General features: G+C 29.2%; 14 protein-coding genes and 2 non-coding genes across 16 annotated transcripts; 10 read left to right on the plus strand and 6 right to left on the minus strand.

The window, feature by feature from the left end:
• Window positions 1-6,303: 6,303 nt before the first annotated feature.
• Window positions 6,304-6,497, plus strand: LOC124937245. Its single transcript, XR_007099347.1, has one exon. It is a non-coding gene; the product is annotated as a U2 spliceosomal RNA (small nuclear RNA).
• An 11,250-nt stretch (window positions 6,498-17,747) lies between these two features.
• On the plus strand, window positions 17,748-19,683 carry LOC124934257. Its single transcript, XM_047474757.1, has one exon. The coding sequence runs from the start codon at window positions 17,855-17,857 to the stop codon at window positions 19,565-19,567; it is 1,713 nt and encodes a 570-aa protein (XP_047330713.1). The 5' UTR covers window positions 17,748-17,854; the 3' UTR covers window positions 19,568-19,683.
• Window positions 19,684-30,717: 11,034 nt separating this feature from the next.
• Window positions 30,718-33,659, plus strand: LOC124934130 (splicing factor 3A subunit 2). The gene is made up of 7 exons (XM_047474608.1): window positions 30,718-30,964; window positions 31,460-31,632; window positions 31,746-31,822; window positions 32,443-32,508; window positions 32,581-32,655; window positions 32,986-33,060; window positions 33,148-33,659. The coding sequence occupies exons 1-7, from the start codon at window positions 30,813-30,815 to the stop codon at window positions 33,502-33,504; spliced, it is 975 nt and encodes a 324-aa protein (XP_047330564.1). The 5' UTR covers window positions 30,718-30,812; the 3' UTR covers window positions 33,505-33,659.
• A 2,358-nt stretch (window positions 33,660-36,017) lies between these two features.
• Window positions 36,018-37,944, plus strand: LOC124935801 (protein RGF1 INDUCIBLE TRANSCRIPTION FACTOR 1-like). The gene is made up of 4 exons (XM_047476228.1): window positions 36,018-36,171; window positions 36,237-36,436; window positions 36,524-36,769; window positions 37,676-37,944. The coding sequence occupies exons 2-4, from the start codon at window positions 36,254-36,256 to the stop codon at window positions 37,940-37,942; spliced, it is 696 nt and encodes a 231-aa protein (XP_047332184.1). The 5' UTR covers window positions 36,018-36,171; window positions 36,237-36,253; the 3' UTR covers window positions 37,943-37,944.
• A 3,364-nt stretch (window positions 37,945-41,308) lies between these two features.
• LOC124933736 (fructose-bisphosphate aldolase, cytoplasmic isozyme-like) lies at window positions 41,309-42,527 on the plus strand. The gene is made up of 3 exons (XM_047474172.1): window positions 41,309-41,336; window positions 41,403-41,630; window positions 41,710-42,527. The coding sequence occupies exons 1-3, from the start codon at window positions 41,309-41,311 to the stop codon at window positions 42,525-42,527; spliced, it is 1,074 nt and encodes a 357-aa protein (XP_047330128.1).
• Window positions 42,528-42,545: 18 nt separating this feature from the next.
• LOC124936966 (BTB/POZ domain-containing protein FBL11) lies at window positions 42,546-50,962 on the minus strand. Its single transcript, XM_047477492.1, has 19 exons — window positions 50,743-50,962; window positions 50,610-50,660; window positions 50,068-50,188; window positions 49,268-49,406; window positions 49,094-49,143; window positions 48,324-48,412; window positions 48,144-48,249; window positions 47,862-47,898; window positions 47,576-47,721; window positions 46,592-47,141; window positions 45,853-46,134; window positions 45,429-45,574; window positions 44,798-45,148; window positions 44,098-44,341; window positions 43,650-43,705; window positions 43,289-43,369; window positions 43,166-43,210; window positions 43,001-43,069; window positions 42,546-42,902 (listed from the first exon to the last, which is right to left on the minus strand). The coding sequence occupies exons 1-19, from the start codon at window positions 50,943-50,945 to the stop codon at window positions 42,729-42,731; spliced, it is 2,940 nt and encodes a 979-aa protein (XP_047333448.1). The 5' UTR covers window positions 50,946-50,962; the 3' UTR covers window positions 42,546-42,728.
• Window positions 50,963-52,880: 1,918 nt separating this feature from the next.
• LOC124936543 (protein BIC1-like) lies at window positions 52,881-53,443 on the plus strand. Its single transcript, XM_047477050.1, has one exon. It carries the CDS (start codon window positions 53,007-53,009, stop codon window positions 53,322-53,324), a length of 318 nt encoding a protein of 105 aa, XP_047333006.1. The 5' UTR covers window positions 52,881-53,006; the 3' UTR covers window positions 53,325-53,443.
• A 368-nt stretch (window positions 53,444-53,811) lies between these two features.
• LOC124936315 (40S ribosomal protein S14-2) lies at window positions 53,812-55,261 on the minus strand. Its single transcript, XM_047476803.1, has 6 exons — window positions 55,119-55,261; window positions 54,694-54,813; window positions 54,570-54,615; window positions 54,386-54,471; window positions 54,180-54,309; window positions 53,812-54,080 (listed from the first exon to the last, which is right to left on the minus strand). The coding sequence occupies exons 1-6, from the start codon at window positions 55,119-55,121 to the stop codon at window positions 54,013-54,015; spliced, it is 453 nt and encodes a 150-aa protein (XP_047332759.1). The 5' UTR covers window positions 55,122-55,261; the 3' UTR covers window positions 53,812-54,012.
• Window positions 55,262-56,824: 1,563 nt separating this feature from the next.
• On the minus strand, window positions 56,825-59,575 carry LOC124936314 (protein ORANGE-LIKE, chloroplastic). Its single transcript, XM_047476802.1, has 9 exons — window positions 59,349-59,575; window positions 58,978-59,095; window positions 58,778-58,891; window positions 58,426-58,512; window positions 57,691-57,767; window positions 57,419-57,546; window positions 57,201-57,337; window positions 57,000-57,116; window positions 56,825-56,893 (listed from the first exon to the last, which is right to left on the minus strand). The coding sequence occupies exons 1-8, from the start codon at window positions 59,549-59,551 to the stop codon at window positions 57,033-57,035; spliced, it is 948 nt and encodes a 315-aa protein (XP_047332758.1). The 5' UTR covers window positions 59,552-59,575; the 3' UTR covers window positions 56,825-56,893; window positions 57,000-57,032.
• A 5,749-nt stretch (window positions 59,576-65,324) lies between these two features.
• Window positions 65,325-73,286, plus strand: LOC124933693 (probable UDP-N-acetylglucosamine--peptide N-acetylglucosaminyltransferase SPINDLY). Its single transcript, XM_047474134.1, has 18 exons — window positions 65,325-65,703; window positions 66,420-66,855; window positions 67,511-67,672; window positions 67,774-67,949; window positions 68,095-68,170; window positions 68,704-68,832; window positions 68,938-69,057; window positions 69,141-69,209; window positions 69,295-69,376; window positions 69,965-70,059; window positions 70,452-70,516; window positions 70,934-71,132; window positions 71,302-71,496; window positions 71,580-71,674; window positions 71,747-71,882; window positions 71,982-72,199; window positions 72,293-72,420; window positions 72,665-73,286. The coding sequence occupies exons 2-18, from the start codon at window positions 66,445-66,447 to the stop codon at window positions 73,000-73,002; spliced, it is 2,694 nt and encodes an 897-aa protein (XP_047330090.1). The 5' UTR covers window positions 65,325-65,703; window positions 66,420-66,444; the 3' UTR covers window positions 73,003-73,286.
• Window positions 73,287-74,491: 1,205 nt separating this feature from the next.
• On the plus strand, window positions 74,492-78,215 carry LOC124936069. Its single transcript, XM_047476525.1, has 7 exons — window positions 74,492-74,797; window positions 74,981-75,036; window positions 75,108-76,006; window positions 76,530-76,725; window positions 76,826-76,999; window positions 77,227-77,603; window positions 77,914-78,215. The coding sequence occupies exons 1-7, from the start codon at window positions 74,604-74,606 to the stop codon at window positions 78,052-78,054; spliced, it is 2,037 nt and encodes a 678-aa protein (XP_047332481.1). The 5' UTR covers window positions 74,492-74,603; the 3' UTR covers window positions 78,055-78,215.
• Window positions 78,216-79,713: 1,498 nt separating this feature from the next.
• LOC124936863 (uncharacterized protein At5g41620-like) lies at window positions 79,714-82,983 on the minus strand. The gene is made up of 3 exons (XM_047477390.1): window positions 82,082-82,983; window positions 81,105-81,227; window positions 79,714-80,935 (listed from the first exon to the last, which is right to left on the minus strand). Exons 1-3 carry the CDS (start codon window positions 82,529-82,531, stop codon window positions 79,907-79,909), a joined length of 1,602 nt encoding a protein of 533 aa, XP_047333346.1. The 5' UTR covers window positions 82,532-82,983; the 3' UTR covers window positions 79,714-79,906.
• A 1,645-nt stretch (window positions 82,984-84,628) lies between these two features.
• Window positions 84,629-87,550, minus strand: LOC124935923 (mitochondrial fission protein ELM1-like). The gene is made up of 11 exons (XM_047476365.1): window positions 87,278-87,550; window positions 86,602-86,761; window positions 86,462-86,509; window positions 86,134-86,234; window positions 85,780-85,926; window positions 85,562-85,688; window positions 85,319-85,431; window positions 85,177-85,240; window positions 85,007-85,100; window positions 84,826-84,934; window positions 84,629-84,751 (listed from the first exon to the last, which is right to left on the minus strand). The coding sequence occupies exons 1-11, from the start codon at window positions 87,464-87,466 to the stop codon at window positions 84,650-84,652; spliced, it is 1,254 nt and encodes a 417-aa protein (XP_047332321.1). The 5' UTR covers window positions 87,467-87,550; the 3' UTR covers window positions 84,629-84,649.
• Window positions 87,551-91,450: 3,900 nt separating this feature from the next.
• LOC124936595 lies at window positions 91,451-94,066 on the plus strand. The gene is made up of 4 exons (XM_047477108.1): window positions 91,451-91,963; window positions 92,052-92,204; window positions 92,276-92,878; window positions 92,988-94,066. The coding sequence occupies exons 1-4, from the start codon at window positions 91,637-91,639 to the stop codon at window positions 93,957-93,959; spliced, it is 2,055 nt and encodes a 684-aa protein (XP_047333064.1). The 5' UTR covers window positions 91,451-91,636; the 3' UTR covers window positions 93,960-94,066.
• A 227-nt stretch (window positions 94,067-94,293) lies between these two features.
• Window positions 94,294-94,366, minus strand: TRNAR-CCU. Its single transcript has one exon. It is a non-coding gene; the product is annotated as a tRNA-Arg (tRNA).
• Window positions 94,367-94,442: 76 nt separating this feature from the next.
• On the plus strand, window positions 94,443-97,283 carry LOC124934011 (pentatricopeptide repeat-containing protein At1g80270, mitochondrial-like). The gene is made up of 3 exons (XM_047474466.1): window positions 94,443-94,586; window positions 94,740-95,310; window positions 95,822-97,283. Exons 1-3 carry the CDS (start codon window positions 94,552-94,554, stop codon window positions 97,067-97,069), a joined length of 1,854 nt encoding a protein of 617 aa, XP_047330422.1. The 5' UTR covers window positions 94,443-94,551; the 3' UTR covers window positions 97,070-97,283.
• The last annotated feature ends 46,896 nt before the right edge of the window (window positions 97,284-144,179 follow it).

A 144,179-nucleotide genomic window follows, 5' to 3' on the forward strand; every position in this document is an offset into this window, starting at 1 on the left:
ACACATATAACCTATATAATTTATACATTTTAATACCCCTATATAACTTATACCCTTATAACTTGTACCAATATAATTAATATTTCCTACCAAACGATACCTAGGTTATTATTTTTGTATTACACATTTGTTATATCACAATCACTAATAATTGAGTTTCAATTGAAGAACATGATGAAAACAGGTATGTATTAACTTTCATTACATTCTATATTATTATCTTGTGATCACAATCTTTCTCATTTAAATTTGTTTAGATGGGATTTCAAATTAAACAAGTAGGATATCGGAGCAATGCTAGGTAGGCATGGAAGTGGAAGTGAAAGACGTGGAACAGATCATTTAAAATTGATGGGACGGAAATTGAGTCGAACATTTCTATTTGTATCGGATTAACATGCATGTGCATTTTACTTTTAATAAACAGCATTCCGCTAAAACATTTGGACAATACTCTCATTTCAAATGTTTTCTCAGAAAGAGGCCATTTTACTTACAAAATCTTCCTTTTGAGTGTTATATTTTCAATTATCTCTTCTGGTCTAGGATGGGTAGTCTGGAATGTTCTGTCATTAGTTAGGCCTCGTTTGATCTTTGGGTTTTTGGGATAAAACCCAGGTTTTATCCCAAAACCCAACAATCCCATCCTCAATCACATCAACACTTTTATTAATTAAAATACCCAAATTAACCTTACTTAAATATTTTATTTTATATTTATAAATATATATATCTTATATTATTTTATTACATTATAAAATTTATTTTCATATAAATTAAATTAATAAATTATTTTATTTTAAAAAATTATATTAAATATAAATAAATTTAAAATATAAATAAAATTATAACATTCTATATTATCTAATATACCATTTAAATTTTAAAAAGTGTAAATAAATAATTAGGTTAGAAAATAAAGTGACATATTTAAATAAAAATATTTATAACATTAATTTTATGTAAAAAAATTATATTAATTATATTAAATAAAAATAAATACATAATATAAATAAAATTATAATTTATTATATTATTTTATGTAATATTTGAATTATAATAGTAATTATTTATAAGTATTTATAAAAAAAATTATCTATATATTAATAAAAGTTAATATTAATATATATATATAGTTTTTTAATATTTATTTTATTATATTTAAAATTTTATTTAATATAATATTATTTTATTATATATATAGAGGGAGAGAGGAAGAGAGGAAGAGAGGGAGAAGAAGAGGATGTAATAAAATATATAAAAGGAGGGGCATAATAGGAATAAAATTAAAAAAACCTAGTTTTTTATCATTTTCATCACACAAGGGTTATTTGGAAAAAACTCAGGATTTATCCAAATAACCCATACATCAAACAAGGCCCTAGAGTTTTGGATTTTTTATGTTTACTAAGTGCAACACTAGTCATTCTTAGTTTTCTATATTTGGTCTACATTTACTTACTTCTAAGTATTTTCTAGAAATAATAATTGTTATCAGGCTATTGCTATAAAGCCTCATCTCCTAATTTAATTCCTAATAATACTAGTTCCGTTTTGTTTACTTATTTTTCTTTTTTTTATTTATATATTGACATTACACAATTCTAATAATCTATATAATGTTTGTATATAACCACGATAAATCCAAAAATTAGAGTTTGTGCGGCTTAAGAAATGTGAACAAATATAAGTTCGGTCTTTTGTTAGAATTAAAAAAACCAATAACGAATTAAATTATTATTTTTAAGTTAAAAATTTAGATAGTCATGTAACATTTTTATAGAAAATAAAATTAAATAGAATGCCCGACCAGATCCTTCCCTGTAACATTTATGGGTATGAAAAAACAATTGTTTCATTTAATTAAGAATAGACATATGGATGAAGATCTCAGCCCCTCTTTCCTAAATTTGCTTGTTGCATTAATATTTAATTTTTTGAGTAATTAATGAAAAAAAAGCCTAAAGTGAAACTTAATGCTTTAATTGAAAGGATGAAATGACATTGGATTCATAATCTTCATCCAAGAGAATAAATCCAAGGATATAAAGTTGAAAATGAGGCATTTATTTCTTATGAAAATAATATAAAATTTTGTGTGAAATAAGTAAAGATATGTATTGTACTTTGATTCTAGATGAAGATACATTGTAATTTTATTTTATTTTTATTGATAGCGACGTTTTTTCCAAAAATCCTTTCTGTCTAAAAGTTTTTATTTTAGATCAATGTCTTACATTTATCTGAGATTTCGAATGTAATGAAAAAACGAAATAGTAAGATAAGACTTGAGTTTGGTTTAAAATCATTCATTCATTTTTTTGGCCCATTTAAAAGTTGTCACTATGTTTTGATACAAGAGAAAGAAAATTTTAAAAAAAAAATATTTTGGGTTGGGTCGTTGATGACGTGTGAAAAAAGCATTAGCGTTGTGACCTACATGCCCGTTCAAATGAACGGTCCCTGCTACGAAACAAGTCTTTCGAAACGTGAAAAATTATTACACTTTTGAGATGTTCATCTAAGGTGGTAACCTATGTCTAAAATCAATATACTTATTCTTCTTTGAAGATATATATATATATATATATATATATATATATATATATATATATATATATATATATATATATATATCATATAATGTTTGTAATTTAGACAATGTTAAAAATTAAAAATATTTGATAAAACATAAATAACGGGAATTCTAAAATAAAGTACAAATATGAACTTGTCCGAAATTGAAACTTCAATAAGACAAGTTTGTTTAATTTATGAGGATTGTATATGAATTTTTCTCAAATTTTTAGAATGGTGTCTGAGATATGAGTTTCCGAAATTATAATAATTCAAAAAATATTTCAAACGATTCTAAAAGTCGGAGAATTATTTTATTTTAAATAAAATAATTATTTTAATGTTATTTTATATTTTTTGGATTTTTTTATAAATAATTTTACATGTTTTAAATGAAAAATCAAAATTTTAAGTTACCAAAATTCAAAATAAAAAAAAGTTGAGAAACAAAAGGTCGGGAATCAAATTTGTCGTGAAATCAACTTAATTTGACAATTTAAAAAATGATTACGATTGTTATCTTAATTTCAAAATTAATTAAGTAGGACAATTTCTTCATTAGTTGGGTGATGTCTTTTAATTCGCATACACCTAAAATAAACAAATAAAAAATAGTTACAAGTTATGATAACATTTGTCATAAAATACAATAAGGCCTTGTTCGAATTGGGTTATTCTAATAACCTAGAAGGGAAAATGAATAATGATTGATGATGATTTTGAGGAGATGGTAATATTTTTGGTAAAATTACTTAAAGGGTATTGATATATAATAATAAAATAATAAATAATAATTTAAAATAAGGGGTATTTTAATATTTTTTGTAATGAATTGAGTGATGTGATTGATGAGAGAGAAAGTGAAAAGTTATTTGAATGGTTGAGTTATTTAAATAATCCTAACTGAACAAGGCCTAAAAAAATATCTTATCAAAAAATATTAAAAAAATCAATAAAGACAATTAACTTCGTCCAAGATAAAAAAAAAAAAAATCTATTTTTTTTATTTGAATTTTCTAAATAACATGAATTATTTAAAAAAATAACCATTGGTATTGATTTTGATGAGATAATATTTATTTTTTAATAAAATATTTAAATAATATTAATATATTAATAAAATAAAAAATAATAATTTAAACACAAATATTTTAATATTTTAACTAAGCTGAATTATGTGATTAATGAAATGAAAAATAAAATGATGTTAGATTAGATTAAATTATTTAAATAAATCAAATTCAACATGTCCTTAATATTACTTATTTAAAAAACAAACAATAAAAAAAATACAAATACAAAACGGGTTACTAAATGGGATCATTGACCACATTTGGAATCACCTTTTCTCCTTTATTTCAAATACAAAAATATTTTTTAAAAAAAAAACTTAGTTAAACAATTCAAATATTCTTATATGATTCCAAATGGGGTTGGTTAACATTTTGTTCTCTACTTAAACCACCGCCCTTATACTCTTCAAGATTTGAAAATCTACATTCTAAGATAAAATACAAAATTTAATTTTTAAATTTAGGTGGGTAATAATCAACTTGAGAGACCAAAATGTCACGAGTTCAATTCCATCTGGAGCGCTTTAAGTTTAAGCGGGGATCATGACTGTGGACTATGCTAGAATATAGTCCGTGCATTTGTACGGGTAATGATATAAAAAATTAAGAAAAAAAATACGTTAAAATGTGAATTTATAATTTAATTTAATATTTTTTTTATCTAATTATTAAAAAGTATTACAAAACTTACCTTTATCCACTAGTTTTATTTAAAATTATTTTGTTGTTTTTTTAAACCTACCCAAAATCATATAAATTGAAAATATTCATGTAAAAATAAAAATAATTTCGATAAAACAAATCTTCATTGAATTTTAGATCAAATTACCAATCAAATATAAATTTATTATATTTGAATATAACATCGTTTCGATATTTAAACAATTAAAATTACAGAAATATTTTAATAAACATAAGAAAGAAAAAAATGCAAATATTACTATTTAATATTTGAGTACATGTAAGATACAAATATAGCTAAAAAAGCAACCCATAAAGAAAATACAATTGTTTTGGAAATAAATTTTCTTCCTGAAATTTCGTTAACTATGTTATTATTATTATTATTTATTCTATTTCTAATACCTGAAGGAAAAACATTTATTATTATTGGATTTTCTTTCATCTCCAATCTTAATGAATTTTCCTTCATCTGTTTTTTGGTATACATAATTTATCTCTTTCACATATACAAAACTCAATAATAGACAAATATGAGCTTACATTCATTGTTGCAATTTTACTATAAGCATATTCGGCATGTATCTTAGTTGGAAATGTTCCAATTTCAAGTCGAAATCCTTCACTTGATGATGGAGGATATCTCCTTATTTCTGCCTGAAAATTTTCATTTGAAGCTTCGTAAATATATGAAATTTTTCGTTTGAAGCTCGATAAATGTATAAATAATTTCTTTTGTTCCATTTATCATTATTGCAACTTCCAATTGTTCTTCTGATCATCCTGGTTTATTGTAGAAAATAATGATTTAGCTTTATTATATATAGAGTCCAGCTGCTTGGGGATCGGATCTAATTAAAATAACAGTTTCCTGAAAATTTGCATAGCCAAGCGTTTGTAACCCCTTAACAAAAAAAATGGTTATTAAAAAAATTACATATTAATGTAGATTAAATAATATTAAGAAATATATCTTAAAAAACAAATTTAATAACTCATTTGTTTTTTAAATTCAATCTATTACAGTTTACAAATATACCTATGGGATAACTATGAGGACCCTACCCGCTCACCAGTAGTGGAAGGGTTCATCATCGAATCTGATTTCTATTACTATCCGACCCCGACAACTATTTATACTTTTATTCATATCCCTGATTCGTCGGATCCTCAATCCTCAATAGGTTCCATTCTTTTGAGAAAATTGTAAGAAAATAATTAAAACTCGTTCAAAAATAGATCTATTGAAGTTACGACATAATTTGTCAAAAAATTATAAAAAATAAATATTTAAAATACAATAATAATCATTACACCCACCACCGATTTAAACTATTCTAAAACATTTGTGTTTAATAGTCTACTGGGTATGATTTTTGTAGTGTTTGTATTATGAAATGACGACAACTTTACACAGAGATATCTAATTAGTTATTATTCTAGAACATTATTATATATAAAATTACATTCTAATAAAAATTGAAAAATAAAGATTGTTTTTAGATGGGACATGTTTTAATTATATAAATTATACAATAAAATCCAAACGAAAAACAATATTTTAATCCATTATTAGGTCTAGTATGTCAACAATAATGGATTGAGAAATATTAAAATTAATAAATTTTAATAATCTTTGAACCTACAATCCTTTCTTTCAATTTTTTTTTATAAATTTATTAGTAATAATATATGATTATTTAAATATTTATATTTTAATGAATTTGAGTCACATGTTTGGATTTAAATTATTATGTTAATTTTTTTTATGGAAAACTTTATATTAAAATGAGAAATATAAGAAAGAGTTGGTGCTTATAATATTAATATATTAGTTAAAGTTTTATTGGCAAATGGTGGAACTACTGATAATGACGCTGTCCCCCTTTCACAAATCCCACATTGATTGAGTATTACTACATCAGCTAAGGAGAGAGATTATAAAACAGGAGCTGAATGAATTGAAAACTTCATACCTTTCTCGGCCTTTTGGCTAAGATCAAGTGTAGTATCTGTTCTTATCAGTTTAATATCTGATACGTGGGCCATCGGCCCACATGATATTAAATTAATTTTTTATGGGGAAGGTCCATTACAGTAGCTTGCTGCTGGGACTTTTACATGTCGTCTTTGCGTTGCACTATTGCATGGGCTGGTACATCCATCCAATTTAGTTCAACTTTGTCTTATATTATTTTATAAACTAAATTAGTAATTTTAGTTTAATATTTATGTTAAATTAAAACATTTTATAAATTATACATCTAGTAAAAATATTATTCTTAATATAAATAAATAAATCTTACTTTATTGTTATATTTTGTTAACATGAGAACCAATATTCAGGATATTTTTTTTGTCTTGTATATTAAATTTTCCATAATCTTAATATATATTATATGCAAAATTAATTTAATTTTTCCATAAACATTATTTTTCTATTTTTGGTTATATGCAAAATTAATTTTGAAATGAAGAATCTTAATTGCAAATGATTAATTATTTCATGTCTAATCTACATTGTAGTCTTCTTGTTTTCCCTTTTAACTCTTTTATTTTCTAACAATATAAAATAGTTAGAATGATTAATACAACAAACAATTTAGTATTCATTTCAACATAACATTATAAATAACGAAAATTACATGAATAAACAACAAAATAAAATCTTCACAAATATTATTACTGCAGAAATGGACTCAAAATTAAAATTAGGGTGGATTTAACAAAATAACAATATTAAATTATTATTATTTTTGATAAAATAGTATATCAAAGTAAGTTTTTTTTTTTTTAATAATTATAAATAAATTGTGAATTGTTAGAGTTTGTGGCCCGAATTCTTTTTGGGTCAGCGGGCTTTACTTGTAGTCTTAATAGGTCTGACCCCTTTTAATTTACATCACATTTTAGGGTTAGACAATATATAGAGAAGACAACCCGTCTTTTCTTCAATACAGTTTTACGTTGTCCACCAAAAATCTGTACAATCTTCGTTATAGTGAAATCTTCTCTTCTGCTCGTGGTTTTTCACCCGTAATGGGTTTTCCACGTAATCTTGGTGTTCGTTCTTCTTTATCGCTTTTATCCTCGTTTATTGTAGTTTAGATTCTAACAAATTGGTATCAGAGCCAAATTTGTTTGTTTTATTTTTGGTCATGACCACGATGAAATACGATATTCCGCTGCTGGATCGCAACACCAGATTTTCGTTATGGCAAGTGAAGATGCGAGCTATTTTGGCACAGATGGATCTGGAAGATGCGCTATATGGCACTGACAAGATGCCGTCTTCGTGGACTGATGAAGAAAAGCAACGAGCGGATCATAAGGCTCTATCGTAGATTTATATTCATTTATCGAATCAGATTCTTCAAGACTGTTTGACGGAAAAAACAACTGCTGCATTCTGGCTAAGATTGGAGCAATTATGTATGACGAAAACCCTGACTAACAAGCTACACTTGAAGCAACGCTTGTATTCCCAACGTATGTCTGACGGTACGTCTTTAGAAATTCACTTAACTGTTTTTAAAGAAATAGTCTCTGATTTGGAATCTATGGAGGTTAAGTACGATGAAGAAGATTTATGGCTGATATTATTGTGTTCACTACCTCCTTCGTATGCTAATTTTAGAGATACCATTCTCTATAGTCGTGAGACTTTGACTCTGGATGAGGTTTATGATGCACTCTTCTCGGAAGAGAAGATGCATAAACTCGTTGGTTTAGATAACATGGCTGAAGGCCTTGTTGCACGAGGTAGACAACAAGAGAGATATTCTAGCAGCAATAACCGTGGTAGGTCAAAATTCAAGAACAGGGATAAGACATGTAGGTACTGCAAGAAGAAAGGCCATATTGTTGTTGAGTGTTATAAGTTACAGGATAAGAATAAGAGGGTTGGTGAGGATCAGAAGAGCAATCAACCGGAGAAATATGGCGAAGCGATGTTGCTGAAAAGTACAATGATGGAGAACTCCTCGTTACGTCTGATATTGATTCAAAACGGAGCGACGAATGAATTCTTGATTCTGGATGCACGTTTCATATGTGTCATAATCGAGACTGGTTCTCTACATATGAAGTGCTCTCTAGAGGTACCGTTGTGATGTGTAATAATGCTTCTTGCAGAATTGCTGGTATTGGTACGGTTAGAGTTAAAATATTTGATGACACTATTCGAACACTTGGTGATGTAAGGCACGTTCCTGACATGAAGATAAATCTGATCTAATTGAGTATTCTTGATTCTAAAGGGTACAAATACACTGGTGATGGTGGAGTTGTGAAGGTCAGCAAGGGGTCTCTTATTGTGATGAAGGGACTCAAGAAAACTACCAATTTATATGTTCTGCAAAGCTCTACGATTACAGGTGATGTTGTTGTTGCTAGTTCGTCTTTGTCTGATTCCGATGCTACAAGATTATGGCACATGCGTCTAGGTCACATGAGTGAGAATGGCATGGTTGAATTGAACAAGAGAGGGCTTCTTGATGTGCAGGGTATTACGAAGCTGAAGTTTTGTGAACACTGCATTTTTGGTAAGCAGAAAAGAGTTAGGTTCTCGGCTGGTATTCATAATACGAGGGGGACTTTAGACTACATTCATTCTGATTTGTGGGGGCCTTCTAGAGTACCATCTAAAGGTGGTGCGTTCTATATGTTGACTATTATATATGATTTCTCCAGGAAGGTCTGTGCATTCTTTTTGAAACAAAAGAGTGACGTATTTTCTACCTTTAAAGAGTGAAAGTTAATGATTGAGAAGCAGACAGGGAGGCAAGTGAAGCATCTCCGAACTAATAACGGTTTGGAGTTTTGTTCTAATGAGTTTAATACTTTATGTAGAACTGAAGGTATTGTGAGGCATCATACAGTTCGACATAATCCTCAACAGAATGGAGTTGTAGAGAGGATGAATATGACTTTGATGGAGAATGTGCGTTGTATGCGCTTTAATGCTGGGCTACCGATGTCGTTTTGGGCGGAGACCGCTGCGTATGCATGTCATCTCGTTAATCGCTCTCCTTCGACTGCTATTGATAAGAAAACTCCACAAGAGGTATGGACTGGTTCTCCTGCTAGTTATTCTGATTTGAAAATTTTTGGATGTCCTACGTATGCTCATGTGGATAATGGGAAGTTAGAGCCTCGTTCGGTAAAGTGTGTGTTCATAGGGTTCAAGCAAGGTGTGAAGGGATACAAGTTGTGGTGTCCTGAGACTAGTAAAGTCGTCATTAGTAGAGATGTTGTTTTTGATGAGACTAGCATGCTTTAGGGGTCTCCGTCTTCAACTCCCTCCGAGGGAAATCAACAGAAGTCAAATATTGAGGTGGAGCTTGAGATTGGGTTGAAACCTACACCAAAGCAAACTCCAAAGTCTATTCCAGTTTCTATGGATGGTGCTAGCTCCTTAGAAGCACCTCCACAATATTCAATTGCTAAAAAAGGCATCGTAGAGAAATTAGACGCCCTCAGAGATATGAAGACGCTGATTTAGTTGCGTATGCATTAAATGTGTCTGAAGAGATTGATTTAGAAGAAGAACCCGCAACGTATTCAGAAGCGGTTACCTGTGAAAACTCTGACATGTTGATGATCGCTATGCAGAAAAAGATGGAATCGCTTTACAAAAATGCTACATGGGATCTAGTGAAGCTACCAAAGAGCAAGAAAGTTGTTCGCTGCAAATGGGTGTATAAGAGAAAAGAAGGTACGATGGGAGTTGAAGAAGCCAGGTATAAAGCCAGACTTGTTGCAAAAGGATATAGTCAAACTCCAGGTGTTGATTTTACTGAAGTATTTTCTCCAGTTGTGAAGCACAGTTCTATTCGGGCTTTACTAGGTATTGTGGCATTCCACGATCTTGAGCTTGAACAGTTAGATGTAAAAACTGCATTCTTACACGGAGAACTTGAGGAAGACATCTACATGCAGCAACCAGAGGGATTCGTAGCCTTAGGAAAGGAGGACTACGTATGTCAGCTGAAAAAGTCTCTTTATGGTTTGAAATAGTCACCAAGACAGTGGTATAAGAGATTCGATACATTTATGACCACTCATGATTTCAGGAGGAGCAGTTACGATAGTTGTGTATACTTTAAAGTATGTGATGATGGATCGTTCGTTTACCTATTGTTGTATGTTGACGATATGTTAATTGCCGCTAAAGATCAAAGAGAGATCAGAAAGGTGAAAGCACAGTTGAGTAGCAAATTTGAGATGAAAGATTTAGGTGCAGCAAAGAAGATGCTTGGAATGGAGATTCTTAAAGATCGACCGGCTGATAAATTGTACATAAGTCAAAAGAGGTACATCGAAAAAGTTCTTAGTAGGTTTAACATGCAAAGTGCCAAGCCGGTAAGTACTCCACTAGCTGCTCATTTTAGACTTTCGTCTTCTTTGTCACCACAGTCAGATAGTGATGATGATTATATATCGCGAGTTCCATACTTTAGTGCCGTTGGCTCCCTTATGTATGCTATGGTTTGTTCACGACCTGACTTAACATATACAGTTAGTGTTGTTAATAGATATATGGCAAACCATGGTAAGGAACATTGGAAAGCAGTTCAGTGGATTCTCAGATACTTATGTGGTTCTACTGATGTTTGTTTACAGTTTGAGAAAAGTAGAGATGAAGTTGTCGGTTACGTTGATTCAGATTATGCTGGAGATCTTGATAAGAGAAGATCATTGTCTAGTTACATTTTTTGTGTTGGTGGTTGCGCTATTAGTTGGAAGGCTATGTTGCAGGCTATAGTTGCTTTGTCTACTACAGAGGCAGAGTACATGGCGATTACAGAAGCTTGCAAAGAAGCAATTTGGATGAAAGGCTTATTTGGCGAACTTAGTGATGATTTACAGATTTTTACAATCTTTTGTGATAGCCAGAGTGCTATTTTTCTGACAAAGGATCAGATGTTTCACGAGAGGACTAAGCACATTGATGTACGATATCATTTTGTGCGTGATGTGATTGCTCGTGGTGATATTGTTATGAGCAAGGTGAGTACACACAATAATCCTGCAGATATGATGACCAAGTCACTTCCTATTACCAAGTTTGAGCATTGCTTGAACTTGGTTGGTCTTCATTGCTGAGCTATGCCCTTAGGAGCTTTGGTGGAAGATGTTTGATTTTGTGGTTATGCTATCAAAGATTGGAATTCGTTTCAAGGTGGAAATTGTTAGAGTTTGTGGCTTGAATTTTTGTTGGGTCAGCGGGCTTTGCCTGCACTGTATGGACTTGTAGTCTTAATGGGTCTGACCCCTTTTAATTTACATCACATTTTAGGGTTAGACAATATATAGAGAAGACAGCCGTCTTTTCTCCAATACAGTTTTACGTTGTCCACCAAAAATCTGTACAATCTTCGTTATAGTGAAATCTTATCTTCTGCCCGTGGTTTTCACCCGTAAAGGGTTTTCCACGTAATCTTGGTGTTCGTTCTTCTTTATCGCTTTTATCCTCGTTTATTGTGGTTTAGATTCTAAAATGAATTATATTAAAATTTTAATAAATTAGACCTGTTACGTATCCCACGTGTACGCCCTAAATATTTAAAAACATACCTGCTACGTCTTACTTGGAATATTCTTTTCAAATAAATATTTCAATCAATTATTTCCGGTCAATAATAAATATTGATTGAGAATTATTAAAATGAATAATTTTTGTACCTACAATTGGGCGAAACCTACCAAAATTCAATCATGAGTCTGTAACAAGTATTTTTAAGATCATCTCCAACCCACCTGCAAACCCATCTCCATAATAGATTTTAGCCCTCTAACCCACCTGCAAACTTAACTGCATTTTGAGTTTTCCTGCAAATTCTCTCTCATCCATACCCAAATTTGCAGGGACACTATTCACATACTCAAAAGTTTTCAAAACTTTCATTTTAGTCCTTTTAGTTTGTTTTAAATTAATTTACATAACTTATTTATATTTTAATTTGTTTACCTATTTTATTTATTTATATTTTAATTTATTTATATAATTTATTTATATAATTTATTTATATTTTAATTTATTTATATAATTTATTTATATAATTTATTTATATTTTAATTTATTTATATTTTACTTTATTTATATATTTAATTAATGATAATTTTAATTTGTTTATATGATTAACTTATATTTAAATTTGTTTATATTTATATTTTATATTTTTTTAAGTATTATAAATTTATAATAATAAACAATATTGATAAAAAAATAATAAATAATAAAAACAATTTTAATAAAATAAAACACGTAGAAAAACCGAAAAATTACAATAATCCAAAAGGTTTGTTTTGTTGTATTTTTTTTTTTTTTTGTAAAATGTAATTTGTGTTTATTTAATAATGTTTAATTTGTTTCATGCAGTTGTATAAATAATTGATTTATAATTAGAATTTAAAAGTAATTAATAAGTTGTTGTAAAGTTATGGGTTCAATTTGTAATTTTAGATAAATATATAGATAATATTGAAAAAATTAAAAATTATTATAAAAAGGAATATTATGAGAATATTCTTTTGAGTTTGAGTTTGAGTTTTGGGTTGGAGATGAATTACTGTTTGATGGGATGTTTACTGCATTTTGGGTTTGAGAATAGGTATTTGTGTTGGAGATGGCCTAATTTAATCAACTACATTTACTTAATTGATTTGTTTTTATATATTTTTTAATTTGAATACAATTCATTCTTTTTAATTAGTTTAATCATTTTTTTTTAAATATATAAAGTTAAACAAAATTAAATAAGAATAATATTTTTAAAACCCCAAACTTTGAGGACGGTACTACTTACAATTTATTTCTTATAAAAAATGATTATTAAAAAAATAAAAAATTATTAGTAATAATGATTATTTAAATATTTATACTTTAATTTAACATTAATGGAATATCACTAACCGAGTCACAAAATACTTAGACTTTAAGGTCTTATGTTAAATATAAGTAAAAGTTGTAGACTTGTAGTTATAATATTTGGTATATTAGTTAACTTGTGCCAAAAAATGGTTATCAATTTTATTTTGAAATTTAGGAATGATTTCAAATAATCGGCTAATATAGCAGACCTAACAATATATTTATGTTATAATCTTAATTATTTTTTGGTTAGAGAGAAATCATTGAATATTCATCATTATAGTCATCTATTCGTTTAATAATATTATTATTACGACATTTTCTGAGATTCCTTCTAAAAAAATGGTGGAATCGACCGTGTAGTTAATCGTTTTTTTCGAATACTTACGAACTCCAAACTCGATAGCCTATTAGATAATATTATTGTATTTTTTTTTCTCTCACGATTATTTTTATCATTTTTAATATACATATACCATTTTAAAAAAATAATCATTTTCATTTATCAGATTAACTTATGAGATTCTAAATAAGAATCAAACATAAGAATATTAATCTTTTAAAAAAGAAAAAATCCAATAATTGAAAGCGGAATATATAACTATTTTTTTATACCTAATTTGATTAAAAGGCCCCATTATAGAGTCCATTTTAACCACAAAGTACACTAGTAGGAGAAAACAAGCAAAATGCCACCAAAAGTCATTTATTTGTTTCCACATTGACTATCAAGACTAGTTGGACAATTGGACTTATTAGCTTTTACACAGCTTTTACATAATTTTTTTTGAAAAAAAAATGGGACATAGCCCACTTCCATATTGATTCAAGACTAGTTGGACAATTGGACTCTTAGTTTATAGCTTTTACACAACTTTTACATTTCAAACTTTTTTGGAAACAAAATGGGACAATATTCAACTTTTGTTACCACTACACTAGAAGAAGAGATGCATATTTCAAATTTAATTTGATCCAGATTGTTATTTTTACAAATACACTATATGCTAGAATTTTCGTTAAAGTTTTCATAATTTGATATGTTAAGATACGATTTAGTAGCATCACAAATTAAATTAATCATTTAACTTAGCATAAAATTACAACTTTTAATGTGTTCTTAGAAATATTGCAACAATTACAAGGATGATAAGGAAGAAAATCCATGTGAAAGCAGTCCCTAGCTAGACAAGAAGATTATTGTCCTTCTTTTTTCATTTTCTAAACAATCAATAACAATTTTAGTTCGTTGGATTGTAATATAAAGGACAAAGTGTCAATTTCTCCATTTATGTCATTTGCTTTGACTGGTTTACAACCTTGGTCCACCATTATAAAGGTTTGTTCTTCTCAACCACATAACATCGTATCCACCTACCGTAATGGGGCGGTTTACTTGAAGTACTTCGCGTGTAGTCGCAACTCAATTTAATGGGTGTATTTGTCCTACCTCATATGGAATATAAGTGTATTTATTAGATTTATCTATATTAATCTATTTTGAAAACAACTAAAAATTTATAGTCAATTTTTTTCGATATTCTAGTAATTTAAATCACAATTGAAAAAGTTTGAGATTATTTTAAGAAAAATGTAATCTATAAACCAAACAACCTTAGCTTTAATTAGGATTTTGCTTCACATGGTGAATTTGTTAGCTTCATGCTTACTATGGATAGACAATTATTCAATATTCATTCTAGAAAAAAGGTAGTGCTCATTTGGTCCCAAACAAATAAATTCTTAAGACCAAATTTGGCTTATTTCCCTTTCAAATTCATTGAATCTTGAATACGATTTTGTGTTTTAATTTAATCTTTTATATATATAAGATCGATCAATTTAAAATTATAAACCGTGTTTCAGTGTACTTACACTCTTTTTATTCTTTTTCATTTTTAATAAGTGAATTATGATACGAATAACTATTTAAGTTACATTTGAATATTTTACTATATTATAAATAACTCAAAATATTTGCTCTTTTAGATATGTTATTGAGATGTATATTTGCATGCTTTTCTCATGAAAAATCAAACACTCACTACACAATTTTCACCAAACCAAATTCAAAATACTTCTAACCAACATTAATAATAATCAAATAAATTGACATCTAACCTATTTAAAAGTAACTGAATATTAGTATGTTTATTTGTTAAACCTAAACGTCACAAGAGTTTTGTGATTTTAAAATATAGTTATAATTAGATCAAACACACATGAAAATGGTCAAATATTTTGATTTTTTCATCTAATTTATTTGACAAGATGTTTAAATTGATATACACTTGAAATCTATAAATGTTTAGATTATATAAGTAAATTTTGCGGTAAAAATTTGCTTGAGGATAATTGGATCTTTCTTAGAATTTGATTATATATATATATATATATATATATATATATATATATATTATTAAATGACATTATTTTGACTTGTTAGATATTATATAATAAAAAATCATTTCAATTGTTTTTACAAGTGAATTATTTCACCAACTCAATACAATACAACTATACAAGATTATAATAATAACATAATTACTAGATGATCATAAGAAAAGAAAAATAAATTAACAGACCTCAATATATTTTGTGTTGATTTATTGTATTTATCTTGTTGATGTTGTTCTCCATATATACAATATTTAAAATTTAACTATGACAACCATTCTCATTAATTATATGTGTTACATTATTTTTTTCTCTCCAAATATATCATATGGTCACAACGTTATCAAAGATAATAAAAATTATATATTAAAAAAGACACACTGCAAAATTGGTGGCTACAATAAATTCAATTCAAGTATTTATGACTATATATCTTGAAGTGCGTTTTTCCATCCTCTATCAATTTTATGTATTTTCTTATACATAATCAAAAGAAAAATTATATCAAATATAAGGTCAAAGCTTCTTGGTAAGAAGATATTAAATGATAAAAGTATGACTCAACAACTCAAGGAGGTTACTAATTTTAATCGGCCCAAGTGAAACTTAACCAAATTAATTTGACCTCATAAGTTTTTTTTCACCTATTAGCAAGTAGAAGTAGTTAATAATTTAGGTGGGGTTGAAATTTACACATCCCTCTAGTTCACACACATCACCATTTTAACTTATATAAATGATGTCACAAATATAAGTTAAAAATCTTAGAAAAACACAATCATACATTAATAACATTAAAAAATAATAACAAAAATCCTAAAAAAATCATACATCAAACAAGCTCAAAGAAGAGCCATTGTTAAAGATAAAAGAACTGATAGAGGTCTATTTGGTAAACTTGAATTGAAATTGGAATAATTATAATTCTAAAAATTGGGAACCATCTGAGATTAAAAATTTCAACATGATTTTATAACTATTAATTCTACTATTTTTAGTTCGGATTTTAATTTTAATATTTAATTTTTCTATGTTTTAATTCAAATAAAATATCTTATTATTCTATTATTTACAATACGCGTTAACGTGAATCGAATTTTTGTTTTAATTTAAATTTTGAAACGTAAACCGATATATATATAATTTAGGGAGTAAACATGTCAATTTATATTGTTTTTATAATTTAGAAAGTTAACCTGTTCGAACTATTTTTTTTTATGAATGATAATTAATTAAATTTATAAAAAAAATTGCACTTGAGCTCATAATATGTTGTATTAAATCTCCTCTGAGCGATAAAAAGATGTTGATATTTCTAACCTTCTTGAAGTCATGGGTTCAATTTTGTCATATAACAAATTCGTTTGTCTAATTAATTTGTTAAGTGTGTTTAGAGTTATATACTAAATTTACGGGAATTAGTTACACTTCGAAAGAGAATCAAAATCTAGTGTTTAAAAAATGGTTGTATATATAGGGTGAGCTATCAAACCAATAATTCAATTTAACCCTGGTTAATTTAAAAAAAAATATTGTCTAAATGATGCGTAAAAGAAAAAAAAAAGAGTTATTATAGTGAAAATACAATTTAAATAAAGAAAATTGAAAAAATATATTTTTAGTTTTTTAATTTTAACAATTTTAATCTAATCTTAATTTAATCAAATTCAAACTCAACAAATCTAAATTCAATCAAATCCCAAATTTATAATCCAAACTAATATTTTGAATTTGGATCAAATTAAAACTCAATCAAATCAGAATTCAATCATATCCCAAATAACTAATCCAAATTAAATTTCATATTAATCCGTTAAATTGATCCTACTTAGTTGTATTAAACCATTATCTTAACCATAGATAATATATATTTCAAATTATTTTTTTATTTTAATTTTGCTCTCTAAAATGAACCAATGTAATTTCTAACCTTTTCAAAAATAAATTAAATAGAAAAAAACTTTTCAACTGAAACGATAAACTGGTAGGGTCAAGCCTAAATGGTATCGAATGATTCTTTAACATGTGGCGTATGAAGCTCACGTCACGTGCTTCGGTCGTCAAAATAAAAAATAATTCAATCATCAGTAATCAGTATCACTTCATCTCCTCTATTGGAATCCATCCACCATTTCAGACTTACAGTCAAACCCTAATCTCTCTCTCTCTATATATATATATATGCATCCATTCTAGTATTCATACCACCATCGAATTCATCGAGTTAGCTTTCTCTCTTAATTTGTTCACAATGGGCGGCGAAGTTTCACACCGGGGAATAGGGATGTTCACAATCCACGTCCTAACCGGCCGATGGTTTATGATAGTCGCCTGTCTTTTAATCATGTCAGTCGCCGGCGCCACCTACATGTTCAGTCTCTACTCCGGCGAAATCAAAACCTCCCTCGGCTACGATCAATCCACTCTCAACCTCCTCAGCTTCTTCAAAGACCTAGGCGCAAACGTCGGTCTAATTTCCGGCTTAATCAACGAAATCACTCCACCTTGGGTAGTTCTCTTAGTCGGCGCCGCCATGAATTTCTCCGGCTATTTCATGATCTGGCTCGCCGTCTCCGCCCACATACCCAAACCCCCTGTTTGGCAAATGTGTGTTTTCATTTGCATCGGAGCTAATTCTCAAACTTACGCCAATACCGGCGCTTTAGTAACCGCCGTTAAAAACTTCCCGGAAAGCCGTGGAGTTGTTCTAGGTCTTCTTAAAGGCTTCGTCGGTCTTAGCGGCGCTATTATAACTCAACTTTTCCACGCTTTCTATGGCCGCGATAACAAATCGCTTATTTTATTCATTGGTTGGCTGCCGGCGGCGATTTCCTTGGTTTTTCTTAGAACTATCCGTTATATGAAAGTCATTCGACAGGAAAATGAATTGAAAATCTTTTACCGCCTGCTTTACATCTCTCTTTCCCTCGCTGGATTCCTCATGGCTGTTATAATTATCGAAAACAGAGTACATTTTTCTCGGTCGGAGTTCGGTGTAAGCGCTGCCGTGGTAATCTTCCTCCTCTTCGCACCTATATTAGTTGTGATCAATGAAGAGAAACATATATGGAAAAACAAAAACACTCCTAAACCGGAAAAAACAGAGCAATTCGAACAAATAATTGTCAATTCATCACCGTTACCGTCACCACCACCACGAGAAGCGGATAGTTGTTTTAGCAACGTATTCAGACCTCCAAAAAGAGGTGAAGATTACACAATCCTTCAAGCGTTATTCAGCATAGACATGATCATTCTATTTATCGCCACCACTTGCGGCGTTGGTGGAACCCTAACCGCCATCGACAACCTCGGTCAGATTGGAACCTCCCTCGGATACCCACCAACCGCCACCACAACCTTCGTTTCCCTAGTGAGCATATGGAATTACCTAGGCCGAGTTGTCTCCGGTTTTGTTTCCGAGATGTTCCTTTCAAAATACAAAATCCCTCGCCCTCTAATTCTCACGTTCGTCCTCCTCTTATCGTGCGTTGGCCATCTACTAATCGCGTTTGGAGTTCCAAACTCTCTTTACATCTCATCGATAATAATCGGTTTCTGTTTCGGTGCACAATGGCCATTGATTTTCGCTATCATTTCGGAGATATTCGGATTGAAATACTACTCTACTTTGTATAATTTAGGTGGGTCGGCGTCTCCGGTGGGGTCTTACATTTTGAACGTGAAGGTGGCCGGAAATTTATACGACGAGGTGGCGTTGAGGCAGTTGACGGCAAAAGGGTTGACTAGAGAAGTGGGAAAATACTTGACTTGCATTGGGGTGGAGTGTTATAAGAAGTCGTTTCTTATTATGACCGCTACTGCTGCGTTTGGATGTTTTGTGTCGTTAATTTTAGTGTTTAGAACTAGAGAGTTTTATCGAGGAGATATATATAAACGCTTTAGAGATGAGAGTAGAAAGATCGAAAATGATGAAGTCGACATGAAACCTATGGGGGCGTAACAAAAATAAATAATGTATGCTAAATACTATGTTCCTTATTGTAATTATTATATAGTTTGAGAAACACAAAATTACTACAGAAAAACAAATTATAAATTGAAGTTTTCTTTTTGATTAATTTTTTTTAAAATATATGTCATTAGTTCACTTTTATTCTATTCTTGGTTCTTTTTGTTTATCGAAAATGACTGAATGGATGACAATTGTCTAAATTCTCTTTTTTAGAAAAAAAGGTTTTATAAGACTAAAAAAGATAGAAAAATCAAATCCAGCAATAACAAATAAAAAGAGTAAAGCCCAATGAATCTGAATTTTAGGTACTAGGGTATATACAAATGACTTAGCCCAAAATTATATTAAATTTAAGTTAAAATTTATAGATATGAGTATAAATTATGGATTAAAGTTGTATAAATCAGAATTTGTGATCAAATAAGAGATAAAAAGAATCAATGAAATCGATGTAAAAGAAACTCGTTTGAAAGTAAAATCGTAATAAAGTAGTGATTTAATTTATTAAAATCGAAAAACATGGTAAAAATTAGTGTTATTGTGCATTAAAAAAGTGTTAAAAACATATTAATATGAATAATAAATAATTTTTAAATAAAAATATTTAAATAAAATAATATATAACTAAATAATGAATTAAAAATATAAGAATTAAATAAATTTATATATATATATTATTTAAATATTAAATAAAGAAAATTATATATTTATAAAATTAAAAATAAATAATTAAAATTTATGTAATTTAGAAAATCTATGTTTATTAAATGTAAAAAAATAATCATAAAGTTTTTTTAAAGTTTATTTAATTATTATTTTAATATTTTTAAATATTTTTTTTAATATACAAAAACATAAATATATTATATAATAATTTAAAATACATAATAACTATATTATATTTTTGTGATATTTTTGTTTAGAAAAAAATAGTAAATTTATATAAAAAAAAACAAAATCTAATATAATATTTATACAAAATATTTACTTGATATGGGTATAGAAACAAAAAAAAATTATTTTTTAAAAATACAGTAGAAATAATAATAATAATATATATATATATATATATATATATATTGAAATTAAAATTGAAAATGAATAAAATATTAAAATACATAAATATTAAAATAAAATATAAATAGATAATGAATTAAATAAATTTAAAATATTACAATAAGTTATTTATTTATTAAATTAAATTAAATAATTAAATATTTTATATATAATAAATTTTAAATTATTATAAAGTTATAAAATATATTTTTATAATGTTAAAATTATTTTTGATATTTAATATAATAATATATTTGTTTCAATTTTAAAATTAAATATAGATTGCATGTTAAAGTTTTAAAATATATTTATTATATAGATTTTTTAAATTTTTTTGTTTTGTTTTATTTTTTAAACTTATATATTATTATCTTTATTATTTAAAAATATGATTTTAAAACTATTATTCTAAATTATTTTTTATATTATTTATTTATTAAAAAAATTAAAGTTATTTATTTTATTAATCAAATTTAATGTATATTTATAATAACGTAATAATTTTTGAAATTTTATTTATAAATTAGTTTTTACTTAATTATATTTTATATATAATTTTTAAAATTATATTTCAAAATTTAAATATTATATATAATAAATATAAATTAAATACGATATAATTTTAATTAAAATTCTTAATTAATGGAATAACAATTTATTAATTTTAATATTTATTTTTATATATTCTTAATTATTTTTATATTTTTTATATATTCTTAATTTTATTATTTATTTATATATTCGTATTATTTAGTTGTATTTTTATAATTATATTTTATTTTAATACTTTAATATATATATATATTTAAATAATTAAATTATATTTATTACTTTTATTTATTATTATTTTCAAATGATTATAAATAAAAGATGAGATAGAAAAGATTAAAATGATTTTTTTTTTTCAAATTTACAGTAAAAAAATAAATAGTTATAAATTTATTTTGTATTCTATTTATTTAATTATTTAAGCATATATATAATAACAATAACTAACTTTTTTTTTAATTTAAACTCAATATAATATATATATATATATTTATTTATATTAATTTTTGTTTTATTAAATATATATATTATATTAATTTTTGTTTTATTATATATATATATATATTATACAAATATAATACAAAATAAAATATTTAAAAACATTAATAAATTAACAGAAAATTCTTAAAATAATATAAAATACAAAATAAAAATTCAAAAGATAAAAAAGAAATATATATATATATATATATATATTAAGTATAAATAATAAATAATTTTAAAAACAAATAACTAAACAATACATTTAAAATGTAAAATTAAATAAATTTAAATATTAAAATAAGTGAAATGTTTACTTATATTATTAAATTATAAATATAAATGTAAATTATATAGTTTTGTATTTTTTTTAAATATTATAAAATCATCATAAAGTTTTAAAATTTTTATTCAAATATTTAAAATTTTAAATATAATAAATATTAAATTCTTAAAAAAATTAATTTTATTTTTTTATTAAATGTGAATTTTATTTAACAGACACACAGGAAAAAGAAAGTTATTTGTATTACTGAAACACCAAAATATATAATTGAAAATTGATTAATAATTTTAAATTTTAATGTTTATTTAGATTCTGTTTTTTGTTTTTAGAAATATTTATAATTATTATTATGTTATATTATTATTAAAAAATACTTTTTTATTATAAATTATTTTATTAATCAAATTTAATGTATATTTATAATAACGTAATAATTTTTGAAATTTTATTTATAAATTAGTTTTTATTTAATCATATTTTATATATAGTTTTTAAAATTATATTTCAAAATTTAAATATTTTATATAATAAATATAAATTAAATACGATAGTATAAGTATAATTAAATAAAATATAATTTTAATTAAAAGTTTAATTGATGGAATAACACTATATTTGTTTTAATATTTATTTTTATATATTTCGTATTATTTAGTTGTATTTTTATAATTATATTTTATTTTATTACTTTAATATATATATATATATTTAAATAATTAAATTATCTTTATTACTTTTTGTTTATTATTATTTTTAAATGATTATAAATAAAATATGAGATAGAAAAGATTAAAAGAAAAAAGAAATTTTCAAAAAAAATAAAAAGTTATAAATTTATTTTGTATTCTGTTTATTTTGTTTATTTAATTATTTAAGCATATATAATAACAATAACAAACTTTTAATCCATTTGTTTCATGGTAAAATTTTAATGTACATTAAATAATTTCTATAAACTAAAAATCAGACCGTATTGCTCAAGAAATATTTAGGATATATGAATGCTTAAAATATTAAAATAAGTGAAATGTTTACTTATATTATTAAATTATAAATTTAAATTTAAATTATATAGTTTTATATATATATTTTAAATATTATAAAATCATTATAAAGTTTTAAATTTTTTATTCAAATATTTAAAATTATTTAAAATTTTAAATATAATAAATATTAAATTCTTAAAAAGTTTTAAATTATTTTTTATTAAATAAAATACGATACTAAAAGTATAATTAAATAAAATATAATTTTAATTAAAAGTCTTAATTAATGGAATAACAATATATTAATTTTTATTTTTATTTTTATATATTCCGTATTATTTATATTATTTAGTTGTATTTTTATAATTATATTTTATTTTACCACTTTAATATATATATATATATATTTAAATAATTAAATTATTTTTATTAGTTTTGTATATTATTATTTTTAAATGATTATAAATAAAAGATTAGATAGAAAAGATTAAAAGAAAAAAGAAATTTTCAAATTTACAGAAAAAATAAATAACTATAAATTTATTTTGTATTTTGTTTATTTAATTATTTAAGCATATATAATAACAATAACAAACTTTTTTTTAATATATCTTAATAGTTTGTTTATTGAAATTATATATATATATATATATATATATAAAAAATACAAAAATAAAATATTTATATTAATTTATCTATATTAATTTTTGTTTTATTAAATATATATATATTATTAATTTTAGTTTTATTAAATATATATATATATATATATATATATATATTATACAAATACAATACAAAATAAAATATTTAAAAACAATAATAAATTAACAGAAAATTATTAAAATAATATATAATACAAAATAAAAATTCAAAAGATACAATATATATATATATATATATATTAAGAATAAATAATAAATAATTTTAAAAACAAATAACTAAACAATAAATTTAAAATGTAAAATTAAATAAATTTAAATATTAAAATAAGTGAAATATTTATTTATATTATTAAATTATAATTATAAATGTAAATTTATATAGTTTTATATATTTTTTAAAATATTATAAAATCATCGTATTTAAATTTTTTATTCAAATATTTAAAATTATTTAAAATTTGAAATATAATAAATATTAAATTCTTAAAAAAAAGTTTTAAATTTATTTTTTATTAAATTCTTTTGTTGTGAAATTTATTTAACCAGCCTAAAAAGTTATTTGTATTACTAAACCAATAAAATATATGATTGAAAATTGATTAACAATTTTAAATTTTAATGTTTATTTAGATTATGTTTTTAGAATTATTTATAATTATTATTATGTTATATTATTATTAAAAAAAAAAATTTTATTATATATTTTATTTATTTATAGTTGATATTTATTTTAATATATATATATTTATTTTAATATATATATATATATATATATATATATGATATTATTCAAATATTATTTATTATTATCAATTTTAAATTAAATTGTATTTAATATAATATATATATATTTTTAATTTTAATATATATATATATATATATTTATTTATTTAATTTTATTTATATTTTTAATTGTTTATATATATATATATTTATTAATTAAATTAAAATAAACTTATATTTATAATAAAATTTTGTATTAAAAGGATAAAATATAATGTTAATTAAAAAGTTTGTATTAATAAGATAATTCATTATATAATTTTTTAATAAATATTTTATATTTCATTTTTAAATATTCTTAATTTCATTTTTATATTTAATTTTATCTTATTTTTTTTATATTTGTATGTTTTTACTTTTTTTTTTTTAATTTTTTTTTTATATATTTATACTAATATTATATATTATTTGTTTGTATTTTTATATTATTTATTATTATTTTTATTTAAAGGTTATTTTTTTACTTTGTTATACTATTAATTAAATATTTTATTAATAAATTTTATTAGTATGTTATTTATATATATTTTTACTGAATTTTAATTTTTGTTTACTATATATATATTTAATGTATTTCTTTATATATGTATATATTTTATATTATATTTTTATAATATTATTTAAAATTATTTATGTTTATATTAATATCTTTTATTTTTGTATATTAATATATTGTATTTATTATGTTGTGATATTATTATTATTTATTTATTTATTATTATTTTTATATATATATTTATTATGTTATTTTATAATATATTTTTTTAATGATTATGCTTTTTTTATAATTATTTATTCTAAACATATTACAAACTATTTACAGGTATAATTAAACCAAAAAATAAATAAATTTGATTATAGAAGATCAAATATTATAGGCTGATACCCGAACTCCCTTTCTCTCTTCTCATAATAATAATATTATTATTATTAATAATAATATTATTATTATTAATAATATTATTATTATTATTATTATTATTATTTTATTATTATTATTATTATTATTATATATTTTTTTGACATATTTAGGTAAATTTATTATTTATTAATGATCTATTAGATATATTATAGTATAAATGTTATGAGTTAATAAAGAAATATAATAAATATATATATTAGGACTATATCCCGACCCATATAAAACCTACTTATCTATTATGTTAAATTAATGAGACAAAACTAAAGATAGAATGTTGTTCACTTTCAAAAATATTTAAGGTTATCAGTAGAGAGTTGGAAAGTTTAAACCCACCCACATCAAACATTGTGACCCACCCACATCAAACATTGTGATCCGGGTCCAAGTCTAAATCTTTTAAGAGATAAAAGATGACTTAGTAAATCGTTCTTCATTATAGATTCATGTATGTTTTTGCAACTACAATTCATCGAAATAAATAGTGAATAAAGATTATAAACTTAAAAAATTAAAAATTAAATAAAAAAATAACAAATGAGTATAATAATTTCTTGATTATTGAAATATAAGTTTTTAAGAATGTAAAAAACATTTATATAACCATTTTAGAAAAACAAATCACTCAAATTAATAATCATAAGAAATGAATTTATTATTTTATTTAAATAATATATATATATAAATATATATATATATAATAATAATAATAAAAGTTAGAAGCATTGGTCAAATTAACTATGTACAATAAGAAAAAGAGAGTGAATTTATTATTTTATTTATTTAAATAATATATATCATACCATATATCGAATTTATTATATTAATTATTTAAATAATAATTAAGAAATATAAATAATTAAGAAATTGAGATTTTAGAATAATAATTAATTAAAGATTAAAATAATAGTAATAATTATTCTAATTAATTAATTTTTAAATAATATTTATCCATAAAATAACTATTAATATACCATTAAGAATAATTCTAGTAGAAAAGTAGTCATAAATATCATTACTTATACTAGCATGTATCTCGTGTAAATAATATAAAAAATCATGAAAAAAATATTACCGTAAAAATTTTATGGTCAGGTCAACCCACAATCCGACCAAGTATCCATTTACTCTAACATATATCCAAATTAACCACAGCTCTCGATCCGGTAATCCAGACACTTTAAAAATTAAGCATCATTATATATATAGAGAGATTAGTTAGTTAAAAAGTTGAACTTATATTGTTAAAATGTCACGCGTTTATCAAATTTTGGGTTGAATTTAAAACACAAAGTGTTATTAGCCTAGTTGGTTAAAATGTTGTACTTATTTTGTTAGACCAACCTTATCCATGACCAAATAATGGGTCATGATGTTGGTCATGTCAATTTATCATGACCAAATGTTTGGTCATTCCATGACCAAAACCAAAACCCAAGTCATTGGATCTTTGTTTTTGTCATATTATGACAAAAATCACAACCAAAGTCATCTAATCAAATGCTGCCATTTGTCAGCATTTGATTGGTTACCCAGATTTTCTTTATCTTTTATCTTTAAAACCCTATTTTAATATTATTTATAATTTTAAAAAAAAATTATATCAAAATTCATAATTTTTCGAGATCTATAAATAGAGACCACTCTTGCTATATTTCGGAGCACAAAAAAAAAACATCATTTTCTTCATTTTTACTAATTATCCTCATTTGTTTACAATTATCCATAATTAATATGTATAAAAACATTATTATGCATAAAAATTAGAAATTAAATATTATTATTATATTTAAAAATTATTTATTATTTTTTTAATTTAAAAATAATATTTTTAAGATTTGGTTGATCATGGATAAGCATAATGACCAAAATCTTTGTCATAAAGCTGTTTTCATGATCATGACCATGACCAAAAAATGGGTCATGAATAAGGATGCTCTTAGGTTGCAAGTTCGAACCATACCTATAGCATTTTTTATTTTATTTTTAACCGTTTTAAGTTTATGGGCGGGTCAACCCACAATCCGACCCAAGTATTCATTTACTCTCACATATATCCAAATTAACCACAGTTCTCGACCCGACAATCCGGACACTAAAAGTTAAGCATCATTTTATATATATATATATATATAGATATATAGATAATATCTCTTTCTTATATAACGGTTTCATGTTAATAAAAAGTTGTTTGAAGATAGATAGCATAACCAAGAAAATCGGCAATTTTGATAGTTTGAATATAACATTAGTGCTTTTATCAGATATCATTATATCCCTTAATTTTATTGTTGCAACGTGCTCTAACAACTGACCTTGAGAGCCTTTCAACAAAACTACTAAAGAATCAATCAACTTAATTATTTGAAACGACTTTAGCAGCAGAAAGAGGTAAGTGTGAGGGTATGCCTTGGACAGAATCACTTCCTTCCTTAGAACTAACTAACTACTTTTTTATATTTGAATATTTTTTCTCGCTGATGAAGATTGTTGCTCTATTTCTCCTATTGTTGTACGTTTAGTAACTAGTCTATTGTAATGTAGTTGATATAGAAATGGTTCCAAAAGAGAAGATGATGAGTTCGATGATCTGGTAAGCTTGTTTGCCATCATGTACAATCTTACAATTTTCTTCAGTCAATGTATCATGAAGAATTGATGGAAACTGGATTGATTTTATTAATATCATACTATAGGGGTTTAGTGAGCATCAATGAGTAAGTTAAAGAAAAAACGAGGCATTTACAGATGAAAGAGAAAAGGAGATCTAACCAATCTTTTCCAATTAGAGTATTAAATTTATCATTTATTTCATTTTTTCGGTCATTGAACCGTGACTTCATTCTTCACTCATTTTCGAATCATTTATCTTTATATTTTATATTAAAAGAGTAACAATGATTCTCCAAAGAGAGGTTAGTATATTTTAAAAATAAAAATTATATTATCTCATAAACAAGAAATTTAAATTTCAATAGAAATTTATATATTGATTTAATTAATTTAAGTATATTGCACCTTAACAATTATCTCAATAAACATTATAAAAATCAAAATGAAGCACCGACCTAGGTATGACAACGGGGTACTCGTATACTCAATACATGTGGGTACCCGATGATCGGGTTCGAATACTTTAAATCGAGGTTGGGATCAGGGATGTAGAGTAAAAAATGTTACTTAATCGGGTTCGGAGTCGAGGATGGGATTATTGGAAACCCGATACCCGATACCTGAATATATTAATATATATATATATATATATAAAATTTAAATGTCTTTTTCAAATTCCATATCATAAGTCATAACCATCGTTAAATAAATATATTAATTATTTTTATCATTACTTACACATCACTTAACATAATTTCAATTTATAATAAGTGTTTTTCTCTTATAATTTTTATTTGTAAATACTTTTAATCTTAATCTTCATCTTCTCTTAAAGTTTGATTGCAGCTAGCGCGCCCCTTTCTTTCGAAAAGTCAACTTTCCCGCTTGTTAGTTCAAGCAGTCCTACCTTCCTTTTATTTGGGTGGGGATATTTGAAGAAGCGCAGGTCAGGTTTGGAACCAAGGGGCTGGTCTCGATTGCGGTGTTAATATCAACGAACAAAAATAATAGATTGCTACCCAATTAGCTAAGTTATATTTAAGTTGCCCTGTGTAGTGTGGTGCTACGCGTATCATCTGCGGCAGTTGTGCCCGCTGCTGCTGTCGTGGTTCCTGCCGCTGCCCTCCTCTTTCTTCCTTAAATGTTTTTGAAAGAGCTATGCCTTTTGAAAAGGAGTTTATCTGTCGACTACGAGTGAGAGTCCGAGCGGATTCCTAACCCCCTTCCGAACCGAAACTGGCTGGAAGAACGGATCCTTTCTTCGTCACAAGTGTGCTTGGAATCTAAGTTTTGTGAGCTCTAATGCCGAAAAGGGGATGGCCGGAGCCGTAGCGAAAGCGAGTCTTCATAGGGCAATTGTCACTGCTTAAGGTTTCAGACCTTTTGACAGCTACCCTTGGACAGACCGGGTCTGGCTTCTGTCCTTCCTCCAGCTCTTCTTCAGTACCTTAAGGAAAGTATAGCACTGGTACTTGAATAAATACCCGTTTACTTTGAATACTGTTACTGTTTTACTTTGACTCTTTTACTCTTCGCCCTGACTTTCTTTTACTTTTTTATTCTTTGATCAGTCGTGATGTCTTTTCTTTCATTGGTAAGTTAAAGCTTTCCTGTGTCGAATTTGTCCCATGGACTTTTTTCTTTATTCAACTTTAAGTTTTCAATTACAAAACAAATGGCAAGTATAAGTAATGTTTTCATTTGTATTTTTAAAATTTGATATTACTTTACTTAATGTTGTTTAATAAATTTTTTTTTTTTTTAATTTTTACAATCTTATACTTATTTATTAATTTAATATTCAATTTTTTTTTATATAGTTTATTATTCCACAGTAACTTCTACCCGACTACAATATATATATATATAGGTAAGTAGTACTTTTATTATATATATTTTAAATTTTGATATTACTATTTTTAAAGTTATTTATTATTTAATAAGTTACGTTTTGTATTGTTTCATTTTGATAAACTAATTCTTAATAGATTTGTTAAAAATAAAAATAAATAGTCAATTATTTATGACAAGAGTTTTTAAAATTATAAATAATTCCTAATTTTAAATCACTTTTATAAATCAATAAACTTATTAAAAATATATTAAATATTTAATATTTTACTATGTTTAACTATATTTAAAGAATAAAAGTTAAATATATTATTTATTTATATTTTATATATATATATATATATATATATATATATATTATATATGAAGAATTTACTTTTTAAGTAATGAATTGGTTGTTGAAGATTTGAGGTATATTATTAGTTAAATACTTTAATTCTAATGTTATTTTTTTGTATTTGTTAATGTTAATTGTTTTTTATTGATTTTTTAGGTTGTAATATATATTTTTTTTTGAGAAAATTAATTTAATGAATTTTGAAGTTTTTGTTTAGTTATGAATTATGTAATATTAATTTAAGTTTGTTTGTGTTTTTATAATATAAATGAATTTATATTATGTAGAATAGATAAACTTATATTATATATGTTAGATGATTACGTATATTGTATAATAGAAAAATATTTATTAATAATTTTAGGTAAATTATATTTTTACTAATATTAGTTAATATATTATATTTTATTTATATAATAAATTTTTAATATTTAGTATCTGGTAATGAAAGTATATACGGATTAGGTATTCGACGAATTAAAAATTATAATATAAATAAAGATACCCGTTAGGTACGGGTCGGGTTCGAATAGTAAATTAAAAATCGGGGTGTCGTGTAACCCGTTTATAAATAAAACCGTCCATATTGAGACAATCCACCCAAATAGACTATAATCATTTTTCACTGTAAATCTGAAGCTGGGAAAGGCTCGTTGTTGAGGTCAGAGGAGGAGGGAGTGAGAGATTTTGTGATTTGAGAGAAGCCAGATGGATAGGGAGTGGGGCTCGAAGCCCGGAAGTGGTGGCGCTGCCTCTGCTCAGAATGAAGCCATTGATCGCCGAGAACGGCTCAGAAGACTCGCCCTTGAAACCATCGATCTCGCTAAAGATCCCTACTTCATGCGCAACCACCTTGGAAGGTCCCTCTCTCTCCCTCCCTGTGTTTGTTCATTCATCTGTATCTTCCTGTATTTAGTATATTGCATTCATATGCTTGTGATATAGGGTTTCGCTTTTATGTATGTATATATTATTGTCTAATCTTTAAATAAAAAAGGTGTTTAATTGAATTGGTCTTTGCTTGCTGGTTCTGTGTGCCATCGTATTTAGTTGTTTAAGGTAATTTAGGGAAGAGGGTAGTGTTGTCTCTTTAAGTTGTATGAGATTTTACTGGACTGCATGCCACCTGTTTGATAAAAGTCCGAATATTCATATGTTGTTGCTGTGGTTTTTTAAATGGATATTGTTCTTCAGAGTTTCATTGCATTGAACTATATAACATAAAACTACATGACTTTCTATATCAGAGTTATACTTGATGATTTGTTCACTAGTGAATCATACAACAGAACCAAATGTTGATGAAAATCCAGAATCTAGCCATGATTATAAATGAGTTTGGTTTCATTTTGCAGCTATGAATGTAAGCTTTGTTTGACACTGCACAACAACGAAGGGAATTACTTGGCACATACTCAAGGGAAGCGTCATCAGACAAATTTGGCTAAGAGAGCAGCTCGTGAGGCCAAGGAGGCCCCCCTTTTGCCTCAGCCCAACAAGAGAAAGATTTCTGCTCCTAAGAAGAATGGTAAGCATTTTCTTCCTTTATTAATGAACCCAGAAACTTAAAAGAAAATGAGACAAAATAATAGTACAAGCCTTTGCTGATAAGTAATGTTATCATTTTTGGTACTCCTGCAGTCAAAATTGGTAGACCTGGTTACCGTGTTACAAAGCAGTTTGATCCAGATACTAAACAAAGGTCACTTCTTTTCCAGGTAACTGGTTATCTTTTAAATGTTTTCAATGATGTCTATCTTTATTTGCATAACATGTAAATGTAACTGAGAAAAGCTAGAACCACAAGAATTTGGGAATTTGTGGCATATCTTCTTCACTGAGAATATTAATTTTCTATGGTTACTTTGGATTGCTTCGGAATTTAACTGTTCACTGCAACAAGATTTATGGCAAAATATTCTTGTAGAAAAGGTCAAAACTACGTAGATTCAACAAAAAGCCTCCATAATCCTCCTACAATCCCTACCTATTAAGAAATTCCATTTCCCCACCAACTAATTCATGAACTATTCTCAGCTAAGTGTTCTGTCTGAAGCATGAGACTGCTGTAGAGCTAATTATCTGAGTCTTGTTTTTCAATATTTTTTATATCCTTGCAGCACCATTGGAAATGAAGTTCTTACATTGCTCTTTGCTATTTCTTAACATTCCTTTGTAGATATTGTTCTCTTTTTGTGTATATTAAACATTCATATGATGTTGCATGAGGAATTAGCACTAGTTTTGAAATTTGAAATGGCCAACATCCTTCAAATGAGATATGTTAGTTCAATCAATGCAAAACTGGCATTTTGGTAAATGTATTCTGATCTTGTAGATTGAATATCCTGAGATCGAAGATAATACAAAGCCAAGGCACCGGTTCATGTCATCTTATGAGCAGGTAGACCAAGTTGAAATTAATTGTGAGGTTTAGGGTTTATGTCTAACATTTCGTCTTGTATTATGAGCGCAGAGGATACAACCATTTGATAAAAGCTACCAATATCTTCTATTTGGAGCTGATCCATATGAGATAATCTCTTTCAAGGTAAGCCTTTCTCTGCCTATTCCTTATAATTTTCTTTAAGTTTTCAATCCTGAATTAGTTAGGTATTTTGAAAATTAAATGTTTTACAAATCAAATGAAAGTTACCCTTATAGTAACGTAATTTAGATAACATATTTGATTAATTTACATGGGTTAAAGTTGATTTCTTATGCTCTTATTATTATTACTATGTTAAGTCATTCTATAGCATACCGAATTAAGTCAAATTTCTTATGCTCTTATTATATTACTGAGTTGAACATTGTATAAGTGTTTTGCAACTATGAATCTCATGGAGAGTTTGGTCCTCATGTGATTTTATATTTTCAGGTTCCTAGCACTGAGATTGACAAATCCACTCCAAAATTCTTCTCGCATTGGGATCCCGACTCCAAAATGTTCACAGTATGTTTTTTTTTATACATTTCACTTTTCGTAAGCAATAAACAACACTTACTAACCGTTTTCACTTCATGTTTATCTAATTGACAGTTGCAGTTGTACTTCAAAGCTAAGCTACCAGAGGCAAACAAGGGCCAACAAGTGGCAGCTGCTGCTAATAACGGTTCTGCAATTTCTGGTGGGCCGCCTCCACTCCAAGCTCCACCACCACCTCCACCGCCACCACAAGGTGGTCCTCCGATGATGGGTCACCCTCCTAGAGGACCACCACCTCCAATGGGTGGAGGATTAGTTCCACCACCACCACCTCCTATGGGGAATGGGCCTCCTAGACCAATGCCTCCCCCTAGTGGAAATCTACCACCACCACCCATGGGAGGCGGAGCTATGTCAAATTTCACTCCTCAAATGGGAAGGCCTCCTATGATGCCCCCACAAGGTTTTTAACAAACAAAAAAAATTGGGTTTTTGTTTTCATTTTTAATGGCTGGATTAGACATTGCTGTTGAACTGCTGAGAGTTACTCTGTGAAATTAGAATGGGATATGTGGAAACTATGACTATTTGACATGTTTGGATTATATTGATGAAAGAGTTAAAGAGACTCACTTTTCAAAAAAAAAAATTATTTATTATATTACATATAATATAAAAATCTTGAATAAGAGAATAAATGTTTCATATTAAAATCATAAAAGCTTACAAATGTTTGAAGATGACAAATTCGATGTCTTCTATGAACACATGATTAAATTAATGATAATACAATGTTTGGGATTCTTTCTTGAATCCAAAAGACAACAAAATGGTACTTTTAATTTAGCCTTATATCATACACTTGAATTATTGTTGTTTGAACATTGAAATTGACTAACTATTTTGAATCATTGTGATGTTCATAAACTATGTTTAGTATTTAAAACATCTTAGTCATTGCTTGTTTGGATTAGTTAAAATTGGAATATAATTTAAATAAATTTATATTCATATGTTTAGATAAATAATAATTTTAACAAAATGGTACTCTTATTGTTTGTTTGGCTTAAAGAGTCATCTTGACAAAAACCCGTGAAAATACATCTCTATATTGTGATTACCACACCGAGTATATCTAAAAACTAATGACGAATTATGTTTCATCCTTAAAGTTAGAATTGTTTCGAAAACCTTTAAATCTCATGCTAATTCCTTTCCAAATACAAGTTCAAGTGAATCTTTCAACACAATTTGTACAGGTAGGTTCAAAATACTATTTCTAGAAACATATCACCATTGTAATGCTAGAAAGGCTATAAATTTGGGATAAAAATGCTTTCCAGCCTAACCTCCTTTGAAACCAAACATTCCTAATGATTAATGATACAAATACTTTTTACCAACTTGAGTTTTAATTCAAATATAAAAGGTAAATTATATTATGATTTCTTAATTACTTTAGGCTAGCAAATTAAAAAAAATATATATTATAAATATTTTTCATATTAAGAATTATATTGAGTAATTAAGTACAAGATGTATCTAGTTTACCTTAAGCAATATTTATTTCTAAAACTATAATATTCACTTGATAGAACTGAAATATTCTTAATTAATTAATTAATTACATGGAAACTTTAAAGGTATTTAAAAAACAAATAATTATCACCTATTCAACATTATTTTGTTTTTTTGTAAGAAAAAACTAATACATTTATTAATATCCATGGTGGGTCCCATTTTCCTAAATTAAATTAAGGTTGAACTTACTTTCCAAGGCTGTAATCCACTCAAACACCTCATTGTGCCGGCTATTAAGCATATAATAATAATATATAGTGGGATGATTTATTATTTATATTGTTTAATCTTAATCAATAAATATTTAATATTTAAGAATAATGAACCAGTAGAAACATCTAAATAAATGAGAGGTGGATTATTTCTCGTATTATTCTAAGCATTATTTTGTGACAATTCCATTGAAAAAACCTTTTAAAAAATACATCCCTAATAGATATCCAACCATATTGTATTTTATATAAACTGATAATTAAAAAAGTCCCACTAAATACATTTTAAATTAAAATGAGATAATCCAGTAGTTCTTATATAAAAAAAATAAAATTAAAATGAGTGTATTGAGACCCTATAGAGTTGTTAAGATTGTAGAACATTTGAGTGATTTATGAATTAAAATTGATGATTTATTTTATATAATTTATTTGGATTTATATTTGATTGATAGTAAATTTAGTTGCAATATTTCATTATCAAGGTTATTTGAAAATCAGTATTATGTCACAATTATAATTACTTTTTAAATTTATCAAAAGTAAAAAGTGAGATTAATTTTGTTTTCATTTAATATAGAAGATATGATTGAATTAAATAAAATTATTTTTTTTTTAAAAAGAAAAAAGATAATCAACTTTTCTAACCAACATAATTAATTTTGATTTTTGATAAAATGTATTTTTTTTTTTTTAACAAATAAGCTCAACAAGCTTTATTTGTTAAAAAAATTAATCAATTTATACTATCCATGTAATATTTTATTTTATGGGTTTTTTTCCATTAAAAAACATGTAATTAAAGTGCATTCTATAGTAGAATTTTGGGAAATTCATAGTTACTAGTATTTGGTAACAATGAATTAAAATTAGAACTTTGTAAGGTAAGAAATTTAAATTAAATTGATGTATAAATAAATAAAATAAAGATATTTATAATATAATTAATTAAAAAAAAGGAATTAATGCTGGAAAAGAAGCGTGGGCTAGTGGCCGACCTTGTGGCTACGTAGAGACGCAAAGAAGATCCAAAAAGTAGCGTAAGCGCCAAACTGAGTATAATCCAACGATCATAAATGGTTTAAATCCATCAAGATGATTCTAAACCGTTGATATTCCAGAAGTTGCCACATTTGTTAATTAAACTTGTCCTCTAGTCTAGGCGTTGCTTTGTTGTTCATTTCTAAGTTACAGTTTTGTTTTAGGTTCTCTCTCTCTAAAATCATCATCTCTCTCCCTCTTTACAGAGATCTTTCTCTCTCTATATTCATCATCATCATTTGAAGAATCTTAACAGTTGTGCAAACATCCACATTGTCCCCCATCTGAATTCCAGCAAATTCAGGTAAAAATTCAATCTTTTTAACATATACAATGTCAGATTCGTCTATAATCAAAATTTTATATCAGGAGAGAGAAAGACGACAATGGCGGTGGTGGTGCCGCCGTGGTTGGAACCGCTTTTGAAGGCGGATTTCTTCATTGTTTGTCGGACCCATCGAGACGCAGCCCGTAGTGAATGTAACATGTTCTGTTTGGACTGTAATGGCGGCGATGCATTTTGTTTTTATTGTCGATCTTCAAAACATAAAGATCATCAAGTTATTCAGGTGATCATTCAATTCTAATAATTACCCACTTCTTGTAATGTGTATATGTATATGTATATGTATGTGTATAATGTATGTTTATTGCAGATAAGGAGATCATCTTATCATGATGTGGTGAGGGTTTCAGAGATTCAAAAGGTTTTGGATATAAGTGGAGTTCAGACTTATGTGATAAACAGTGCTAGGGTTTTGTTTTTGAATGAAAGACCACAGCCAAAAGGAGGAGGATCAGGATCAGGGTCAGGAGGAGGTGGAAAGACAGTTTCACATATTTGTGAGATTTGTGGAAGAACTTTACTTGACACATTTCGTTTCTGTTCATTGGGTTGCAAGGTATGTGAAATCTAATCCCATTTTCATTTTTTTATCTTCTTTAAGAATGAATCAATGATTATGAATTTTGATGATGATCATGAGATGGGTTTGTGGTTTGTGGGGGATTTAGATTTTGGATCAATGAATAAAAATTGATTGATAATCCCAATGTTTACTTACATTTAACATAAACCCATGTTATCACATGATCATGATGAGTCCCACATTGATGAACCTTCACATCCTCCCTTTTTATAGTGCCATTTTCTTTATACCTTGTTTGGGTTAATTTCTTCTTTTTTTAACTATTTACATGATTTGATGTTACAATAAACAAGTTCATGTTATCAAGTGATTTTGAAAATCTAAAATCAAACTAGTTTTACCATGTCTTTTTGCTAATTTTCAACTAAGTGATTAGTGAAATGTTTCTACTTTTAAAAAAAAGGGAAAAAATGAGAAGACTTTTAGCATGTTTTATGATAGATTGATACCCACAAAAAATAAATAAGTATTTATTTTATTAATTATAATGACAATCACAAATACATTTATCGTGTGATAAATGATATATGAATATCGACCAAATTAAATATCTAACAGCGTCTGATCCACGCTAAAAAATGAATTTTTTTTTTTTAAAACGGTCATCATCACTATCTCCGTCGCATAGTTTTCATCACACAATCAAAAACCACTATTAATTGATATCATTATCATCACACATTAGTTAGATATATAGCATCAATTATTAGCCAAATGACTCTCATCCCCTTAAATAGGTCCCCCTTTTTTTTTCTTTATGTTTTGGGAGGTGGGAAAATATTGCTTTCTTATTTGCTTTATATGAGTTTTTTTTTTTTTATAATTTAAGTTGAATGAATTAATTAAAATTGGTGTATAATGAATGAATGTATGAATTAGGTTGTAGGGATAAAGAGGAATGGTGATACAAGCTTTACCATAGAGGGAAAGAATGAGGTTATTAGAAGAAGAGGAGGTCAAGAAGGAGAGATATCTACAAGGGTAATTTCGTCATCTTCATCATCAAGGGATGATCAAGAATTAGATATTGATCAATTGCGTGAAGGCTTACAACAAGACATATACCCTCCTCACACACCATCCCCACCTCTTTCTATTACAAGGCGTAGAAAGGGCATCCCTCATAGAGCACCCTTTGGCTCTTAAAACTAATTTTTATTAATTAGTCTTAAATAAATCATATATGGTAAGGTACTAAACTACCCTTTTAAAAAGGACAAAAAAAAAAAGGATAAAACTAAAAACCCTTTATGATCTTTTGCTCGTCAATCGGTCAATCTATTTCGTAACATGTAAGTAAATTGTCGGTGTCGAAATAGGGTTTAGGGTAATATTGTTTTAAAGAAATTATTTAGATGTTTTGATAATAATGTTGATTCTAATGCATATAGAGATTGTACAAATTTGGGGGAGGGCAATGTAATTATTTTATTTTTTTAGGGGTGAAATTGGAAACCATTAAGAAATTAATTAAAGAAGCTAAATAATTAATAGTCTTTGTTTATAGTTTTTGTTGGGTTGGTTGGGACCCAAAGCCACATGGGCCGTTTGTCTATAGAAAACAACTCCCTTTATTTTTATTTTTATTTTATTTATTATTTATAAATTAAATGGGGTCACCAATTTGATAGTGATTTATTTATTTTTGTTGTTACAACCTTCCTATCAAATATAAAGAGGTTGATAGATAGAGATGTTTCAAAGAAGACGGTTATTTGGAACTTTATTTTCCTTTGTAAAAAAATTAAAAATACTTTTCAAATAAATTTATATTTCCTAGGACATCAACTTACATGGACTAGAAGTTTAATTTTCTATTAATTATTTCTATCCTTTTTCATCATAGGTAGACAATTTAAATAGCCTAGTTGATGTAAAATTGTCCATTAAGGAAATATACTTTTTATTTTATTTTGATAGAAGTTGGGGAAGATACTTTATAACTCACTTAGGTGAGGATCTTTTGTTAAAAAAATAAAAAATTGTGTCCATGGTGGGGAAAAAAGAGCAAATAGAGCCTTGAATTTATGAATTTATAGTAAATGATGGAAAACAAATCTTAAACTTTTAAAAGAATGGAATAAGTTTTCATCTTGTACACATTTTTTTTAATTATTGGTTCAATTACTATTTGAACCATATTTTATGTTGTATATAATTTTTTTTAATAGTTCAATTCTTATTTAAGGTTCTAATTTGAGTTGTTTTTATAAAATAAAAATCAGACTTAAAATTATGTCATATTAGGTTAGAGCTATCAAAATTTTATTCATTTGAGTCATTTTTCAATTGGCAAAATCCGTATTTTTTTTTATCTAATTAAGTTGTCACGTTATAAATTAAATGATATTTATAGATGTTTTGGATGTATTCTTTAAAATTGAGTATTATTTTCGGGATTTGCGTATTCTAATTTATCGAAATTAGTTTGAGTGACTAATTAAAAAAATGTATAATTTAAGGAAAATTTTGAGAAAATTTGAATAGAGATAGATTTCTTTATTTTTTATTTTTTTAAAAACTTAATAACGATGTAATTTTGTGTACGGTTTACCAATTTAGACGTATTTATGGTTTAAATTGAGTATTTTTTTTTTTTTTGAGATATACGCGTTCAAAATTATCGAATACGGTTTGAATGTTTTGAAAAATATGTAATGTGTGAAAACAATTGAAAAAAAAAAGATAAAACTACTATTTTATTTTTACAAATGTGATAAATTGATTTAGAAACGAAAAATATTATGTTAAAAGTAATAATACAAACATGTATTTCTTTGTTAAAATTTTTAATAAATTAGAATTTCATGATCACCTTATTTAATAAATATTTTCTTTCACATGAGTTTATTGATATAAGATAGTTAGTAATTATATACTGTATATTGTTATAATGACTTTTCACTTCAATTAAAATGTTTTAAAAAAATGAATCAAATGTTTTACAAAAATAATCAAATCTGATCTTGATATTGTGAAAAAAGAGTGTGTTTATACTTTAATTATATATATTTTAATAATTGAAGTTATAAATATGAGATTTACTGAAATATTTAATGTAATCCACCGAATATGGCCTAATAGTATTATTGTATTCTATTAAAAATATTTAATTATTTATAAATGAAAATGCAATTATTTTAGAATTTGTATTATTTACACTGAATTAGGCAAGTGGCATGACATGACTCATGAGCATGCAGCTATAAAAACAATTATAATTTATAAACAACTCCCCAAATTTTCTTTATATTTTTACTTATGTCCCTGGATTAATTCTTAGTTTGATTTATATAAATTTTCAAATAATTTCAAAACTTTGGATTTATATAAAATTGATAAATAATTTTAATATGAATTTTCTTAGCCTAATTAACAATTATTTAAGTTGAAGAAAAGAACTGCCCAACCTATGAGGAATAGGTTATAAGCAAAGCCTTACTGGAGATGTGACTAGAGAAGGTCTTATGTCACAATCATAAATAAAAGGAAAATATTAATAAATAAGATTAATATATATTAATACAAATTATAAAAATAAAAAATATTTTAGCATGGTATTTAATATTTTGTTTTGTGATGTAATCAATGAGAGAATCAATTAAATAATATTTTATTATAGTTGGAGTTGTGAAGTTTATATTTTAAAGTGAAAAATTATTTGTTTAATAGAATAAATAATTTATAATTCACTAAAAATATGTTAAAAAGAAAAATAACAGATCATTATGGAATCATACTAACTTATTTAAGTTAGGATGGAAATATTATTCTTTTTACAAATTTAAGTTTTATTGTGTCTGTATTTGAGAATTTTATTTGTTTGTAAATTGTAATTTTGTTAATTTTGTTATAACCATTATTATTATAGTTTTTTAACATCTAAAAAAGGTCAATAAATAAATATATATATATAGAAATGATGTATATTTTTTAATTTAAAAGGACAAAAAATGGTCAAATCTTCAATTTAGCTAAAAGATTAAAAGATGCTACATTATTTTCCTACAATTTATTTAATAACCCATTAAATTAATTTATATTTCCCTACAATTATTTAATATATTTTATGATCCATATATATAGTTTTTAGGTATATAATTTAGTTTTATTTATATTAATATTTAATGTATTAATAACCCATTAAATTAATTTAAGTGATAAAAGGAATTTTAAAAAATTAAATGTCAAATACTTACATTAAATTTAATAATTAGTGATACTAACTTCATATATTAAAATTTAAATAAATATATGTAAAGAACATTAGCAAGAATTTATAATTTCATCACTAAAGGTCAATGAAGATGGTATATTAAAAGTCAACATTGGATCCTACAATGAATAGAAACGGTTTTATAGCGACGGATAGTTTAAGTGTCGCTAAAAAAAGGCAATTCAATACTAACCACTGTAATTTCCTCAAAGATCCCATTCTGTTTTCTCCATTGATCCTTGATAATAAGAGCCATACCATTTTCAAATAATTTCTTCATTTTCAAAAGGGGCGCAATGTCTTGCTACAAGGGAAAATATCATGGTGAATTGCTGAATTCATTTTGATACATTTTATTTGAAAGAATATTAACTTATTGATTGATTGTAGATGAACTTTGTGCAAATGCTGCATACATTGGAACCCCTGGGAAGGGAATATTGGCTGCCGATGAATCGACGGGAACAATCGGAAAGCGTCTAGCCAGCATTAACGTAGACAATGTCGAGTCGAATCGGAGGATTCTCCGGGAGCTTCTCTTCACTGCCCCTGGTGGCCTTCAATACCTAAGTGGAATTATCCTCTTTGAAGAAACACTTTATCAAAACACTGCTGCAGGTACTTCTAATTCATCAAATCAATCTATTGTTTTTGTTTCCATTCATCCAAGAATTGATATTTGATTGTTTTATACTAGGCACGCCTTTTGTCGAAGTGATGAAGACGGCTGGTGTTCTTCCAGGAATCAAGGTAGATAAGGGCACCATTGAGTTAGCAGGAACCAATGGCGAGACCACCACCCAGGGTCTCGATGACCTAGCCCAACGTTGCCAGAAATACTACCAAGCTGGAGCCAGGTTCGCTAAGTGGCGAGCCGTGCTCAAGATTGGTGACCATGAACCATCCCAGCTCTCAATGAACGAAAATGCAAATGGTTTAGCCCGTTACGCCATTATCTGCCAGGAGAACGGACTGGTCCCAATTGTCGAGCCGGAGATACTCGTAGACGGGACCCACACCATTGAGAAGTGTGCCGACGTAACCGAACGAGTCCTTGCTGTGGTTTACAAGGCTCTGAACGATCACCATGTTTGCCTCGAGGGGACTCTTTTGAAGCCTAACATGGTCACCCCTGGATCAGATGGGCCTAGGGTTTCTCCGGAGGTGATTGCGGAACACACGATTCGAGCCTTGCAACGAACAATGCCGCCGGCGGTGCCTGCGGTTGTGTTCTTGTCGGGAGGACAGAGCGAGGAGGAGGCCACCGTGAACCTTAATGCTATGAACAAATTGATGGCAAAGAAACCATGGACGTTGTCCTTTTCCTTCGGTAGGGCTCTCCAGCAGAGCACCATAAAGGCATGGGCCGGCAAGGATGAGAACATTGCCAAGGCTCAAGAAGTTCTCGTCGCAAGGTGCAGGGCTAACTCCGAGGCTACTCTTGGAACCTACCAGGGTGGCGCCGCCACCGAAGGGGCGTCTGAGAGCCTTCATGTCAAAGATTACAAATATTAAAAGTTCAGACTAGGTGTTTATAGTTATTTGTTCCATTTTTTCAAAATAATTCGATGATACTAAATTCAATATACATAATTAGTCTCACATCTGTGTTTATGAGTTATTTGTTTCTACTTTCAAAATATCATGTATTCAAAATAAATAATTCGGTTAACTTTGTTTATCTGTTGTATGATTTTAGCAAGAGGGTGCTGCTGCTTAGAATCTTTCCTTCACCACTGTTGTTGTAAGCCCTTTGCTGTCCCATACAGAAACCAAAGTCTCTTTGTGAATTGCAACTCTGCAACTGCCGCTTTTAAAGCCAAACAATGCATCTCTCTGAGGCTTGCATCTTGATATTTTCAAGATGCTCAAGAACCGCCTTTCTGTGACCTGCCAGGCCAGAGAAACATAGTATCAAACAGATTTCACAAGCAGCAAGCACTAAACAAACATTTTTTTAGGGTAGGATCTTAAACTATATGGCGTACATTTGGGAGATCAATGCAGCCTTCACTTGCATCACACATATCAAGGGATAACTTCCGCAACATTGGCATCTACAGTACCAAAAAGTTCAGAAAATGGTATGGTAAACAGGGCTTTGTTTTCTAAACGAGAAAAAATAAATAGGCATGAATTTGTTCAATGCTTACTCTTGAAGAAACATCAAAAACGAAACTTCTTTGAATTCCCAGGCCCTGAAATGAGGTCACGTTGACTCAGCAATCAAACATGCTCAGATCATAGTATGTAATCCTATCCTACAGATAACTCACATTATGACGCAGCACCAGATCCTCAAGGGCTTCACAGTCTAGAAGTGAATGAACACCATCACTTGTTATCTTCCCACAGTCCTAAAATAGAAAATGAACAATTAATTTCAGAAGCATATGCGATGAACATAAACTTCAATACCAGGCAAAAAGAAGGAACATTATGATTTTGCATAAGGATATCTGCAAGTACATAGATTTACAGTTTATATTGGCGATTCAGCAAATGATCAGGAGAAACACATTTATTTCATCAAGTAAATTCTCCTGAGCAATTCACTCCAATTTGGAAAGCAAATTAGAATTTGAAGTCATAATCTCAACTTTCAGCAATGGTTACTAAAGGGAGGTAGCATCAAACCTCTAGAGATATGGAAGTCAAGCCTGGCCAACCTCTGGAAATGATCTCCTGTGAATCTACAGAAGTGATAAAGCAGCATCTCAGACTCATTTGTTACCTTTAGCACTAAAAGAAAATGGAATACACATAATAAAGATCTACTGTTAACATACTAATGAAAAATAAACACTACGAAACCATTTTCTAGAAGAAGTATCGGTCACTTAGCAGCAGGACAAGAATCAACCACATTATCATTCAAAGAAAACTTTAACACTGGAATCTTTCCTTCTTTTTTTTCTCATGAACGTAGCAATGACTGGATTTGTGTCATGGGTAGCATCAAGGCAAATCGGCAAGGTTATTTCAAAAAAAAAAATCAGAGCTAAGATGTCTATCAGAACTCACGACTACTTTTACAAGGTAGTCAGAGTTTGAAGTTCGAGTCCAAAAGGCAGAACTTAGTGACCTGGATTTAGAAGTTTGCACCCTGATAATGAAAGCTCAACCAGATTTCTGCAGTTCTGCGACAAAACAATCAGGTCAGCATTATTCATTCTCGGAGTTACTCTTTGAAGCCGCAACTTCCTCAAATTCGGCATCCTGAGGGAAGAACTTAGAGCAGATATCTCGCCGAGGCAGTGGCAAAGTGACAACACTTGTAAATGAGATAGTGAGTTTGTAATACTCGTTATAAAACTATCAGATATTACCTGTTGAGAAGAACAAGAGAAAGTTCTTCAATGATGACTCTTAATCATAAATGGCTACAATTTCAGATATTCATAAAGAAGTGAAAGAAACGGTGTAAATTGGTGTTTATACTTTCAGATGAATTAATTCAAGATGCTAACTTGAAAGTGGTACAAGACATGCATCTTACCAACCAACACTTATTTGCTAAAATATGGAAAGCATCCACAGGAAATCATTATAAAAAAGGTAGCCTCTTCTAAAACATGGAATTTAGATCTTAGCAAATATAAGGAATTTTACAATATAGATAGTCATTTAATTATTTCACACACTTCGCTCAAAGGGGATTGTGCATATAAATATTAGTTGGTTCAAATAAGAAAACATTTAGATCCCTTTTCTATTTCCTTGAAGATGCTTTTGCATGTATAAGTATTAGCTGGTTCAGTTATGCCTATGAATATAGTCCTGACCTGAAAATAAAGAATCAAAACCTCCAACAATGGGCAAATCGTTGGTAGGATTGTCAAAAGACCTTCATGTAATGATCCACCTAAGCCGACTGTCAATACTTTTAAAGCCACTGCAGCATGTTTCAGAGTTTTCATAGCTAAAGAAGAAAAACCCCATCCAAGAGCAACTTCATTCAATTTGCAGCTCTTTCCCAACTCTTTGTACCATTCTTTGCCCAAAAGGGAGCAGTTAGATGATTTTTCCTCGTCAGCCGGTATTCCATGTTGAGAAATATTTGTACAGCCCATCGCTTTCAAGCATTTAAGTCTAGGATTCCCAGAAAGAAGGTGAGATATAGAAGCACCAGAAACCTGTATTCATATGACAAAACAAGCATGAGATTTCGAAAGCACACTCCTTCCTTTTTTGTTATTCGAATTATTTCTTTTTGTTGATCTATTCTGCAAGGAACAATATCTTTGCAATACATATAGTGCTAATAATCCAGCAAAGAATTATTAATACTTATTATGTTTCCTGTTTATGGCACAGTCCATGTGAATTCAATGTGAAACCTCGCTATCATCTACAAAAAATTGCATCTGGTAAAAATGTATATGGTTCTGTTTGAATACCAGGCTACCAGCATACCTTAGTCTCAGAAACATCAAGCATCTCCAAGGAAGAACCTGAGAAGTTATAAAGTGCATTATCCGCAAGTTGAGTTTCCCTTAGACAAACACTTTTCAGCAGAGAAGCTTGAGCCATAAAATTTGAAAGACTTGTTTCCTCAATACCTGCAAGTTATACCATAATGTAACTACAGAGTAAGACCAGGAAACAATGTAACTCTATGGTGTAACTGTCTTCTGGATGCTCTTTATGCTTTGTTTAGACAATGGATTTGTTAATGTTACGTCAATACTTAAATTCATACATGTTACTGGAGTTCACAAATTTCACAAGCTTTTAGTCTACACCAGACAATTACTTGGTCATTCTATGGCATAAGAAAACAAAACAAAAACACACTAAATTTTCATGTAGTAAAACACATTACAGAAATTTGACTTACCTCTGCAACCACCAATATGCAATGTCTGAAGCTGAGAAGCCAATGATTCATTATGGGTTGCTTCAATTTCCATAGCAGGGAAAAGACCCAAATTCGGCAAGCATGATGTAAGAGCCACAATGGATCGCTCTCCAAAAGAAGTATAACAGGCAAGTATTGAATGCAGCTTCAGACTATTGTGAAGAAGGTTTGAGATACCAGCATCTGTAACTGAGGTACATCCTCTAATGTTCAAATAACATAGTGAAGGACAGAGTTCAGAGATTTTCTTGAGAACAATGTCTTCCCAGGACCAGTTCATCAATCAAATAATGCACAGAAGAAATGAGATGTCAGATGAAACAGAAGTTTACCAAGTATACAATATCGCGAATAGAAAGGGGTTCCAATTTTCAACTGTGGGAAGGGAAGTCTACATCAAGACTCTGCTAATAATAGAAAGCTGAGTATCCCACTCCATTCAAATTGCAGCAAAACAAAACTAAAAAGTCAACCAGAATTTTGGAGCTAGTTATATAGTGAAAATTTATCAAATAAATATTCCAGTCTAAGCTCCAAATATCAAAGGTCAGCCAGCTGATAATGGCACCATTGACTAGCATTCTCATCATTGGTTCATTCCTAGTAATGATGCACATTTTCACGTTCAACATACTAATCTACATCAATATTATTAAACAGACTGCAAACAAGAGGTACAGGAAGAGGAAGGATGGGGATGATGGAGAAGAAACCATACCATCAACATCTGTACGACCCTCCAAGATGAGCTTTTTAATATTTGACATCGACGGTCCAGAAAAGTAAGACATCGCATGATTGAATGTGACAATTTCTGAAGTTGATGCTGACACTCCAGATGCTGTTTCTGAACTTGAAGACACAACTGATACCTTTGACGGTATAATTGGACTCATGTCCACCTTTAAGTCAATATGAGAGAGTATGGGAAGCTTTTTTAGTAACCCGGGCAATTTTGTTATATTGAAATTCAGAAAATAAGCTGCCCTCAGGATTCTCAATGAGGGGAGTGTTCTGCTGAAAACTTCAATACAAGTATTAAAATGTAGCATGGGGCAATTAGAAATATCCACCTCCTCTACTGCTTCAAAAGACAAAGTTGATGATAAAGCCCGCAAGATTTGGAATTGGCTGCTGTTAAGAAACTCAAGGATATTGAATGACTGTTGTATAATGTTTCTCATAAGATCAGTACCATGTGCAGACGGAAACATAGATAACAAAAGAATTGATGGCTGCATCTGTGGGCAACCTGAAAGATCCACTTTCTGCACTGAAAAGGAAAACTCTTGTCAACTAATCAAGCCAAAAAGAATAAGAAAAATGAGAGAGTGATGATCACTACTCAAAATGCATAAACAAGCTGTCGGGGGGACATATATCATATGTGGCCAAAGTGGAGTAAAAGAGAAGAGAGAAAAAAGGGCATGAAGTTATGTAGTGTTATCAGACGGAAGCTAGAAATAAAAGTTTTATGATACTAACATATGGTTATCATAATAATTCATTCGAAACTGATTGGGGGTTGTGACAGTTTCTACACCAAAACAGAAAACCCACACATATTTTGAGGAAGATTTAACTTAGTCGAAAAATCCTAACCATACATTACCAAGACTTAGCTATGAAAAAGAAATTTGTCATGAAACTCATCTAAGCGTTCCTTACTGCATAAAGAAATGAGGAAGTACATTGAGAAAACCTTGGTAAAATTTGTCAATCTTAGCTTGAGTTGTTTTGAATCGCACAATTCTTGAATCAAGCTTGTGTTTGAACTTCTAACCACATTAAGGATAGAAACAGTGCTCTGATTAGCAATTTCAGACAAGTAACAGCATCTTCTTTTCCCTAAAAAATGGAGCAATCTGTAAGGATAATTATAATAGAACTTCATGCAATAAGTGTTATAAAGCTAACATAAAAAAACTACTCCAAAAAGAAAAGAAAAAAACGTTTACATTTGGAGAATAGTACTCTCGACAACATACCTGCAGCATATCCCAGTGGTAAAAAGAAAAGCCGAATCTGTATAAAGTCAACAAAAAGTATGCATAAATAAGATTAATCTTAAGATTCTTTCAATGCAAAGTCTCTCTTCTTCCCAATTTAGTATATTATCTTGTTGGCATAAGTTTTAAGAAAATGGTAAAATGACCAATAAAATTAGTAATGAATTGACCTATTATAGTAATAAATGGGAACATAAAAAAGGACTAATTCTCATAACACAATAGCTTATGCAGAAAAGAAAAAAGGAAATGCAATTTTACCTCTTTTAGAATGTCCAAGAAAGGATTCACATAATTGGCAATGATGTTTGAAATTTCTATATTGGAAGTGAGCCAAATCAGACATGCATCAGCAAGATGCCTTTCACTGGGAACAAAAAGAGATGGGACATCATCCGACTGAGGAAAAGATTGCGGAAATTATTTGCTTAAAGAACTAACCTGTGTACAGTTAAATCAGGATGCCTCATGGATGAAAATAATAAATTGAATGGAATTTCACAAAAGGAGATGCAGTGCATTGCCCACGCCTGTTTGATAAAAATCATAAGTATAACAATAAAAAATGTGATGCAACAACAAATGACAAATCATAAGAACTGGATAGGCATTGAAAAGCATGAAGTAGATTTATGCTGAACTTACCATGAACTCTTACAACCCACACTGCACGAAAAGTAATATCGGAAGACTTCCCACTAATTGCACTTTTTTAAGTAGGTAGAATGGGTGGTCTAGTCTATATTTATCATCATTTATGTCGGTCTAAATCTAATAAGCAAATGCAATTTAATAAGGGTGTAGGAAAGTTCTACTTGCCACACTAACCATTTTGCTTCTTTTGTCCAAATATAAATGAGTACCTTCCCAAATTTTCATATACCAAAATATGTTGACACGTTCTCCATCATATTAAAAGTTTACCCAAGATATGACTATTTTTTCCCTCATCAAAAATGGATGCTTGGAAATAAAACGCACACCTTTCAATATAACGGTAAACCAAGGAAATCAATTTTCTACCAAATTTTGATACTGCAGTAAGGATTTGACTTCCGTCATACTCAGATTCATATCTATATCTGATTTAATTTAAAGATTATTCTCATGTGGGACGAGCAATCAGATCAAAATGATTTACACAAAAAATTAATTGGCCTTTATGATGGACAATAAATGATAATGATTCAAATATCATAAGAAGTACATACAAAGTTCCTCGCAAGGTAGACTGTGCACAGTTCTGGATTTAAATCGTATGCTGCAACAACATCCAGCCCAAAATATGAGATAAGTGCATATATATTATCATTAAAGAAAGTAACACCAATCATGAATTTCATACAGTTTTCTAATATATCTTCTATGAGGAAAAGAAACCTCACCATGTTCTGAACTAAATTTCCAGATCTGGATCAAGTTATCCAACTGCATTAGCTGTAAGGGGGGCGTAGATGATGCCATTTCACTTAGCCATGTCTTGCACTTCATTAGAAGCAGTTCAACTCTAAAATATAATGCTGCCTGAAATGTTTACATAAAAGGCCTGAATAGTATGGGAAACTACGAGTTCTTTTTGTTTGTTGATTTTGGTCTCATAGTTTATAACTTTCATCCTTTGAAGTTAAGTTGGCATAGTTTGAGGCCATACCTTTCTCACCCCTACTTTTGTAATTTGGATTGGTGTTTTCCTAAGTTGCATTTGTGACTACTTACTTATACAGGCTTTAACTTTATAAAAAAGAATATACGGGAAACTACAAGTTTTGAATTAACATCTGAAGGGGCATATGTAACACAACAAAAATCATAAATATATAGAACTCAGGAAACAAACCAGTTCAAGATTTAACTCATCTATAGAAGGGTGGATATGTACCAGAATTTTCAATTTCATACTTCAAAATTTAAACCACTCAGCAACAATGGAGAATATATCAAGTCTTAAACAATTTTTTTAGAAGTTCGGGACTAGAATCCTTAACAGTTTTCAGGTAAGTGAGAGTGCATCCTTCTTGGATAAGCCATTCCATTGAAAGGCAATATAGTAAATGTTGTCCATTTTGTATTGATCAGAGACATTTGATACTAACTATAGAATATTAGCATCAATAACAAAAAGAACAGGCAAAATCTGGAAAGGGAACAAAAAATAAATGGCAGGATATAAGATATCAACAGCTACCTCAGAGAGTGGCAGAAAATTGATTGGTGTTACATCAATTGAAGATCCAAACATACTCTCAATGAGAGTCAAGAATGTCTCAATATCCCAATTTACTTCTATTGAGTCGAGTGATGATTCACTGCAGAAAGACATTACAAACTTGTCACGATGAACAATTAACTAAAAAAAGAGAAGTTTAGAGCAAAAACATTTTGGTTTTCACCAACTCCTCCAACAGCTAAAGAACATGTGCAACAATCTACCTGGTAGAATTTATCTAGTTGTTTCTATAAACATTTTGTAATTCATCTGATGAAGCTAAGATTATCATGTTTGTTTTCTAAGTCTCTTAAGAATTTTTCCATGAATTTGATACAATACTTCACTTATCTCCAGACTTCAAACTATGGTTTTTCAAAAGTTACTTTCAAGACAAACAATGAATATAGAGTTGATCAAACAAAGAACTTCAGACCAAAAGTTTTAGAAAACATAATTATGAACAAGAAACAACTAAACAAAAGTCCAAAATGAGCAGTAATAAAGTACACGATAATCACCTAAAGCTACCACATAGGAGGGCACGGAAGTACAGAGATTGCTGAATAAGCCTGGAAGAATGAAATTAAGATCATGGTCATCGGTTTCTAGTAAGAATTATGAAATGTTGGCCATGTTGATGACAATTCCTACCGATTCCGGCTGACTTTCACGATAATAACCTGATGGTTGAGGATAGAGGGTAAATCCCATGAAGAAATGTCGGACGTTGAAATGACTATTATCTCCCTGCAACAACCTTCCTGCTCAAGAAAATCGGGATCGATCAATTTCAGAGCAACCAAGCCGTCGTCGACGCCGTCGCCGTCACCGCCGCCGCCTGAGCTCGAAGCCATGAACTGTTAAAGTTCTTTTTCTGGTTTGATTTAGGAATGTCGGTTTAAGGTTTACATATATATTAACTAATTATAAAATATATTAATAAATCCTAATTTTATAAAAACTAAAGAATAAAAGAAAGTTAAAATAAATTTATTGATAAAGTATTTTATGTATAGTTTCTTATTTCATTATAATTAAAATCATGCAGAAAAAAATACATAGAACCTAATATCAAGTTAAGTAATTTAATATAAAAATAAATTAAAATTCTATCAACAAAATCTGATAACCATCTAATTTAAAAAGTTAATTAAACTCTTAAACTTAGGTCTCATCGATTGGTGATTTTTTTTTTGAGAAGATGGAAATATTTTTGGTAAAATTATTTAAAGGGTATTGATATATAATAATAAAATAATAAATAGTAATTTAAAATAAAAGGTATTTTAGTATTTTTTGTAATGAATTGAGTAATGTGATTGATGAGAGAGAGTAAAAAGATATTTGAGTGGTTGAGTTATTTAAATAACCCCAATCGAACAAGGCTTTAATATATATATATATTATAAATTTAAAAAAAATATAGTTAGGATAGACTAAATAAATAAATAAAATTATAAAACAGTGAATAATTGTGAGTTGCTAAATCTCCCTTTTAACCCTACATAGATGTTCTAGATGTTCCATATAATAATAATAATAATAATAATAATAATTCAATACTATAATTGTTTCATGGTTATAATCAATAACTGAACACACTTCTTTTGTGTGGTGGTATTTGAACCATCAAATTGCAATTTAAACTTTATAATGCCATTAATATTCATGTTAAAAATTTGTAATGATAAATAAAATATTAATAAATCTATATCCCAATTTGAACATGTGAGTAAACTTAGGTCCTAATATACATTTTTAATCATAAAATATCTTCTCAACCACACTGTCCACACCAATCAAGTCTCATTCAAAACTTAAACTTAGGACTTCTCTTCACCTAACCAGCCATTTCTACCTAATTCCTTTAAATTTCACTCATTTTTATTTAAATCATACTCCATTTATTTAAATAAAATAATCATCTACCTATCTTTATATTATAATTTAATTTACAACAAATATAATCATATTACACATTTTTTTTAAATCACACAATAATATGAGCCTAGATCATGATTAGATATCCTAACCAAATTTCAATTTTTATCTTCACAAAAAAAAAATATAGTCTTACAATAAGTGGTGGTTTAAATCATCTTTTTTTTCTTCAACTATAGAAGTTAAAATGAACATTAAATTAATGATTTTTTTTATTTAAGACGTTTATATAAGAATAAAATTCTTAACCTTTAATCTATTAAAAAATTTTAAAATAAATCATTTTTTATTAAATTAACACTCTAATGTATTTAAAAAAAACACTAAAAATTATTTTTTTTAAATACATAAATTGTTTAGGCCGACAATTTTAAAATCAATTTACATATTACAATGGTGTATTTAGGACTTGTTTGGTTGAATTATTTAAATAACAATATAGTATAAATCACATTATTTAATTCATTAAACAAAATATTAAGATATCGTTTATTTTAAATTATTGTTTTTTATCGTTTAACAAAAAAAACTCCAATTTTCTCAAAATTATCACAAATAATTACTTTCTAAACAAGTAAACAACTTAAATTATTTATAAAAAAAATTGAATCCGAACGAGCCCTACTAAGAACACTGTACCCACAATTGTATACTAAATAATTTATATTTAATAAAAAAGAAAAGGAATAAAAAATATCAGGTGAAAATAGACCACAGAAAATGTGTGGAATCTGATCAAAAAGAAGACAAAAATAGAAATCAACGGTTGACGTGTAAACAAACGACACACCCATTTTCCAATAAAGCTTAAATTTTTCTCCCACACACATTCATCACAGCAGCCTCCTTTCCTTTCTCAATTTAAACCCCACAAACTTCAACCAACATCTTCATCAGTCATCACACACCCAACAACAAAATCAAGAACAAGAGAGAGAAGAAGAATCAACAAGATCCGATCAATACCATCTTCAATGGAACAACAACAGAAGAATGCGATCAACATGTCTCCAAAGAACTCACGTACTGAAGAAACAGAGAAGAGAGTAGGAACCGCCGCCGGAGGAGGAGAGAGGTTGAAGAGACATCGGATGGAGGTTGCGGGTCGGGTTTGGATACCGGAAACATGGGGTCAAGAGGAATCACTCAAGGACTGGATAGATTGTACCACTTTTGATGCGGCTTTAGCCAACAGTAGAATCATGTCGGCTCGGGCGGCTTTGATTAATGATGCTAGATTAAGGTCTTCATCTAATGCTGCTGTTGGATTAAGGATTACTAACACTTGTTAATCATCCTCCCTTCTCTTTTTTACTACTATAGTTTATTTTTACTACATTTTGTAATTTTAACATGGATGGTGTTACTCGGGTATATTTATTGAGATCAAATAAACAATTGATTCATATCTTATTTTGTACTACTAGCATATGTAAGAACACATGTTTTATGTAAAAACAACTTCAATTTAAGGATATCGAACCCATCAAATTTGAACATTGATTTCATATATAATTGACTATAAGAAATTGAACATTCCATGATAAAAACACCAAAGACTATTGTATACTTTCAAAATACCCAAGTTCAAGGATGGTATACATTTTCAAATCTGTCGGGATTACTCTACAAACCGAAACAAACTCATTGCCATCCTTGAATGCAATTCATGAAAAAATAAGAGAACAAACAATAATACTAGGTAATGAGAAAAGATGATGTCACAAAACATAAAATTGCATAAAGATCTAACAAAACATAAAATTGCATAGAGATCTAACAAAACATAAAATTGCATAAAGATCTAACAAAACATTATCTCAAAATAAATTCAGATATATAGAACATGTTCAAGATTAGCTGAGGAAAAAACAACTACTAGTTCACAAAATTCCAATCTGATGATAAAAGAAGAAACCTTCAATTGCAAATGTTTTTTCAACTAAAACATGATGTGAAAATATAAATAATTCCATAGGTTTACAGCCTCCTTCCTCTCCTTCCACCCTTTCGGCGAGTGCTGTCAGTGGGAATTGGAGTAACATCCTCTGACAAAACAAACATATATCATATCAGAATCATGGGTTTGTGTGGGTTTGTGTTCTAAATACTAAACAATGAATGAATTCATGGGAAAAGTAACATACCAATGCGGCCAATTTTCATGCCTGAACGGGCAAGAGCCCTCAAGGCTGATTGTGCACCAGGACCAGGGGTTTTGGTTTTGTTTCCACCAGTGGCTCGGAGCTTGATATGAAGAGCAGTTATTCCAAGTTCCTGTTTATGTATTTGTTTCAGTAAGTACAATTTTAATTGATGAAACAAAATCAGAACCCTAAATTCAAATAATTACCTTGCATCTAACAGAAACATCTTGAGCTGCAAGCATAGCAGCATATGGAGATGATTCATCTCTGTCAGCTTTCACCTTCATCCCACCTACAGTTACAAGGAACCATCGATTAGATCAAACTTTAGGTTAGGAAATCATCTAATGATCCACTGATCTACAGTAATGATGCATATACAGAACTAACCAGTAATGCGGACAAGTGTTTCACGTCCAGACAAATCGGTCACATGCTGCAATTCAAACATGGAATGATTGAGATTCTGATAGAGAATAGCAAATAAGTTACAAATATGAAATTCGATTCTCACGATAAATGTGTCGTTAAAGGATGCGAAGATGTGTGCAACGCCAAAAACAAGTTCTCCCTCACGAATAGCAGGGCCAAGAGTTACGGTTTCTTCCTTAGGCTCTCTGTTCTTTCTCTTCGACTGTTACAAACAAATGAAGATCATAGGTATCATTGAACAAAACTAGCACATGATTTCAAATATATTAAGCAGGATAATCAATTCGTTTGAGGAAAATGCAATGGATGCAAGTTACTCAGGAGAACTTCAATGAACTCCAAGGTACACTAATGGTAGCTATAAGTATAAATCGATCTGAATAATATACGAAGATCATAAGACAGATGGAGAAGATACGACGATTCCAATTGAAGGATGATAATATCTTCAAGCATATAAACAATATCGATTTGAGATATCAAAATACAAGTGTAAGAGAAGTTTACCATGGCTGAAAGAAATCGGCAGATCGGATGAAGAAATTGAGATAAGAGAACTCTGACGCGGCGATCTTCAGAAACCTGTAAGGAAGATGGAATTGAAGGAGAAGATGAAAATATATATAACTAGGGTTTCAATTTAATATAACTGGGCTTCAATCTAAAATATTTACAGAGTGGGCTTCTGAGCATTTACGGTCTCAAATTGGGCTTCTTCTAATTATAATCTGTTAGTTAGTTTGCTATTATGTTAAAAAAAATTACAATATTTTATAAATAAAAATTATAATCTTAAATAAGTTTATAAAAAAAATTATATTAAATTTAAATCTGATATAAAAAATTATATGGTAACAAAAATAAAAAATAATTGATCCATAAATGAATATTCAATATAATGATAATTATAAAGTATCTATTTTAAATATATTACTTAGTGGAAATATCTTAGAACTGCAATAATAAATAATAATTAATTCCGCAATTTGAATCAATATGTTTGAAACGATTTTCTTTTGTTAATTTGATTTAATATGATATTTATGTTCTAGTTTGAATTTGTCTGAACATTAATAAAAAAAATAAAACTATATATAAGTCACTAATATATTTATTCATATTTTAAGTTTATTATGCATGTGAATTTTTAATATATTATACTGTATATAAAATATAAACTATATACAGTATACCATATTTGATTAAAAAAATTATTATCATAATTTAATATACTATTTTCAAAAAAATATGTATATAAAGATAATTCTGTGAATAAAATAATATTATTTTAAAAATATAATAGCAACCGGAGAGATTCTTCAAAATAAAAACAATTTCGAAATTAAACATAACTGGGATGTAAATCACTAAATCCAAACAACCCGGTAACTCGATTAAGAAACGACTAGTATAGAGCTAGCCTATATTTAAGTTTTGGTAAAAAAAAAAATTTATTTTAAAAAAATTAATACATATTTAAATACTAATTAAATATATTTTAATTATATACATATTATCAAATTTAATATTATTTATCAGTTTAAAACAATTTTCTGCCGGGTCAGGTTCAAGGTCAGTGTCTATTCCTAATTTTAACTATATTTATTTATAAAAAAGTGTATATTTTTAATTATATTTAGTATTGAAATTGTTTAAAAAATATTTTTAATGAAAACAAAATAGTGAATATATTTTCAAAATTTAATATATAAAACCTAACTTATTTATCAGTTAATTTAATAAGTTAAACCAAGCAGTTGATTATTTAAGAGCCTAGTTATAAACTTATAAATTAGAGTATGAAAAAATATTTAAATATAAAATTAATTAAAAAATAATAAAAATAAATAACACTATTAAAAATGTTATACATATTTACAAAATTAAATTTTTTTTTAATGTAAAATGATATAAAATAGTAAAATTTAAAATATTTAAAAATAGTAAAATATTATTATTATAAATTTAAACTTGTAAGAATTTTTCTTATTCAAGATTTACTTAAAAACATATTTAATTTTGAGTGTAACTCAAAATTTTATCAATGTCATGCAATAAACACGTTACTTTTTTTTTCATCTCCATGTATATTTCCCATTGTCTGAAAATTTTAAAGTATATTCTTGAAGATATTATTCTCATTTCCAATTTACTTGTAATTTGGAGCAAACCCAACTTACTACTAATAATAACATACTAGTTTTAATTCTTTTCAATAAAAGTTATGATAAATCAATTTTGCATCATCCAGCATTGTACCAAAGCTCACAATCAGATGAAACCTAAAACACACACAAAAAAAAAAAACAAAGAGAAAGGTCAATTTATTAGAACAATCTTTATATATGATTTATAAAAAAAAAATAAGAAAAAAGAGAAAGGTCTTACCTTGGTTGAAGAAGAAGAAGGGTATCTTGATAATCATGTTAAATCAAATGGATCTATCCTTGCATCATGTTCACTTGCCATTACCATCCCAGTGCAGAGACATGTTGGGCACATGACCTAAATTAAATAATCACATTATAAAATCCACCAAACAACAACAAACATTATTCAATTTTCGAATCAAATGTTGTAAGGTACTACCTTTCCTGCGCCGGAGCAGTTTAAACACCTTTGGGTGGTCGGTGCTCGTAATGGTTTATTAGAATCACTAGCTATTGAGATTGGTTCGATCTTTAGACAAACTCCACTTGCAGAACATCGAGCACATGCCAAGTATCCTGATAATATTACCAAAAGTTAATCATCAGCTAAAATATGTAATTTTACCCGGTGAATGAATGCACACACTGGATACATACCAGTTCCATGACAATACTTGCATCTTTTCTTCTCCTGTTGTTCAACATTGTTAACCTCGATCAACATTAAAGAAGATATAACACCAACTGCTCCGCCAGAAAATGAAGCCACAATAGGATCCACTTGGCTACATGAAGAAGATGCATTTTGGTTAGAAGGTTCATCATATATGCTATTCTGTTGAACTGAAAGTTGTATTAATATGTACCAAATAAAATTACATCCTGTAACATAAGAATAGAGAATAAAGCAGTGTAGGATTTCAGCATACCTCAATTGTAGAGGCAAATGCATGCCGCGTATAAAATCTTCATAGGATGTGCCTCCAACTCCTAGTTTTAGCTCCAGCTGCCATAGAAAAAAATGTGTAAGATTCTAATATATCAAATGCATATCCTTTTATGCAAGTTCACTAAGATCCGAGACAGACATTTCTTTCTTTTTCCTGTTAAAAGAATAGAAAAAATTTACTAGAGCTCAAGTTTTTATCCTTTCAAGCCAAAGAAGACATCCCCTCTGCACTCAAGGTACTGAAATACAGGGAAGTAAAAAGGGTATTACATAACATAAGCTCTTCAAATCAAACAAGAAGATCAAAATTACAAATGAATCATACAATGAGGAAGACTAAAGCAATTAGAATGTAAACCTGTTTATTTCTCACCTTCATGCACCCTCAATTACTTATCCTCTCATCTACCATGCATATGTTAAGACTTTATGAGATCTTCGGGTGGAAGTGGTAGTGAGATAAATACCTTTCTTGCTTCAGGAATAATCACTTTTTTTATCTCTCGGTTCACCCTTTTCACTTATTTAGTCATTTCTCCAGGCAAAATTGAAATATAACATGATGACATATACATGTGAAGAATAACCAAATTTAACTAATGTAACTGATATAGATATAGCATATATGTTTTGAAACTGAGAAATTTGAGAAGCAATTTGCAAACTTTCAGAAAAAGAACACATGGTTTCATAGGCTAACTTTAGAAAAACTTACTATTGGTGCAAAAAGCCCTCCAAAGGTAATGATAGCAGATATAAGTCCAAAGCTGGTCAAATAAAGTTGCTTCAGTGTTTTTGGTGTCTGTATCAAATAAAAAAGCACACAGTAAAAATCATAGCATGCAATCAAACAAGATAGCAAATCTGAAACCACAACAGAGACAAAAGAAACACATTGCTTAAACTCATATCTGGATGCTCTTTATCATTTAGCTGTCTAAAACATTCTCTATGTAATGGAAAGATTCATCCCTCATGGGAAACAAGATATAGAACAGATTTCATATTCCAATGATGTGTTCTTCAATGCAGTTATTTAGCGAAGATTAGAACTCTGAGAATCATACCATATGTGGAAGAAATGGAATGGATGATGGAATGTCAGGCATCTCATTTTCATCTTCTAAATTGTCATAGACATCAATGTTCCTCAACCTCTGTTGTATCCTCAGCCTCCGAACCTTGAGAAACATATTAGTAGATTAAGTAAAACTTCATCTCTTCAATGAGTAAAAAAGTCTATGAAAATCAATTTTACTAAATTCACCTCTTCCATTAGTAGAAAGATCTTATTGCGCCTACTTCTAATATTGTCCTGGATCTCCTGATACTGCATCTGGACAAAATCCTCATCTGTTTCTGGTCCTTCAATGATACAAAAGTTGCTACAAACCACGAAGAGTCATTCAGTTCAATAATTCCTTTGGCAGAATAACATCATAAAAAACTCTACGTTCCTATAGAAAACGCAGATAACTACCAAAACGAGTGTAATTACTGCTAACAAACATGATTATGGAAGCGAATATAACATAGGACCTCAATAAATCAAAATTCAAGCAGGAAAACAGTCGCGATATAGCTGATGAATCATCAAATCAAGTCATAAAAGTAAAACACAAGAGAGATATCAAAAACCTTGGAGAATTATCACCGCCGGCAGGAATCGGAGCAGACGAACTCTTTGAAGAAGAACAGAGAAGTCGAAATTCGGATGTGCGTGAGGAAATAGTTCCATTGTTCCTCCTTTCAATTGAAGGATTGAGAAAAATCAGATTCTTCTTCTTCAATTCGATCTTAGCAAAAGGAATACATGAAGAATAGAGAGAGAAAGAAGCCATCTCTCTGTAAATTCAAGCTCTCACTCTATTACGGACAAAAGAGGATCTATTTCTTATATATCCATTAATTATTATTATTATAACTTGTTAGGTAAATTATTTGGGAAAAAGACGAGAAGAAAAACAAATTGTTTGGTGTAATTTTATTTATTTAAAAAGAAACTTGTTTGACTTAAAAATTAAAATTATTTTAACTAATTTTTTAGTTGAAAATTTTGAATGTATTTTAAGATAATTTTATATTTAATATTAATAAATTATTTAAAAATTAATATTCTATCACAATCAATATTATAATTATAATAACTTTTAAAAATTATAAAAAAGATAAAAATATTACTATGAAAAGTGTGATTGAATTAAGTAAAATATTTTTAAAGTGAAAAGTGGATTAATACAAATAACTTTTTTATAAACTTTTTTATAAACTTTTAGATTAAGCAAAAAAAAAAAAAAAATATATTCAACTTTTTATACCAAACTATTAGTTTTGATTTTTGACAAAGTATAAACTTTTTTACTATCATTTTTATTTACACTTTTCAATATATAGTATTATACTTTAGGATTATACAAAATATTTTTATTTACACAAGTTTTTTTTATATACATAATAAGATTTTTAATCAATATATTACTAAATAATCAATAAATTATATTTATAATTTTAGGTATCTATATTAATTTTAAAGGATGTTTTCCTAAAGTCCAAGATTGTTATTATATATAAGTGCAAATTAAAATTATTTTCAAACAATTACAGATTAAAAGTTTCAAATAAAACTGAAATTAATAAACTAATAATTTATTATTAACAAAATTAACCGTCTCTTCAAATTAATTAACAGTTTTAGTTTTAAAAAAAATTGACTCCTAGGCTTTTTCTTAGTATCCATTTAGGTATCTCGTTTGTATGACTGTGATTAACGGTCAGGCCGGCTTTGGGTAATTATAACTAATTTTATTTTTCATTTTTATTTTTATTTTTTTATATTAAATATATATTATAATATATATATATATATAATTTTTTATTCTTTTATAATATATTAATCATTTATATCTCATTTTATATTATTATAATTTTTAAAAATAATAATATTTTATTTTATTTTTATCATTTTAGGGCCTTATTTTTAAAATGACAATTTATTCTTCATAAAGCGTAATTATATACACAACAGTAACTCTTATTCTTTAGAGTTTGTTCTATTAATAGGTTAAAAGTTTTTTTTTGTTTAGAGCCAAAAAGATAAATATTGAGAACAAATAACTTCATTTGTGAAGATAATTTTGAAGAAAAAACCTAACTTGATTCTCAGGTGAGCCCTATTAGGGTTATCTATTTGTAAATCACTATCTCCTCTATAATCTAAGTATATTTGTAATCTGATTGAAGTTTGAGTTTTAGGCGTTGTCTTCTCTAATTTCTATATAACTTTGTGATTATTTCCTCTTTTAACTTAGCGGTAACAAGACGTGGAATCCTCCAGGCTCTATGAGGTCCTAGGTTTGAGCTCGCGCCTGATTAAATAGTTAAGTGTGTTTGCGGACTATGTGCTTGACCCGCGGGGATTAGTCGCACTCTATAGGAGCAGCGGAACTCAGCGTTCTAAGAAAAACTTTGTGGTTTTCAAATAATCTGCTAGTTTTATTTGACTGCATGTTTAACGAAGAAGTAGAAATGGATGTCTTCTGGTCATTGCCTAGTCATACTTTGGTTTCAGTTTGATGTTATATAAGTAAACAGTTTGTGTATGGTTAAAGTCCTTTGATGAATTTCCACTCCCAAGTCCCAATTAAACCCCATTTGGAAATTAGTATAAGGTTGTTATTAATTAATACTATTAGCATGTTGTTTGTGACGTTTTGATCGGCTAAATTTGAGAAGAAAAAAAAAACAATTATAAAAAATAAGATTGAATCGTTGGAAGGCCTGCCTGTGGCCGAAAATAGCATAGGCCGAACCGAGGCCTGCCCCACTTATGGAAATGCACCACAACGATAGACAACAAATACGAAATTTATCCTTCGTTTGGCAACACTTTTTCAAACCGTTTAAACCTATGAGGAAGATAACAAATAGGTATGCACAAATTTAATCAACACAGCCCTTAAAACAGTGAGTAATACACCAAGCAAGCACACACACAAACAACACGTAATTTTTAGCGTGTAAAACCCCTCAATGGGTAAAAACCACGGGACACCTAGTGCTGCTTAAAATTCACTATCATCAGCAAGAGAGCAATACAAAAATCTTCTCTAGACAATACTAGAGGCATATAAATTCATAATACCCTTGAAACATGCACATCAAAAATATATAAACAATCAAAAAACAAGAAAGGAATAATATCACCAAAATAACTGCTACTGTTCTGGCAACGAAACCCCGACCTCCAGACCTCAGAATCTGATCTTCACCGTCCAGAATGTTGGCCCAGAAGTTGTGAAGCTGCTGTCCAAAAATTAGGACGATTCAACAGTGCAAACTCCGGCAATAATCAAAACACTAAGGCTGCTGAAACTTGAAGTTTTTCCCTCTTTTCTTTTTTTGTTTTTTCTCTCTCTTTCTCTTGCTCTTATGTTTGCAAAATAAGTTTTCTCCCTTTTTTATCTTGCTCCTAAATAAGTGAATCAAGTGGGGGCCCAAAATGGGCCTATTTGCTGGGTTTTTCCTCATGGACTAAGGAAAATAAAAAACCCAACACCCACGACCAAGAGTAGCATGGGCATTGGCCTGCCCCTGCGACCGGAGAATCGCATAGCAAAGGCAAGGTCTGTCCCGCGCGAGGGAGCCCAGTCGCTATAATATATGTATATATAACACGTAGCTGGTGCGGCTGAATGTAGAGCAATGTCATTTTCTTGTATGTTCGTCTTGGGTACTTTGGGGTTTAACAGATAATTTGTTTAATACTTAATATTCTTCGACATTATCTTTATTGCATTCTTTAATATTAAAGTAAGAAATTAGACGTTATTTATACAAAATAAAAAAATTGTTTTTATAACGAAAACTTATTATTATAATGAAAAGTTTTATAGTAATTGTGTTCAAACAATGAATAAATATAGGGTTTTGAGTATTGAGATAATTATTTTTCGTTGAAAATAAAAATTAAATGATTAGAAATGTGTATGTGAAAATTTGTGGCATTACATTTTTTTTATATCTCTATAGCTGAGTTTTATTAATATATTAATCTTTATTAAAGTATGTTGAATTTTCAAGTGTAGTTAGTAAATGCCTATTTAGATAACGTAATATAATAAATATTTAGATCACAGATATTATAAAATATTATAACTAATGTTATTTTTTAAAACAAAAATAAATAAATAAGTAATTAATGTTATTTTTAACTAAGTAATTTACTGATTTTTTAAAAAATATTATTGAATAATATTTGAAATAAGTAGATATCAATAACTTGCTTCTCTGCATGTTAAATAATTGATTGTTTTTATAAATTAAAATTCTTTTAGAGAATATTAAATAATCATGTAATTGATTTAAGATAATTCAAAAAATAAACTTATTTTTACACCACTAAGTTATTATACTTGATTATCTCAAATAAGATTGTGTTATTTAAGAAAATAAAAATAAAATTATAAATAAATGTTTGTTTTTTCCACATGAAGCTAACATAGATTGGTCAATATATTCGATTTAACTTTTTAATATATTATTGGATTATTTTTGATGTCATTAAATACAATATATAAAATCATATTAAGCTAGTTTAAATGAAGGGATTTATTATTACGTAAAAATTATTTGATTATCACTTAAAAAAATTTGAACGATTTTTATTTAAGGGACTACCAAAATTTTACCAGTATAGGTGTAATAGTTTAAAGAAGAGTTATATGAGAGAGAATTTGGAAGAAGGAATATGAAAGGTAATGAAGTGACACTATATTACTAACTAAAAAATAGTAAAAAAATTTGTTAATTTTTCAACAAATCAGATTACACCACGTCATTCTCTCCCAAATTCTCTTTTCAATCATTTCTCTTAAAACATAAAATAAATAAAAAAATTAAAAAATTAAAAATACACATATAAAAATTATGAAGGTAATTTTTTATATTTATTTTGTAAAAGTGATAAAAAAAAAGTATTTGGCTATGATATGAAAACTAAAAAAAATTGTGACAATTTTTTCTTAAAAATATTAAATTAAATTTTATTATAAAAAATAAATAATTTTTTAATTTAATTGTAAAAATTAATACAAAATATCATTTAAAAATTATTCAATAATAATTTATTGATTTTAGTGTCTTTTCATCAAGAAAGATAAAGTAAAAGGATCTTTATTACTTTTAGTACTTAGTATTATTAAAAGGATAAACAATAAAACAAAAAATCATATAAAATTAATGACCGTACACTTTTTTTTATGTTTATTTAGTAAAAGTGATAAAAAAGTACTTGGCTATGATATGGAAACACAATAAAAAAAAGTTGTGACAACCTTTTCCTAAAAATACTAAATCAATTTTTATTATAAAAAAAAACATTTATTTTTTTAGTTTAAAATAATACAAAATATCATTTAAAAAATATTGAATAATAATTTAAGCCTATAGTGACTTTTTCTTTGAAAAAGATAATAGGAAAAAGATCATTATTACTTATAGTATTTAGTATAAATATTAATATTAAAAACATTAAATAAATTAAATTTATTATTCTTATTCTTAATTTTTTTTAAGAGTAGGAAACTAGTATCATAATCTCTATTACTATAACTTTCAATTTTATTTTATTTAATATGTTTAAAATGAAAATATAACTTATATTTTTTTATATATATATTTTAAGAGCTCTATTATTACTTGAATAGTAAATTATACTTATACAGAATATTTTGTATTCATAATGAGCTAGAGATATCATTGTCAATCAAATAACAATTTTTTTTTATGAAATATATTATAAATATATTTATAAAAAAATATTTTAATATAAAATATATAATTGATTGAAATTATATCAATTTTAATAATATGTTATGTATATCTTTTCAAAAATCATATACATTATTTTATTTAGAAGTCTATTAAAATACTTTTATAATTTTGCTAATATATAATTTGTTAGAATAATTTCTAAAAAATAAAAAATTAAACCTAACTATATTTGTTATAAAAAAAATTCCACAATTTTATCTAAACTTTTATTAAAAAAATTATATTTTTCATCTTTCCAACTAATTTTTTTTATCCATATCAACAAATATTTAATATTAAATAGAAGGGAAATTTGATGGGAGGACACTGAAGAGACCCATAATTGTAAAAAGTGTCGGCGTTTAATAAAAGAGAGCCTGCTTGACATTTTTTTTTTTTTTTGGACGAAAATGCATTCATTGCGAGACACAACCGGCATTCCCGAGACGATTTTTTTTTTTAATTTCATTCACGAGATGATTTTTTTTAAAAAAAAAAAAAAAACCGTCTCGCAAATGTCGGTTGTGTCTCGCGAATGCTGGTAGCGTCTCGCGATTGTGGACGTCTCACGACATGACAATTTCGTGAAAAAAAAAATAAAAATGTCACCAACGGTTTTTTTTTTTTTTTTAAGTGCGGTCACTTCTTATAATTGAGGGTATCTTCAATGTCATCTCATCAAATTTCTCCAATTAAAAAATAAAAATTATTTTTATTTTAATTTAAATCTAGATAATAAATATTATAAATATATTTGTTTCAATAAACTCTATAATATAATCTGAACCAAACAAGCGCTATAGTGAACTCCCACCCACAGCGGCATGCGGAGAGCGCCGCCGTGTGGCTACTAACGAGAGAGGCAAATCGACATTTGTATATCAAACCAATTTTCTTCCTTTTGGAATTGGGGGGTTTTTACTTCATCCCCGATTCCCCCTTCCCTTTTATCCCCCCTCTTCTCTACGCATCTCAGGGAATCGCCGGCGCCGGTAGAAGTGACGTCACTCTCGCCTGAGTGTCGGAGAGAGAGAGAGAAAAGAGTTGTCACAGTCTTCACCTTTCACCTCACTGATTCTTTCACTATCCTCATCCTCTCCGGCGGTGGCCGTGAACAGTTGACCTAACTTAACCTTTCCCCATCGTCTTCATCTCTCCCTCGCGTCTGGATGGAAATTTGAATGTGAGCTCTGCATGTCTTTTCTTTTTTCCAGTTTATTTTAATTGGGGGAGTTTAAAGTGTGACTCTTGCTAAACATGTTCACTGAATTATTGCTTCAGTAAGTGAGCTGAGCGAGTTCTTTGTGAACCCTAATTTTTCTGAATCAAGGTTTGAGAACATGGATACGATTCGAAGGATCGGATGATTCAAATGCTTGAGTATTAGGGCTACATTTATTTTCAATCAATTGGAATTGACTCTTGTTAACATGTTCATTGAATTGCTTCAGTGAGTGAGTTTTTTGTGAACCCTAATTTTTTTGTTTACAATTATATTATTTCTTCTGAATTAAGGTTTTAGAACATGGGATGCGATTCGAAAAACTTTTTATCTGGAACTTGGATTTCGATGGCCTTGAGTAAAGGATCGGATGATTCAAATACTTGAGTATTAGGGCTACATTTATTTTCAATCAAAACTAAGTATATCCTTTTGCGGATTGGCAGTATCAATTGGAATTGTTTCTATCTTTGAACAAAACTGAGGTATCTAGCATTCTTAAGGGAACTTATGTATTAAATATTAGTATCTGGCCAATACAGCTAAATAGTAATGGCAGTTAGGATTGAAGGTTAGTTAGACTGAGGGGTATGAAATAAAAACAAGTATTTTATCGCACTTTGATGTTTTCTTGAACCACATTGCACTTATTCTAATCCAAAAGGAGTCTGTTTCAGGAAGTTGAATCAGTAGTTCACAGACATGGCATTGACAGAAAAGGATGCTGATGATAGAAAACAAAGGGATACAGTTGAAGAAAATGGGTTTTTGAATACAGTGCAGCCTTCTACTGTTACTAGTGGCTCTCTAAGAAGCAGTACAAGTGAACATAAGAAGTTTGAAGGGAAGGATAACCTGTCCTATGCCACTATTCTTCGCTCCAGGAATAAATTTGTTGAGGCTCATGCTATTTATGATAGGATATTGGAGGAGGATAGTGGAAATGTTGAAGCGCACATTGGTAAAGGAATTTGTCTGCAGATGCAAAACCTGGGGAAACTTGCTTTTGAGAGCTTTACACAAGCAACCAAATTGGATCCACAAAATGCTTGTGCTCTCACCTATTGTGGTATTCTGTTCAAAGATGAGGGACAACTTATGGAAGCTGCAGAGGTATATTATCGCAATCTTGGTTCTCGTCTGTTAATTGTACAAGAATCATGTTGTTGAGCTCTTCACTTATGCTATAATGCCATACACTAGTTTTTTTTTATACTTGTTATGTGCTGGATTGCACATTAAATGTCATATTTCTAGACTTTGAGCTTGTTTGATGTAGTTTTTTAGTTGTTGAAATAATCCTATTAAAAAAAACTTATTTGATGAAAAAGTAGATTATCTGGGTTAAATGACTTAAATATCTTTTGTATTTAATATTTTAAAATATTATAAATAATAAAGTAAGGGTGTTTTGGTATAGATGATGATTTTATTGATGATGCAATAAAGAGTTATTTGGACTAATTCAAATGACCCTTCATCAAACAAGGCCTTGGTCACTTGTTTCAGATTTCGTAACTTTGCAGAAGGGAAACCATCTATATGAAACAAAGTAGGCTAAGACTAAGTATGCATTATTGAAATTGTTGCTGTTACAATGTGCTGGATTTGGAGCTTCAAATGATTAATTACTTTTTTGTTGCTAAAAACGATTACCATTTGCTTTAGTTATGTTGAGTTTTAAAGTCAAGTAAAAGAGAAAGAAATATACATTTAGATTAAACTAATGCTTTCACATTATGTTTTAATATACTCTTAAAATGTGCAGTCATATCAGAAGGCTCTAAGAATGGACCCTTCATATAAACTAGCTGCAGAATGCCTAGCAGTTGTTTTGACAGACATTGGGACCAGCTTAAAACTTGCTGGAAGCACTCAGGAAGGGATACAGAAGTATTATGAAGCTATCAAAATAGATGCTCATTATGCTGTAAGAAAGATATTCAGTATATCTTTTTCCTCCTGCATATTGCTTTCAGTTTTCTATGTTTTATTCTCCGTAAATTCTTAGGGATGAATTTTATTGTGCAGCCTGCGTATTATAACCTTGGTGTTGTTTACTCCGAATTGTTGCAATTTGACTTGGCTCTTAATTGCTATGAAAAGGCAGCACTGGAGAGGCCCATGTATGCTGAGGCCTTTTGTAACATGGGTGTCATATATAAGAATCGTGGGGACATGGAATCAGCTATAGCCTGTTATGAGAGGTAAATGCTATTATTATGTCATGATTTTTATTAAATGCGTTTTTTGTTAATGCTACAGCTTGATTTGCACCCATTTCTTGACTATTCGTGGCTAATTGTCTTTCATGTAATTTGCTTCTCTGTTTTTGATGCTGGTCAATGTCAGGTGCTTAACTGTATCTCCAAACTTTGAGATTGCGAAGAATAACATGGCAATCGCATTGACAGATTTAGGCACAAAGGTTGCATCTAAATTCCTTGTTACTTTATTGAAATAAACTGTTTTCTTTGACAGAGTTTATGGAATATTTAGGGCTTGTTTGATCTAGGTTTATTTCATAATGAACTTTTTTTCATTAATGAAAAAGTAGTTTATTTCGATTAATGGACCAAAATTCCTTAGCATTTATTATTTTAAAATGTTATAAAGAATAAAGTAAGGTTATTTTGATAAAAAATTAAATTATTTGATGAAAGAAGTGATTGATGATATGATTTATTTGGATTGAGACCAAATAAACCACATCAATCAAGGCATTATAATGACTGGATTTGAATACATAGCAGTCTTTGATGATACAATGTAACAGGTCTTCTTGATATTTGCATTCACTCGGTTCATCCAGATAACATCTTTCACTTTTTCTATTTTACGGGCATGCAATTAGAGCTTTTCCATCTTATGTGAAGATCATGTAGTTTTACCTATCATGTCAAATAATAACCAGTTCCATTGCCAGCACTTTTCCTGATCATACATATATGATCTGTTCAGGTTAAGTTGGAGGGAGATATCAATCAAGGGGTGGCTTACTACGAGAAGGCTCTTTATTACAATTGGCGTTATGCAGATGCTATGTATAATTTGGGTGTTGCATATGGGGAGATGTTGAAGTTTGACATGGTAAAATAACTATAAGCATTGTGCTTTTCTCTAACTCTTATTGCACGAAGCTGATTCTTCCCAAAATGAATCGTTGAGAACTAATTTCATCAAAATATTGGGCAGGCAATCTTTTTTTATGAACTAGCATTCCATTTCAATCCTCATTGTGCTGAAGCATGCAACAATTTAGGAGTTATATACAAGGACCGTGACAACCTTGACAAAGCAGTTGAATGTTACCAGGTAAATATTTTAAATGTTTTTTTTGCAGTAACTTATGAACACTTTCTCATTTTAGGAACTAATCTCCTCCTATTATTTTGCAGCTTGCTTTGTCTATCAAACCAAATTTCTCTCAGTCCTTGAATAATCTTGGTGTTGTCTTCACAGTACAGGTAGTACAGAATACTTCCTATGATATTGGGATCGGACAATATGATACATAGAGGGTATCCTACAATGTTTTCACTTCTTTCACAGGGTAAAATGGATGCTGCTGCAAGTATGATTGAGAAGGCAATTATTTCCAATCCTTCATATGGAGAAGCATACAATAACCTAGGTCTCTCTCTTTCTCTTTTCTAACCTTCACCCACCCCCCCAAAAAAAATATTGATTTTTTTTTTATTTCATTTTATGAATTGTTTTTTGAACTTTCTTTTGTACTATAGTAGTATATTAAATTGATTCTAGTCAGAGAGCCAAAATTCTTGACTTAAGGCCAAGTTCAGGGTGTGTGATGCAATTCCAAATAAATAAAAAATTAGCAATTATCTTGCTTTGTAGACATGCATATTATTTTTTGAGATTTGTTAATTTGAATTATTGATCTCCCAAGTGGATATGTAGTCACCAGTTATTTTTTATTATTTTCGGGGGTGAGATAGTATGATCTTTCCAGTGGTAATGAACACTGAACAATCTTGTCCCAAGACCCATACCCAAATTAGAACCAGATTCTAGAGAGTTCATTTTTTGTATTCAATTGATGATAAAGTTTCCATTTGTCAGAAAATTTAGTATTTGGTCTTCATATGTCTTTTTCTTGGCATGTTTGTTGCATAAAGTTTGTAGAATATGTATTCTTTTCATTGCCTATTTGTTTACAAATCTTGCTGCTTTATCTCTAAGTTATTTGCTTTGTCTTTAGGGGTTCTGTACAGAGATGCTGGCAATATAAGTCTGGCTGTTGAAGCCTATGAGCGGTGCCTTAAGATAGACCCTGATTCAAGGAATGCAGGCCAGGTATTGTTTCCCTTAATTTTTGGTGGTTGTGTAGTTATGAGAATCTCACTTATGAGTTAGAAGAGATATAATTTGAACCTAAACTATTGGCCCAACTGATATGTTCAGAGAACATAATCTCTAGCTTCTTTGAATATGCTTGCAACTAGAAACCATTCTCTGCTTTTATAAGCACGTTTCTAAGAACTAAGAAAAATTATTGGCTAGATATAGCCAAAAATATATGAAGTCTTGTTTTCTTAATGTTGTTTGTTTGTATTGGCTTTGGTTATAACATAGTGATTTCACTTATTGGTGACTGAAGAAGGTTTGCTAAATAAATATGCCATGAAAAGATTTAGTTCAACAGTTTCAATCTGCTATTATACAATTTTTTTGTTATTTTTTTGCAGAATCGGTTACTTGCAATGAACTACATAAATGAGGGAACTGATGATACATTATTCGAAGCTCACAGGTTCAGTTTCTCAACCCATCTAAAGTTCATATTCTTTAGTTATTGACATATTGTCTGTCAAAAAAGATTTAGCAAGTGGTTAGTAGATCTCATCACTGTTTCTGACAGTTCATTTCTCATGGCCCATCTCAAACACAACTGGGAGAAATGACTTTATTCACTAACCTTTTTTAATTTGTCCTCTGGAAAAAAGAAATGCTTTCTTCAAACATGTGAACCAAAATTTTCAATGGAGACCTGGATCTGGAAGCAGGAATGGTCTGAAAGTCTTTCTTTCTTTTGTCGAAGTTTCTGTCTTCACGTTTTAGGAACAGTTATTGTGTTTAACTTGCAGGAATATGCAAAAAATCTGATTATGTTTGTTTGAAAAAAAAATATGAGCAATTTTTATTATTATTAGTTTTTAATTCTTGGCAGAGAATGGGGTAGACGGTTTATGAGGTTATACGAGCAATATACATCATGGGACAACTCAAAAGAGCCAGACAGACCTCTTATTATTGGATATGTGTCACCTGATTATTTCACGCATTCTGTCTCATACTTTATTGAAGCACCTCTAGCCCACCATGACTATGTGAATTACAAGGTGGTTGTATATTCTGCTGTTGTGAAGGTAAATCATTCTTCTTTCTTTCTGAGTTTCTGTAGATTTGTAATTTCACTAACTACATTCAGACTAGCAAATGGAAGCAGATCATTATAGATATCACTAACCATATCTGTAATAAGCAGATGAGAGATAAATATTGTTGCATCAATGTTTTTCTTTGAAAAATTTGCAGGCTGATGCAAAAACAAATAGATTTCGAGACAAGGTCATAAAAAAAGGTGGGATTTGGAGAGATATTTATGGGATTGATGAGAAGAAGTTAGCTAGCATGGTTCGAGAAGATAAGATTGATATCTTGGTTGAACTTACTGGTCATACAGCAAATAACAAGTTGGGAATGATGGCATGCAAACCTGCGCCAGTTCAGGTCTCTTTAATTATGTAATTTTATGCTTCTTTTTTATTATTGAGTTCATTTTTATTTATAAATATGGTAATTATTTTTCATAGGTTACTTGGATTGGCTATCCAAATACCACCGGTTTGCCTGCCATTGATTATAGAATCACGGATTCTTTAGCCGACCCACCTGATACAAGACAGAAGTAGGTGAAAACTGGACTTTTTACTTTTTTTTGGCATTTAGATTTTCTCTTAATATTTTTTGCTTTTTCCAGGCACATTGAAGAATTAATACGATTACCTCAATCCTTTCTTTGTTATACACCATCACCTGAAGCAGGGCCTGTATGTCCAACACCGGCATTATCAAATGGTTTTGTAACCTTTGGAAGCTTTAACAATCTGGCAAAGGTATGTTCATTTATTTGAATTTTGAATCCACTATTGGAATAAGAACTCAATATCTCATTACATTTTGTTTTGTTTCCTTTATACTTTCAATGGTATCAGATGACACCCAAAGTTCTCCAAGTTTGGGCGAAGATTCTCTGCGCAATTCCAAACTCTAGACTTATTGTCAAATGCAAACCTTTCGGCTGTGATAGTGTGAGACAGAGATTTCTATCTATTCTGGAGCGGTTGGGTCTTGAACCTTTTCGTGTTGATCTCTTGCCTTTAATTCTTCTCAATCACGATCATATGCAATCATATGCTTTGATGGATATTAGGTAATCTATCCTTTTTTAAAGTTTTTTATTTGTGTTTTCACCAGATAATTGACCTCTTCTAAATATGACTTTTTGTTGTTGTTGGCTATGTAGTTTGGATACGTTTCCATATGCCGGAACAACTACTACATTTGAATCTTTATACATGGGAGTTCCATGTGTCACTATGGAAGGCTCTGTCCATGCTCATAATGTTGGCGTCTCTGTTCTAAATACAGTTGGTATGAAACTTTCCCTTTCTTTCATACATTTTGGGCTGTTGGTATCAATTTTTTTCCATGTTAATCATGATCTGAAAAAGTCTACACGACAAATCTTATATCTAACTTTAAAATATCAGTTTAAACTCTTACTTTGGCGATTTTCAGATTGACCAGTGTTATATTTTGCATATTTCCCTCCCATATTTAGAGCTTGTTTGATCTTAATATAAGCATCTTGACAATTGAGAGTCTCCTCATATAGGTTTGGGGCATTTAGTTGCAAAGACAGAAGAAGAGTACATTCAATCAGCATTAAAATTAGCATCTGATGTGAAGGCTCTTGCGAAACAGAGAGCAAGCCTGCGCGATGTCATGTCCAGATCCCCTCTCTGCGATGGACGAAAGTTCATCCTAGGCCTCGAGTCTTCTTATCGCACTATGTGGAGAAGATACTGCAAAGGAGATGTCCCATCACTAAAACACATGAATAATCCTGAAATCAGCGAAAATTTGTCCTTGAAACCAACAAAAGGATATTTCACGACAAATGGGTTAGACCTAGGATCGTCGGCTCAACCCACCTCCTCTTCCAAAGACTGATCAGTATGTTTCTCGAGATTCCACTTGTATCATATGATTCATACTGGTTAGCTTGGCTATATAAATCTGAAGCAGAGAACACCCCAGAGTCTACTATTTATTTCCAAAGATTCTGTACTAATATTGATTTGTTAAATACAGGGAGTAATTGAATGATGAATAATAGGAAGAGAGATATATGTAGAAGAGTTAGCAGTGTTGATATATTTTAAAATATGTTTTCTTATATATATATATTTGTATTGATACTGATTTTTAGATAATTTGAATCATCTGTTTGTATAGATTATATCATTTATATTGTTTAAATATGAGTGCTTGTTTATTATATGTTATAACATACTTTTTACAAATTAACAACTTTTCAAAAGAAAAAAAGGAAAATATAATTGAGCATAAAATTAATCTGAATAATAATAAAAAAATAAATTACACAAAAAATAATACTTAATATTTTTTTAATTTATAAACTCATAAAATCAAAATACTACTAATTTGTTCGAAAAAAAAATTTAGAGTAAAATTATGTTTAATTTATTTAATTATTTTTGTTTACTAAATTATCTCAAGAATATAATAATAGTGTCAAACAATTTGGGTAATTAAGTGGATAAATTGAGTAAATAAAATTTTTTAAGTAAAAAATAAAATAACATGGGTTATAAAACAAGTTTTTATTCAAATATATTATAATATTTAATTTTTCTTTTTTATTCTTTTCCTACACAATAGTTATTATATATCAACTATAATAAAATAATGTTAAGAAATATATATTTTGAACTTAAATTAAATTAAAAGTAATAAATCATTATGGAATAATGTTAATTTTCTTAAATTAATTACAATTAGGAAAATTTACATAAATAAAATTAAAAAATAAATTAAAAAACCTATAATAATATGTATTTAATGTTTAAAATTCTTAATAAATCACAAATAAGATATTAAAATAAAACATAAAACACTTTTCTTCCACATTTTATTCATTTCGGTAAACAACTTATTTTCTCACATATTTCATCACATATCTTTTCCGAATGATCTCTTATCTCGTGATCTTACACTTTCACTTTGTCAATCAAATATTTGATTCATATTTTTTTAACCACTTTAATTTGATACCGGCCTATTATCATTCGGCAAACCACATCTCAATCACACTTGGTTAAAGGGTTGTACTTCTTTAGTCATGTTGCAAGTTCAAAACATACCTATAACATTTTTAATTTTATTTTGAACCGTTTTAAGTTTATGGACAAATCAACCCACAATTCGACCCAAATATCAATTTTCTCACATATATATATATATTCAAATTAACCACGGCTTTCGACCCGGCAATACGGACACTTTAAAAATGAAGTATTATTGTATATAGATTTGTAAATTTTAATTTAGTTTAAAAATAAAAATAAATTTCCATAAATAAAAATAATTTCCATAAATAATAAATTACCTTAAATCTATTTCCCATTTGAATTTTGAACTGTCCTTGTCCTAAGCTAGCTCCTCTACATAGTCGGCGACGGCGTCGTCTCCCGTAAGAATGGCGGAGCAATAATACTTCAGCGAAACCCTAGTAATCCCGCCCGCCCGCCATGGACGCCGGAGCAAAGAAAGGCGGCGACTCGTCTTCTACCCCAGCCAAACCCTCCAAGTTTTCAGTTTATCAGAACCAAGCACTCTCCGTTGCTCTGACCACCAAGAGCCTTCGACCTTCTTCTTCCACATTCTTCTGCATCTTATCTCTTTGTAGCGCCTCTTCTTTTGCTCTACTCAGCACCATTGTCAGGTTAATTCACAACATCCATATCTATCAATTTTGTGTTTTTACTTTGATTTTAAACATGATTTATCTAGTTTTAGTTATGTCTGTGATACATTTTAAGAAGATAGAGTATACATTTTTAAGATTCAATCTTTTTGGTAAGATGATTTAGCCAATTCTATATATATACACATTTGACTATTGCAGGAAAGATTGGGTAGTTGACAGCTTGAGACTTCAATATTTCTCCCAGGATGTTGCTTGTAAGTTATTGAATTGCTGCATTATTTATCTTTTTACTATCTTTTTGATTTCTTTGAATTATTATTTGCAGATTTTCTTGTCAAATTTGGACAAACTGTTACAGGCTTAGTTCTGATTGGAACTGTCATTGCTCTTATCAAAGCCATTTCACTGTGGAGGGCGACGGGGATAGCTACTGTTGTTTCCTCCAATGGAAAGAATGAACAGGTACATCTCACGAGCCGGCAACTAGGGCTTGTGGGAATGAAGCAAAAGATTGAAGAGAGAGCTGCGTCACCTCTGACGAAACCACCTAAATCGAAATTCAGCTCACCTTCCCCTCAAGACATGCTTGTCCCACTTCATCAACCGAGAGCATTTACCAGTAATTTATCTCAAATTAGTAACGGAAGATCGGATAACAGTAGTGGTAGTAAGATTTCTTTCAGAACCCCAACCAAAATGTCAGGTTCTCCATCCTCGTACCTGGTTGCTGCCTCAACACAATCACCTGCTTATCAAACTTCCCCTGTTATTGACCAATTATCTTCCAACTCCCCTTGGTTCAATAAGGGGGCGTATACACCTCGAGAGATAGTCTCGGAACAAGAGCTTGAAAATTTCTTGGCTGATGTTGACGATAAAATTTATGAATCAGCTGGAAAATTGGCTACTCCACCTCCCACCATTAGAGGGTTTGGAATGGTTAGCCCCAATTCAATTGCAACTTCTACCAATACTTCTGGGACCACAAGGAGTACCCCTTTGAGACCTGTTAGGATGTCGCCTGTTTCCCAAAAGTTCAACACTCCGCCAAAGAAAGGGGAAGGAGACCTACCTCCACCTATGTCCATGGAAGAGTCGGTTGAAGCATTTGAGCGGTTAGGCATCTATTCTCAGATTGAGCAATGGCGTGATCGTCTCAGGCAGTGGTTTTCATCGGTTCTTTTAAATCCTCTTGTAAATAAGATTGAGACAAGCCACCTGCAGGTATGCTGTTTTTCAGAATATCTTTTTGTTATGCAATTCTCTTCAGACTTTTGAATTTGTTAGATCCACGTGTTTTACTCACTTAATGCAATAGTCATATTCTAGCCCTCCCCGATGGTGTTACATTTGAATGTGACATGTTATACCTTATGGAAATCTGATTCAACCATCGGGGAATCAATTGATCTTCAAATAAAATTTAATGGAACATTAATTGAATAGAATATGAATTTTGCATTAGCTACTTAGGATGTGAGGGCTTATGGATTTGTGTGTTAGTCCAAGAATGATGGCATGGACTTGTCCGAATTCCAAAAATCACTGAAATATTTCATGTAGTGATACTAAGAAGATACTATCATTCATGTATAGTGCAAGAGTTGCTTGACTCTTAGTTACATCATATCGGGTTTGAACTCTTTCCTTACACATAAAAGGGGAACTGTATTTTCCAAAAAAATAATAATAGTGATAATTGCTTGGTTTGTTGTTACCAAGAGTTCCTTGAATTCCATACATACAGGTAATGCAATCAGCTGCTAGACTTGGTATTACTGTTGCAATCAATCCAGTAGGCTACGATTTACAAGCTTCAGGAACCCAAGCTACTATTTCGCCAATTGAGAGGCCCAATGAGTGGCAGTCAGCATTTTCTTTAGATGAAGATGGACTTCTTCATCAGTTGCGGGCTACCCTTGTCCAAGCTCTTGATACTTCTTGTAAGCTGTTGTTCCTTTATCTAATTACTATTTGATAACTACTTTTTTCCTAGATAAATTCTGCTTATTATTTTTTTTTTTTTCTTTTTGCATTTTGCAGCAAAGTTTCCTGTAGGCAACCTACAGTTGTCATCACAACAGAGCATTATGCATGAATGCATTGATGCTATAACTGAGCACCAGAAGCTACTTTCTTTGATGAAAGGAGAGTGGGCCAAGGGTTTGCTTCCACAGAGTAGTATCCGAGCAGATTACACCGTGCAAAGGATCAGAGGTAATTTTTCAGTCATCCATTTTTTGATAACTACCTTTAAGTTTTATTAAAAATATTACATTTGTACTTTGGGAAGCGTATGCAAAGTGTGCATTTTATTGGAAGAAACTAAAGGAATGATAATGAGGAAATGTATTTGTATTTTTTTTGTTACATAAAATGGGAAAGGGGGGAGTAGAATGTAATGAGGAAAACCTGGAATTATGGAAATTTAAAAATTTATGCAGAGCTTGCAGAAGGAACATGTCTGAGGAACTATGAGTTTACTGCGAATGGTCAGGTTTATGACAAAGCGAACAAGAAATGGACTCTGGAGCTTCCTACAGACTCCCATCTGCTGTTATATCTGTTTTGTGCTTTCCTAGAGCATCCTAAATGGATGCTACACGTGGACCCAAGTTCATATGCTGGTGTACAATCTAGCAAAAATCCATTGTTTTTAGGTGTTTTGCCTTCGAAAGAAAGATTTCCAGAGAAATATGTGGCTGTTATATGTGGTGTCCCATCTGTACTTCATCCCGGGGCAACAGTACTGGCTGTTGACAAGCAAAGACACCCTATCATTGCCTTATACTGGGATAAGAAGCCTCACTTCTCTCTTCAGGTAAGCGTGTCTACTTTTTCTTGCTGACAAAAAATGGCTAAGTAGATTTAATGGGCATTCTTTCTATGGCTTCTTCAACCTTGCTGGTCTTTTTACGCTAATCATTTAACTTGATTTAGGCTTTTGGATCAGCATGCTGCTCATTCTAAAAAAAGACTTCAAATTGGCCTATTTGATAGCATTTTTTGTTTCTAGATTGAATCCAGATTTAGATGATAAACCGCCAATAAATTATTTTTTAAATGTGATTTTGTCATGATCCGCAACTTAAGAGGCTGCAATGTTTTTGGTTTTTTATTATGGTTTCCAGGGTAGAACAGCAGTTTGGGACTCCATCTTGCTTCTATGCAATAGGGTTAAGACTGCATATGGAGGAGTTATTCGAGGAATGCAATTGTCTTCGTCGGCCTTAGAAATCAGTTCTGTTCTGGATTCAGGAATGGAAGGATGAAGAACACAAAGTTGTTGATTTCGGTCTCCCTTTCGAACATTATTAGCTTGCTAGCTAGGAAAATGAGAAAAGAGGTGACAATGAAAATGTAAAATGTGTGTGCTTAACACAATTTTGTAAGTCTTAAGACTCAAATTTGTTGTTTTTTATTCTTCTTTTAAGCAATGTGGTGCTACGTAGTGTAGAAATCAAAGATGAAATGTCCTCCGTGATAATGTAGAAATCAAAATCTTTGTTTTCAACTGTGCAACTACCCAATAGACCAAATGACGTGTTCGAATCTCATTAGAAATGAGAAACACCCTGATTTAAATGAGGTTATGGCTATGGAGGACAATATAAAACCGACGTCCCGAATACATAATATTACAATAAAATCTTAGTTGACTTAGCCTAGATAAGTTATTAGATAAATTTCCTCTCAAAATAAGTATTAAAACAAATTTATACCATTTTAAAAATAATTTAAATGTTTGGTACACTACAGGGAATTCTCGATCCAATTGGATGGTATATAATAAAAATCCTTGTCGGATTCTAGAAGTTCAGGGATTAAGGGATTAAGACGGGATGGGGATACCATCCTCAACCCGTCCAGTTGTTGTCCTTAATTATAGCAGTGTGGGTCTTGTTAACCTTTCCCATGAATAAACTCGGTTCACCATAATTTATTTGTTTTGATTTTCATTTTGTTGAATTACTCCTAGGGAGAACATGAGAACATACTCCATTTATTGTTATAAATAAATTAAAAAAGGAAGAAAGAATAGATCACACTTATATACCACATTTTATATTTTCATGTATTGTATTTGTTTATTAAAATTAATTGATAGTTTTTTAGTGACATTTTTAGATGAGATAAATATCTCTCCTTTTTTCTTCTCTAGACTTTGATGATTTTTTTGTACATAATTGACTATGATTCCATTGACTTTAGTGTTAACAGGTTTGTTGGTATAATAATTAATTGTTCAAGTTGGTTGGTAAATTTATGTCATTTTTTAACTATTATATGATTAATATTTTGGACCCACCTAGGGTTCTACTATGCAATGACAATGAATTGGATTTTTTTTTAGTTTCTCATTTTCTTTTATGAGAAATTTTGTTTTAGTTTGGTTCAGTTTGTAATTATGAATAAATCGCGATTAAAATCAAACATAGCAATTAACTTTGATAATTTAAAACAAATAAAATTGATTAAGTATATCAAAATCAAAACAAATTTTAGCTTGTATCAAATAATTTTGATGAAATAAAAAAAAACAAGAAAGATAAGTTGAAACGATTAATCATATTAAATAAATTTTGAATCTTCAATTTTTGTCGATTATTCGGTTGACTTGAATTCCGAGAATTAAAAAAAATAAATTTTTATACGATCATCCCATATTACGTATTTACCGCTCTTTTTATAAGCAACAATCCAATAAGTTCTAAATTATTTTGGTTAAGAAATTGTTGTTAAAACATTATATCAAATGGGACATTGACAGCCAATTTACAAAAGTTATATTTGAATCTGCAGGCTTTTACCAATAATAATGAGTTGGTTGGCTCTCTCTTTTACCACATGTTAAAAGGTCCTATGACTTACATTAAATAATAATTCATATGAAATCTCAATTTGGAGTCTAATTACAACTTTATGTATCCTTTTCCAAAAATAACAAATAATAATTCATGTCAATTTTGTTAAATTCAAATAAATCATCCACATTTCACATTAAGAAGGAAGGAGAAGAGTAACATCTCAATAAAGTCATTTAATTGGGCTTATACTACCAACCAAGATTTTCTACAGAAAAAGAAAGAACAAACTCGACGAAGCCAGAAGCTTCGATTCATTTCACTGCCCAAACTCTCGCCTGTTTGATCTTCGAGCTTCAACTTGCCCATTTATTAGCCTCGGAAAATACCCACGACCCTTGTCTTGAACCGAACCACCATCTTGTGAAAGACGATGAATCGGTTTAGAAGATCCTAATAAACTAGCATTGAGCAATACTTGATCTCTTCTTGTTGGCATTGTTGTCCCCTTTCCCAATTTATCCCCACAACTTCTTCTCCTTTGCCCAACTCCCTTCGTCTCCGTTGTATAAGAACTGTGTCTCGGATCATTAAGAACTTCGCCATTCATATCACCAAATTCAACTCCATCCAATGCATTTCTTTGAACAAATGATGCCATTTTATGATATTCTTTACTAGAATGTGATTTCCTTTCTTTGATATAAAGAGGATTGTAGCTCTTGATGCTGATGTTGTCGTTTACTAGTTCGCTCCCGCTCGATTCTCCGCTCTCCTCATTCTGATTCGGAACGGGGCGACTCTTTTGTCTGACGTTTTTCGTTTCGTGAATTGAGGCTAGATCTTCGCACATTTCTTCCATGATCTCCCTCGTTCTCTTCTCGTTCTCGAGTTCTTTCGCGGTTTTCAAGAGGGTTGCTTTAGTCTCGTTCAATTCCCTCGCGAGTTTCTTGGTCAAGCTTTCGGATCGACGTCTCAATTTCCTCTCTATCTCAAGTTCTTCTGCAATGGATTCGATAGCAGCTTTAACTGCATGATGCTCTTTGTTTTTTCGAGACGACTTCTCTTCTGATAGACACTTCATGAGATAATTGACCTCATTCTGATCAGATCGTTGTTCGCTGATCAGTTGATTGACGAGCAAACGAGACCTTTCGAGTTCTGCGTGTAGCGCGGAGACGAGGGAATTACTTGTCGACGGTTGTTGCTTGTCGTGGGATGAAACGCGGTGGATTATTTTGAGTAGCTCTTTTGACGTTGTTAAGGCGTTACTCACGTCTTTCAAATGGGTAGTTCTTGTTCCAGTTGTCGAACCGGTTGTAGTTTGTTGTCTAGATCTGGTCTCAACCTACATTTCAAATATACCAATCTTTTAACTCTTTAGAACTACTCAATTTAAACAATGGTTCTCAATGTATCAATTCATCAAACAACAAGATTGCTGCATAAACCTATCAAGATCAAGGATAGTGTAAATTGTAATTCGAAAAGGATATCATCAGCTGAATTAGAGTTACCTCCATTAAGCTAGCACTGCTAAGAGAATCAATGATGCCGAGATTGCTCTCTGCAATTCGGACCCTATGAGAAACTGAAGGGGTTTTCCTGAATCGGCTACCAGTTCCAGACCTATCCATCTTCTGCAATTCATTGTTGATGAAAACATCAAGATTATGAACATGAGTGTGAAGATTTAAACATTTACAGCTAATTCGTCCACTTTCTTCCAATAAAATATCAGAATACAGGATAAACATGAGTGTGAAGATCATAATAGTTCATGAAAACATCAAGATTTTGAACATGAGTGTGAAGATTTTGAATATTTACAGCTAATTCATCACTTTCTTCCAATAATATATCAAAATACTTGAATGTGAAAGATCATAGCTCATGAAAACATCAAGATTATGAACATGAGTGTGAAGATCATTGTTCATGAAAACATCAAGATTATGAACATGAGTGTGAAGATTTGAATATTTACAGCTAATTCATCACTTTCTTCCAATAAAATATCAATACAACATGAGTGTGAAGATCATTCTTCATGAAAACATCAAGATTATGAACATGAGTGAAGATTTTGAATATTTACAGCTAATTCATCACACACTTTCTTCCAATAAAATATCAAAATCATCAAGATTATGAACATGAGCATGAAGATCAGTGTTCATGAAAACATCAAGATTATGAACATGAGCATGAAGATCATTGTTCATGAAAACATCAAGATTATGAACATGATGAGTATGAAAATCATTGTTCATGAAAACATCAAGATTATGAACATGAGTGTGAAGATTAGAATATTGACAGCTAATTCATCACACACTTTCTTCCAATAAATAAAATATCAATAATGGACCAACCATGCCCCATCATCACTACCAACATAAGAATATAATCTCTCTTTCTGTCCCAATTTGGCAGACAAACAATGAATATAAAATCGAAAACAATTTGAACAGAATTAGAGATATATTCTCACCTCAGAAGCAGGACTATGCGATGGATCAGACAAATGAGGAGGAAGTGAACCAGAATGCACCGACCAAGCCGCCGCCGCCGTCGTCGAACCTATTTTCTCTCTTAACTTCATCTCCTTCTTCATCGGCAACTTCTTTCCACTCAAACTTCCCCTAACAGTAACAGACGGCGATGGTATTTCATTCATCTCCCATAGAGTTGCCGCTAGTTTCCTCGCCGACACAGGTTTCGACCTCAAGGCGGCATTTCCAAGAGACTGAGCATATTTCGGCGATTTCCGCGGCACTCGCAACGGAGTCATCCTCCAAGTTGGCGCCGGCGTTGTCGATCGCGATCCACGAGGTTTACGAATGAGAATCGAGGAGGAAGACGAAGATGTAGAACATCCTCTTTTCCGTGTCTTAGATGATCCTGGAAGAAGTACCTCCGCCATCCAATTTTGTCTCGGCATTGTTTCTGACCTAGCTTCCTACCTTGTCGTCCTGATCTGAGAGTATACAGTTAAGGTGAAAGAATCCATGGAAATCCAAATCGAAAATCAGATCCGGAGAATGAATTTGAGATCGTGAATCGTTATGCGCATATATATATATATATTTATGAAGATTCTCTTTATCCCTCTCAATCTCTCTCAATCTTTATCTCTCTCGCTTTCTCTGTATGAGCTGGGAGAGATGAAGCAAGTGAGAAAACGAGCAGACCAAAAAGGAAGAAAGGAAGAGGTGGGAACATGTGATTGAACACGTGGCGATAGATGATTGGATGGGAATTGACTTTCTCTTTTTTGTTTTTTATTTTGTCAAATCCTGTAATGAAAATTGAAAATGGCCAGCGGGATTTGGGAAGAGAGATCTTAGCCGTTGAAATAAACAATTGACGGTCAAAGGAAGAAGAAGGGAATTTTATCGACAAACCAAACCAAACCCAGAGTCAAATCACAGGCCACGAGATACAATTTGTGCTAATAATTATTATTTTTTCTTGCCACTTTATTTATTTATAAATTAAATAAAAAATACACACATAAAAATTTCATTATTTTGAAGCTTCGAGATCTTAATATATTGATTATATTGATTTTGAATAATCAATATATATATATTGTATGGTTTAGTTAGTACCCGTTATAGGGTTATTGTACCGTATATCTTGTAAAGTGCTGGATCTCAAAATTTTCTTTTTTACAGAATTCAATTTAAAAAATATTGCTAAAATATTTATCCAATTAAATTAAATTATTTTTTTTAATTTAAATACAATAATATTTTTAATAGGAAGAACTAGTATGACATCTCTACGCTTTTATTCAAAAAAGCTCCTCTATTATATGTTAAGATCATCTTCACCGTAAAACCCATTTTCAAACTCATTTTGGTGTAAATGTCACATTAAACAGTAATTTTACTCCAACCGAAAAACTCATTCTCAAACCCAAAAGAATATTCTTATAATATTCTTTCTTACATCAACTTTTATAACTTTTTAATATCACCCATATCTTTTACAAACTTATAAATTACACCACAATATTATAATATCATTTAAATATTTTAAACTTAAATATAAATTAATTATAAAAATTTATTAAAAATTCAAAAATTACAATACACGAACAAATTAAAATTACAAAAATTTAAAAATATTTTTATTTTGTTGTGTTGATGTATTATTTTAGTTTATGAAGTAATTTGTATTTTGTGTATTATTGTAATGTATTTGGTAATTTTATAATTATATATAATAATATATATATATATATATATATATATATCAAAGTAATTTTTTTTAATATTATTATAATTTTTTAAATTATATTATAAATTTATGTTATATAAAAAATATTATATAAATTAAATTAATATTTATATAAATAAACTTAATATAAAATATAAGATAAAAATAAAATATAAATAAATAAAACATATAAATAAATTAAAATATAAATAAATTAAAATATAAATAAAATATATAAATTAATTATATAAATAAGTTTAATATATAAAATTAATAAAATAAAAGTTCAAGGGCTAAAAAGTAAAAAAAATATATATATGCGATCTGCTACAGTAGCAACGCATATGCAGTATTTGATTTGGAGGGGAGTATGGGATATCCCATTTTTGGCGTACTATTGGAGGGAGCTGCTGATCCTATTTTGGGTTGCAGCTCCATAAGTCTTATAGACTATCTTAACGGATAATTTAAATACAAAACTATGATATTTTATATTTGAATATAACATAAATGTAAAATAAAAATAGAGCCCCCAAAGTTTGAGGTAATCCTTTTAGAGTTTAGATTAGGGTTTGAATCTGACTCAAAAACATTTCAATGATACATATAATGAATTAATCATTTTTCTCAAAGATCTACTCGTTACACCATATTTGTATTCTTTTCTTATTTTCACATTTTGTGACTTTTTTTTTTTTTTTATGTCATGATTTTTCATTTTGTTTAAACGATTTTTTTTTTTTTTTTAATATGCATGAACTATTGATGAAAAAAAACTAAACTGAGGAAGAAGAAAGGACTGAGACGAAGAATCTAAACCAATAATTCTCAATTTTCATGGATGCAAAACCAATCCTCTTTCTGCAAGTGCTTCAACTACTCGATTTGCTGCTTCTGCTGTATCATTTAATGGAGGATATCTCCAAACATTCGAAATCTGCAGAAATTTAATCAAATCAAAATCATTAAACTAATCTAAAACATCCTTCACATTATGAAATAAATACTCACATCTTCTCTTCCAGTGAAAGTTCTTACTGCACCTCGTTCCTTCAGAGATCTATGGAATTCCGAAAACTTCCATTTACATAGCTCAGACCCAATCACATAAACGGGTTTCCTGAATAATGTTTTTTTAAAATTATATACAGATTTAAATCTATATAAATCAAACAAAGCCTACCATACATACCCGGTGCTACAAGCCTCGCTTAACATGCTAATTGAATCGGCTGTAATAAGGAATGCATCGGCCCATGCAAGATTTCCAAGGTGCGGGTTCGAATCTGATATACAAAAACTGGTACTGAAATCTCAACACATTTTGTTTATATACAACAACTAAGAACCAAAGAAAAACACCTTTCCCATTCCAGATTTGAACTTTAAGATTATCACCAAGTTCTTGCATCACAATATCAGACACCTTCCAACCATAGACAAACAATGAATGAACTCATACTTATCAAAAGGATAATTTGATTGGAAAATTATTCAAGCATACTTTTTTCGGAGTTCTTCTGGAAAATGAGATTCTAATGCTTCCACAACTCCAAATAACTTTCTTCAATGATGACACTAATTCATTTGCAAGTTCAGTCCCATATTCACAATTTCCTGTAATTATGGTGGAAAAAACAAAGAAACATAATGAGTTTTCAGAGGAAACCGAACATTTGATCACTCTCTTAGTCCAAGATTCATTCGATCAATTGATTGATAAGATCTATATAAGGCACGGGATTACCTGTGGGCCCTCCAATATTCACTACAAGCAAGGGTTTCGACAAAGAAGCCAATTCATCGTGCCAAGCAGAAGATGCAACGGCAAGTGTAGTGGAATCAAATCGATGAAGAGCTCCAATAGTGAGAACCTAGGGATCATTTTCGAGGGAAATAGGACCTTTTGTTCTTCAAAACACCTTGGACATATATTTTGCGTGTATGTATAGTCAGGGCACATACCACATGTCTTTCAGGTTTACTAGGGGTTATCAACCACCTAAGAAACCAAGCAATTTCTTTCTGTCCTTGAGCAGTCAAACCATAATAGTCATGACGAGGAGTGATCACTAGATCAAACCTGTTCATCCGTGACCTAGGGTGTTGTATCTGAACAAGAACATAAAAAGGTAATGATGAACTTGTGTTTCTAAATGAAGCCAATCATTATAACAGTAAGCTAGTTTGGACACGACAAAGTGGTGGTAGTAGTTATTAAGGTATACAAGAAAATTAATCATAAAACTCATTTGTGAATAATCCTACTTCAGTAAGTGACAATATGTTTAAGAATGAAAATTTTATATTATCTCAAACCTGAACAAGAAAAACGCTTTCTGGTGCTAACCGTTTTAAGGAACTTGCAACAGATATGGTATCCCTTCCAGATGCTACCACTAGCACTGGCCCATCCCTAACTGAATCAAATATAAATTAGAAACTTAATGGAAGATGAAATAAGATACACATCACAGTATTCAAATAAGCACACACACAAAAATGAAGCTGTAATCAAGAAATTCAACAAAAATGAACAAGACAGACACCATTGGAGCCAAAGAATAAACAAAAACCAAAAAGAGGAAACTTCACGTTATCAAGGACCAGCAATAAAGTTTAGGCATCATGCAAGAATTGAACATACTTGTTTCAAAAGTCATTCTTGCATCTGCTTCTAAAGAACTTGAATAACCTGAAACGCCAAAGTGCAACAGGATTCTCATACAATGAATCTCACAATGCAATATAAATTAATAAGACTTTAACACATTATACTTTCATTACCCTTTTTTGCAGCTGAAATCGGCAAGACCATGCTGCCAAAAGCCATTTGAGCCTTTAAGTCACTGTACGTTAGATTCGTGATATCATTTAACCGTCTATGAACCGAAACTGGCAACCAGCGAAGCCATTTATTGATTCCTCCTGTCGGCCTGGTTACATGCTATATTGGACAGATAAATGGGGAGACAATAGTGATCAATAATTATAGAATGTCTATACAATCTACCACCAACGAGAAAATAAAAGGCTACAAAATGGCCACACGAATACCATGATCTTTGTAATGTTAACGTAAGACCATCCATATTATTATTATTATTATTATCAAGTGGAGCCCGTTGTTGCTTGTAACTTTATCACTTTATACAATGGACATCCATCTTCCATACATACAGACTAAGAACCAGCATAGGGAAAGAATGATGGATTCCAATAGACAAAACTCAAAAGCAAATCAAAGTTAAAGAATTGTCTTATCTTTTTATAACTACGAGCCACAAGATCAAGTGAAAGAGGAAATTAGGTCAAGAAAAACTCAATTAAAACTCATGAAACCTCCAATTGAAGTTTGATTAAAGTCTGTATTAAAGCAAAAGGAACCAAATGTTCAAGATCAAATTCTATTACATTATTTTATTCCGTCCATGAGCTAAACATAAAGCAATAGGAAACATACGTAAATTGTTTGCTGATGAGAAAGACCTAGAGCTCGAACCAAACCGAGGCACTGATTTTCAGCGCCAGCGGCGCCATTGCTGATGATTATTGTTCTTTTCACCACAGTACAGAAGCCTACTGCAGAAAAGCTTCGATTCGAGTCCAGGAAAATGATAGGCCTTCGGCCGAAAAAGTTGATTGCTCGCATTCAGGCGAAACAACCGGCCAGCCGATCTCCCCTCCCCCTCCTCTCTCTATAATAGAATTACAGTCAAGAGAGAGATCTAGTAATTTTGAGGAATTTACATTAACAATAATAAATAACATTAATGTGTAGTGAAATAATTAAACTATACAAATATGTAATAAAAAATAAAACAATATAACATATATTTATTTGACTATTTTTTAAATGAGATCATAATTTACACTTTACAGAGATAATAAAAAAGAAAAATCAAAATTTTTAAATATATTCAAAATGAATTTGGTATGTTTTCAATTTTAAGAATTTACACAAATTCAAGGGAATAGCGTGTTATATATATAGAGACGGGATAAAAACGGATAAGTACTTGTCGGGTGGTGAGGTACTCATTTTTGAATCCGAATTTTATTTTACTATCTGACTCCGACGGGTTTATCTATTTCTAATTTTTTATAACTATCTCCGATTCGTCATATATCTGATTCTTGACCGGTATTAGGGGATTATCCGATTAAAGTGTGAAATATAACTTTATTAAATATAAATAACTTTAAAATTAATAATATCAAATTTATATTATATATATTTATTAGAATGATGGTAATAATGTGAAAAATGTGAAAAGTCACTATTAAACTTAACAAATAAAAACAAATATATAAAAATTTTACTAATATAGTCGTTTGAGTTCCACACTTCTTATTCCAACTTCGAACCAATCGGATAATATTTTCCCTCCTCATCCCAGATTTTGACCCTAAACTTGACTTAAAATTTTCGAACCCGAGATACTCGACTGAGATACTCGACTACCGTATCAAGTATGCCGTGCATCTATTGTCCCCCTAATTATGTATCTACATAAATATTAAATATATAAGAAATAAATTGTAATTGATAATTTGATATTTAAAAAAAATGACATTAATAATTTAAACCTTATATATATAAAAAATGAACCAAAATCCTTAAAAATATGGTCCCAGCAAATTAGGATCCACCCATAGGAACAAAATGATAAATAAGAATTAATAACCTCACAAATAAAATTATTTTTAGTAGGGCATGGATAATCTCACTTAGAATTCTGTCTGGTTCTTTTATAAAATTTGGTTTTAAAATAAAAAATATAATTTTTGAAAAAGATAATTACTTAATTACCCTTAAATAACAGTACAGTTAATTAAATATTTAAATAATAGAATATTTTGATATTTATTTAAAATGGTGATTTAATTAATAAAAATAAAGTAGATGGGATATTCGAGTATTTAGGTAAAATAAAATATATATATATATAACAAGATCTTAAAAAACCATATTTTTTAATTAATAACCTCACAAATAAAGATATATTTATATAGAGAATAGTGACCTCACTTTGATTAACCATGCATCTATGGTGTATTGGTGTTGACTGTTTGTTGGTGTTTTTTTTTTATCAAGTCTATGTCTGCCATTAAACATTTCTAGCTCCCTTTAGATTTGTCATTCCAAAAGTAACATAGTGGAATAAAATATTACATAAAATAGTTACAAAAAAGGGGGTAAATCTTCTTTTAAGAAAGGAAATTTTTCATTAGAAAAAAAAATTCATATCTAACATTTAAAAAAACCTATAATAGTATTTTAGATTATACTAGACATGCAACATTGTGGATATGAGTTTTTATGTTTTTGCCACTTATGTATTCATTTTGTTTTTGTTCTTGTGCTGTCCTTACTTGATGAATCTTCTTATTAAAAAGAAAAATGATATCAAACTCCCATTATATTCTAATAATATATAAAATTGTAGTAGAAGAAAAATAATTAAGATTTTCAACAAATAATAGATAAATTAAATTAATTAAACTTCTTACATACTTAAATATCATTATGTAGCAAGTTTTTTTTTTTAAAGTTTAGATTATAATATTCATGTATAAATAAATGGTTATTTTTTTTCAAATACTGATATTTTTTTTGTAATTAAACATGAAAAACAAAAGAGTTACATTTTCAATTAAATCCAAAACAAAAATCAAATTTATTTGTACATCTTATGCATAGAGATAAATAATTAAAGTTTCACTAGAAAGCTACTTTTCTTTCCCACCCAAAAGCAGTATCCAAGAAGAGTAAATATTTTTAAAATTGAATTCATTATCTTATCTAAATTAGCACGATTCCAAAGTTGAATATCCCTATTTTGTTCGCTCGAATAAAAAAAGATTAATAAATAATTTAATCAAATAAAAGTGTATTTAACTTTCATACATTAAAGGAAATAAACCCATTATTGTCATGAGTTTTGTATGAAAAACTTGAGATAATATGATGTATGACAAAGGAAAGTGATCATACATCATGCTATTATATTGCTTTACATTGAAGATTTACATGAAAAATAATAATAATAATGAGGTGTAAATAAAAAGTGAAAAGAAGGTGATTCTAACCACTACTTTGAAGCATGCAAAGATGACAAGACCCATACGTTTTGTAATGGTATAAATGCACATGTGGTGCACATGTTAAGTCAACCATCATCAAATCATCCACCTTTTTAAAGTGACAACAACAAATGGACTACAAATTATTATGTCCATATAGTATTATAATGACCAAACCACATCTCAAAGTGTGTTATTGTTACTACCATAAAACGTGACCCATTTCATTCCAAACTCAATAATTCAACTTAAGTGGAACATCTTCTTATCAACTTTCATATTGAATTGATATTTTAAAATTATAATAATGTATTTCATTTGTTTCCAAATATTTAACACGAAAAAATCTGTATTGTTTTTATAAGAAAATAATTCTCATTTAATTCAAATGAGAGGAATAGACGAGATATAACAAACATTTTTGAGAATCATTTCAAAGATAAACTCATTTGAATTTCTAAATGATGAGTGTTGAAGCATACAAATCGAACATCGAACAATCCAATGAAACAATGTTAAAAGAATATCTATCAAATATTCTGAACGGCAGTTGAAATTATTTTTAGTCAATAATTGGTAGCCAACGTCAAAAAATATTTTGTCAAATAATAATTTACCATATACATATGGCCAAAATAGTACAAATCGGTACATGTAAAATGTCATCCATATGAAAAATCAAATCAAAGAACTCATAACTAAAAATACGAAAACAACTCCCGATCTTATAATTTGATTTTCTTTGTTGTTAAGACAGCGATTGAATATAAACTTGAGAACATCAACCCAATCAAAATATATAAGCAACAAATGATCCACTTGGTTGAGAGAATTATTCAGATCTCAAAATTTCGAGATAAAAAATTCGATCAAGTTATAAAAAATAACGTCATAAACAAAACACAACACCAACTCAAATTTCAATGGTATAAATAGAAACAAAATATCCCGTGTACTAAAAAAGTGATTAAAAAGCCAATACAGAATTATTAATTTGAATACATAGATATTGATATTTTAGGTCGGTATTGAATCTAATAATATAATTTTTGAATTTTTACAAAATACCAAGAATAATTTTCTATTGTTAAATTATGTTACGCAAAATTCATTTGAAGTATAGTTACTTTACAAATAAGAAAAATAAATTATATATAAAAAAGTACTTGAATTATTAGATAAAATTAAATATAAAAAAAAATAAAAATAAAATTACCATATAAAAATATATATTTGAAAAAATTTAGTCCACATAATCTTTCTTATAACACCGAGGAAAAAACTGAAAAAATGTTGAATTAAGCAATTAAATTCATACCCAATCTATATTCATTAATGAGTAAAATTTAATGTTTTTATTTAATTTGCCCACCAAACGGTCCTAAATTAGTAACTATGAAAAAAGGCCGGCGGAAAAGTTATTCTGTTTTTAGCAAAAATTAAATAAAAAATAAAATGTTTTCCCTCACTTTCTCTCTCTAGACGATGCTTCATAAATTTGGTTTATTCTCTCTACAAATAGTGCATACCAGCTGTAATTAACGGCATTATTCGAATCATCATCATCATCTTCAAAACGCCAGCATTTCTCGGAGTCGTCGTCTCCAAAGTTCTTCCTTTTTGTCATCTTTACTCACAACACAGCTTTGGATTCTCTGTTCTGTTTTCTTCATATATTTCTGTAAGATCCGAACAGAATTGCTTCAATTCTCTCGCCAAACTCTCTACCGATCTAATGGTGGTTAAGATGATGAGATGGCGGCCATGGCCGCCCCTTCTATCGAAGAAATTCGAAGTTAGGTTAGTCGTTCGTAGGTATAATCCGGCGATTGTACTGGAATCGGAGGAATCGAAGAAGATGACGGTGGAGATCAGGTGGAAAGGATCTAAGTTTGCCCTAAGTCCTTTCCGACGAACTATTAAGAGGAATTTCACTAAGGAGGGAAGGATTGGAGAAAACGGTGTCGTATATTGGGAGGAAGAGTTTCAATGCGCATGTGGTATTTCTGGTTACAAAGACAATGTTTTCCATCCTTGGGAGATCTCTTTGACACTGTTGAATGTGAGTTTTTTTTGTTTTGTTTTTCTTTATATATAGTTATAGAATCCTGTTGAGAATATGAAATTGATGAATATTTTGCTGGAATCAGAACTTGAATCTAGGGCAGAAGAATAAGGTGTTTATTGTGGGAACAACATTATTGAATCTTGCTGAATTTGCTTCTAAAGCTGATGAGAATGAGTTTGATCTTAATATTCCTGTCATCTCTGCCAGTTCATCTGATCAGTGTGGTTCACTTTTGGTAGGTCTACATTTTTTTTTCAAGCAGTCTTGATTTAGATACTAGATTTCTGAAGTTCATTTTTGTTGCAGATATCACTCAGTTTGTTGGAGATGAGAACAATTCAAGATTCTGCAGATTCAATTCATAGGTCAATAGTTCTGTCTCCTCCCCATATGGTAAAGATGTTTACTGACTATGTCTCAATAAAAAGAACAAAAAAGGGTTATAATGGGGAAGATGGTGGCAGTGAAGGAAAATCATCTGTTAGAAGTGAAGATGGTGACTATACTTACCCATTTGATTCTGAATCATCATCTGATGAATCTGAAAAAGTGGATTCTGATGAAGGGAAAGTGAATCCAACTGTTAGAAAATCGTTTAGTTATGGATCACTAGCTAGTACGAGAATAAAAGGGAATGATGAAGATTGGGTATATTATAGCCACCGAAAGGAAGCAGCAGATGTTGGTTGTTGTTCGAGTATGGAAGATTCCATTGTCTCTGTTTCAGAGACTACTTTGTTACAGAGCTCAAAACGCAGTATCCTGCCTTGGAGGAAAAGGAAGATGAACTTCAGATCTCCTAAAACAAAAGGAGAGCCTCTATTGAAGAAAGCTTATGGAGAAGAAGGTGGGGATGATATTGACTTTGATAGGCGACAACTAAGCTCTGATGAATCACTTTCTTTCGGGGTAAGGACTATAAACTTCTTTCTTAATTACCCACATGTTTGAACCAATCTTACAAGATTTTGTTGATTAACAACTATTTTCTAAATGATAACTGTTTCTGCTTTATTAGTGGTACAAGACCGACGAAGAATCAACTGTAAATCAATCGCCAATATCTGAATTTGGAGATGATAACTTTGCTATAGGCAGCTGGTCACAAATGGAGATAACAAGCCGCGATGGAAATATGAAACTTCAAACCGAGGTTTTCTTTGCTTCTATAGATCAACGAAGCGAAAAAGCTGCAGGTGAGAGTGCTTGTACTGCCCTTGTAGCTGTTATAGCCGACTGGTTCCAGAAGAACCGCGGTCTCATGCCAATTAAGTCACAATTCGACAGTCTAATTAGAGAAGGTTCATTAGAATGGAGAAACCTCTGCAACAACGAGATCTATATGGAAAAGTTTCCAGATAAACATCTTGATCTAGAAACTGTTTTACAAGCCAAAATTCGTCCTCTTTCTGTTAATAGCCAGAAATCCTTTGTGGGGTTTTTCCATCCAGATAATGACATGGATGAAACCGAAGGAAGATTTGATTTCTTGCAAAGTGCAATGTCATTTGACAACATATGGGATGAGATCAGTAACGACGAATACCCTCAAGTTCATATAATCAGTTGGAATGATCATTTTTTTATCCTGAAGATCGAGGAAGAAGCTTATTACATAATTGACACATTAGGTGAAAGGCTACAAGAGGGTTGTCGCGAGGCTTACATCTTGAAATTCGATAAGAACAGCAAGATATACCAACTGCCCAATACTAATCATCAATCTTTAGAGGAAAAACCTGTTGAAGATCATCAAGAACAACCAGTTGTTGTCGATAAGGATTCAACCGAGATTGTTTGTGAAGGGAAGGAATCATGTAAAGAGTATATAAAGAGGTTCTTGGCTGCTATACCAATAAGAGAATTGCAGGCAGAGATTAAGAAGGGTTTAATAACTTCTTCAACTCCACTTCATCATAGGTTACAAATTGAGTTCCATTTCACCCAGATACAACCAGAGGCTCAAACACTTGAAAATAATAACTGTTGATTCTTAAATGTGATTAGTTATAGTTTCTAATTATTACCTTAAATTCACAATTAATGTTTGTGGGTTATAATATAAAATGTTTACCTTTTGTTTTGGCTTGAAGATCCCATTGTTTTGTATTCTTGTATTTGTTATTATAAATCTATTTTACATAGAAAGATTGAGTTCAAGTTGTCTTAGCTAATCTGTCACATAATGATTGGTAATTTGATGGACATACAAAATATAAACTAAGACAAGAAATTAGGGTTTGTTAAAATTATAAACTAGTCCTCAACTATCTAGTCATCACTAAATGTAACCCTAAACTTTTAATAAACGGATAAAAATAAAACGCGTCAGGTAGGGGTCGAACCTACGACCTTCTGCTTAGGAAACAGACGCTCTATCCACTGAGCTACAGACGCTTTTGTTTAAACTTAAAATCTTTATTGTTCATCAATAAATTGCGATTACACATTAAAGAAGAAATGGGTTTTAGGGTTTAAGAGATCTGGCTAAAGGGTCTAAGGCTGCTACTGGTTTAACAATCGTAATTTTCTCTCACTTCCTTTTTCATTTCTGATCCATTTGTTGAATCTTCAAGATCAAGATGTGGGCGGTTCGTCGTCTCAATCATCCTCTTAGGTATGGTATCACCTTCGATTCTCTATCTCCTTTATGAATTCCAATTTAGCATTATGAACCTTGAACGTGTTTCAATGGAAGTATGTTCTTCGCTATTCATGCGAGGGTAGTTAGAGAACATCAAGATGCTAACATAAATCTTATATTGTCCAGGATTAGAACTTTTCGAGCTGTATGTGCTAAATCAGAATTAACCACTTTTAGTGATGACAAAGCTGCTACTGTTAGTCATCTTCCTCAAATGATAAGGACTGAAAACACGTCCTTGAAGGGATTTCATGGAACAAATGATTGTTTCCGTGGGAGGTGTATGTTTTCTTCACAGGCTGGAGGAGTTACAGACAGTGGGGATGAAGAAGATGATCTTGATGATGGTTTCTCTGAACTTGAATCTTCTACAGGTAGTTTAGTTGAGGTTAGTGGGGAAGTAAATAAGGATGAATTAGTTTCAGAACCAGATTTGTCAGATGATGATGATAATGAGGCTGTAGAAGAACATTCGAATGAACTAGATTTGTATGATGAAAATGAGGTCCGTGGAGCTGACAAAGAATCTATTGAAAAGAAATCTGCATTGACATTGTTTAAATCTGTTATGAATTCTTCTTCTGTTGAAAATGCTATGGACAAATGGATTGAGGATGGAAATGAGTTGCAAAAGTTGGATATAAACTTTGTTATGGTTAACCTTCGGAAGCGTCGAATGTATGGGAGGGCCTTGCAGGTTATTCCTAGTACTTTATTTATACATCCTTCAATTTTTTTGATTTCTTGCTAGGCACTAGGAATCTGCCATCATATTCATGAATCCATTTACTCTCATTGTTAGGATAAAAGCTCATTCTGCTTACAAAATTTGTATCAAATCTTGCTAAATGGGAATCGAACTTGAGATTTTTGGTCTCTTAAGTAAGAATCTTGAGCTATACTCTGGTGGGTTCGCTTAAATTACTTATCTTAGTCAGTTTGTTTTGTTAACTCTGTTTAGTTCTTAGTTTATACACAATTTGCAGCTCCTTGAACTCAATTGTTGGCCAATTTAGTAATTTGAGCAATTTTTAAATGTGCATCTAGCAAAACCAAGTATTTGATGCAAGTTGAGGAAGCAAAATGAGTTTTTTTATCTTAAGTATTATTATTGCATTAAATCTTGTTGAATGATGATTCCTATTGGTTATATAATTGTTATTTTCGGGTTTCTATTGTTGGTTTTGATTGGTATATACCCTTTGCAGTTCTCGGAGTGGCTGGAATCGCGTAAGCAGATTGATTTTGTCGAGAGAGATTATGCTTCTAGACTAGATCTGATTTCCAAGGTGAAAGGTCTCCATAAGGCTGAGAATTACATTGACAGGATTCCGGTCTCTTTCAGAGGAGAAGTAGTCTACAGAACTTTACTATGCAACACTGTCATGAACACCAATGTGAACAAATCCGAAGAAGTTTTCAACAAAATGAAAGACCTCGGTTTTCCAATTACATCCTTTTCTTGCAACCAGTTACTCCTTCTCTACAAGAGAACTGACAAGAAGAAAATAGCCGATGTACTCCTCTTAATGGAGAAACAGGACGTCAAACCAACTCTCTTTACTTACCATATGTTGATAGACACAAAAGGTCAATCAAATGACATTACTGGGATGGAGCAGATTTTTGAAACAATGAAATCTGAAGGGATTGAACCCGATACCAAAACACTCTCCCTAATCGCGAAACACTACGTATTCGGCGGACTCAAAGAAAAAGCGATAGCGACATTGAAACAAATCGAAGGAGACAACATTAAAGAGCTTCGTAGGTCTGCACAGGTACTTCTTCCTCTTTATGCAAACCTTGAAGATGCAGAAGAAGTGTCGAGAATCTGGAAAGCTTGCGAGCAAAATCCCACCAGCCAAGAATCGCTTGCAGCTATTGAAGCTTTGGGGAGATTGAACAAAGTGGAAGAAGCGGAGGCAGTTTTCGACGCAATGCAGCTGAAATGGAAGAATCCGTCTTTGAAACAGTACACTACACTTCTCAAAGTTTACGTCGAACAAAAGAAGTTGGACAAAGGGAAAGATCTGGTGAAAAAGATGGCGGAGAGTGGCTTGCGAATTGGTCCCTGGACCTGGGACGTTTTGGTAAAATTATATGTCGCAGCCGGAGAAATAGAGAAGGCGGATTCTATATTGCACAAAGCTGGGAAGCAGAACCAAACTAGGCCACTTTTTCACTCGTTCTTGGTTATTATGGAAGAATATGCGAAGAAAGGAGACATACATAATACGGAGAAGATGTTCAATAGGATGAGACAATCAGGATATGTTTCTAGGGTTAGACAGTTTCAGACTTTATTGCAGGCTTATACAAACGCAAAGGTTCCAGCTTATGGTATAAGAGAGAGGATGAAGGCGGATAATATATTTCCGAATAAGGGTTTGGCCGCGCAGTTGGCTCAGGTTGACCCGTTTAGGAGGACTCCTGTTTCGGACCTTCTCGATTAGGGTTAGCAAACGCATAAACTTGGTTTCTTTGCTGTTTGCTGGTTTTGGTAAACATAATTATATTATTTGTCTTTGTTTTCTTAATCCTGTAAACATGACATTCCTCAAATCTATCTTTTTAACTACTTTTGTTTATTCATGAAAATGGATTTCAGCTAGTCATTTAGAATTGGAGAAAATAGTAAAACATTTTAAATGTTCTTTTTATAGTTTGTCTAATTTGCTATTTCTGTTTTTGTAATAATTCGTGATAAAATCTATAATAATTAGTGTCTTAAAGAGCTTTTCAGTTAAAAAATTCATTCCTACTGTTATTGTTGGTTTGTCAAAATCCATATATATTATAAAAGATAGAATAATAAAACTAGTTGGAAATAAAATTTTGAAAATATTTTTAGAAAATTAGTAAATCAAAATAAGTTTAAGAAATAAAAAATTTAAATATATATATATTTTTTTTTCGTAAATTCAAACTTTTAACAAAATAAAGGACTTATCTTTATCACTATATTCAAATAATTTATAATTATTTTGATTGATTTTTTAGTTTGATTATTTTACTTACACCAATACTAATATAGTAAATGAAACAAAATATTAATAAATAAAGAAAATAAAATCATGGAACACAAAATAGTACCTCTTAGGTTCATTGGGGTCTAATGGACTAAAATATGGCTATCATATAATTATTTAAGATAAATATTAAACTACATTTTATTTTAAATTATTATTTTTTATTTTATAATTATGTATAATATTTTTAAAAAAAATACTAAAATATTATCATCCTCAATTATTAAATAACTGGGTTATTAAATAACTCAAATCCAAAGAGTAATTAAAGTTTTATTCGAATTTAGAATTTAAAGGTTATTAATATATAATAATAATAAAGTAAAATGAGATTGTAAGAATATTAAAGATTATTAATATATAATAATAATTAAAAATTAAAATATTTAATATTTTAATTAATAAATTACTTAATTTAATATATTATATATATATATAAATAAATTTAATTTGCTTGAATTATGAAAATATCTTAACCAAGCCAAACCATTCCTCCGGCTTAGCCTTGTGAAGAATTGAAGATAGAGAATTGTGTTAGATTTTTTTTTAAAAAAAAATCATATATGAAATTTGTATTTTTCTCTTTAAACTCTTAAATAAAATTACAAGAAGAAATCAAAAATCAATCCACAAAATTAATATTAAATATATATACTAAGTTATTTTTTATGAAACAGGTTGAATATGAATTTAAGTGGTTCAATAATTTTATAAAAAATGAAATAAAATGAAGACTAAATCTAAACAAATAAAATTTTATATAAATTGGAAATTTACTTGCTAAAATAAATTTCTTAATAAGAATTGTAATTTTTTTTTAATATGACAAGAATAATTTATAATAGATAGGTTTCCTACATAATTATATTTTTTTTATTAACATTTTCAAATAAACTAAAATTAAATAAATGCAACAAAAATCAATCAACAAATAAATACAAATAAAATAAAACATTGTGTCTGCAATTTTTTTTTTATAACATGAGTTTTTTTCTCCCCTACATATTCCTTCCAAATAAAATAAATAATTTTTTATTAACACACAAATGCATGTAATTATTTTCAGAACATGAGTTTCACTATCCCTACATATTCTACGAATATAAAAAGTATTCTCCTACGGGAACTAGTTTAGCTGCTCGAATCTGAACCATCGTGAATCTCCAACCATCGTGAATCTCCATATGCATACTGATATCCGTCCGGGTATCATCTGCAGGGGAACGAACTATCCCTCTCATCTTTGCCTCTCTTCGTCCTAGAGACCGTGCCATTCTGGAAGTCTGTGTCATGGTTGGAATCTTCACTGTGAAGGTCTTTTTAGGTCTTTCTCTTTCTCCTCGGTCTGATCTGGTTGGTTGGTTCTAGTTAATTAGTATGCAACACAAAAAAATGTATGCAATTAAGAAGAAAATATGTTCAAGACAATAAATATAAATCCTATTTGGATGATCATATGTTTCAAAGTACTTAACTGCCTCAATTGTTCTTATAAACCATAAATTTTTTTTAATTAATTTTATAACTTCTTAATCTTAATTTCGGTATCATATAAATATTAATTGAAAACAAAATTTCCCCACATAAATACCCATTTCAGTTTTATTTTGTTTTATGTCTTCAAAAACTAATTTTCATGACAGAGTACATGGTTTGGTAATATTCCAGTTTTTATTTTAATTGTATTAATTAGCTTAGCTATTAATAATAATTTATCTTTCAATTATCAAAATATTGACACAATATTTAGAACAAACAACAAAAATAACTATTCATTTCCTATGAATTGATCAAACAAAACAGTGAATATTATATTAAAGTACTATGAAGTGTTACATATTGATTTTTTTTTCTATTTGAATTCACATGTTTATTTATTTAATTTATTAATTAAAATATTAAAATACATTTTAAATTATATAAAATTTTAAATTTAAATATAAAATAACATTATAATTGTAATAATATAAAAGGATTGTATAATAAATTTTATTGTAAATTTGATATTCTTTGTATTTTTTCCTAATTCATCAATTAAAAATTTTCTTGCTTTCTACAAGAATTGAAGGGACTTATTTGTGTATTTTTATATATATATATATATATATATATATATATATATATATATATATATATTAAATAATTTAATTTATTAATTAAAATATATTTATTATATTCTTATAAAATTTGAATTTTAAATATAAGTGAATATTATATTAATTTAATTAGTTAATAATTTAAATAATTTATTTTTTCATAAAGTTTTTTTTTTAAATCTAATAAAACTTTCAAATGCATAATTTGAAGCAAACCCCTAAATATAGTTTGACATATATGAGAAAAATTAATTAATTAATTAAAATTTTAATTTATTAAATGTTTAAAAAAATATAATATAAATAAAAATACATAAATAAGTGACATTAATAAAAATAAAAAATGAGAAATTTTTAATTGATCAAATAAAATAAAAGTATAGAGAAGATCAAATTTACATAATCATCATCCTACCATTCAAATTATAGAAATATATATATATATATATATATATATATATATATAATCTAGCTTTTAAATAAAATATCCAAGCAAATTAATATGCTTAACTAAAACAAAATTAAATTCATTTAAAGAAAGAAGTTATAAAAAAACAAAAAGTATTAAATATTATAATTATTTAATTTTACACAACTTTTAATATATTATTAATTAAGAAGTTTCTAATAATTATATTGTTGGCAGTATGAATTCTAAAAAGTATAATAAAATTAACTTAATCTAAAAAAAATTAATAAAAAAGAAAAGAAAAAAAAAGTAGCATATAATATTATTTCTCTCTCTTCTGTACGAGTCGCTCTCATTTCTTTGACTGTCCTACGGTCTCCTAATATTTCATTCTTTTTTGTCACATAAAATGGATGTTTCTGACAACCAAAAAAATTTAGAAAACATTTTTATTTATTTTTTCTAAAAAACATTTTTAATTTGTCTTGAATTTATTTATATTTTATTTGTTAAAATATGTTTAATTAATTAATTATAACAAAATAATATGTTGTTAACTTAGAATTTAAATCATAAATATGTAATAACAAAATAGTTAACCTCCTTTTTGTTTTGAGAATTATTTATGGGCCCAATCGCATTGTCCCAGCAGTCAAGGCCCAACGTGAAATTATCTATAAATACAATGAGTTTGGAGTTTCTAAGACAAAGAATGTTGAGCAAAATCTCCACTGATGTTTCATGGCAACTGGAGGTTTATGAAAAAAAAAACTATAAAAGTCAATTTGAATGGTTGGATTAAACTTACTAAAGTCGATTCGTTCTATATTTTTTTATTGTTGGATTATACTTACTAAAGTCGATTTGAATTGTTTAATTGTTGGTAGTTTGATAGCTCTTGACGAAGCTTATTACTCATAAGCATTGTCGCTTCTACGATACTCAATATGTGAGTTATTTCCCCCTCGTTTATACATTATTAAAGAGGATCCGAGTTTTTAAAATTAAATATGCTTCTTATGTGTGGATGAACTTATAATTTTTTTTATATAACTAATGCTTAGTAATGTTTCTAATGATAGCATTTGATGAAGTTTAAAAAAAATAAAGTTAAAGGTTAAATTATCTTCTTTTCATTTCACCATAAATTTATCTACATCCCCTTATAAGTTAGTCTTAGATTTATTTTAGTATTTTACCACTAAAGAGTTTTAAGAATTTTTTTATATTTTTTTTGTTACGGATAAATATCTAAATTATGTAAATTTTATTTTATAAATTCTATGAAGAAACATTATTAAAGACATGATAGAGATTATACATTATATATTAAATTAAACTATGATATACATAAGATAATAAATAACATAGATTGAATAAATTTGTTCTATAATTAATTAGCATAGTGAAAAATAGATATATCATACTCAATTTATCATATTCTTCTTCATTATCATTTTCCATTCATATTTTACTATACTCATTTTCCCCTTCTTAATGAATTCATTTTTCTATAATCTAAGTTCAATTAAAATTCAAATTTTTTATATGATTTCTATTTGAGAAGCATAGAACAAGTCTCAAATATTATTTTCTATATTTTATATCTTGTGTTTTATATTTACCAAAATTATCAACAAATATAATATAAGTTTAACAAAGTCAAATAACTCTTGTGGGGATAGAATTCAGTCGATTTGTTTAAATAAAAAATATTATAGCATTATTTCATGTCAATTGACAAAATAAAATAATGTTATAATATTTTTTTTTATTCAAACAAACCTGTTGTGGTTCTATCTCCACGAGAATTATTTTACTTTTTCAAATTTGATATATATGGATAATTTTTTTTTAGTAATTATCACAAAAAGAATAATGTTAAATCTATGAATAATTTTTGTTGGTAGATATGCATATTATATTTTTTTTACCTATTATAATATATTCTAGTTAGTTACTATGAACTTATTAAGGAATTTATTAAGATCGATCTTTAAAGAGAGTGCAATATCTTCAGCAAAATTGAACATAAATTTATAATGACAATTTTTTTTAGAATAAATAACTACAATTTATCATCAAATAATGTTTGTTCTTAATTTTTAATTTATTTTTGACCAAATTACCCTTTCTCTTACTCAATTTTTATTTAATGATTTTGTTATTTTTAATAGATAAAGGAATTAATTAAATATTTGAACTGATATATTTGATTTGGAAATTCAGATCATCTACAAATCTGTAATTAAAAATAAAATAAAATTGGTAAGCCCTATGCTACTGCATATTTGTATTTGGTAAAGTCACATCCTTAAACCTATCTCCAATGCAATTGTTGTTCATATATATATATATATACACAAATATATTTTTAATTATATACAATTTAAATTTTAAATAAAAGGATGATACAATAATAATTATTATTCTACAAATTAAATTTGATATCATATTCTTTTCTTTGTACTATTAGTCTATTTCTGTAAATTTGATCTTCTTATTCTGAAAAGTTGATCTTCTTTGTACTATTTTTTTTTAATTTATCAATTGAGACATCTATGAACAAAATTGTTTATACCACTAAAGTCTTTATACATCAATTGAAAAATCTGTATTCCCTTTTAAAAATTGACATTGAATTAGTCTTTGTCTTAAAGATTTATTTTACCACTGAAGTGTTTTTGAGAACTTTATATCTCTTTTTGATTATGAATAAATATCTAAAGTTTGTAAATTTTATTTTTTACATTCGAAATCAATAAAATAGAATATATTAACATATATTAATTAAATTTGTTTTATTATTAATTAGAATAATATAAAATAATAGATATATGATAACCTTATTCATCATCTCCTTTAACCTCATTTTCTTCATTATTAAGTTCTGACAAATTTTATAACTAAACTCTTCTCATTATATTTTCCTCATTTTCATTCAACTTTTTTTATTTTATTTTTCATTTTGTATCTCCTAGGTGATAAAATAAATTAATATGTTAATTAAAAATATTATTATAGTATTTATTTACAAATTAAATATAATAAGTATAATTATCATGTCTTCAATATTGAGAAACATATACTATTTATAAAATGATAATCTTGATATCATATTTTATCTATCTATATATGTATATAGATTATGTTTATATGAACATGAAGCAAAGTAGCCATCAAATTTATATAGAAGCATTTAAGTTTAAGTAAATCAAATAATTTATGAGGTGAAATAATAATAGTCGGTTTGTTTGAATGGAAAATATGATAGCATGTTTTCATAACAGTGGCTTAAAACAATGATTCAACAAAAAATTACTAAATATAATTGATATTATATAGATTGTTGTTGGACTATTGTTGTAATTACTGTCGTGAAATCATACTATAATATATTTTATTCAAATAAATCAACCGTTCTTATTCTCTACCTAAACTATTTGACTTTCTACAAAATTTGTTGATAATTTTGGTGGCTGTTATTTTTTTTATAAGAATGCATCTACTTATTTATAAATGTACGGTATCTTTATAAAAGTATACTATCATTTTGAAAATGAAAAAAATAATAATATTGAAGACACAGATTAATTATAATTGTTATATTTGATTTATATATAAATATTATAAAAATATTTTTATTTTATTAATATGTCAAAATTGGAATATCGTTTACAAGAAAGTCACTCTCTACATTGATTTTAATGCACTTTAAGAGTTATATTTGATTTATATATAAATATTAAATTCCAAAAATAAAAATTGAACAATATTTTAGGAGTTAAAAGAAAATGTGATATTAAGAATGATAAAAAGACTATAAAAAAAAATTACATTGATAGAGAAGTTTACAAAATTTGTAAAAAAATATTCAAGATGATCTCTAGTATTTCCTAGCTAATAAAAAAAAAAAATTGAAATTTGAGTGCATCATTCTGTATGTCATATTTGATTGTTTCCTTCATTTATCTTAGACATTGTCAAAGTTCTAACCAAACCCATTATATATAAACAAAAGACAGATTTTGAATTCAAGTAGAATGTGGTTAAGAAATTGCAGAAACAACTTTGTTTGGTGGATTTGACTATAAGTACAAGATTAATTTTAGTGTTTTTAAAATTAAAGAAGTTTCTTATGTGTTGTAACCTATTGAAACAGTAGCTGTTGAATTTCGTCAAGATTTAAAAGAAATAGAGCTGATATCTATTGTTGAAAAAATGGTCCCGACACATAAAAAACATCTTTTGTTTTAAAAACGTTAAAGGTGATCGTCTTGTATAAAATATCTAATCCACCCAATAATGTTGGTTCTACAATCTTTTCAAAGCTAACAATGTCTTTTAAAGTTAATCCTCGTTTAGATAGGTGTGACATTAAAATATTAGTAAAGGAAACCGTAAAGTCTTAATAGAGATAATCAAAGGGCGAGCTATAACCATTTTGTAGGTAATGAATGTAACGGTTGCAAGAATACAGTCTTTCATGTTATCACAAGTGTCACTGTCAGTTAAAGAGAAGTGGAACCCTATAATTTGATCTAATGTTGACAGTTTTTGGAAACTCAATTTGTATTTTGTGTATGAATTTGGATCCTATAACATTTCAATTGAGACAAGAACTATGAACTAAATTGTTTATTGTCACTTGATTGATTGCAGGATGAAAAGGTAACCGTGGCTTAAAGACAGTATTAAGGTAAAACTCTTGGTCTAATAACAGATAAATATTTTAAAAATAAAAAAAAATGTTTCATTAATAGTTGTACTTTATATGAAATAAAATAACAATCAAATTTATTTACAAACATTCAAGTTTAAGTAAATCAAATAAATTATGAGGTGAAATAATAATAGTTGGTTTGTTTGAATAGAATATATTATAGCATGTTTTCACAATTGTGGCTTAAAACTAGGGGTGAGCAAACGGGTAAACCCAACCTGTATTACCCAACCCATATTCAACCCAAATTAAATTTACCTAACCCATAATTCAACACATATTATTTACTAATATGGGTTGGGTATGGGTTGGGTAACCCAAATTATTTTATTTTTATTTTTTCATTAAACATGTATTTGACTCATTTAACACATTTTTATTCGTTTAACACGTTTTCACGTTTTTTCACGTTTTTGACATTTTTAATACGTTGTTCACACGTTTAAAACGTTTTGACACGTTTAACACGTTTTTGGCACGTTTAACACATTTTTGACATGTTAAATACGTTTGACACATTTTTTCATGTTTTCGACACGTTTAATACATTTGACACATTTTTGGCACATTTTGACACGTTTAACATGTTTTTCACATTTTTGACACGTTTCACACGTTTTTCACGTTTTTGGCACGTTTTGACACGTTTAACACGTTTTCCACGTTTGTGACACGTTTTGACACATTTAACACGTTTTCACGTTTTCGACACGTTTAATACGTTTTTCACATTATTGACACGTTTCACACGTTTTTCACATTTTTGGCACGTTTTGACACATTTTCCACGTTTTGAGACGTTTAACACGTTTTTAACACGTTTGACACATTTTTCACGATTACGACACATTTAACACATTTTGACACATTTTTCACGTTTTTGGCATGTTTAACACGTTTTGACATATTTAACATGTTTTTCACGTTTTTCACATTATTAACACGTTTAACACGTTTGTAATATGTTTAACACATTTTTCACACGTTTTCACGTTTTTGGCACGTTTCACACGTTTTGACGCATTTTCCACGTTTTTGGCACGTTTAATACGTTTTCCATGTTTTTGGCACATTTTGATACATTTAACACGTATAACATATTTTTCACATTTTTGACACGTTTAATATGTTTTCACATGTTTGATGTCAAACATGTGAAAAACATATTAAACGTGTCAAAAATGCCAAAAACATGTTAAACATGACAAAAACGTGTTAAAACTTATCAAAACGTGTTAACGTGCAAAAGAATATGTTAAACATGTCAAAAATATGTTAAACATGTCAAAAATATGTTAAATGTGTAAAACGTGTTAAAATATCGAAAACGTGTTAAACATGCCAAAAACGTGAAAAACGTGTTAAACATGTTACAAACGTATTAAACATGTTACAAACATGTTAAACGTGTTAAGAATGTGAAAAACGTGAAAAACATGTTAAACATGTCAAAAACGTATTAAACATACCAAAATATGAAAAACGTGTTAATGTGTGAAAAAACGTGTCAAATATCAAAAACGTGTTAAACATGCCAAAAACGTGAAAAAACATGTTAAATGTGTGAAACACGTGTTAAACGTGTGAAAACATGTTAAACATATAAAAAAACGTGTTAAACGTGCCAAAAACGTGAAAATCGTGTTAAACTTTTCAAAAACGTGTTAACGTGTTAAATGTGTCAAAAACGTAAAAAAAAACGTGTTATATTTGTCAAAAACGCGTTAAACGTATTAAACATGTCAAAAACGTGTTAAACGTTACAAAAACGTGTTATTAGTATGAAAACGTATTAAACCTGTCAAAAACTTGTTAAACGTGCCGAAAACGTAAAAACGTGTTAAACGTGTGAAAAATATGTTGTAAGTGTGAAAACGTGTTAAAAATATTAAAAACGTGTTAAATGTGTCAAAAACGTGTCAAAATGTGAAAACATGTTAAACGTGTGAAAAACGTGTTAAAAATATCAAAAACGTGTTAAAATGTCAAAAACGTGTTAAACGTGTCAAAAACGTGAAAATCGTATTAAACTTATCAAAAACGTGTTAAATATGTTTAAAACGTGTTAAACGTGCCAAAACGTGAAAATCGTATTAAACTTATCAAAAACGTGTTAACGTGTTAAATATGTTAAAAACGTGTTAAACGTGCCAAAAACATTAAAAAAAAACGTGTTAGACTTGTCAAAAACGCGTTAAACATATTAAATATGTCAAAAATGTGTTCAACGTGACAAAAACGTGAAAAATGTGTTATTAGTGTGAAAATGTGTTAAACATGTCAAAAACGTGTTAAACGTGTCAAAAACGTGAAAACGTGTCAAAAATGTGAAAACGTGTTAAACGTGTGAAAAACGTGTTAAACGTGTGAAAAACGTGTTAAACGTGTGAAAAACATCTTATAAGTGAAATATGTTAAAATTATTAAAAACGTGTTAGATGTGTGGAAAACGTGTTAAACGTATGAAATATATGTTAAACATGTCAAAAACGTATTCGACTTGAAGTTGGAAGATGATTAGTTTATATTGGATTAATAATAGAGAATTAAACTAAATGTATATAATTTGGGTAATTTAGGTAACCCTAACCAACTCAAATTAAACTCAACCCATATTCAACCCAACTCATATTCAACTCAACCCATATTAACCAACCCAAATTAATATTTTGGGTTTGGGTTAAGGTTGGGTGGATAAACTCATATATATTATGTTCACCCCTACTTAAAACAATGACCCAACAACCATTTATGAAATGTAATTGATTTTATAAATTGCTGTTGTGCTATTGGTTAAACCAGCAATTCTTATTCCATACATGAACTATTTTACCTTTTCAAATCTAATGCTAAATCTATTGATAATTTTGGTGGCTAAATTGTTTGTTTTTTTTATAAAAATGTATTTACTTATTAAAAAAATGTACGAAAATGGAAAAGATTTCTATTAATATTGAAGAAGAATAATTATAATTATTATATTTGATTTATATATAAATATTATAACAATATTTTTATTTTATGGTTTATGGTTTATGAGAAACAATATTAATTTTTTTTTTTTAATATTGAATAGAGATGAAGAAGATATAATGAGAATAATTCAGATACAAGCCTCATGTATCATAGATTATCACAAGAAAAAATTTAAAATGATTAAAGAGTCAATATTAATTATTATTCTTATATGTATATAAAATGTCTTACTTAAATCTTATTTTCATTTTAGAATATTGTTGGTATTTGGATAAAGATAAGATACCATTCAGACATTTTGTTTATTTGTAACATCGTTAATAAGCTTCCTCTTGGATATCTAAGGAGTAATTAAGGTCTTATTCATAACAATCCTCTACCTATATATAACTATTGTACACTAAAGAAATTATATTAAAGTATTATCAGGGTTATATAGACTGAGATGTTTTAAAATTTAATTTTTAATTTATTTATAAATTGATATATTTTTAATTATATATAAATAAAAGGATGGTACAATAATAATACTTTTTGCTGCAAATTTGATTTGATTTGATTTGGTTGTACAATTATAATACTTTTTCTGCAAATTTGATCTTTTTATTTGTGTATAAAAAAGCACTGAATGGATATTAATTGATGAGTATTCTGCAAAGTTAATTTATGAAAAAGTTAATATCTTTTAATTTAAATGTTTTTTAACCAGATAATTAAGCTGGAATTTTTTAGTCTCACTTTTTTTCATAATATTTTTGAGTTACTTTTTTTTTCACCATAAATTTCTGCTCATTATTCCCTTTTAAAGGTTAACCATGTATAAGTTAGTCTTATTTTACCACTAAATAGTTTTGAGAACTTTATATCTCTTTTGGTTACAAATAAATATTTAAATTGTGTAATTCTTTTTAGAATTTGATAAAAGATTATACATTATATGTTAAATTAAACTTATTGATTAATAATTATAAATAAATTAAATTGTGACATAACATATATATATAACCTTATATATCTATCTATTTACCACTATCATTCTTATTTTCATTACTCATTACTTATTTTTCTCCTATTAATGATTGGGTAATTCAAAATTAATAATATTTTCAATAACATAAAATATAATAACTTCTTGCATTAAACTTATTTATTTTGGTTAAACTAAATATACTTTCATTGAATTATACAAAATTTATCTCAAACTTCTTGATTTATACATACAGATTATTTAGATATTATGAAATACTAATTTATTTTATAAATAATTTAAAATTATTTTTAGTTAAATATGAGTTATTTATATAAGGATTTTGTTTTCAATACTTTGATTTTGATTGGAAAAAAGAAATTATAGGATTTGATAAAGATTTTATTTGTTTTATGCGTAATCAAACAAAAATCAATAAGTTTTATTATTAATTCAATAATAATAAAAAATATTAGTAAATTTTATTATTAATAAATTATATTATAACTTTTGAAATGGTTTTACATGTTGATGTTGAAGCTTTTCATAACATATTTTATTCATACAAATTAGCTGAAATGATTTTCTTAAGCATAATATTGTATTTTTTGGATAAATTTGTTGGCTATTTTACTTCCTATAATGAAATGGAAAAGAGTGACTAATATTATTAAGTCAAATTTTTTTGATTAGAATAATTTTTTTAAAAGTTAGATGAGACTAATAAAAAACAATGAAAAGGGTTCTATGTTTTTATAATATATATAATGTCTAATTTAATTTTTTTTTTTTAAATATGTAAAGTGTCTAATATTCAAAGAAACTTTGATAATAGATGTACAACATGTTCTATATTATTTTCCTTTAGTCATTTCAATAGAGACATCTATAAACAAAATTGTTAATTCTGAGTTTAATATATGCATTTTATTTTTACATCTATAAATTTTTTAAATATTTAATTTGTTGATTGATTACAGGATAAAAATGTAGGGGACAAGGTTCCAGTGGCTTCAAAGCAATATTTTTGAGTCTCACTTGATTGATAATATTTTTGAGTTAGTTAACTAAATTCATATCAGAATATATATATATATATTCATTATCTTCCTCTCATCTTTAGATAGAAAATTTGCAATTTTTTTCGTATTCATTTTTACACATTTATACTTCTAGAACAAATAACTCAACTGACAATTAACTCAACATGTTTGTAAAGTCTGTTATTACACTTTAAATTAAAATAAGATTTAAACTTATTAGTCACATAATTTGCTGTTATACAAATTGGATCAGAACCTTTTCATTATATTTTTTTTCAATCCCATATAACTTTCTAAATTTTTTTTATTATAATCTTGTTTTTGTAGTTTACAAAGAAAAACAAAAATGTTTAATATATTAAAATATAGTAATTATAATTATTTACAAATGAGTTGTCTTCTTTCTGCATAGTTAAAATGCATAGTTTAGAGGTAAAAGTGTATATTTTTGAAAACAAAATAGTCACCAAATTTATAATCTATGATACATCATTAGACTTTAGAAAATCAAATAGCTCTTGAGGTGAACTCCCGTAGGTTTGAATAAAATATGTTATATGAGAATTAACATCAATTTTCAAAAATTATAATGTAAATTGTTTATAATATAAGCTTACTAATTCCTCTTTGATTATTATTATTAATAATAAAATTTACTATTCTGATCACTTATAAAACTAATAAAATTTTCTCTCAAATATCTTGTCTTTGAGAAAAAAATTATTAGTTTATACTTAATCAAATAAGTTTTATTATTAATTTAATAATAATTTAATAGTATTAATAAGTTTTATTATTAATCACATATCTATAACATATTTTATTCAAAATCATTTCAATAGTTATTGATTATCTGAAGTCTAATAGTTTTGTTGATGCTATTTTGTTTTCTATAAACATACTTTTTACATATAAAATGATGACTAGGTAGAGGAAGACTACCAATTATTAAACAAAAAGACAGTTTTCTAATCCCAATATTTAAGACAAGGTACTAATTATATTTAAATATTTTGATAAAAAAATGTTTTTTTGTTTATAGAAATAAGATTAGAATAAAAGATTTAAAAAAATTATATGGGACAGAAATAATGAAAAACAATTATAATTATAATTTTGATTATAATAAACAATTTATTCATAAAAATATTATGATTATAAATATTGTCGGCAATTAAACTATGGTCTTGTTCGGATTGAGTTTTTTTAAAAAACTAGAGAGGGAAAAAAGTAATGATTGGTGATGATTTTGAGGAGGTGATAATTATTTTTGGTAAAAAGACTAAAAAGGTATTGATATATATGAATAAAATAAAAAACAATAATTTAAAATAGATGATATTTTAGTATTTTAGTTAATGAAATGAGTGATGTGATTGTTGAGAAGTAATTAATTGAAAAATTGATTTGGAATGGATTTTTTTAAAAACCCAAAGAGAACAAAGCCTATGTCCACATCTGCAAATATTTTATAAAATGTTTATATATAGTTTAATATTTGAAAATAGCTAATTAGTTGCAAAAATATTATAAAAATATTTTTAATTATATAGAATTTAAATTTTAAATAAAAGGATGGTAGAGTAATAATGATTCTGTAAATTTGAAATGATATCCTATGTACTATTTCTGAAAATTGATCTTATTCTGCAAATTTGATTTCTTTTTATTTTTTTTACAGGAATTGATTGAGGACAAGAGGTGTAGAGAAAGCTGATAGGTAGGTTTCCTTTTCAGAAAAAACTTGATCCCTTTTCAGGTAATCAATGAAAAAGTTAATATCTTTAATTAAATGTATATTTAATAAGATATATAATAATGGATTTTCTAGGGTATCCATTAAATCCGAAAACCCCATTCCTCAAACCCATGGGGAAGTCTGTTGAGGAACCAATTGATGATTGGATCAAACTTATTAATTCCTGTTTGATTACCCATAAAACTAATAAAATTTTCTCCAAATTCTCTAAATTTTTATTTTCTATCAGATTTGCATTCTTTAAAATACATAATACCTCAATAATCTGTATAATAGATAAGAAAATAAATTTCAAAAAAGTTTTGGATTATACAATAATATTATATAAGGAAAATATAAAATGACACCTACTATTGAGTTTTGGTCAAAATAATTAAAAATTATTTTTAGTTAAATATAGTTAACCTTCAACGTTTTGAATCTTTCTTTAACGTTTTTTAAACTAAAAATCTTTCTTATGTGTTAGGACTAATATATTGATTCAGTGATGTTATTTCGTCAAGGTGTCAAATGTAACTGAGATCATATTTTTAATGATGAGTTTGAAATTGTTTCTAATGGTTACTTGACTTTAAATTTTAAGACTCATTGAATTCCATTTTTTTGTCTAATTAAAATTCGATAATTTTATCTGATTACTATTTGAATTAAATTTGTTTATAAGGAATGAGATTTCGAGAGATTACATAAGCAATATTTATAAATGAGAAAGGTCCTTGATATAGTCATTTATATGTTATTTCATGTGTTTTTAATATTTTGTTGAAGTTTAACCCTATCAAATTTTGACTTATTTTGGAACAAAATGAATTTGGATTCAAATGGTATTACATAGGAACCTATATCTTTTAAATATTTAATTTGTGAGCTTAATATATGGATTGTTGATTGATTGTAGGATGAAAATACAAGGAATAAAAGTTATAGTCACTAAAAATAATATTAAGGTAAAACTTTTGAGTCTCATTTTATAATATTTTTAAGTTAGTTATTATGGTATAACTTTAATATTATTTCTCTAGTCGAAAAATAATTAAAACACTTAATGCTACTAGGGACCAAAATTAATGCTACTTGAGTAGTTTCCTTTGGATTTATCATTTGCCATATATTATAAACGATATAATAATAAAACTAGTTGAAAAATGTTCATAGAAATAAAATTTTGATTTTTTTTTTTATAAAATTAGTTTAAAAATTAAAAAATATAAATATATATAATTTTTTGTGTGTAAATTCAAACTCTTAAAAAAGGACTTATCCTTTATCACTGTATTCAAATAATTTATAATTATTTTGATGGATTTTTTAGGTTGATTTACACCCATAATAATAGTAAATGAAACAAAAATATTAATAATAAATAAAATAAAATCATGTAACACAAAATAGTACCTCTTAGGTTCATTGGGTCTAATGGACCAAAATATCGGGAAATTTGACGAAATAACCATGATAATAAGGTTATTTTCAAATTTAGCATAGCTAGAATAAATTTAGCAAATATAACCTTTTGCCATTGGCAAAAGACATCTTTACCCTTTAATTAAAATATACCCTTTTTTATTTCTCAATCCATTTTCCCTCTCTCTCTTCATTTGAGTCTCATCTTTCTCCCCCGACCCTCAAATCTCTCTTTTTCTTCTCCCCCGACGATCCAAGTGAACCCACAAAACAAAGAAGTCGATCGATCAACTCCCCGAGGTAACGCCGGAATGCCTTCATCATTTCAGGTGAGTTATGCCCGTTTTTCCGTCGTTTTCCTTGTATGCATGCTGAAATAGAAAATGGTTTAGGATTTAGGGTTTGATTTAAGATTTTAGATGGCGACTGAATGATTTTAAGGGTGGTTGAATGCTTTATGGTTTAATATCCATCTATCGTAGGCGTCGCAAACGAAAATGCATATGTCGTCTGCGAAAATGCATCTGTCGCATGCGAAAATTGCGCATCTGTCGCATGCGAAAATTGCGCATCTGTCGCATGCGAAAATTGCGCATCTGTCGCCTGCGAAAATTGCGCATCTGTCTCCTACGAAAATTGCAATAGAAGTTCAAAAGGTTCTTTCGTTCACGCGGTCGCAGTTTAGGATCAATAGAAGCCGCCGAAAAGAACAGAGTTGCGCGGCAAGGTAGTATAGGCCATTTTCGCTGGCAAATGAACACAAAACAGTCTTTTTTCCGCTCAATCAATACCCTAATCCTCCAGAGTTAGACCCTCTGGTATGGCTTTATCCTACAGACTTTCCAAGACATTCAAATCACAAGCCTTGCTTCCATCATTATACCCATTTTCTTCTGGATCCGGAACCAACTCAATTGAAATCTATGTTTGATTTGTACCCAGCTTCCGCCCTTTTAACATCTGCCAAGACTGGTCAAGGACTTGAAACGGTTCTTCCTGCTGTCATAGAACGGATCCCTCCTCCCTTTGGGAAGTCTAGTATTCCATTACGTATGCTTTTACTCGACTCTTATTATGATGAATACAAGGGAGTTATTTGCCATGTGGCAGTTGTTGATGGAATTTTGCAAAAGAGGGATGATATTACATTTGCAGCAAGTGGTAATTCCTATGAAGCTTCAGAGATGAGAATCATGCACCCCTGGATTCTATTAACAGGGCAAGTGGGATATGTTGTAACCGGTATGCAATCAACCAAAGAGGCTCGTGTGGGTGATACTGTTTACCGGAAGCGCTTCATTGTCGATGCCCTTCCTGGTATTTTAAACTCAATTTACTTTGAATTGTCTAATTCTCTTATGTACTGAAACTTGATGTTTAATTCTTAGGTTTCAAGCCTGCAAAGCACATTGTGTTTACCCAGCTGATGGATCAGACTTTGAGGAACTTAACCTGGCTATAGAGAGACTAACATGCAATGATGCTAGCGTCCAAGTGAATAGAGAAAGCAGTATTGCACTTGGTCTTGGTTTTAGGTTAGGACAAGTCAAGTGATGGGAGTGTCTCGTTTGTAAGAGGTACTTGGTGAATACAAATGAACTGATTATTATTGCCTGGTTCCACTTTCAGGCGTGGTTTCTTAGGCTTGATTACATGGATGTTTTTCATCAGCGCCTTGAACAGGTCTTAATTACATCAGCGCCTCGATATAATCAACTACCTCCTGTTAGTTATTGTTCTCTGCTTTGTGTTTCATAGGTATGTGGGTCCTGTTATTACACTTCATATACTTACTTGGTTGTTATATCATCATCTTTGAGGATGTATTATCATTGTTAATGTTTTTCTTTGTCTTTAATTAAGGATTTCGGCCATTAGAAAAAATGTGTTGGCAAAGTGTTATGGAGGGGATGCGTTGAGGAAGAAGAAGTTGTTGGAAAAGCAAAAAGAAAGAAAGAAGAGGATGAAACGAGTGGGCACTGTTGATATTCCTCAAGAGGCTTTTCAGGAAATTCTCAAGGTTTCTTAATGGATTTCTTGAGAAAAGAATGCTCATTGAACTACTCCATTCTTCCTTTTGTAACACAATAATGAATTAGAGTATCAAAGAAATATTTTCTATTCTATTGGTCAATAGATATTAGTGTCCTTTCAAGAACCAATGCAATATTGTATTCTTTTCTATTTTGTATCTTGTGTAGATAATGTCACTTACTTACTCAGTTAAATCAACTTTCTGAGCTAGTTTGATTCTAGTTTAATGACATTCAATTTTTGTTTAAGAAAAAGAAAGAAATTGTTATTAGAATTGTGTATGAGAAAAGTTACAAAGGGAAGAAACTATTGATTATACAATTCCATCTAACCCCACAAAAGTTCGTATAATCCAATAAGCAAAATTCTAAAGAAGAACTTCGGTCACTATTTTATCTGATCTCTCCGGTCAGCCTTCGAGGGCAATACCGGACCACCTTTAGAGACAGAGAACGGCGCCTTAAGTTGTCATGCTTTCATATCCAGCCCGTTCATATCTATCCCCGTATCACCGTACTTCTTTAGGGGAGTAGAGTTCACTTTCCTTGAAGAAAAACAAAAAAGGAAAAATGATATTTTATCTTACAAAACACAAAGGGCAATAACAACAAGAACCCAACACATGCAAATGCAATTTTCGTAGGCGACAGATGCGCAATTTTCGCAGGCGACAGATGCGCAATTTTCGCAGGCGACAGATGCACAATTTTCGCAAGCGACAGATGCGCAATTTTCGCAGGCAACAGATGCATATTCGCAGGCGACAGATGCATATTCGCCTGCGACAGATGCATTTTCGCCTGCGACGCCTACGATAGATAGATATTAAACCCTAAATCATTTAACCACCCTAAAAACATTCAGCCATCATCTAAAATCTTAAACCAAACCTTAAATCCTAAATCATTTTCCGTTTCAGCATGCATACAAGAAAAACAACGGAAAAATAGGCATAACTCACCTGAAATGATGAAGGTATTCCGGCGTTACCTTTGGGAGTTGATCAATCGACTTCCTTCGTTTCGTTGCTTCGCTTTGATTGTCAAGGGAGAAACTAAAATGAGAGAAATGGTCGGGAGAGAAACTGGAATGAGGAGAGAGAGGGAAAAATAATTGAGGGAAATAACTAAACCCATTTTTTTAATTAAGGGTAAAAGTGTCTTTTGCCCATGGTAAAAGGTTATCTTTGCAAATTTTATAATGTCTATGCTAAATTTGGAAATATCCCTATTATCAGGGCTATTTCGTCAAATTTCCCCAAAATATCTCGATACAATTAATTAAGATAAATATTAAACTATATACTATTTTAAATTATTATTTTTTATTTTATAATTATGTATTAATTTCTTCTTAAAAAAATTTATTAAAAAATTATCATCTCGATCATTTAAATAACCATCCGAAGTAATTAAGGTTTTATTAGATTTAGGATTTAGCTTTTGAAGTAAAATGAGATCGTAAAATATTAAAAGTTATAAATATATAATAATAATTAAATAATTAAAAATTAAAAATATTTTAATATTTTAATTAATAAATTACGTAATTTAATATATTATATATATATATTTTTTATTTCTTTGAATTATGAAAATAACTTAACCAAACCATTCCTCCGCCTTAGTCTCGTGAAGAATTGAAGACAGAGAATTGTGTTAGTTTTTAAAAAAGAAAAAATTAAAATTTGTATTTTTCTCTTTAAACTCTAAAATAAAATTACAAGAAGAAATCAAAAATCAATCCACAAAATTAATATTAAATATATATATTAAGTTATTTTGTATGAAACAAGTTGAATATGAATTTAGGTGATTTAATAATTTTATTGTAGATGAAATAAAATGAAGACTAAATCTAAACAAATAAAATTTTATATAAATTGGAAATTTACTTGCTAAAATAAATTTCTTAATAAGAATTGTATTTTTTTAATATGACAAGAATATTTATAATAGATAGTAAAGTATTGATTTCCAACATAATTGTATTTTTTTTATTAACATTTTCAAATAAATGCAACAAAAATCAATCAACAAATAAATATAAATAAAATAAAATAAATTTATCTTTTAATTATCAAAATATTGACTCAATATTTAGAACTAATAATAAAATAATTATTAAAATTCCTATGAATTGATCAACCTCTAATCATTCATAACAATCCTCTCTATATATAATTATTATAGACTAGAGAAATAATATTAAAGTATTATCAGGCTTATATAAACTGAGATTTTTTTTAAATTTAAATTTATTTATTATTTAATTTATAAACTGATATATTTTTAATTATATATAAATAAAAGGATAGTACAATAATAATGTTTGTACTTTTTCTGCAAATTTATGATCTTCTATTCTGCAAAATTGATTTGATTGTACTATTTTTTAATTTATCAATTAAAAAATTTATTCTTTTTTACCACTCATTTGTGTATAAAAAAGCACTGAATGGGTGTTGATGAGTATTCTGCAAAGTTGAGGTCTAGCTTTCTATGATCCGAGTTAGGGTTTTCTTTTGCAAGGTATTTATGAAAAAGCTAATATCTTTAATTATATATTTTTTAACCAGATTTTTGAATCTCTATTGTTTAATAATATTTTTGAATTAGTTATTCTGATATATCTTTTGTTTTGTTTCACCATAAATTTTTGTTCATTAGTGTAATTTTTTTTAAAATATGATAAAAGATTATATATTATATGTTAAATTAAACTTATTGATTAATTATTAATAATAGATAAACACCTTGTTTATCTCTCTATTTACCACTATCATTCTCATTTTCATTTCTTATTTATTCATGATTGGATAATGGATATTATGTAAAAAAAGTTATTCTTGTAGAAGTACGGCAAATCTTTCAGTATCCATTTTTCTACTAATTATATATTTTATAGGATTTTTTTATACTTTTTTTTGTTTAAAAAACTCTTATAAATGAATATATTATTAAAGAAAAATGGATACGGTAATATTTTTCGGACTTCTATATAAAGAAAATGTTTTGTTACAAATTATTTTTATCCAACTATGAAAATAGGGAAGAAGATTTGAAAAATATAAGGATAAATAGTAAGCTTATGATGAAAAAAAAGATGAAAAATTGAGAAAGATATGAATATAATGTTGTTTAAAATAAAATTAATAATTAATTTATCTATGTTTAATTAATCAATTAACAAGTTTAATTAATTTACATTATTCTATTTATTAATCATTGCATATTATCTTATTTTATTTTTAGTGATGTTTCTTGAAATTATGTGAAAAAAAATAAAATTCTTTTATAGGTGTGTCTCAATTGAAATTTCTAAAGGGGCATTAGCATAGGTTTCCAATTTGATGTCATTATAAACAATTGTGAAAATACTCTTCCAAAATGAAGTTGAGGGAGAGTACAAGTCTATTTAATAAATGTGATGAATAATTTACTTAAATAATTAATTTTTCAAAATTATATTAGTGTAAAGTGTAAACTTATAAATGTGCTTGTGTGTTTACTAGAGTTTTTTTTATTATTATTTAATTGATTTTTTTCTTCCATAAATTAATTATTATCGAATATTTTATTATTAGCCAGCACAATTATCATCATGTCATAGTGAAATCTAACATTAAGAATTTTTTGGATATTCTTTCAGATATTTATTAACCCAACAAATACATGCAAATTAAGAAGAAAATATGTTTAATATAACACTTGGATTATAATATGGTTCAAAGTACTTAACTGCCTCCAATATTGTTATTATAAATCATAAATATTTTGTAACTAATTTTATAACTTCTTAATCTTAACTTCGGTATCATATAAATATTAATTGAAAACAAACTTTTTGCACATTTCTGTGCTATTTTGTTTTATGTTCAATAATTAATTTTTGATGACAATGGTTGGTAATGTTTCAGCTTTTATTATAAATATATTAGCTTAACTATATATATAATGATAATCGGTTAATTCTTAAAGTAAAAAAATTTCATTTAATTATCAACATATTGACTCAATATTTAGAACTAATAATAAAATAACTATTAAAATTCCTATGAATTGATCAACCTCTAATCATTCATAACAATCCTCTCTATATATAATTATTGTAGACTAGAGAAATAGTATTAGGCCTTGTTCGGTTATGGATTTTTAAAAAAACTAAGAGAGAGAAAATTTGATTGATGGGTGATGATTTTGAGGAGGTAATGATTATTTTTGGTAAAAAGTCTTAAAGGGTATTGATATATATAATTAAAACATAAAATAATAATTTAAATTATAGGGCATTTTAATATTTTGGTTAATGAAATAAGTGATGTAATTAATAAGAAGTGATTGATTGGAAAATTAATTTGATTTGAATTTTTTAAATAACTCAAAGAGAATAAGGCTTTGAAGTATTACCAAGCTTATATAAACTGAGATTTTTTTAAATTTAATTTATAAACTGATATATTTTTAATTATATATAAATAAAAGAATAGTACAATAATAATGTTTGTACTTGTTCTGCAAAATTTTGATCTTCTATTCTGCAAATTTGATTTGATTGTAATATTTTTTTAATTTATCAATTAAAAAAATTATATTTTTTAACACACTTATTTGTATAAAAAAGCATTGAATGAGTATTGATGAGTATTTTGCAAAGTTGAAATTCTAGCTATGAATTATCCAAGTTAGGGTTTTCTTTTGCAAGGTATTTATGAAAAAACAAATATCTTTAATTATATATTTTTTAACCAGATAATAAATATTGGATTTTTGAGTCTCTCTTGTTTAATAATATTTTTGAGGTAATTATTATGATATATCTTTTTTTTCTTTCACTATAATTTTTTTTTTTGTTCATTATTCCTTTTTAAAAGTTAACCTTGTATAATTTGTCTTATTTTAAAACATGATAAAAGATTATACATTATATGTTAAATTAAGCTTATTGATTAATGATTAATAATAGAGATATAACCTATTTTCTACTATCATTCATCTTAATTTCTTATCTTTCTCTTATTTATTTAAGATTGGGTAATTTATATAATGTAAAAAGAGTTTTTCTTGTAAAAGTTCGTATCTATTTTTCTACTAATCATATATCTTATAAGAATTTTTTATACTCTTTTGTTTAAAAAAACTCTTATAAAATGAATATATTATTAAAGAAAAAATGATACGTTAATATTTTTCGGACTTCTATATAAAGAAAAAGTTTTGTTACATACTATATTTATCCAACTCTAAAAATAATGAAGAAGATTTGAAAAATATAAAGATGAAGGATATGATAAATATGATAACTATTAAGCTTATGATGAAAAAGAGAAGGAAATATAATCAATATGACCGTTGTTTAAAATAAAAATAAAAATTTATCTATGTTAATTAATCATTCAACAAGTTCAATTATTGTACATTATTCTATTTATTAATCATTGCATATTATCTTATTTTACTTTTTAGTGATGTTTCTTGAAATTGTGTGAAAAAATAAAATTCTTTTATTGGTTTTTCCAATTTGATATTTTTTAGATCCAAATTTAGACACAAAATGAGTTTCCAAAACTAGTCAGTCAACAATTGTTCAATAAGCATAATATAAACAATTTTGAAAATACTCTTCCAAAATGAGGTTGAGGGAGAGTATCAGTATATTTAATAAATGTGATAGAATAATTTATTTAAATAACTAATTTTAAATTGAACAGAAATCTCTATGAAATCTAACATTAAGAATTTGTTTGTTTGTGAGGTACAAAATATTAAAGTGACTTGAAGTTTTTTTTTTTTAACAAGTTTAAAATCAATATTGATGTATTATATGTACACAATTTTTAGTTTGTTTTTTCTAGATTGAAATGCATCAAATCTTTTATAAATGTAGGAAATTTAGAACTATAAATTATTCAATCATCATCAATTAGTAAATATTTGATATTATTTTTTGTTGTTTGCTTTTCTATCTTTACATAATAGATGAACATGCTTATAATTTAGTAGGGACTAAACCTGCCTATAATTTGATCCTGAATATTTTTCATTTTTATATAAAAATTCAATAACTTAATATAAATATTAACAAAATAATGTATGTGATACACCACTGAAATATGAGTTTCCATAATATATTATTAATGTTAAACGTAATTATTTTTTTATCTTGTTACAGTCGTAGTTTAATAGTTATAAATAACTTATTTTTTATATATTTTATAACCTAATTTTCTGTGTTTAATATTTCACAATACATTTGTTTCATATGTGTTGTATCACTTTTCATAAAATAAAATTTATAGACTTTTTTTTATGTGATTTGCTTTTAATAGTGGTGTTATTTCGTCAAGATTTAAAAGAAATGAAGTTTATATACATTATTAAAAAGCAGGCTTCAAATGAAGCTAAGGTTAGATTCAACTTTAATTGAGATCATGTGGCATATGATGAACTTGAAATTGTTTCTTTATTAACTAATGGTTACTACTTACTAATATCTTTCGGATTCAATTCAGTATGAAAACTTAAATAGAGTAATTATTTGAATTTAATGTCTCATCGAATTCCTTTTTTATTTAACTAAAATTCAATATTTTTATTAATAATTGTTTATAAGGAGTGAGATTTTGAGAATTCATAAGCAATATTCATAAATGAGAAATGAGAAAGGTCTTTGAAATTTAGAGTCACCTTGAAGAAATTGCTTTATTGTTGAATGATTTACATTAAAATTTTAATATTTATAAATTTATATTATTTAACATTTGTTAATTTTCATTATTTACACATTAATATTATATTTGTAATTTCTTATTTGATTTAATGATAAATAATAGTTTATAAAAATAATAACTTATAACTTATATAAAAGACTTAAAAAGAAAACACATTAACTTTTTAGTTAACTTAAATAGCCCAAAGAACTTGCACTCTAGCTGATGTCGTATCCCTTCACAATCTATATATATATATAATGATGCTTAATTTTTAAAGTGTCCGGATTGCCGGGTCGAGAGCTGTGGTTAATTTGGATACTTGGGTCGGATTGTGGGTTTACCCGTTTTTAAATTTAAAACGGTTAAAAATAAAATTAAAAATGTTAGAGGTATGTTTCGAACTTGCAACCTAACAAAACAAGTACAACTTTTTAACCAACTAGGGTACAAAGACTTTATATATTAAATTCAAACACCAAATTTGATAAATGCGGGACGTTTTAATATTAATATAAGTTCAACTTTTTAACTAACTAATATATAATAATGTTGAGTAAATGGATACTTGGGTCGGATTATGTGTTGACCCACCCATAAATTTAAAACGGTTAAAAATAAAATTAAAAATGTTATCCGTAATTTTTTCACTGTTTTTTATATTATTACTCGTGCAAATGCACAGGCTAAATGCTAGTTTGATATTATTAGAAGAAAAAAAATAATAATTCCAAAATTTTGGTCCTTTGCTAATCATTTTTTTTATTACTTGAATTAACTTAGTAAATTTAAATTTGATAAATTTATACACTTATTTTTAATGTTTTCGTAAACTCATATTGCATATGATTTAGCTAAATAGTTTCTTTAAGTTATAAAATAATATATTAATAAGTCAAAAACTCTCTCATAATGAGTATTTAAGTATATTTATATTATGTTTAAAATAATTCATTTTGAGTTTAAGAGTTATATCTAAGAAATCAAAATTTACAAGTTCAAATATTATTTAAAATGTGTTTAAGTTAAATTAAGTAAAGTAATATGCATGTGTTTTTGTGTGTTTATTAGATAATTTTTTTTACTATTTCAATGATATTTTTTGTACATTTTTTTTTTTAACTCTCATAGGTATCATTAATTTTTTTTTTATTGTTCTTCACTCTCTATATATATTTTATTTTTTTATTTAAATAAGAAGTTTAGATAAAAAGAATTTTATAAGAGCTATAACCTGATTATTATTATTTATTGTGTTAAGATTTGTCAACATAAAGGAGAATGATTAACCACTACTTGCATCAAACACGATAATCAAAATAATTCTTAAAAACAAAAAGTAGTTTAATAATAAATTATTTTGTTATTATATATTATGATTTAAATTCTAATTTAAAAATATATTATTTTGTTAGAATTGTCAGATTTTATAATAAATTTATATAAAATTAATAGTATTAATTATAATAAATAAAAATAAGTTGTATGTCAATCATAAATAAATATACAGTTATAATGTCTATGTTCACTTTAACCCTATCAATATTATAAAAAAATATAATATAATCATAAATATTGTCATTGAAATTATATTACTTCCACATTTGCAATGAATATTTATTATTAAACACAAATGAAATCCAAAGAATAAGTGGACATTATTAATTTATTAAACGTATTTCAAGACAAATAGAAATGTTTTTAAAAATGTTAAAAATAATAGTCGATTTTTTGTTATTGTTGTTGTATATTAAGTTAAATTTATTACACTTACAAAAAAAAATATTGAAATTCTAACTACTAAATTAATAATATATTAAAATAAATTAAAGAATTCAAATATGTTGTTAATTAATAAGGAAAAATATTTTCTCTTCTCAAAAATGAAACTAATTTATATAAATTTGTATTAATTCAGGTCTTTACTAATAATAAAAAAGGCTAATTTATGATTAGCATGCACATTGTTTTAATAATGAGCTATATTTAGTCAAATTACTAGTTAATTGTCCAACTCCAATATATAGGTTATTATTTGTTAAAATTCATGATTTATATTAAAATTAACTTAAATCACTGATGCATTATATTATATAATTATTTTAAAACGATCTATTCATTATTATAAAAGATTGAATTTAATATCAGTTCAGATAGGAACAAAAGAAGAATAAGCAAGATGGAAGTAGTAAAGTTGCAGTTGTGGGTGGTAAAAACATCAATATTATTACCTTGTTTCTCAAGATACGTAATGGGTGATGGATTTGAGTGTTTTTCATCATGTCACCAATCGTTGTGATATATTTACTTTTTACACTACTGGACAGTTTGGTTAAATGACGTTAGGAAACCAAGATCGTTAAAAAAGGAGATATTTGTTTCAAAGGTTTTTTTATATATATATATATATATATAATATATATATATTTATCAAATTGTATTTGTTTCAAGGTTTATGTTTTTTTTCTTATAAGGTTTAGACATTATATATGTATACTATAAAAGAATAATAATTAATTTTATCTCTTTCATTTTTAAAATTTTTAATTTTTTAATTAAAATATTTATATATTAACAATTTTCACATTTAAAAAAAAAGTCAATTATTTTGGTGTACATACCTTCAATTCCGCCCTAGACTATATCGTCAAGATCTTTTTCTACACAACACCAAACCCAAATCAATTTATAAAAATTATTTTCTTTTCAATATAATGGTATATAGCTTTTTTTTATATATTATAATTAATATTATTAATTTTATATAGATTTATTATCAAATTTGATAGTTATAACAAAATAATATTACAAATGGATGTCAAATAAATCTCCGAACGGTGTTTCGCAAACTGTGAATATCGTCTAAAATTTTGGTGAAGAAGATGAATGAACGATTCGCCGAACTAATTAACCTCGCCACTAATTCATTATATATTCTAAAATGGTTAGATTTTCTCATACCTACTATTATATTTATAGATAAATTTGGTGGTTATTTTATTTCTTATAAATATAAAAGAATATAACATCTGCATATAAGAATACTATTATTTTGTAAAGAGAATAATTTCTAGAGAGTGAAGACATGTACTGATTATAATTATTATATTTAATTTATATATAAATATTATATAAAATCCTGAACATGATAAAATAATGAGCATTATTATCACAATCTTATTTTAAAAATCAAATAAAATTACTTATAATTTTGATTATAAAAAACAATTTATTCATAAAAATATTATGATTATAAATATTGTCATTGTCAATTAAACTAACTATGTACACATCTGCGAATATTTTACAAAATTTTCATATATAATTTAATTTTTGAAAATAGCTAATTTGTTGAAAAAAATATTAACTAAAATATTATAAAAATAATTTAAATTATATAGAATTTAAATTTTAAATAAAAAGATGGTAGAATAATAATGATTCTGCAAATTTGATATGATATCCTATGTACTATTTTTGCAAAATTGATTTCTTATTCTACAAATTTGATCTTTTTTTTACAAGAAGAATTGATTGAGGAAAGCTGATAAAGTAAAGAAGAAAAAGCTGATAGGTAAGTTTCCTTTTCAGAAAAAACCTGTTCTCTTTTTCAGATAATCAATGAAAAAGTTACTCTTTAATTAAAATGTACATTTAATAATAAGATAGACAATAATGAATTTTCTAGGAGAGATTTCATGAATAAACATTGGTTACCATTCATTCATTCTCTCACCTATCTTCAGCTCTCTTCTCCTCCTCTAACAGCATCTCCAATGCATGACCTGTGCCCGAACAGAGTGGAAAAGGGCAGGTCATTGATTTTTTTTCATTTTTTGCATTGTAGATAAAAGGAAAAAAGAGGGCAGTACCGGTCATGCTCTCTTCTGACTTTTTCATGATTATATAATATAGGAATATTAGTTATATATTTAATTATAATATTTTTTCTACTATTTTTAAGTTATATTATAATAACATTAAATAAATATATATTCTAAAGTTTTACTATAAAATAGGAATATTAATTATATATTAAATTATAATAATATTAATTATATATTAAATTATAATAATATTATAATATATTTTAAATTATAAAAATATTTTATATTTTATTATAATATAGAAATATTAGTTATATATTTTCAAATTTTACTAAAATATAGGAATATTAGTTATATATTCTTAAATTTATTATTATATTTTTAATATTATAATATATTTTAAATTATAAAAATATTTTAAATTAAATTACTTATATATTTAATTAATAAATATATATTTTAAATAAATTAATATTTTTTTTTATTAATTATATTAACACGTTTTAAAGTTTAAATTCTTAAATTTTCCCTATAATATAGGAATACTAGTTATAATAGTATAAATTAGTTATTTATTTAAAACACCTTTAAATTATTTAGATAAGAGGGCGGGCAGAAGCATTGGAGTGTTTTGCCCAAGTACAATATGTGCCCGCTTATGCTGAGGTGGAACATTAATTTGACAAAATAAGAGGGCAAAGGTCATTTGCGCTGCTGATGCTCTAAGAACGGCGCCGGCGCCGGCGCCGGCGCCGCATCTTCGAAATCCGACATCCTTTCTCTACAAACCCCCGAAGAATCTAACCAGATCTACTACAGAACAACCGCTAGCAAGAATCCATTTGTTGAAGGAGTGATATCGGACGAGGCGAAAGAAAACGACAAGGGTAATTTGTTCTTCAAAAACCGAGTTTTTATTTAAAAACAAGATTTTTTTTAGGCAAAAACCCTATTCTTCAAACGAATGGGAAGTCTTTGGAGTTAGGGTTTCCTTTCTTGAAAAAACCTATTATATATTTATTTATTTATTTATTTATTAATTTGTTGGATTGGAACGATAACTCTTGTTTTTGACCCCCAAGCTTTTTTACTCTGTAGGCACTGTTGCCTAAAAAAGAAATGGAGCCAGTAGTTATTCACTTGACTTGATGTGTTGGGATCCATTGAAAAAGTCTGGAGAGAGAGCTAAAGGTTAGATATTACTTTATTAGAAATGATTGCTATGTGATGAGCTTTTAATTGTTTCTTTATTAATGTCTGAGCTTAACATATAACTGATTGATTGATTATAGTATAAAAATTAAGAGAACAAGATTACATGGAAACTTATATCTTTTAAATATTTAATCTCTTTGGTTTTTTTTTTTTTAAAACTCAACCCAAATCAATTTTCTATTCAATCATTTTTCAACAATTAAATCACTCATTTAATTAACTAAAATACCCTTTATTTTAAATTATTATTTATTATTTTATTTATATATACTAATACCCTTTAAGTTTTTTTTATCAAAAATAATCATTACCTCCTCAAAATCATTACCAATCATTATTTTTTTTCTCCCTCTAGGTTTTTAAAAACCTCAATCCGAACAAGACCTTAATATATGTAATTGCTTAATATATGCAATTGTTGATTGATTGCAGTACAAGGAATAAAGTTACAGTGGCTTAAATACAATATTAAGGTAAAACTTTTGAGTCTCATAATATTTTTAAGTTAGTTATTGTGGTATAACTTTAATATTATTTCTCTAGTCAAAAAATAATTTAAATTACTTAATACTATAAGTGAACAAAATTAATGCTACTTAAGTAAAGTTCTTTTGAGATATAATAAAAAAAAGATAAAAAAATTATTATTGATGTTTAATACAATATATATAAAGGATATAATTTCATTTAAAATTTTCAATTTATATTAAATACTTATTTTGCTTCTTTTGTTTCATAATAAAGTTTAAAATTACTTAGCTACCTTGGTTCTTAATTCATAAATCATAAGTTTTTGTAAACAATTTTTTATTTTGGAATCTTAACCTCATGTAAATATTAATTGAAAACAAAATTTTCCAACACATAAATACTCTTCATCTTTAAATGTTAATAAATTATTAGAAAAATAAAAATATAATAATAATAATTATTACATTGTCTTCAATGTTGAAAACTGTTTTGTTTACAAAAAAAAAAAAAAGGATAATCTTTCTCTGTCAATGTCCATATTCTTTTATAATATACCTTCAAACTTATCTACTGAAACAACATTCGGTTTTAAAAATCAAAATGTTCTCGAGGTGAAAGAATCACTTCTATTTTGTTTACATAAAAGATGTTGTAGCACATATAAAAGATGTAGCACGATTCAATTACTGACGCCACAACAAATTGCTTACCAGTCTGTCAAAGCATAAATTATTAATTTTTCATTACTGTTAAATTAATAAATTTTATTGGTTTTTGGTTACGCATAAAACTCATTAAATCTATCTCAATCTGTTTAATTTTATATCTCCAATTATAATACTGAAAACAAAATGTTTATATAAATAATTAATATTTAACTATAATAAATTAAATTATACCTCAACAATCTAATATGCCTCTTAGTAATATTTTTGTCATTTAACTTAAACACATGTTATTAAACTTTATTGATGTATTATGTTTACAATTTTTTTTTTTTTGAGAAAAAAAATTAAATTTTTTTAATGAGTTTTATGTGTAACTAAAAAACAAATAAATTTTATTAGTTAAATATTAATTAAAAATTAAAAATTTATATTATTAATAAATTATATTATAAATGGTTTAGTAGATTGAAGCTACCATTGTTGTATTGTAATGTCTGTGGTTTAAGCATGCTATAATATCTTCTATGCAATCACTTTAGCAGCTATTGATTTTCTCAAACTTCTGTTGTATCATTGGATAAGTTTGGTGGGTTTTTTTTGCTTCGTACAAATATACATTTGAAGAAAATTATCTCTTTATTAAATTAAAGATTTCTTAATATTGAAGACATGGTAATAATTATAATTATTATATCTTCGGGATTATTATCTTTATGCCAAGTCATACGTGGAGCAGTTTTGGAACACATGTATAATCTTTGCAACCTCTGTTTTAATGGAAAATAGCGCAGCGACTTGTTGGGTATATACTTACTGTTAGATAAAATTAGACCGGTTCACAGAACTTAACATAAATAAACCTTCCATGTAGGAACAAGGAATCGGACCGGTCAAACAAATGAATCGGCTAAGAAGTCTAACCAGTCAAGTCATTAAACCGACCAGAACATTTGGAACATCACCGCACAAAGAAAGGATCAGCAAAAACCTAAAAACCGGAAACACCAGACAGCCGATCAGCCACAAGGCAAAAGAATAACCGGAAGCTGTCCGGTTAAACCAATCACACCGGAAGCCATTCGGTTAAGTCAGATGACCGACCAGTATAAGAAGACAATTCGGGTATCTGTTGAAGATGATACCAAAGGAACAGACTGAACACTTCCATATCCATACAAGTCCGAGGAAAGTCTGCAGGCTGCAGAAAACAGTCCTACAGGATCTTTTCACTTCGGGATAAGTCAGAAAGGAAATCTTCCAAGTACAGACAACTGTCTAACCAACAGTTACCACATTGAGTAAAAGACAAATCTAGCAGGTTTGTCTTACACACCGGAAGAACAGACTGCCAAGTCTGTGAGATTGACCGCCAGGTCTGAAAAGATGACCGCAGGGTCTGAATCACTGAATCACTGAACCTCTGCTCAGCCAATCAGATTCAAGGAAGTGAAATATGACCGTTGACATACTTCACCTATAAAAGGAGCAGTTGAAGAAGAGTAAATGCGGCACATACAAGGGACAAATGAGATACAGTGAGACACAAGTGACACAACGAGCATTTAATTCACAAGTGATAAGATTGTGTTCTAAGAGAAAGCCTAAGTGCTAAAGTTGAAGTGTGTATTTTACAATTTCGGTGTAAATTGTAAGGGTATTATCGAGCAGGAAATAAGTCTCGATCGGATTGTACTTGTATTCCTTAGTGAATATCCTTCTCGCGGTTTCGAGAGGAAGGGGTGACGTAGGAGTTTTATCTCCGAACATCTATAAAATCTATCTTGCTATTTACTTTCTGCCGGCTCTATTTTCTAACCGACCTGTACCGCTCTAACCTACTTAACTCTATCCAAACCGGATCACCAAGTTACAAAGACCGACCCATCAATCTTCAAACCTTCATCATCCGAAACCGGTTCCGCCTATTCTATAAGTGTGTTGCTTCAACCTGAAACAAACCTCTTCCGCGCTTGAACCTAGTTCAAGGGTTTGTGACAGTTTGTGTAGTATTGAAACCCCGGTGTTAATCTCTAACCGGATTAATCACCACCCTTTGAGTGAGACGCGCTGACCGCCCAACCCCGGTTCTCCAGCGGCGACCTAGATCCTAACACTTACCATTCACCTTCGTTCGAATTGCACCATTAGATTTATTGACATTCCACCTAGAAAGCCCACAAATTTTACATTGCTACAAATCCTTATCCTCTTTACGAAAAAGCATGCAATCATTCTTACACGCGTCAATTGTTTCGTACGATAGACCCATGTCTTTAATGAATTTCTTGCACTCATAATACGAATTCAGTAGCTGATTATGAATTGACAGTATTTCCTCCTTCAATACACTTAACAATAAATCAAATGATGTGTTTGTCCACTGACCTACATTCTTTATGTGAAGTAGTTTAAGAATAGTTGAGAATTTGGAAATGCGAGAACCTTCATACAAAGGTAGTTTCGAATCGTCCAACAATTTGTAAAACGTAGCATCATCAACGAAAGGCTCATTTTCACTCGGATGTTCATTATCAATGTTGACATTAGGGTACAAATCAGCAATAATATCTTCCATTAGATGATCCTCAGCAATAATATCTTCCATTAGATGATCCTCACAAATTTCAACATGTTCATCTTTCATGATATTAGTCTCGTTATTTGGTGGTTCATTGATCGGTTCGTCTTCAATTTCATCATCAGATTCATCTTCATCCACATTCTCGGTAACAGCATTTACAAGTTGACGTCCAATTGATCTCTTTTCACCGTGAAAATACCAAAAACCATAATTTTGTCTTATTCCGTATACAATTAGATGGGATCTAACCACACTCTTATTCTCATATACTCGATTTGCACACCTTACACAAGGACATGCAATCGATGATCTACCCGTAGACCTTTCAGCAAATTCTATGAATTTGTCAACCCCTCACTATATTTAGGATCGGTACGAAGTATAGTCATCCATGTTTTGTCTGGGATTTCCATCTAACCTAACATACAAATTAATAATCCAACAATGTAACATCAATAACCTAACATACAAATCATTTATTAATCTAATAATCCAAACATGCAATAATCTAACATAAAATTAATCTAATAATCCAAACATGCAATAATCTGATCATACAAATAATCTAACTTAATCTAATAATCCAAACATGTAATACTAACATCAAATAATCTAACTTAACATTCAATATTATCTCTAACCTAACATACAAAGTATCCACTAACCTAACATAAATAATCTACTTAGCATTCAATATTACTAATCTAACATACAAATAACAATCTAACTTTAGCATTCAATATTACTAATCTAACATACAAATAACATTGATTGTAAATAAGAACTAACCTTAATCTGAAAGAGAAAACTTCAAGCAGCGATAGGAATTACAAGGGCAAACGGTGAAAATTGAATTTTCTGCAAAATAGAATGAAAAAGAGTATTGAGAAATAATGCACACAGTCCTATTTCAAATTAACTATTCAGCCAAACTATAAATAGAATACACAGTCCTCTTTTCTAATAAAAGAGTTGCAAAATAGGATTATTGTTGTGCACTATACAAGTGTAAATAGGATTTTTGTGCATTATACAAGTGTAACGGGTGGTAAATGTTTTTATTTATTATAGGCAATATTCAGCCTTAGCCTAGCTAAGAAATATCATATGGTTATTGGCTAATTTCATATCAGACCTAAATTCCATAGTCAAAAACATCTAATTCATATAACCTTCTATGAAAACACAAAATCTAAACGGCCTATGATGATGATGATGCATAAATAATTCAAAACAGATAAAGCTTCGTAACCTAGCTCAACATTCAATCTAAAGAAGAAAACCGAAAACAGAAGCTTTGTAACATCAAAGAAGAATGATAAAAAGAAGGAAAAAAGATTGCAGGTTTAGTTTTTCTCTAACAAATCTACATTATACAGTCTGAATTGGAGTATTTTTATTTACCTGAAGTATATGATGTCCCCTATGTATGCAGGCTGCGATTAATAAGGACAAGAAGACTGAAGAGGGTAATGGGGAAACTGAGTCTGTTGAAGAAATAACACTTCAAGTTAGTGAACTGGCTGTGACAACAAACTATTCTACGAAATGCTCTGGCACTTCAGAACCTGTTCAAGATATTGATAAAACGTTTCGAGCTCTAAAGAAGAAGGTTTGTTTGTTAAGATTAGGGCTGCAAATGAGTCAAGCTACTCGTGAGCCGCTCGGTCAAAGCTCGGCTTGAGCTTGAATTTGACCGAGCTCGAGCCGAACTCGAGCCGGCTCGTTTAAAATTCGAGTCGAGCTCGAGCTCATATAATGCTTGCTCGATGGCTTGTCGAGCTTTTTCGAGCCTAAGTATATAATATATAATTTTTTTTATTTAATATTAAAACTCTAATAATATATTTTTTCCCTCTCTTTTTCTTCAAAGCCCATATGAAAGGCCCATAATCCATAATTAAAACCCTAATTTCTAACACATCTACGACTTTCATCTAATCCCTCTTCTTTATTTCTCATCTAACCTGACTCTTCATTCTCATCTAACCTGTTCATCTAATAGCCTTTCTTTCCTTCTTTCTACATTTTCTCTTCAATGCCTCTTCTTTCATTCTTCATTCGTTTTCTCTTCCATCTTCACCATTTCTTTCACTATTAATCTTTTCTTCATTCGTCTTCACATATTTTTTTAGAAGAGTCTTACAGTTACATTACAGGTAATTAAATTTATTTTCTCTTTTTATGATAACTATTGTTTTTGCGTTTTTATTTAACTTTGATTTTTTTTATTTTAAGGAAATCCAGCAACAAAGAAAGGAAAAAATTATTTATTGGTGAACTCAGTGGTAAGGTAAGTCTTGTTCATCTTTTTTTCTTAAAAAAATTTATGCTTATATATCTTTTTTTATGTATTAGGATAAACTTAGACTTCCATTATTCTATACCTAGGTTGGATGAATATATAGAATAATACTTATTACTTTCGATTATTCTATAAAAAGATTAAGAAAAAGATGGAAATAATTTTTTTTAAAAATAAATTATATATAATAAAAGTATATTATATATAATATTGAAAGAGATAAAAAAGGGTTAATATATTATATATAATAAAATAATATTAAGATATAATAATTAGTTTAGTATAAAAAGAAATAAATATGGTTAATATTTTATTTATAATAAAATTATATTATACTTATATTGAAAAGAGATAAAAAAATACTTATATTATATTATACTTATATTGAAAAGAGATAAAAAGATACTTATATTATACTATATATATTTTTTATATATAATATATATTATAATATAAAAAAAAAAATATATATCCAATATTATCTAAGATAGCAGCTGACATTTTTAGCAATTCCAGTGACTTTAGTGGCTTCAGAAGCAACATTTAGTGCTGGAATAAGAGTCATTAATTCTTACCGTTCATCGCTATCTACGAATACAGTGCAAACTCTACTTTGTGGAGGTGATTGACTTCGACATATAAATGGAATGAAAAAGAAGACTAAAGTAAGTTTTTATAATTAAATTCTTATGTTATATACTGAATTTTATCACTTATTTAATTAATTTTTCACTTTTTCAGAAAGAGAAGACATATCAAGAAATTTTGTAGCCGGTATCTACATCTTAAATATGTTAAATTTTAGTGATTTGTTTTAACATTTATTTTTTATATTAATTATTTTTAAGATTAAACATTTCATATTATTGAATGCAGGTAGTTGTACGTGTGCTATGATTGAAGAACATGAGTTAAAAAGATTAATATATTGAATGTTCAAACAATTTTTATTGTTTTGTACTTTAATTTTTGAATTTTATGTTTTAGAATTTTGATTAGTAATGGTGATTTAATGTTTTGGATTATTATGTTTTAGAATTTTGAATAGTTATGATTGTTTCATATTTTAATTTTGAAATATCATGTTTTTATTAATATGTATGAAAGATTGATATTATAATTTTATAAATAAATTTGGTTCGAGTTCGAGCTCGAATCGAGTTCGAGTTCGAGCTCAAGTTTGAGCTTGAAAATTAAATTTTGTTCAAGCTTTCGAGTCGAGCCGAGCTTGTAGGTAATATAGTCGAGTCGAACTCGAGCTCAAATTTATAAGCTCGTTCGAGCTCGAGTTCGAGTCGAGCTCGAGCTTCAGCAAGCTTGAGCTCGGCTCGGCTCATTTGCACCCCTAGTTAAGATTACAATTAGTTAAATTGCAGCATTCAACATTCAATCAGATCGACTTCACATAACCAAAATAAAAAGGGCAGAGGGAGAAGAGAGTTTACCTTGATCGATCGAAGAAGAATAAATGGAGATGGATTCTTGAAATGTTCGATGATCGGCGGGTGGCAGGGAGATTGAGAAGACGATCAGCGCGCGGAGGAAGAAAAGAGAGAAAAGAAAACTTACCTGGCGGCGACGGCGACTTGAGGAGACGGGCGGCGATTACAATGGATGATTGGAAGATGATCGGAAAGAAGGAGAAAGCGCGGAGGAAGAAAAGAAAAGAAAGAAAAGAAAGGAAAGAAAGAGGGAAGTTGTTCGCGGGTTATTAAAGACCATCTGTAACGGTTATTTACAAAACCGTTACAGATACTAAAGAGAAAAAATAAAAAGACGGCTCACTTTCTGTAACGACTTTCTCGAAAACCGTTACAGAAAGTATATTAGTAACGGCGTTGAATGAAAGTACATTATTAGTAACGATTATCATATAAAACCGTTACTGATATTCATACTGAAACGTTAAAGGGATGGCGTATCTGTAACGGTTTATATCCCCGTTACAGATGTACTTGTATCAGTAACGGCTTTCGAAAGCCGTTACTGATAAATTATATTAGTAAGGGCGTTCGAGCGCCGTTACTAGGAGTCGTTACAGAAGACCTCTATTTTACTAGTGATATTCATTTCTCAACAAATTTCATATCAAACTGTGTAGGAAAGTTGTACTAATCTTTCAACTATCTTGCTGTGTACCAAATAGAATACATGTTTAATTAACAATCTCCAATCAAAGAATCAAAAGCCAAACCGGAAGTATCAAAGCATAATGATATAAAATTTATTAACCTAATCAAATTTATTTTCATAGATCTAGACAATTTGAAATTACTGAGAGACGGAGAAAGGTCACCTCAGTAACATTTTCGACAATGTTGAGGACTTCAGTTTCAGACTAAGACTGTAACGACACGACTCTGTAGACAAGAGAAGAAGAGATTGACCTTGATTTCTTCACAGTTTGTGAACTGAATCCAACACGGCAGCGAATCGGAAAACGAGTTTTGGCGCAAAGTTTGGAGTTTAGATTGTAGTGAGAGACAGACGGTTTAAGATCACATCAAATGCTCGAAATAGACCAAATGCTCGAAATATATCAAATGCTCGAAATAGACATACCTCAATATTATCATTCACCAACACATCATCTTCATTCAGCTTCTCCTCCAGAAGCCCATCAATGTCTTTTTCATTTAACTTCTCCTCCACAAGCCCATCAATGTCTTTTTCATTCAATTTCTCTTCCACAAGCTCATCCTAAAAACTACATAAACTTTAAAAGCTAAGGATTATACATCAATATTCATCAATATAAAAGATAGAATAATGAGAACATTACAGATTAAACCTAAACCATAAACCATAAACTCATCTACATATATGATTGAAGAGACGGACGACGAACGATGATGAGAGTTGATCGATGATGTTGAACGAAGTTGGATGATGATGAGAGTTGTAAATACAAAGATGGAAGTTGGAGATTCGTGAATGGAAAGTGAGAGAGTCGAGAGTCGGGAAATGAAATGATTTTTTTTAAATGAGGGGGCAAATATGGTATATATACGATGAAAGACTCGAAATACCACTCTCTCACTTTCATCTAAATCGCGTGAGCTCAAAAACTCGATATAGATTTAGATGGAAGTGAGAAAGTAGTATTTCGAGTCTTTACATTTACGCGAAATACCACTCTCTCGCTTTCATCTAAATCGCGTGAGTTCAAAAACTCGATTTAGATGAAAGTGAGAGAGTGATATTTCGCATAAATGAGCGATAAAATAGGCGCGCGATGGACAATACGAACATTTCACAAGGGAAAAGACCCTTTTTGCAAAGTTTAACCGACGGGTTCCTTTTTTGGATTTAGACCCCTTATAAGGGTCATTTCATTAAATTTCCCTATATTATGATCAAATGGATGAAAAAAAAAGTAAAATATGTTTAATTTTGTTTGAATTATTAAAATAATTTGAAGATGGATTAGATAAAGACAAATTAAATAGTTAATTATTATTCTTAAATGATTGAAATATATTTTTTTAATTTAGTATTGTTAAAAATAATATATAAGTTTCGCTCTCATAGGAGGTTTAGAAATATGTAGCTATAAATAGAGATGAGATGTAATTAGGGTTTTTAGGCGTTCAAAAGTTGGAAAGATGGCAGGTGGTATAGTTACTAAGATCAGTGAAGAGATTGCTTACGCGGATTACATCCAAATAATGAACGCCCACATTGAGGGGAGTTTGTTAACCCCAGGGCACAAGTGCACAGGGCTTGAACTTGAGAAAAAATAAACTTTTGGAGGAAGAGGAGATAGAAAGACTCTTGAAGATTTCTTCTACAAGACTGAAACAAACTTTTTTATTATTCTTTTCTCTCTTGCCTCATATTCAGCACACAGACCTTTATTTATAGTCTCTTAATAGAAAACAAAACGTACAAGAAATAAAAACAAATATTAAAGACAAAAACTGTAACAGCAACATTTAAGGCTGACTCCTAATTACTAAAACTGCTAAAACGTTTGAAACGTTTGAGATCTCCACCATTAAAGACATTCAATTTATTATTTAAAATATGGCTGACCGTTTATTTGAGTTTATTGTGTAACAAATTCCTCCCTTAAACTCAAATCTTTTCCATCTTTCATTCCGATCATCCTCTTGAAATTTTCGAACAACACAGTTGGTAGCGCCTTTGTAAAAATATCCGCCACTTGATCACGACTCGCAACATGACTTAATCGCACTTTACCTTCCTTCACATGTTCCCGTATAAAATGGAAACGAACATCGATATGCTTGCTCCTCTCATGGTGCACCGGATTCCTTGCCAACTCAATTGCTGATTTGTTGTCGACTCGTATTTCAGTTGCTTCGTGTTGCTGGATTTGTAGTTCGTTCAGTAGACTTCTTAGCCATATTGCGTGACACACACACCAGGATGCTGCCACATACTCTGCCTCACATGTTGACAATGTCACTATTGGTTGCTTCTTTGATAGCCATGTAAAAGCTGTGTCTCCCATATAAAACACATATCCTGATATACTTTTTCGATCATCTATATCTCCACACCAATCACTATCGGAATAACCGATCAACTTGTATTCCTTTGTCTCGGAGTATAGTAACCCGAGTGACGACGTTCCTCGGATGTATCGAAGAATTCTTTTAATAGCCTTCAAATGCGTGTAGTTCGGTTCCTCCATGAATCGGCTTACTATGCCGACACTATACGCAATGTCAGGCCTTGTGCATGTGAGATATCGTAGACTTCCGACTAAACTTCGATATTTGCTGGCATCCGTACGATCTCCTCCCTCAAATTTAGAGAGTTTTGTTCCGAGTTCCATTGGTGTTGCTACTAGGTTGCATTCTTCCATCTTATTCTTTTTCAGAATGTCTTTTGCATATGCCTCTTGGGACACAAATATTCCAGATTTTCCCTGTCTAACCTCAAGACCAAGGAAATATTTCATTAGCCCTAAATCTGTCATTTCGAACTCCCGAGTCATAGCGATTTTAAAGTCTTGTATCATCTTATCATTGTTCCCCATGAATATAAGATCATCAACATAGAGAGCTACTAACAACAGGTTACCTTCGTCTTTCTTTGCGTACAATGCATGTTCGTAGGGACATTGTATGAATCCGTTCTTCTTGAAGTAGGTGTCAATTCGGGTGTTCCATGCTCGAGGCGCTTGCTTTAGCCCATATAGCGCCTTTTTTAGCTTCAGCACTTTACTCTCCTTCCCGACTTTCGTGTACCCGGGTGGTTGCTCCACAAATACTTCCTCTTCAAGCACACCATTTAAAAATGCTGATTTCACATCCATCTGATAGATCGACCATTTGAAATGTGCCGCTTGGGATAAAAGAAGCCGGATTGTCTCCATTCTTGCCACTGGGGCAAGGACTTCATCGTAGTCGATCCCAGCTTTTTGTCTATACCCTTTTGCAACAAGGCGTGCCTTGTACCTTTCTATCTCACCTAGGGCATTCATCTTTTTCTTGTACACCCATTTCACTCCGATAGCTCGACATCCATCCGGCAACTCCGCCAACTCCCAAGTTTCATTTCTTTCGATTGCCCGTATCTCTTCATCCATCGCGTCTTTCCATTTCTTATCTCTCACTGCCTCTTCAAAAATGATGCTCTCTGCATCTGCCAAAAGACACACCAAGTGTGCTTCACTTGTTGACTCGTATAAGTCTTGTAAACTTTGCATCTTCGGTTGTCTGGGCTCGTCTTCATCATCAGATGTTTGAGAGGTTGTTGGTGCTAATATCGGTTTAGTGGTTGATGGCTCTCCTTTTTCTTCCTGTTGAGATTCCTCCTTTTGGTTATTCCAATCCCATGCACTTTCTTCATTCACCTGCACATCTCGGCTTACGACCACCTTCTTTTCAATTGGGTCGAATAACTTGAAGGCCTTCGTTTTCTCGTCATATCCGATGAAGATGTATTTTTTGCTCTTATCATCTAGTTTGGTTCTTCTTTGATCTGGTATATGCGCGTAGGCCACACTACCAAATACCTTTAAATGCGATACGGTCGGTTTTTGTCCGCTCCAAGCTTCTTGAGGTGTTAGTTCCGCCAATTTTGCGTGCGGGCATCGATTTTGGACATACACGGCACATTGCACCGCTTCTGCCCAAAACTCTTTCGGCATGTTTTTGCTCTTCATCATAGACCGAACCATGTCGATGATAGTCCGATTTTTCCTCTCGGCCACGCCATTTTGCTGAGGTGAGTAGGGCGCCGTTAAGAATCTTTTGATCCCTTGTTCCTCGCAATAGACTGTGAAAGCGGTTGACATGTACTCTCCTCCTCTATCTGACCGTATGACCTTGATGAAAAAACCAGTCGTCTTCTCCACTAATACCTTGAATTTCTTGAATGACTCGAATGCTTCCGATTTTTCTTTCAAAAAATAAACCCAAGTTTTTCTTGTGTAGTCATCAATGAATGTAATAAAGTACCTCTTCTCACTGTATGACTTAGGTGTGATTGGGCCGCATATATCGGTGTGAATCAGTTCGAGAGACTTCCTTGCACTATATTTCGCCTTCTTTGGGAATGAGTTCCTTGCTTGTTTTCCGAGTACACATCCATCGCAAAATTTCTTGGTGTAATCCATGTCTGGTAGCCCGTGAACCATATCCTTCTTTGCTAACTCCTGTAGGCCTCCGTAGTGCAGGTGTCCGAATCGTAAGTGCCACAGCGAGGCTTTATCCACCACTTTCACTTGTAGACATTGTTCTCGAACGTTTCTCAAGTTGAGTTTGAACGTTCGATTATTGGCCATCTCAACTTGTGTAAGCAACCTTCCTTTTTCGTTCTTTAAATGCAACATTCGGTCTTTCATGAGTACTGAGTATCCCTTCTCCAATAATTGCCCCAAGCTAATAATGTTACTCTTCAAGTCAGGGACAAAGTATACATTTTCAATTGACCCTTCTTTTCCATCGTCTTGTGAGAAACATATTCTACCTCGGCCCTTTACTTGAACCTTCGATTCATCCCCAAATGACACGTACCCATTCTTTATCTCTTGTATCTCCACAAAAAAATTCTTGTTCCCGCACATATGATTGCTGGCTCCAGTATCGAGATACCACAACGTCTCCTTGTCGGAAGTGGTGTCTTTATAAGCCATCATGAGAACACCTACTTCTCTTGTCTCCTCTTCCGCGACCAGATTCGCGTTCTCTTCTATCCTTTTTTCAGAATAACACTCTTTTGCATAGTGTCCATATTTTCCGCAGTTGTAACATTCGACGTTTGATTTGCACTCTTTTGCATAGTGCCCATGCTTTCCGCAGTTGTAGCATTCAACAGTTGAATGATTTGACCGGCCGCCTCTCCCACGACCACGTCCTCGCCCACGCCAATTTTGTTGGCTTAACTGATCCTTTTCTTCATAATTGTTTCCACGTCCTCGGCCTCCGCTGCGGCCATAACCACGACCTCCACGACCGCGTCATCTTCCTCGATTGTGTTGCGCATACATTACTCTGTCCTCCTTGATGGTTGCCTTGGCTTGTAAGGCTTCTTCGAGCAACTCTTGTTTTTTCTTATTCTTCCGTTGCTCATGTGCTTCAAGAGAACCAGCAAGATCATCAACGGTCATCTCTTCCAGACTCTTTGATTCCTCGATTGCACAAACGACGTTTTCGAAATTATCGGTCAATGACCGTAGAATCTTCTCCACAACTCTTGCATCGGAGAGGGTTTCTCCATTGCGTTTGAGTTGATTCACCACTATTTGCACACGTGTGATGTAGGTAGAAATTCCTTCTGACTCCTTCATCTTCATGGACTCCAGTTCGCCTCGAAGAGTTTGAAGTCGCACTTGTTTAACTCGATCGGCACCCTTGAAAACCTTTTCTAAAATGTCCCACGTTGCCTTCGAGTTTTCTGCACCTGCAATTTTCTCGAAACCCGACTCGTCCACCGCTTGAAACAAAAGGTAGAGAGCGGTCTTATCTTTCATTCGTGTTTCTTTCAACGCCCTCAACTGAGTCGCCGAAAGATTTCCTGTTGCAGCTGGTTCTTCATAACCATCTTCAACTACTTCCCATACGTCTTGTGCACCGAGTAAAGCTCGCATCTGAATACTCCAATTATCAAAGTTGGTTTTGGTGAGTCGCGGCAGTGGTATTTGCCCCAGCGCTTTGTTTGCCATGGCGCTCTGATACCAATTTGAGAAAAAATAAACTTTTGGAGGAAGAGGAGATAGAAAGACTCTTGAGGATTTCTTCTACAAGACTGAAACAAACTTTTTTATTATTCTTTTCTCTCTTGCCTCATATTCAGCACACAGACCTTTATTTATAGTCTCTTAATAAAAAACAAAACGTACAAGAAATAAAAACAAATATTAAAGACAAAAACTGTAACAGCAACATTTAAGGCTGACTCCTAATTACTAAAACTGCTAAAACGTTTGAAACGTTTGAGATCTCCACCATTAAAGACATTCAATTTATTATTTAAAATATGGCTGACCGTTTATTTGAGTTTATTGTGTAACAGAACTTGATGGTAAACTGTACCCTTCTCAAGCAGAGAGAATCATAATTGCAACGCACGCAGGGCCATTACTGGGGAAGTTCAAGGTGGGGACGCCAACTCTCAGCGTCCGCCATGGGTTGAAGATGACTTCGGGGACTGGGAAAGACTTTCTCGAGGGCGAGAGAGAGACGACGTTAAATTGGTTTGGCGAAGGAGGAATTCTGTCAGTCACACCGGTCTTAGGTTTGTATGACGACACGTTTCTTGGATCCAGCGGCTCAAAACCAGGATCGATCTTATCTGCAATGTCAGAGTGGTTCTATGAAGTGGGCATTTCTTACTTGGACGTGTATGACAAGTGTGGAGTGATGGATGCACTAGCCAATGGTGAGGACTATACGATGCTGTTTGTGAAGAGCATCCTTCTGCTTAGGGCCATTAGTGTGGGCTTTTCAGTCGAAGGAACAAAGATGGACGGCATAAGCCCGTTGCCAGGGTACGTGGCTTGCACAAAGTTCGCCAAGATTGCACAGTTAGGTTGCAGGAAGTGCACAATTGACATTGATCAGCTTAGTGATGTGTCATTTTTTGTAGCCATAATGAGTAAATCCGAGTATCCGTCCATACAAGTCACACTTAATGACGAGTTGTGCATATATTCGAGGATTAGGGCACCTGCATGTGACGTCACATTTGTAGGGGGTGCCGGGCGCACTGTCAAGAAAATGATACCAACCCCTGAAGTGTGGTGGAAAGGTCTGATTGATCTGGCATGCACTTTGGGGGCTGTTGAAAACCTGATCACAGCTTTCAGAGCAACCAGGGGATGGGCTGGATGGTTGGACGGTGTTGATGTTCTTTGCTTAGGGGACTACGCTATGGGACTAGACATCCAGCCTACCAAAGGTTGCAAGAGTGTGTTTGCAGCATCGAATGGTACTATGTTTGATCGGGTAGATAGGCCGACAAACTTGGCATTTAGTTTAGGGGAGCTGATTTGTGACTGGGCGGCTGGACTCGAGATGAGAGCTATGGTCATGACTCATGCATGTCAGTGACGAGTTTGGGTATGCCAATAGAAATTTTAATCGGGGTGCAACTAGACTGGATGGTACTTCTTTGAGTGATGGCTTAATCAGGGAGTCTAGGTTTACAGCTTATGGTGATATGAATCGGTTCTTTCGAGAAGTGGTGCACAGGATAGACTCTAGAAAGATGATCCTAGGATGCACTAGCTTCAAGCGGCTCTTCAGGTCCGTGGGACAACTGATGGTCCACTGCATTGATCCGGGGTCAGAAGTTGTTCAGGAAGTGTTGAGAGCATACAAGTCTCCAGTATTCACTACCTATTACGGCAGGATGTGGTTAGAGAATTCCACCTTTATGGTGGAAAAATCTGCTGTTATTGATGGGTCGACCTGGGGAGCACTGGCTATATTGCCGTCGAAAACATACACCCTCAGGTCGTGGCTAGACACCTATGGCCTCTCTGAACAAGTGTTGGTACTCAGTGGGGTGAACGTTGCTCAGAAAGAAGCCATCGAGCTGATCGGTCAAGGAACAATGGAAAGAATGAATTCAGGTGCATTTGGTGTTTACTCTGAGTTGACCAGAGAAGTGGTCTGGTTGTCTAGGTACAAGGCTAGGGTAGGAAACGAGACTCTAGAGCTTTACAGGCCCCAATTCAGGAAGACATACTTGGGTTGATGAGGAGGCCGGTCGTGGTGGAGGGCAGCCCGTGAAATGAAATGATATCGAGACACCAGAGGAGTCTTATTATCAGTAGATAAGTTGTTTAAGAATTTAAACTATATCTTAATTAGTTTAAGAATATTAATTATGCTTGTTTGTTTAGAGTTTATGTTTTAGTTGGACTTAAGGAACTGGGTATGATAGTTTCGATGACAGAGCCTTGTGGAAGAAAGTTGTCCTTTAATGATAGAACTTGAGCCTCGAGGAAGATAGTTGAGACATAATTGACACAAACGGCTTAAACGAAAAAGCTTGTTACTTTGAGAGATATGATCAAGCTATACAATCTGGATGTTAATCAAATGTAGTGAAAAGAATGAAAGGGTTAGAAGAACCTACACTTAAAATAGGTACAAAATTTATAGCGTCGTTAATTATGCTCGAAAAAATAACAACCATACAAAGAAAATATGCAGAATTGCCAGGCTTACCCATTTCCTTTCATTTCATTGTTTTGTTCATTTATCATGAACAAATGTAAGGTTTCTTGAGTTTCTTTTTAGTTTGGAAATTAATGCGGATTAGTGTGTAACTTGTACTAACAATGTCCTTCAAAGTTAATTGATGTTGTCGCAATGCAGCAGCCGCAATAACACGGGATTTGGTGTGATGAGTTGAGGAGCAAATTGGAAGATGATCAAGAGTATATAGCTACAATAAATATGGTGCAATCTACAGAAATCCACTTCAACAAGTATTGGCCTTCCTGGTGGAAGGTCTATTTGTGATTGAAAGACTAAAGGAAGTCCTCCACCAATGGCAGGGCTGATGGCCTCAATTTTTTTGTATACATGGAATAAGGATTGCGAGCATATACTACTTTAACAATGTACAAATATAAATGAGGGGAAATAACTACTTGAGCATTGAAGCATGCCAAAGGCACCAATGCATACGAGTAAAATGCTTCGGGTTAAAAAACGAGGAGCCATCGTATAACCAATGTTCATAACCTTTGCTCAGAAAATAATAGTGATAAACAATTCAAATCGAATTCAGTATGTATAATCTAGCAACAAATAAGTTTTTTTATTAACCAACAGCTGCATAAATTTTTCGTTATCGAGCCAAAACATTTTGAATTCTTCATTAGAATGAGACAGTATCGGAAATCAATTGCATTGCC

This window comes from Impatiens glandulifera, chromosome 4 (assembly GCF_907164915.1).
Source record: "Impatiens glandulifera chromosome 4, dImpGla2.1, whole genome shotgun sequence".
Lineage (NCBI taxonomy): Eukaryota > Viridiplantae > Streptophyta > Magnoliopsida > Ericales > Balsaminaceae > Impatiens > Impatiens glandulifera.

Coding starts and splice junctions, on each gene's coding strand:
- LOC124933736 (XM_047474172.1), top strand. CDS start 41,309: ATGTCTTGCTACAAGGGAAAATATCATG. Junction 41,337..41,402: donor CTACAAGGGAAAATATCATG/GTGAATTGCTGA, acceptor GATTGATTGTAG/ATGAACTTTGTGCAAATGCT. Junction 41,631..41,709: donor TTATCAAAACACTGCTGCAG/GTACTTCTAATT, acceptor GTTTTATACTAG/GCACGCCTTTTGTCGAAGTG.
- LOC124934011 (XM_047474466.1), top strand. CDS start 94,552: ATGTGGGCGGTTCGTCGTCTCAATCATCCTCTTAG. Junction 94,587..94,739: donor CGTCTCAATCATCCTCTTAG/GTATGGTATCAC, acceptor TATATTGTCCAG/GATTAGAACTTTTCGAGCTG. Junction 95,311..95,821: donor TGTATGGGAGGGCCTTGCAG/GTTATTCCTAGT, acceptor TACCCTTTGCAG/TTCTCGGAGTGGCTGGAATC.
- LOC124936543 (XM_047477050.1), top strand. CDS start 53,007: ATGGAACAACAACAGAAGAATGCGATCAACATGTCTCCAAAGAACTCA.
- LOC124936863 (XM_047477390.1), bottom strand. CDS start 82,531: ATGCCGAGACAAAATTGGATGGCGGAGGTACTTCTTCCAGGATCATCT. Junction 81,228..82,081: donor CGCATAGTCCTGCTTCTGAG/GTGAGAATATAT, acceptor AATGAATTGCAG/AAGATGGATAGGTCTGGAAC. Junction 80,936..81,104: donor GCAGTGCTAGCTTAATGGAG/GTAACTCTAATT, acceptor TTTGAAATGTAG/GTTGAGACCAGATCTAGACA.
- LOC124935923 (XM_047476365.1), bottom strand. CDS start 87,466: ATGCGAGCAATCAACTTTTTCGGCCGAAGGCCTATCATTTTCCTGGAC. Junction 85,432..85,561: donor GAATATTGGAGGGCCCACAG/GTAATCCCGTGC, acceptor CCATAATTACAG/GAAATTGTGAATATGGGACT. Junction 84,752..84,825: donor CTTTCACTGGAAGAGAAGAT/GTGAGTATTTAT, acceptor AAATTTCTGCAG/ATTTCGAATGTTTGGAGATA.
- LOC124935801 (XM_047476228.1), top strand. CDS start 36,254: ATGGCGGTGGTGGTGCCGCCGTGGTTGGAACCGCTTTTGAAGGCGGAT. Junction 36,437..36,523: donor AAGATCATCAAGTTATTCAG/GTGATCATTCAA, acceptor TGTTTATTGCAG/ATAAGGAGATCATCTTATCA. Junction 36,770..37,675: donor TCTGTTCATTGGGTTGCAAG/GTATGTGAAATC, acceptor TGTATGAATTAG/GTTGTAGGGATAAAGAGGAA.
- LOC124936069 (XM_047476525.1), top strand. CDS start 74,604: ATGGACGCCGGAGCAAAGAAAGGCGGCGACTCGTCTTCTACCCCAGCC. Junction 76,726..76,825: donor CCAAGCTCTTGATACTTCTT/GTAAGCTGTTGT, acceptor TGCATTTTGCAG/CAAAGTTTCCTGTAGGCAAC. Junction 77,000..77,226: donor CACCGTGCAAAGGATCAGAG/GTAATTTTTCAG, acceptor AAATTTATGCAG/AGCTTGCAGAAGGAACATGT.
- LOC124933693 (XM_047474134.1), top strand. CDS start 66,445: ATGGCATTGACAGAAAAGGATGCTGATGATAGAAAACAAAGGGATACA. Junction 69,210..69,294: donor GTGTTGTCTTCACAGTACAG/GTAGTACAGAAT, acceptor CTTCTTTCACAG/GGTAAAATGGATGCTGCTGC. Junction 71,497..71,579: donor GCAAACCTGCGCCAGTTCAG/GTCTCTTTAATT, acceptor TATTTTTCATAG/GTTACTTGGATTGGCTATCC.
- LOC124936966 (XM_047477492.1), bottom strand. CDS start 50,945: ATGGCTTCGAGCTCAGGCGGCGGCGGTGACGGCGACGGCGTCGACGAC. Junction 47,722..47,861: donor ACCACTGGGATATGCTGCAG/GTATGTTGTCGA, acceptor TCCATTTTTTAG/GGAAAAGAAGATGCTGTTAC. Junction 43,070..43,165: donor TTTTTGATGTTTCTTCAAGA/GTAAGCATTGAA, acceptor TTGGTACTGTAG/ATGCCAATGTTGCGGAAGTT.
- LOC124934257 (XM_047474757.1), top strand. CDS start 17,855: ATGGGCGGCGAAGTTTCACACCGGGGAATAGGGATGTTCACAATCCAC.
- LOC124936315 (XM_047476803.1), bottom strand. Junction 54,616..54,693: donor CCTTTAACGACACATTTATC/GTGAGAATCGAA, acceptor TTTGAATTGCAG/CATGTGACCGATTTGTCTGG. Junction 54,472..54,569: donor AACACTTGTCCGCATTACTG/GTTAGTTCTGTA, acceptor TTGTAACTGTAG/GTGGGATGAAGGTGAAAGCT.
- LOC124936314 (XM_047476802.1), bottom strand. CDS start 59,551: ATGGCTTCTTTCTCTCTCTATTCTTCATGTATTCCTTTTGCTAAGATC. Junction 57,768..58,425: donor GAGGGCTTTTTGCACCAATA/GTAAGTTTTTCT, acceptor TTTCTATGGCAG/CTGGAGCTAAAACTAGGAGT. Junction 57,338..57,418: donor CAAGTATTGTCATGGAACTG/GTATGTATCCAG, acceptor TAATATTATCAG/GATACTTGGCATGTGCTCGA.
- LOC124934130 (XM_047474608.1), top strand. CDS start 30,813: ATGGATAGGGAGTGGGGCTCGAAGCCCGGAAGTGGTGGCGCTGCCTCT. Junction 30,965..31,459: donor ATGCGCAACCACCTTGGAAG/GTCCCTCTCTCT, acceptor TTCATTTTGCAG/CTATGAATGTAAGCTTTGTT. Junction 31,823..32,442: donor AAAGGTCACTTCTTTTCCAG/GTAACTGGTTAT, acceptor CTGATCTTGTAG/ATTGAATATCCTGAGATCGA.
- LOC124936595 (XM_047477108.1), top strand. CDS start 91,637: ATGGTGGTTAAGATGATGAGATGGCGGCCATGGCCGCCCCTTCTATCG. Junction 92,205..92,275: donor ATCAGTGTGGTTCACTTTTG/GTAGGTCTACAT, acceptor TTTTTGTTGCAG/ATATCACTCAGTTTGTTGGA. Junction 92,879..92,987: donor ATGAATCACTTTCTTTCGGG/GTAAGGACTATA, acceptor CTGCTTTATTAG/TGGTACAAGACCGACGAAGA.